At 38.1% G+C, this 121896-nt stretch overlaps 11 protein-coding genes across 20 annotated transcripts; 4 read left to right on the top strand and 7 right to left on the bottom strand.

Moving 5' to 3' along the window:
- Positions 1-218: 218 nt before the first annotated feature.
- LOC306855316 (myomesin-2-like) lies at positions 219-28889 on the top strand (the record flags this gene model as incomplete). Of its 5 annotated transcripts, XM_079393908.1 has the most annotated exons (40): positions 219-478; positions 593-617; positions 710-773; positions 3812-3907; positions 4085-4220; positions 4409-4563; positions 4892-4984; positions 8096-8184; positions 8267-8308; positions 9737-9898; positions 9982-10143; positions 10439-10580; positions 11874-12067; positions 12566-12622; positions 13763-13890; positions 14604-14787; positions 14947-14964; positions 15220-15394; positions 15510-15631; positions 16168-16185; positions 17336-17523; positions 17671-17797; positions 19456-19634; positions 19735-19849; positions 20742-20901; positions 21639-21745; positions 21828-21872; positions 21967-22103; positions 22987-23131; positions 23239-23298; positions 23420-23487; positions 23574-23687; positions 23811-23898; positions 24393-24431; positions 24547-24652; positions 24834-24997; positions 25274-25310; positions 27077-27099; positions 27405-27460; positions 27558-28889. In XM_079393908.1, 37 exons carry the CDS (start codon positions 3867-3869, stop codon positions 28038-28040), a joined length of 4359 nt encoding a protein of 1452 aa, XP_079250034.1. In that variant the 3' UTR covers positions 28041-28889. The 5 variants fall into 5 exon arrangements, with proteins under 5 accessions (XP_079250034.1, XP_079250036.1, XP_079250037.1 ...); XM_079393909.1 differs by lacking the exons at positions 219-478; positions 593-617 and having other exon boundaries at positions 656-773; positions 3815-3907; XM_079393912.1 differs by lacking the exons at positions 219-478; positions 593-617; positions 710-773 and adding an exon at positions 1666-1745 and having other exon boundaries at positions 3815-3907.
- Positions 28854-31569, bottom strand: LOC306855324 (lengsin-like; the record flags this gene model as incomplete). Its single annotated transcript, XM_079393930.1, has 4 exons — positions 28854-30041; positions 30457-30623; positions 30712-31342; positions 31540-31569. 4 exons carry the CDS (start codon positions 31567-31569, stop codon positions 28854-28856), a joined length of 2016 nt encoding a protein of 671 aa, XP_079250056.1.
- Positions 31570-33044: 1475 nt separating this feature from the next.
- LOC306855345 (uncharacterized protein) lies at positions 33045-35075 on the top strand. The gene is made up of 2 exons (XM_079393963.1): positions 33045-33178; positions 34935-35075. Exons 1-2 carry the CDS (start codon positions 33086-33088, stop codon positions 35028-35030), a joined length of 189 nt encoding a protein of 62 aa, XP_079250089.1. The 5' UTR covers positions 33045-33085; the 3' UTR covers positions 35031-35075.
- A 183-nt stretch (positions 35076-35258) lies between these two features.
- On the top strand, positions 35259-36935 carry LOC306855342 (protein tyrosine phosphatase type IVA 1). Its single transcript, XM_079393959.1, has 5 exons — positions 35259-35458; positions 35573-35665; positions 35746-35876; positions 35989-36063; positions 36148-36935. Exons 1-5 carry the CDS (start codon positions 35354-35356, stop codon positions 36263-36265), a joined length of 522 nt encoding a protein of 173 aa, XP_079250085.1. The 5' UTR covers positions 35259-35353; the 3' UTR covers positions 36266-36935.
- LOC306855323 (uncharacterized protein) lies at positions 36768-53919 on the bottom strand. The gene is made up of 32 exons (XM_079393929.1): positions 53724-53919; positions 53131-53205; positions 52920-52958; positions 52770-52832; positions 51526-51579; positions 51290-51325; positions 50947-50970; positions 50775-50828; positions 50622-50675; positions 50491-50523; positions 49741-49797; positions 49602-49655; positions 49382-49435; positions 49230-49283; positions 48228-48281; positions 47939-47992; positions 47772-47825; positions 47622-47675; positions 47472-47525; positions 47319-47363; positions 46272-46325; positions 46136-46189; positions 46002-46055; positions 41190-41261; positions 40550-40585; positions 40417-40461; positions 40279-40311; positions 39853-39999; positions 39628-39682; positions 39335-39523; positions 37964-38041; positions 36768-37844 (listed from the first exon to the last, which is right to left on the bottom strand). Exons 1-32 carry the CDS (start codon positions 53796-53798, stop codon positions 37639-37641), a joined length of 2064 nt encoding a protein of 687 aa, XP_079250055.1. The 5' UTR covers positions 53799-53919; the 3' UTR covers positions 36768-37638.
- Positions 53920-54476: 557 nt separating this feature from the next.
- LOC306855338 (centriolar and ciliogenesis-associated protein HYSL1-like) lies at positions 54477-63769 on the top strand. 3 transcript variants are annotated; one of them, XM_079393952.1, is made up of 13 exons: positions 54527-54557; positions 54650-54679; positions 54765-54864; positions 54988-55104; positions 55204-55277; positions 57914-58158; positions 58262-58317; positions 62005-62165; positions 62244-62289; positions 62392-62455; positions 62558-62639; positions 63373-63399; positions 63482-63754. In XM_079393952.1, exons 3-13 carry the CDS (start codon positions 54765-54767, stop codon positions 63611-63613), a joined length of 1104 nt encoding a protein of 367 aa, XP_079250078.1. In that variant the 5' UTR covers positions 54527-54557; positions 54650-54679; the 3' UTR covers positions 63614-63754. The 3 variants fall into 3 exon arrangements, with proteins under 3 accessions (XP_079250077.1, XP_079250079.1, XP_079250078.1); XM_079393951.1 differs by lacking the exon at positions 54650-54679 and having other exon boundaries at positions 54477-54557; positions 63482-63769; XM_079393953.1 differs by lacking the exon at positions 54650-54679 and having other exon boundaries at positions 54477-54557; positions 63373-63509.
- LOC306855339 (large ribosomal subunit protein uL4m) lies at positions 63730-66857 on the bottom strand. 3 transcript variants are annotated; one of them, XM_079393956.1, is made up of 9 exons: positions 66678-66857; positions 66461-66542; positions 66033-66201; positions 65891-65942; positions 64982-65099; positions 64769-64875; positions 64226-64335; positions 63989-64121; positions 63730-63915 (listed from the first exon to the last, which is right to left on the bottom strand). In XM_079393956.1, the coding sequence occupies exons 1-9, from the start codon at positions 66723-66725 to the stop codon at positions 63910-63912; spliced, it is 825 nt and encodes a 274-aa protein (XP_079250082.1). In that variant the 5' UTR covers positions 66726-66857; the 3' UTR covers positions 63730-63909. The 3 variants fall into 3 exon arrangements, with proteins under 3 accessions (XP_079250082.1, XP_079250081.1, XP_079250080.1); XM_079393955.1 differs by having other exon boundaries at positions 64048-64121; XM_079393954.1 differs by having other exon boundaries at positions 63730-64121.
- Positions 66858-67303: 446 nt separating this feature from the next.
- LOC306855341 (UPF0669 protein C6orf120 homolog) lies at positions 67304-71126 on the bottom strand. The gene is made up of 2 exons (XM_079393958.1): positions 71020-71126; positions 67304-68765 (listed from the first exon to the last, which is right to left on the bottom strand). Exon 2 carries the CDS (start codon positions 68724-68726, stop codon positions 68166-68168), a length of 561 nt encoding a protein of 186 aa, XP_079250084.1. The 5' UTR covers positions 68727-68765; positions 71020-71126; the 3' UTR covers positions 67304-68165.
- A 7780-nt stretch (positions 71127-78906) lies between these two features.
- LOC306854802 (uncharacterized protein) lies at positions 78907-92180 on the bottom strand (the record flags this gene model as incomplete). The annotated part of the gene is made up of 16 exons (XM_079393029.1): positions 78907-79131; positions 79263-79388; positions 79530-79691; positions 79839-79995; positions 80402-80484; positions 80643-81408; positions 82001-82355; positions 88625-88866; positions 89549-89727; positions 89784-89793; positions 89956-90176; positions 90308-90433; positions 90576-90737; positions 90875-91031; positions 91439-91521; positions 91680-92180. The coding sequence occupies 16 exons, from the start codon at positions 92178-92180 to the stop codon at positions 78907-78909; spliced, it is 3555 nt and encodes a 1184-aa protein (XP_079249155.1).
- Positions 92181-100192: 8012 nt separating this feature from the next.
- On the bottom strand, positions 100193-102972 carry LOC306855335 (keratin, type I cytoskeletal 19-like; the record flags this gene model as incomplete). The annotated part of the gene is made up of 7 exons (XM_079393948.1): positions 100193-100523; positions 100744-100972; positions 101104-101229; positions 101372-101533; positions 101656-101812; positions 102219-102301; positions 102460-102972. 6 exons carry the CDS (start codon positions 102970-102972, stop codon positions 100748-100750), a joined length of 1266 nt encoding a protein of 421 aa, XP_079250074.1. The 3' UTR covers positions 100193-100523; positions 100744-100747.
- An 8078-nt stretch (positions 102973-111050) lies between these two features.
- LOC306855333 (keratin, type I cytoskeletal 19-like) lies at positions 111051-113793 on the bottom strand. 2 transcript variants are annotated; one of them, XM_079393945.1, is made up of 8 exons: positions 113244-113793; positions 112960-113042; positions 112719-112875; positions 112474-112635; positions 112196-112321; positions 111549-111769; positions 111409-111422; positions 111051-111279 (listed from the first exon to the last, which is right to left on the bottom strand). In XM_079393945.1, exons 1-8 carry the CDS (start codon positions 113721-113723, stop codon positions 111218-111220), a joined length of 1305 nt encoding a protein of 434 aa, XP_079250071.1. In that variant the 5' UTR covers positions 113724-113793; the 3' UTR covers positions 111051-111217. The 2 variants fall into 2 exon arrangements, with proteins under 2 accessions (XP_079250071.1, XP_079250072.1); XM_079393946.1 differs by lacking the exon at positions 111409-111422 and having other exon boundaries at positions 111541-111769.
- Positions 113794-121896: the final 8103 nt, after the last annotated feature.

The following is a 121896-nucleotide window of genomic DNA, read 5'->3' as shown; positions in this document are numbered from 1 at the left end:
ACGTTTATTCTGTTCTTGTTCTACATCTACAAGGCCTGGTTTGACAAACGGTATTGATTAGTTAATGACTTATACAGCAGTACTGTAACTGCAGGGTGTCTATTACAGTCTCTCTCTCTGTTTTATCTCCTGTTAAAAATAGATGCTGGTAACTGTAGGCCAGGGGAGGGAGAGCAGATTAAAACCCTAAAAAGGGCTCCTAAGACGCCGACTTCAGCATCCTTTTGGAAGTTGCTTCTACTTGTATAAAAAAAAAAAAAGATTTAAAAGTGCTTGTCTTGACATCAACCCAAGGCTTTTTAAAATATTCACAAACCGAAGCATCTTTCAAAATTGTGCCAAGAGCAAAAAGAGAACCGAATCTGCGCCCAAAGTTGCTGTCGTTGTAGAAAATGAGCTTTTATCTTTCTGAAGTTAGTGAGAATGTACACAAGGCTACAGCTTCCCAATGCTGATCCCGCTGAGGTTGCGCTTCCAGGTAAAATCCAGTTTTACCATATTTCTATGTCTCAAGAGTCATTAAATCAATTAAAAAGAAATAAATGAACATTTGCCCCTCTTAAACTAAATCTGTTGTCTTGTTCTCTTTCAGTCGGTAAAATGGTCTGAAAATTGAGGTAAATGCTATATATAGTCTTAAGAGTATCCTTACATGGGGCGGCTGAGTGAAGGCATTCCCTAAGTGAGTGCATTATTTTTGTTCCATCAGCAGGAGCTTTCCAACTGCTCTCAGGCTGCTCTTCCAACACTCAAAGCTCTTCTTTTCTCTTGGGGTAAGTGCAGCTTTATTTTATTAAACTGTTAACAGATTACTGTTGGGAGATGTACGCTTCCCAGAAGATCATATTGGGTGTATTTCGGACACATGACTTCTATTGAACATTGATATTATTGAATATTGAAAGACTCTGGTACCTAGAGCTGAAGTGATTCTGGACTCGAGATCATTAAAATGTTTTGAGTCTTCCATATCTTGATATTAGATGTAGTTCCAAAAGTCTTGTTTTCTAATGAGTTGCGGTCTACTTTTAAGTGCTTTTCAGAGTTCGTTTAATGCTGAGCTGCACAAATCCTGTAGTTTGTTGGTTTGTTTGTTTCTACATGAGACCTTATGGTCATAGCAGCCTGTCGCATTATGTGCGGGTCAAAGGTCAAATCTAAGGGCTTTTGCTCAGATTTTTTTGTTGCTCTGAGATGTTTGTGTCCATAAGTTGTGGCAGTTTTTCTGAGGTCAGCTTTTCACTTTCTGCCTGTAATGCGATGCACTTGAGCTCATGGAGCTGCTGATGGGCTGGAATGTGAGGAGAGGCAGTTTTGGTGCTAGTTTACAATAACCAGTAGCTAAAGTAAAAACTGACTCTGGGAATATACAGTATTTGATATTACACTGATTCAGTTTTGGAGTGTATGTATGTTTATAAGGTGATTTTATTTTAGTAGGTCGGACTCATTTGAATTTTCTACTCATTCTGTACTTGTTGGTGTATTACATGTATCATTACTAACCATGATCAACCAATATTACTTAAAAATAGATGTATGCCATAGTCATATTTAACATTCTTAATTATATATTTTGCCCAGTATCAATTATTTTTAGAGATGATTTTGACTGCACAATGAGTCTTGGTGTGGTTTAAAGGTCTTTTTCAGAGTGTTCCCGACATGCCTGTAAAGGGCGTTACACTTTATCGGCAGGAGCAAACACAACATCAAAGCTCAAAACATGTTGTCCAGCACTCAAGGTATGGGATGTGGTTGCACTGAATTCGATTGGCCGAGCATATGGATAGCTTTGGCGTGAATTTGGCTGAGCAGGCCAGAAGATCTGTCTGCTTATGCTAATACCGCTCTCTTTGTTGCTTCTTAAGAGACCCGAAGGTCAGTTGACCTGATTGGAGACTCAGTTTAAAGATGTATATGCAAAGCTACCGTGCGCTGTGAACAAACTCAACATTACGTCATATATCAGTGGTGAGAAAGGAGAAAATACTGCTTCGCACACTGTGGGAAAATATGAAATAAGGCATGGTGCTCAAGCTTTTTGGCTGTCAAGAAAGAAAGTGGTTTGTATTGACATTTTGGGTGAAGAATGTTGGGGGAATTCAGATTTGCTTCAGTGTGGAGGCTGTTGCATTTAGGTTAACAAGCATGAATAAATCAGCTTTTCCCAAACCTTGCTATACATTAGAGGACTCATTTTGTTGCTCTAATCAATGTTTGAGATTTTGCAATAGACAGGACAATATGGATCCAGACATTATATTGTACTTAGCAGAACAGACAAGATTAATAGTCATTTAAATCACCATTTTAATGATATTTTTTTACATTTTTGGGATCATAATTTGTTTTGTATTGAAGACACAATCCTAGTTGTTGGTCAGGTTTTTCTAAAGCTTTGCTGACCGAAACATGCTGTTTAGCATCTCCTGTTAACATCCGTTTATTTAAATTTTTGTATTCATGCATTTAGCAGTTGTTGGGTTTTTACTTTTTCAAAGTGACTTAAAAAAGAGGAAGAACAAAGAACTTACTCGTTCACTAATTAATTATGAATTTATTAACCATCTAAAGTGGTTTAAGTACACATTTTAAAACAATAAATAATATACTTATTTCTATTAATATACAAAAAGAATATACTTACTGTAAGTGCAAACTGAATTCTATGTTTCCCGACACTTAAATGCATATTAATTAGGATTAATGGAAAATTATAAGATTATTATTATTATTATTTTTACCCACTTAGGTATTAAGGCTCTTAGGTATAGGACATAAAGGCATCTTTATATGTAATTTCATAATTACTTGTATTTTTTTTATGTGTTAAAAGTGTACTGCCGAATGTACCAACAAGTATTTATGGCAAACTAAAATATTATTATCATTTCTAATGAATCTTGTATGTCATGTATTTAATTATGTTTCTAATTACACATTTGTAATAATGAAGTTGCAATTTAGTAAATTTATGTTTACATTTTATATAACTTTAAATGAAATATCAAATAACACACTACAGTTAAAATAATAATTAAGTGCTATAAGTATTAGTGCTGTCAAACGATTAATCACATCCAAAATAAACATTATATGTATACTGTGTATATTTATTACGTATATATAAATACAAACACATGCATGTGTATATATTTAAGAAAAATATGTTATGTTTATATATTAAATAATTTGATATATATATAAAAAATATAAGAATATAAATATATAAATGTATGTGTGTGTATACATAATAAATAAACACAGTACACATACATATATTATGTAAATAAAAACTTTTATTTTGGATTAATCACAGTGAATCATTCCACTAATATACTTAAAAAAGGTTATAAAACGGTGATTAAAACTGTAAGTTAAACTTTATTACAAAGTACACATTTAAAAAAAATTATGAAAGTGTACTTCTACACAAGTTAATTTGGTACAAAACTGAATTTGATTTGAAGTAACCATTAACAATGTGATACACATTATAAAAAGTAATGAGTAATACTGACAAGAAAAAAAAAATGCTTTGTTAGCTTTTGCCAGCCAAATATGGTTTCCTGATCAGGCTGGCTTTGTTTTGATGGTTTTAAATCAGTTTACGCTCTTGCCATTCCAATTTTAAGCAGTAAAACCCATATAGTAAATCCACAATATACAATTTCCTACTATAATAACCGATGCAATTGATCCTTCAGTAGGTGAAATTCTGAATCTGTGAACAGCACAAAGTGTGAAATGTAACAAACTGCTTTCACACGATGCAAACATGACTCAAACGCTGTTCTGATGTGTATAGCAGGAAATCAAGCTCTCGGGTAGTAAAGAAGGAGCAGATCCAGGCCTCTGAGGCTATGGCGGAACAAGCCTACACAGTGCCAGCCTTCAGGAAGAGGTGAGATTTTATTGGCTCCTGCATCTATTACAGTTCAGAGGGCTATTTAAAGACAGTGTATGAGAAACCCTGAAGCCCTCTTCCATATTAACAGATGACAAAAATAATAATGTCACTGTACTCTTAAGACTAAACCTGTGCAGTTTGGAATATAAATGTTCAAGTTTGCTTCCGCAGGGCTCCTGAAGGCATGCAGGAGTATCAGAGAATGGCGGCTCACTTTGGAAGAGATTTGGTTCAGCTGCAGCAGGAGCTGCACAGGATGAAAGTGGCCACAAAGGAGCAAGTGGACAATATTGAGTTTACTAGAGAGGTGAACATCATCTTACACATCTCTCTTTCTCAAAATACCTCAATGTTCACCCAAAAAATGATCCTTCTATCATCATTTACTCACCCTTGTGTTGTTGTTTCAAACCTGATGGCTTTTTTCTTCTGTGCAGCACAAAAGAAGATATTTTTAACAGGTCAAAAAGCAGTCATTTTCCTGTATTTTAACAGGTGAGGGGAATGATGCCTTTGAGGAAGGATTATCCTGTTGAGGTTCCCAAAGCACCGGACTTCCTGGTCAGTTTGAGAGCTCACACTGTGTGGGAAAAGACTCCCGTCAAGCTGTTCTGCACCGTCTCCGGCCAACCCAACCCTATTGTCAAATGGTTTGATTCTATTTTATATTCCAAAACCTTCATGCAATCTGCTTTAATACTGATCTGATGGCTTGACTCCAACTTCAACAGCATAAACTATACTGTAATATTATTTGAATAATCTCAGCACATACAATTGGATTTTTTCCGGTAATCATGAGAAAAGAAATTTGGCTGGAAATTGTTGTCTTAAATGAATTTTCACATGCATTTATTCTGCTCATGCTTCATTCATGAGGTCCTTTGTGATGTTCATTTTCTGTCTCTGCTGTGGTTTTACTCTCACTAATTTGGTTCAAATTAAGCATAACTGAACAGTATTTCTCTGTGTTGGCAGGTATAGGAATAATGTTGCCGTTGAACCCTTGAGTGCTCCTGGAAAGTACAAAATTGAGAACAAGTACGGGGTTCACAGTCTGCTTATTAGCAGGTAAGACCTCAAAAACCCTCAGTTCACAGTTAGGCCTCTAGTAGTTTCCTTGCTCCATTTTAAATTTAGAGTTGCTAACAATTAAACAGCACCTCAAGTTTCACCTTATTACACATTTACTGTACCTAAATGAATTAGCTAAACATTTTCAAGAGAACTTCGCTTCAATATTTACTCACTCATGTCTTTCAAACCCCATTTGATTGTCTTTCTTTCATGGAACACAAAGAGAGATATTGCAAAGAATGTCCAAGCTGCTCTCTTCCATATAAAAATGAATGTTGACCTGTAGAAACATATATATATATATATATATATATTTACCATAAATTTAACAGGATATTTTTTAGAATATGAGTGGTGGTCACAGTTGTGTACAAGGCCACATTATCAGTGACTAATTATTTAAATTTCAATCTTTTCCTCGCAAAGATACAATATCATCTGATTTAATGTAGTTTACAAAGCATACAGACTACTTTTATGGTGCTTTTGGTCTGTTTTTTGAAGAAAATGGGAAAAAAGATTCCTGGCTTCCACTCACTTTCACTCTTTGGAAGAGTGCAACTCTCCATTTTCCATCTGTAATGACCTGCGAAAATGAATGAAGTACTTGTGAGAGCAACACTTTCCAATTTAGTCCCAGTGAGGTTCATCTTGAAGAAGTCTCAGCTGTTGGTTCTGCTCAACTTAGCTATGCGTCATTCGATCCTGAAACGCCTGACGCCCGTGAAGACTCACAGCCGCCATTACAGTAGCACCTCTCAGAGATCCCAGGCCGTCGCAGTGGCCGCTGTTTGGGCTGACCAGATGCTCATTCATTTTCAGAAAAGCTTGTTATATGTTTTCCTACAGCTGTCAGAGAGAAATCAAATAATGCAAATACAAAAGAAAATTGGTGTATTGGTCAGGACAGACATCTCTTATGCATTGCACAGGAAAAAAAGTGGTTCTAAAATAGTCCACAGGGACTGAAGGTCACATTTCGGTGCTCTATTCTCACTCCTTCAAGGACAGCACGGCATGTCTGATTCCAACAAACTGCTGTCGTGTGAGATCATGTTCTGGATGCAGAGTCTCTCCACTCATACCAAATAGTTCTTGAAAGAAGTGTGAGGAACATAGAGAGTGTGTTTCCACCCTGTTAACTAGCCATATGACCACTGGCGGGTAGTGAAACAAATGTTTTGTCTCACCTTTTAAACCTGAAGTGTGAAATTTTTCCATTGTGATATTTTCTCCTTTCCAAGTTTAATATACACAGACAGTTGACCCTTCGCTGGGAGTTTGATTGACAGTGGATTTGACCAATCATAACGCTGAATCTGCCATTATTGTCTGACAAACAAACCAGACTAGAGAGTAGATTAATGTCGGTGGACTTGAACTTGAAAAATAGAGTGTATTGACGTCTTTACGGCAGTAGAAAAAAGATACCTTCCGATGTTCATTCATGTTTATTTCATGCTATATCTAGTAAAGTTCACGTGCCGCTTGAACTGAGGCGCTACAGCAATCTATCATGAAACATTAAAGAGCCACAAGACAGAATTTATTGTTTGGATTTCTTAAAAAATGAAACAATTTGAAAGCTGAGACTTTGTTTCATACATAAAGTAACCTGCTCTGATGTGTTGTCAGTGTCCTATTTATTCCGCAATGTTTTTTTCACTGCGTTAGAACATGATGTGTGGAGCGAGAGCGCCATAGTTTGTCAGACATACCAACAGTAACGAAGGGGGGGGGGGGGGTCTTTGCAAAGGGTCAATTGTAAGATAATTCAGCCAAAAAGTGTAAGCAATGTGGATCTCTTGCGCTTTTAAAATATTACTGTTTCTTTGAACATTCCAACCAGCCCAGTATATGGCAACAATGGCTCAACCAATGGCGTGAATTGGGGGCGCGGCTATTGGTTTGAATCACCAATGGCAGACAGGGGAATGTTCAGGGAAACTTTTTTGAACACCGTCATTATACACAGTTTTGATCACAATGGGCCCTTTTCACAAGACTGTGATGACATGTTTCAATGGTCATCAGCATCGTAAATCCTCAAAAGTGTTTTTAAAAATACATATTTACTAGTGCTGTCAAACGATTAATCGTGATTAATCGCATCCAAAGTAAAAGTTTTTGTTTACATAATCTATGTTTGTGTTCTGTGTATATTTATTATTTATATATAAATACACACTTGCATGTATATATTTCAGAAAATAAATATTATATTTCAAAAACAAATATTTTGTTTATATATTAAATATATTTATTTATAATATATATTATATGAATATAAATATATACATGTAAATATTTTGAAAATATATACTGTATGTGTGTGTATTTTTAAATATGCACAGAACACATATATTATGCAAAAAAAAAAACGTTTATTTTGGATGCGATTAATCGTTTGACAGCACTTATATATATGGTCAGAGTATATATATATATGGTCACAGTACACTTATATATATATATATATATATATATATATATAATATACTGCCGCCATCAGTCTCTCTCAATTTTATTTCCTTTGAAATAAAAACACTATTGTGGAGTTTTTCTTTCACTATTTCAGCAAATGGGAATGCAAAAAAATATATTTGTGGTACTCTCCCATTTACTGCTTTAAAAGTTTACCCAAATATGACGACTGGAAACCTGGAAATGTGAAAAAGGTCTATAGTGGCAGAGAAATCACACACTTCACCTTTATTTTGTAAAGTGATTTGTTTTATAATTTAGGGTTTAATCTCTAATGCTAATTGTGAGTAATCATTTACTCACCCGTAGTTTTTAAAAAAAACATTTTATTTTTATTTTTTTCCATCCATACAACGGTTCGGTTAATATTCTTCGAAATATAATTCCTCAAAATATAAAAAAAAAAAAAAGTGTTTTACCATGTGTTTCATGGAAGACAGCAAAGCATACAATGACAGGAGTTTGAAACAACGTCAATAAATGATGACAGAATTACAATTTTTGGGTTAACTAATCTAAGTCCATATGGCCACTATAATATGTATTTTGAAAGGCTCTGAAGCCTGAATATTTCTGGTTAGAGGTTTATTTCCATTGTGAAATTGTGTTGTTTGATTGCAGATGTGCAGTTACTGATTCTGGAGTGTACAGTGCTGTGGCAACCAGTCCACATGGAAAGGCCATTTCCAAGGCTACTGTCTGCGTCAGGAGTGCGTGTGTCTTCTTTTCTCCTCATCTTTTCTCTTCTCTTTTGGTCTTTCAGTAATTTACCTTGCTTGTCTTTCCATGTAGGGCCACTAGGTGGAGGAGAGCTCTCCCATCTGCCAGGGCAAGGTGAGCTTGCGTTTGGCTGAGGCCCAAGTCTGAAGGACCTTACTTGAGATCATGAGCCATAAATATCTGTTCTGTTCCAGACGGAAAGCCTTGATAAGACATGGAAACAATGTCACATTTTTCCCAGGGTTCATTTGTGCTTGTAAACAGAAGGCAGTGTGGTAAACACCACCTAAAGCTGTCAATATACAAACAACATGTGTTCATAGTAACTGAATCCTTAGTTATTCTCATAGATTATCAAATGACTTGAAGAACTAGGATGTGGAAAAATAATGAACAGAACAAATGACCTTTTTGTGTGAAAGTTAATATAAAATATAATAAATATGAAATATGAAGATATCAGGCTTTACTATTTCACAGGGATGAAGTTTACATCTTGGGGATTTAAGTAAATGATGTATGGTTGATAAATATATAAAATAAATGTAAAAATAAACAAACAAACAAATAAAATCTACACTGTAAATAGTGATAAATTTACTTAAGTTAAAAAAATTGAGGATAGCCGTTGCCTTAAAATTATCATGTAAATAATCATAAAAAAAAAAATTAAGTTAAGCGAATTGTAAAGTTCACTTAACTTATTTTTTTTATTATTATTTACTTAAAAAATTTTAAGGCAAGGGGTTTCTTCAATTTTTTTTTACTTAAGTCAACTTATCACTATTTACAGTGTAAATGCAATTAAACATATAAAAAATAAACAGTAGTGCATTAAAAATAATAATAATTTAAAATTTTTTAATTAAAAACAAATAAAATATATGAAAAATAAACAAACAAACACATTTCTTTTTAAATTATGATTACCATGAAAAAACACAGAAATTAATAAAAGTTATTTAAAATAAGATGACATCATCTCATAAAATATTTAAAAGTCATGCAAATATCTCTTTTTTTGTAGCGTTAAAATATTTCATATAGTTTAGGAAATTGTCATTGTGAGTACAATCTCTATAATCACTTTTTGGGGGGAACGCAAAAATATCCAATAATCACTTTTTTTCAGGGAACGCAAAAGTTTTGCAAGTCAATGCAAAGTTTTTCAAGGCAACGCAAAAGTTTTATAAACCAACTCAAAAGCATTGAAGCATCCTATCAGCTTATAATAAAATCTTAAAATATTTCAAAGTCATCTATATTTTCTTTTTTTTTTGCAGCTTTAAAATATTTCATATAGGTTAGGATTTATCTTTGTGAGTGCAGTCTCTATAATTATAAAATCCAATAATCACGAAAAACAGTCATGGAAATTCATTATGGTAAAATAAATAAATAAATAAGAGGAAGTAACTCATAGATTTATACCACACAAAAACATTAGCTAAACATGTTTTGCACAATCAAATGGTTTGGTGTATTGGTATGGGGCATATCTGACCGATGGGTGGTATTGGGTTTAAATTGTGTTTTCTTTAGCTCCTCTGTTCGGCATTCATCCCAGCAAGCTTGAGGTGACCCTGCTGGAGTCATTTGGAGTGACGTTTGGTACCGAAGGAGGGTCTGTTAGTCTGGTGGCCAACATGGTGGTGGTGCCTGATCTGCCAAACCTGCCACCCGAGGCCATGTGGTACAGAGATGGTGAGAGGCTGCGTTTCTCATTCAGTTTAGAAGCACTGAAAAAGTTAAACTGATACTAACACACTTTGTATTTGTGTGTGTAGATACTTTGCTAATGTCGTCCAGGTGGGCTGAGATGTCAATTGGTGGTGGGGTCGCCAAGCTCACACTTCCTCTCCTGAACAAGGATGATGAGGGTCTTTACACGCTTCGCATTTGGACCAAGGATGGAACTACTGAACACAGCGCCTACCTGTTTGTTAATGGTACTGCATATGTGATGCATAATCTAACCATTGCTAAAATAACTGAGAGGGGGACATGGTTGTGGAAGAAATATGAGATTGGAGGAATAATTACAATAAAATTTGTCCCCCAAAAAATTTGTGTTGTGTTTACCTTGCCCTACGAAACAGATTTGTGAGCAAACATATTGAAACATTGGTTCTGGAGAGCTATTACATTTAGTCTAACACTTAAATGAAAAAACAATATAATTGCTTTTTTGATACATCCATTAAATTAAATATATATTTGAATATGTCTGTATTTGTGTCACAGATGCCACTCCCACAGTGGCCGGGGCCCCTGGAGCCCCCATGGATGTTAAAGTCTCTGATGTCAACGCAGATTACGTACTGGTCTCCTGGAAACCTCCAAACACCACCCATGAGGCTCCCATCACTGGATACTTTGTGGACAGGTAAAATTGCGACTTACAAAATCAGAATTGTGAGATTTTGCAATTCTGAGAAATGACTGAGCAGTGTTGAGGGTAACGCATTACAAGTAACGCGAGTTACGTAATCAGATTACTTTTTTCAAGTAACTAGTAAAGTACCGCATTACTTTTTAATTTACAAGAAAATATCTGAGTTACTTTTTAAAAAAAGTAACGTCAGATACTTTGTTTTTCCATTTATTGACTGACAAGTCTCCTGTCCCGATGTTGGGAGGAATCGGAAGTACAGAGGCGTTGTGTGCGCTGTGTGAACATGATGTTACCATAGTTCTACACTAAATGTGCATTAATTCATCTCGCTCGCAAAAACAAAAAAGCAAACACAGATTTAGTATTCATCAAAATGCAAACTCAGAATATGACGCAAAGCTGCAATAATTAAATATGTTAAACAACACAAATGTATCTAATCCCATTTTATTAACTGCTGACCTTTGATGATCCAGTTCAACCATATTAATAAGAAAAATGACTTTAGATAAACTAACAATTGTGTTCGTTTGTTATTGCTGAAGAGTGTTGAACCTTCTTCTCCTGCGTTATACTGTACTCTTCCTTCAGCCTGATGTTTATTCATGACACTTTTTGGTGTGAAAGGGCTTTTACATTTGCTATAATTAGAACTTTTTATATTAAGAGCAAACAATCAAGCCCTGCATATTTAAAAAGTAACGTAATTAGTTACTTTTTTATGGAGTAATGCAATATTGCAATGCATTACTTTTAAAAGTAACTTTCCCCAACACTGGAATTGAGATATGAACTCGCAAGTCTGACTTTTTTTCTCCGAATTGCGAGTTTATCTCACAATTCTGACTTAATGACTTGCAACTGCATGTTATAAAGTCAGAATTGTGAAGTATAAACTATAAAAAGTATAAAATATTAGAATTCTAATGTATATCATTTTTTCATCGCAAAACTCTACAATTTTGAGCTTATACCTCACAATTCTGGAGAAAAAAATTCTGAAGTCATTTCTCAGAATTGCGAGTTTGTAAGCTGATAAAACGTAAAAACTGTAACTTGAATGCAATGTAAGTCGCTTTGGATAAAAGCGTCTGCTAAATGCATGAAAAAAAAAAATGTATCAAGCAATTATGAGATAAAAGAAATCTCAGGAGCCTTTTTTATTTTTTTATTCAGTTGCAGAAATGGGCACACATTTTATTATTTAGATAAATAATTAAGAGTTAAACACACACAAAAAGACATGTTGGACATATTCTAAATAATCTTACGTACATCTTGCAGACGCAAGTCAGGAACTAAGGACTGGGTCCAGTGCAATGACTCCCCAGTGAAAGTGTGTAAACTGCCCGTCCATGGCCTGACCGAGGGGGCTTCCTATCACTTCAGAGTGAGAGCTGTGAACAAAGATGGCATCAGTCTGCCCTCCAGGATGTCTTCTGGAGTGACCGCTGCAGAATTGGAGAGTGATGTGGAAGGTAGGACTAAAAACACAGCAAAAAAAAACAACAAATAAAGACATCTTGTGCTAAAACAGGACCAGTATAACCCACGTGATTTAAATTAGCTGTTAAAATAAACTAAAGCAAAATGCGAGCTTGCATCAGAGGCAAAAAAAAAAAAAAAAAAAACCAAAACACTTCTTCAAGCTCCAGACACCTCTTGCTTTAGTCACGGTAAGTGTACAGGATGCAGCGTTATGGTTTTCCTCCTTAGATGCTCAGTTTCATGTTTTGCTCCGAATTTACAAAGATAATTCTCTTCAATATACTTCGCTCTGTGTTTTTTTCAAATTTCAAATTCATAATATGCCTTGAGTGTCACATTTGAAATACACATTTCAAGTAAGTAGTACACAGAAGCTTAAAGGCATCTGCACTGGTGATCTTAAAAACAGTCCGGTGTTTAATATTTTTAAATGGAATCACCTAACCTGATGGGAAATTAAAGTATTATGTTTATGTATTGTGAAACAGTGATTAAAATCGAAGGGAAATATGACATTGCAATTCGACAGGAGGAACTACAAGGAGGTACATTCGATTTCAGATTTCACTGAGCCATTAATATCATCTTTCTCCATCCTTTCAATCCAGCCAACTGCATGCTGTCTCTGTCAAATTACAATTTAACACTTAATCCATTTTTGCGTTCATTCATTCCAGTAAAACACCAAGGGTTAAACAAAAACCTTGATTTTTGAAAATTTACCTTTCATTTTTAAGGAAGACAACTCTTCCTTGTGTATTATATTAAAAACATGTATGCATGTGACCATTGTAACCCAGAGTAAAGAAAAACCCTGGCATATCCATTGACATTCATGATTTTATGTTAAAATTCATATGAATGGAAGGTGCCCGGTAACTAATCAAGTTTTTCTTCATTTTTAATAATCTTTAGTAGTCCTGACTTCACATTTATTTTTAAAAGTAAAGACATTACATGTCATCTTAATATGAGGCCATGTAAACCGCATATAAAATCAAATATATCATTAGAAAATAAATAGTAATACTTTCTAAATGAATTGCAGCATGACTTCCAAATGTATTTCATGTCAGCTACTCAGACTGGTCTAACAACAAGAGCAAAAATGAATAAATAGTATCAATAATAATAATTTAGGTTAGATAAGGTTACATATTAAGTGTGAACATGCTAATCAGCTAACCAATAATTCTCCAAGGCTGATTTAATATCATCCCTGCATTTAACCCAAAACGTGTGTTCCTCAGACTGAATTTAACCAGCAAATAAATGAGTGGAATAATCTGTTAATTAAATCCACCTAAATTAATCAATCTGAAAGTATTAAAATGTTGTTGTTTTTTTTCTGCAGTGTGGTCTAAATCCTAAAATTTAATTTACCAGGATATGACAAACTGAATTTTTGGCTACTATTTATTTTCTTATACAATTACTTTCCTTACGATATTCACAGAATATTCGGAGGAATGGTAAAGTAATTAATACAATATGCCGTTCAGCTCTTTCTCTGCCGTAGCTTTGTTTGTCAAACAGGTCCTTCTTTTTTTTTGCCAAAAATTCATGTTGTCTTGACACATTAGTACTAAGTTACTAACACACTGCAAATAAGTGTGTATATGTAAAGTAGGTGATGTTAAAAGTGTCATTTTGTATAAATAAACATCTGATTTATTCCTGTTTAGTGTATGTAACAATACCAGGTCCACCCACCAATGTGCATGCTACAGAAATAAGCAAAACATACATTGTTCTGAGCTGGACACCACCTAGCCCTTGTGGACGGGCACCTGTGTGGTATCTCATTGAGAAGGTGTGTGTGCACTTTTTATTGATAAAAATAAACGTTTTTCTCATATAATGCTTAAAATCTATTGAATATTAATCAATAATGTCAATTACTTAATCTTAATAGTTTTCGGAATAAACAATGTTAGACTTAAAACAATCATGAAAAAGTCAAGGAATTTATTCATAAAAATATGGAAGCATATGTGTAGCAAAATTCAATTTGCAATGTAATATGCAAATTGGCAACGCAATATGTAAAATGGCAATGTATTTCTGTATTTAAATTGAAATTTTCCCGTTCATATGTGCAACATTTAGCGCAAAATGAAAATACATTTTCATTTTGCAACTTATAAAGCTTTAAAATATGTTTTTAATATGCATATTAAAACTAGTGTAGAAAATGACAAATTTAAATGATATATTTGAATTTTCATTTTCATTTTGCACTAAATGTTGCACATATGTATGGGAAAATGTAAATTTAAATATAGAAATAAATTGCCATTTTACATTTTGCATATTACGTTGCAAATTGAATTTTGCTACACATATGCTTCCATATAAAAATGCCATAATCTAAAATTACTAAAGTCTTTCATTGTGCTTTAAATGTAATTCATTATCAATGTAATAATGTAATTAAATTTTACAGTGCCAGTCATCATATTTGGTAAAAAGGTTGTTTTTCCCATAATTCCTGGGTTTTTAAAGGGGAAACTCTCCATGACTTAGTGTGTAGGTGACAGTCACGTCTGGCAGAGAGTCAACACTGCGGTCCAGCTACGATCTCCCCGTTACCCTGTTTACGATATGGAGGACAAGAAATCTTACCGTTTCCGCGTAATCACTGTCAACAAGTATGGCTCAAGTGAGCCGTCAGAGCCCACAGCACCCATCCAAAAGGTGGACCTTTATGGTAAGAAGGCTCTAAACTGTCAAACTGCAACTTAACAGTCCTGCTGTTGTGGTTGTTTAACTGTCAGATGCCAAACTATGTGATATGAGATGTCCAGAAGATGTGCAAAAAATCCTACAAATGCTTCTTGTATAACGACTTCCATGCTGTATTTTGCAGGTGTTGTTTCGAATATTGGTATGTACGTTTATGTTACCACAGCCTTCTGCTTTGCGAAAATCACTTAGCTCGCTAAAGCGCTGAAATATCACTATGATCTTAAATGCTTTTCCACTCCACAAGAACTTTGCCACTTTGTTGTTGTTTGGGTCACATTTATTGTTTTAGTCCACATCCTTCCACCGCAACATGTTCACTTTCAGCACGGCAGACTTCCACTCCCAGTCAAACCTGTGAAAATATATCTAAAAATTGTGCTTTTGGTTTGTGCAGGTGTCCCCTCTGCCCCAGGACAGGTGATTGCTTCCAGAAACACTAAAACGTCTGCTTTTGTGCAATGGGAGGCCCCGAAACATGCCAACAACCTCATGGGTTACTATGTGGATGCCTCTCTGGTCGGCTCCAAGAAATGGTTCCCTTGTAACCACAGGCCTTACAAACACACCAGGTAAAATGTTTACAGATTTAGTTGAACTTTGTCACAATAATCGCTTGAGAAGTCTTGACTGGTTTCTGGAGGTAGGTTTATATTGTGCTTGACTGTCGGGATTTACATTCGGTAGGTTTGTGGTCCATGGTTTGGTCCCCGGAGATACGTACGTGTTCCGTGTGCAAGCCGTGAATGCTTACGGATTGAGTGAAGAATCACAGGAATCTGCTCCTCTCTTCATTGATGCTGCTCTTTGTACGTATACAACTATGCTAACTTCTATAGCAATGCTACAAAGGTTATAAAGGAAAGGGAAGGCAATTAGTTTACCAAAATGGTGATTTATCATTGGTATAAAGGCACACTAAATTTTTTTAGTTTGTTTTGTTTCACCGGCCTGTATGCACCGGTGGTCTTTTAGTTTATATTGACACCTACTGGTGTGGACGTATTATCCAAACATTGTCAGTTGCATATGCAAAAATATGCAAATGTATCCAATAACAGACTGTATAAATAGTAAAATATTCAAGGTGTAAGAATAGTAGGAATATTAAAGTAGCATATTAAAGGTGCACTAAATATGTTTTGTGTTTTACCGGCCCGAATACAAAAGTGGTCTTGTAGTTTATACTGACACCTACTGGCATGGATATATTATCATGCAAAAACAAACATTGACAGTTGGAGATTTAAAAATAGGCAAATCTAAAAGACATGTACAATTTCTCATTTAACATTTAAATAAAGCTCTATGTTGTTGCCATAAACATTTGTGTTATCTTATACAGTTGGGGCAGTGGAGTATGGTATGTATGTAATATATGTCCATTTATAAAGTGATTTAGCACTGATATTTACACACAAGCCTAATAAAATCAGTTCTAAAGGAAAGTCACATCAGTGTGAGGTCCACTTATTGTAGGCACGTTTAATTCTTGGCTGTTTGTGAATTTGTGTATGCTAGTGCATCTATAACCAATCACTGAATCTAATGTCACAGTCAGGGGCGGACTTAACATATAAGCGAGGTAAGCAGCCCGGGGAATCAGGGGGCCCTATCTGATATTGGCGAAACATATTTGCAGTATTGAGCAATGTCGCCAATCACAGACATATCTGTTGGTTTCTTGAATGCAATGACCAGAATCTTTAAGTTGCAATCCACTCAGTTTTTGTATAGTTATGAGTTCTGCAAGCTCGGGAATCCTCTCATTATAAGTTTAGCTACGATGTAAATAAGAGATTGATTGTGCAGTGTAGAGAGTTTATTAATGGAATGTCGTGAGATCGCAATGAACTGAAGTGAATGACAGCTTTTAGTGATTATAGACGGAGCGCTCTTTGCACGCATTCTAGGCTGTCTTGACTAGTCTTGATGGGTCAAAACAACTCTCTTTTGTGCTTTTCCTAGGTGTGCCAGTTGCACGAATGCAATGACTGGAGATTTTTGCTAATAATAGATTATATTTTCGATTTGTTTCCAGGCAAACCATATGCCTTCAGAACACTTGGAAAATGGAATGAGTTGCATGGGATAATTTTATTTTTGTAAAAAGACTGAAAAAGTTTACTATTTATGAAATGGACAAGTGCAAGTTTTTATTTTTCTTTAATAATGTCTTCTTTTGTGATCCATAAAGTATATAAGGTAGGCTAATATGGCTTTAGGTTGACTAATAACTGATTGTGAAGGGATAAATGAACTATGACGTATGAGGGCGAGCAAGCAAAATAATAGTTAGGTGTAAAAGAGTTATAGTTATAGTGTTGGGGCCCCATACCTGGAATTTGCTTAGGGCTCCCAAATCACTAAGTCCGCCCCTGGTCACAGTCAATGATTTAATCTTGCACCTGATTTTTATTTGATCCACAATGGCTCTAGTCACTCATAAGGAATGTGATTGTCAGAACTTTTATCCATATCGCTGAACGTTTTTCCCTGTCTCACATGATCAGCTACTCCCTCTGCCCCATACGGCATCAGTCTGCTGAACTGCAATGGATCCTCCATGACCCTGGCCTGGAAAAGCCCCAAAAACACAGGCGGCTCTAAGATCACATCTTACTACCTGGACAAACGTGAGGCGGAATCAGTCGACTGGAAGGAGGTTAGCCCCAATCCGGCTGTCCACAGGACCTTCACGGTACGCTCTCCATGAATATATTTCTTAATATCTATTCAAGAATTTATTTGAAAGCTATCTTTATCTTTGGAATAAAAAAAATTATTCTAAATTTGTACCATTATTGTGTTTTCTGGATTGATCTGTATTTTTAACATCTGGATCCAGGTGGAGAATCTGACCAGTGGAGTTTTCTACGAGTTCAAGGTTCAGGCTGCTAACTTGGCCGGAGTTGGCCTGCCATCTGAGCCCAGCAAAGCTTTTGCCTGTGAGGCCTGGGAAATGGCTGAACCTGGTCAGTACCCTGTTTACTGTCAGCATAAAGCAAAAGACATAGGGCCAGTTTTAATAAACAGGGCAAATTAGCACGTAAATCCAAAACAGCGCCGATGGGTGTGGAAATTTCTGCGGGTGATTTACTAACAACGCGCAAATTAAAGAACACAGACGCAACATCTCATTTACATATCGACCAGCGCAATATACCAAGCGCAGTGCAAATTAGCATAGTCGCAAATTAAGAAATAAAGAAGCCACAGTACATTGAAAAGAATCGAATCCAGCAACAATAATTGTAGTTTAAAATAGTTTAAGACATGCTTTTTTGGACGTTAAATAATGACGCAAATACCAGTAATTTGACGAGCGCAAACGTTAGCAAATCTAGTTGTGTGATTCATTGAATGCTCCCATAAATTTTGTGTCTGAAAGGGAAACTCCTCCAAATGCATATTCAATAAGGTCAGCGCAAATACAACTGTGTCCACGCCTTTTCGTTACTGCACGTCTTTGGTAAAACCTGACAGTAATATTTTAACGCCAAAAGACGGTTTGCGCTGGCACAAGCTGTTAGTAAAACAGGCCCCTAGAATCTAAAGGTGAAAAAATAATAACTGCACTGAGATTAACATCAACAGCTCCTGTCATCGTTATTCATAGGTTGCCTTGAAAATTTAATAAGTTGCAGATTATTTAAAATGTAATAAGTAATATGCTTTATTAAAGGGTTACTCCACCCCAAAATGAAAATGTTGTCATTAATCACTTACCCCCATGTCGTTCCAAACCCGTAAAAGCTTAGTTCGTCTTCGGAACACAATTTAAGATATTTTGGATGAAAACCGGGAGGTTTGTGACTGTCCCATTGACTGCCAAGTAAATGACACTGTCAAGGCCCAGAAAAGTAAATTGTGTTCCGAAGACGAACAAAGCATTTACGTGTTTGGAACGACATGTGGGGTAAGTGATTAATGACAAAATTTTCATTTTGTGGTGGAGTAACCCTTTAAAGTAATGTAACTGATTACATCTAATTACTTTTTGATTACTTTTTTAGATTTCTAATGAATGTTTTCAACTGTTAACCATTTTGAGACATTGAAAGCAGGCAGGGTTAACCTTACAGTAAGACTCAGCACTAATTACTGTCAGACTTTCAAAATCCTTCTTCACGTGAATTTTAAAGCACAGCCACCACAAAACCAAACTTAAGCACATCTTTTTCATTTGAGATCATTCTGAGGTTAAATACAGATTTAAAATCATAACAAGAAACCGTTTAATAGCTATGATACTGTTTTTGAAATCAAATCTTTGCATAGCTATGACAGGAAAGAATGGCATCTAACAATGCCTTGGGAAAAGCAGTTAATCTAAAAAATAAAGCATATACATAAACCCAGATGGGAAATAAAACAGTTAAGCATGTGTCCTATTCTGTGTCCTTAACTCCTGAAAGATTGGCGTTTCATATTTTAAAGCAGTCAATGCAATATGGGAAAGAAATTAATCATATCTGTATATGTGTTCAAATATTCAGATCTAACCCCGTTTGTAATCATTAACATTTTCATAATTAACTGTAACAGATTAGTCAGCACTGGTCATATATGGAGGTTGCACAGCAGAAAATACCATCTTGTCTGAATTCATAATTCCTCTCTTTGTCATCAGGCCCAGCGTATGACATTAGATTCTGGGAGGTGCGTGACACCTCTGTCCTGGTGCAGTGGAAGCCCCCTGTGTACAGCGGAGATTGTCCCATCACTGGCTACTTTGTGGACATGGCAAAGAAGGGCTCATCAGATTTTGCCGCTGTGAATGCTGAGCCAATTGGGCATTGCTACTTAAAGGTGTCACACAAAACCCTAATTTTGTTGCAAAACTCTATTGATAGGAGCATGTATGTGAAATGTGAAATACATATTCAGATGTTTATACACTGATCTGCAGGTGGCTGGACTAGAGACTGGAGTGTCATATGTGTTCAGAGTGCGGGCTGTGAATGCTAAAGGTGTTGGAAAAGCCTCAGATGTGTCCGATCCTGTATGTGCAAAAGCGCTGCCAGGTAACTGCAATACTGTATTATTATTAACTGTAAGCACTCATTAACAATAGGGCTTCAACAAACCATTTTGATTCTTTATAAATTGGATTAATTTAACAATTACCGATAATTTAACAATTAACGATTATTTCACAGATTATAATAATCAAAACCGTACAGAGCTAGATTAAGCTTTAATCTATACAAATCAAACTATCACTTTAATTTAATAATGTTTTTTTTATTTATTGTTGTTGCATTCACTAATAAAAAGATTTTATCTTTAGTTTGCTCCACAATGGATAGCTGCTTTATAACAGAAAATCAAGCTGTAATTCTAACTTTGTGCTACTGTAAATCTGCTTGCTTTTAATCAATCTATTGTATAAAGCACTATATAAATAAACGTGACGTGACTTGAGTGCCAATTGCACAGCTCATGCAAAAATATACACATCGCTATGATTAGATGCTTTCTTAACTGCTGTTTTCTCACCGCTGTCAGTTTTGTTTTGTTTATTTCTTTATTGAGAGGAAAGCATGCAACACACGGCTGCCTTTACACTCTGGCTCTTATAAGTGCCGTGTTTTTCTTCTTCTCTTGAATTGCATCTGGGAGGGCTGAATTACAGTTTTGTGCAACAGCTCCACATTGGTTAAACCGCCTTATTGCTGACTTTTTTTTTTGATAATGTTGACTAATCATTTCAGCCCTAATACACATCCATTCTTTAACATAAAAAAAATTGTTCCAAACCTTCTTGCTTGGAATATAAAAGATGTTTAGCAGGATGCCCGAGCTGCTGTTTCCCATACAGTGAAAGCAAATAGGGTCACCTTTCACTGAATGGTAAAAAGTGGATTATGATAGATAAAACTCCTTATTTTTATATTATTTTGCATTATTTTTAAGGTACAAAGGAGATTGTATGTGGTGTGGATGAAGAAACCGGAGACATTTTCTTAAACTTTGAAGCTTGTGAAGTTTCCGAGACCTCTAAGTTCACATGGTCAAAGTCCTACAAAGAAATCACTGAATCAAGCAGGGTCTCCATCACATCCTCTGGAAGACAGTATGTCTGCTCTGTGTGGATTTTGTCATTTATTCAACCCAATCTCAAGAATTTTTAAGTATCGTGCAAGTGAATGACTAGTGTAAAAACGTATGATTTGTGGGTAAAATATCACCACCAAGGTCAAAAGATTATACACAAATGTACAAATGAGATTCATATGAAATTGCAATCAGTTTATCAAATTGTGACCCTGGAGCACAAAACCAGTCTTAAGTCGCTGGGGTATATTTGTAGCAATAGCCAAAAATACATTGTATGGGTCAAAATTATCCATTTTTCTTTTATGCCAAAAATCATTAGGATATTATGTAGAGATCATATTCCATGTAGATATTTTGTAAATTTCTTACTGTAAATATATCAAAACTTAATTTTTGATTAGTAATATGCATTGCTAAGAACTTCATTTGAAAACTTTAAAGGTGATTTTCTCAGTATTTAGATTTTTTTGCACCCTCAGATTCCAGATTTTCAAATAGTTGTATCTCGGCCAAACATTGTCCGATCCTAACAAACCATACATCAATGGAAAGCTTTATTCAGCTTTTTATTATTTTTTCAGCTTTCAGATGATGTATAAATCTCAATTTCTAAAAATTTACACTTATGACTAGTTTTGTGGTCCAGGGTCATAATTGTAAAATACTTACAAATTGCCATGAGACTGTGTTGCATATAATAAAGTTCTGTAGCAAAGTGCAATAAATTAACGAGCTGCGTTGTGTTCTGTCAAGCTCTAAGCTGACATTTGTAAACGCTGAGGAAGGGGATTTGGGCGTCTACTCTGTCGCAGTGACTGACACAGATGGAGTTTCTTCCAGTTACTCCGTCAATAAAGAAGGTCAGAGATTGGGTTTAAATTTCTCTTTCTTTATTTACTTATGAAGAAGTTCAATTAATATGATACCTGTTTTCTTTTACAGAGCTCAAGAAAATGCAGGAGCTGAGCTACAGCATCAAACATCCCAGTGAGTTTGTTCATGAATGTTTTTGGTCGTCATTTCTTGAGAATCTTAAGAATGATTTGGTGTTTAAATGAATAACTTTTTACTTTTTTATCAGTTGTTCCACTGAAGACGGAGCTGAATTATGAGATTCTAGAGAAGGGTCACGTGCGGTTCTGGGTACAGGCTCTGAAGTTGTCCTCCTCTGTCAACTACAGGTTCATCGTCAACGATAAAGCCATCACGAGTGCTGAGGTATAAGCCAGCACTTCACTGCTGTCATGATATATGACAGTGTTTCCCAAAAACCTTTAAACCATTTACTGTTTTAATTTAGGAGGAAAAAAATAAATAATAATAATTATTATTATTTACAAATAATAATACATTTACAAATAATAACCAAAATTAGCCAGTTATTTATTATTTTTATTATTAATTGAAATAAATTATAATAAATACAAAAACGACAAATAATTAATAAACTTAGGCTAGTATTATTAATATTGTTGTTGATGTTGTTCTTTACAAATTATTATATATTTACCAATAATAACCACATTTTTTTATTATTTATTAGTTTTATTTACTGTTTTTATTATTTAAAAATTAATTATAATGAATAATAAAAATCTAAATTTTAAACGAATAACTAATAAAAATAGGCAATTGTTGACATTATTATTATTAATATTATTTACAAATAATAATCAAAATCAGCCAGTTATTATTTATTAGAATTATTATTTAAAAATTAATTATAAATAATAAAAAACTACAAATTATTAATACAATTAGGCTATTGTGATTAATGTTGTTGTTGTAGATCTTTACAAATAATTATATATTTACAAATAATAAACAAAACTAGTTGTTATTTATTAGTTTTATTTACTATTTTTATTTAATTATATATAAAAAAAATATATACATAATTTTTAAACAAATAAATATTATTTATTCGTTTTATTTACTATTTTTAATTATAAAAAAATAATAGAAAATTAAAAGATTAAATACTTGATCAAAACAGGCAATTGTTGACATTATTATTATTATTAGTAGTAGTAGTATCATTAAAGTCACAATTAAAACCCTTGGTAAAATTATATTTACAATTATTGCACTGTGTGTTTAGGGTTGCAAAATCAGCCATGATGTTTCTACCGGAATCATCCAGATGACTATTGAGCACTTCACCAAGGCCAATGAAGGCACTTACACCATTCAGATCCACGATGGCAAGGCCAAAAGCCAAAGCTCACTGGTTCTTGTGGGAGATGGTAAGGGCTTAACAGTGTCTAAAAGTAAAAGTCCAGTCGCAGTGCTGTTGTGGGAGAAGTACAGAACTATAAAAACTCTGTGAGCAAATGTTCTTTTCTAATCTTAGCATTCAAAGTTGCTCTGAAAGAAGCTGAGTTCCAGAGAAAAGAGCACATCAGGAAACAAGGTTTGTGAAGCAACGTAAATTCGACAAAAGTGACAAACTTGTACCCCATATTGTCAGCATTGTTTGTAATATGCGGTCAGTTTTCATTTATTAATCTGTTATATTATTCTGGTTCTCTCAGGCCCTCACTTCTCAGAATACCTGTCTTTCCATGTGACGGATGACTGCACAGTAATGCTTGTGTGCAAGGTAAATGCATCCCAGCATTTTAAGGACTATTTAACATTGATAGCAGAGTCTCATATCATTATCCTTGCCATATGTTTACACTGTAGCTGGCCAATGTGAAGAAAGAGACAACATTTACCTGGTTTAAAGAGGATGAAGAAATTACTGTTGATGTTCCACCAAACCCAATGTCTGGATCTTGCTCTCTTCCAATCCCCATGGTATGATAACCGGCGCTTCAGAGATCAAACTTTAGAAAGCATTAACATAAATGCAGCAGCCTATTAATAAATGCAATATTTAGCTTACTTTGTTTTTATTGTAACTATTTTCTGTTTCAACAGTTCTCCAGAAAAGACCAGGGAATTTACAAAGCTGTACTGGGCGATGACCGTGGAAAAGACACTTCTGTCTATGATATTTCTGGCAAAGGTAACGATATGTATTTCATTACTATATGTGTTATATATACCCAGCTGTTTAAAGATTTGTGGTCGCAAAAATGCAGCAGGGACACATTAAATTGATCAAAAGTAGCAGGAAAGACTTTTACATTGTTTTCACAGAAATATCATGCAGCACAGCTTTTGTTTTCAGCATAAGAAGAAATGTTTCTTGATCAGCATATTAGAATGATTTATGATCACTAAGACTGGATTAATGGCCACTGAAAATTCAGCTTTGCATCACAGTAATAAATTACATTTTAAAATATATTAAAATAGAAAACGGATATTTTAAATGATCATAATCCTTCACAATATTACTTTTTACTGGATTTTTGGTCAAATAAATGCCACCTTGGTGAGCATAAGATTCCCCAAACTTTTAAGTAGTAGTGTGTATATAGACACATTAGAATAAAAAAATGTATAAATAAACACTATTTGTCATGATTATTCATTTTTTATTCTCTTTTTTTTCAGTGTTTGAGGATATCATCAATGCCATCGCCAGTATTGCTGGTATGTTGGTTATTCTCTTCTAATTTTATGAACATTAGATTCACCTCCATTTTTCAGATCCATTTAAAAATATTATCACTATTGTAGTTTGAATGTTTTGTGTGTTTCGTTACAGGTTCCTCCGCCTCTGACTTGGTTCTTCAGTGCACACCAGAGGGTATCAGACTGCAATGCAACATGAAGTACTACACAGAGGAGATGAAAACTAGCTGGTTTCATAGGTACATTCACATAAAGAGAGGCCAACCATATGTTCAGGCTCAGAATATACAAATCAGATGATAATGGAATTATATGAGGCATTATATGATAATATAAGCTTGAGATCAGAAGAGGAGTATGTATCGTGTTTGGTGGGTTGTAGCCAAAGTGAGTGACTTTCTTTTGTTGTTCTGGCTTCAGAGAGAGTAAGATCTCCTCCTCAGAGAAGATGAGAATCGGAGGCACATCTGAGGTGGCTTGGATGCAGATCTGTGAGCCCACAGATAAGGAAAAGGGTCATTATACCATTGAGATTCATGATGGGATAAAATCACACTCTCGCACCTTTGACCTTTCTGGACAAGGCAAGTGGAAGCTGGACTGCTGAATGCTGTTGGCTCAGAATTTGACATAAAAATAAACATTAAATAGATTAAAAATTCTGTATGCATACAAATACTTGAATGCACATTTTCTGTGATTAAAATACATTTTTATATTTTAAAAATGGAAGGGTTATAAAACTTATCAAATAATGGGGGGGGGGGGGTAATTTTCTTTGTCATGGAAACATTTATTTGTTGTGGAATCTTTTATAATGTGTTACTTACTTCTTGTAATGTGTTCCTTCATTCGGACAGCATACACTGATGCCTATGCAGAGTTCCAGAGACTTAAGTAAGAGAATCTCCATTGCTTTTTATTTTTATTTATTGCAGTTTATTCTCTAAATAAACAACTTTTGTGTTTTTTTTTTTTGTTGTTTTGCTTTTAGTTTTTTTTCTTAAAGGGATAGTTCACCCAAAAATGCAAATTCTGTAAAGAGGTCATCGGATGCTAAATTCACTTTTCAAGTTGTTTGAACATAAATGTGTGTTGGAAGTGTGTGTACACATCCATCCTATAATGATAAAAATCCACCCAATGTTTTTTTTTAAATCCCTATTTTAAGTCACCTTTATTTATATAGCGCTTTTAACAATAAAAATTGTGTCAAAGCAACTGCACAATATCAAAATAGGAAAATAGTGTGTCAATAATGTAAAATGACAAGATTAAACACAAAATGTTCAGTTAAAGGCATTTCATTATTGAATTCAGTGATGTCATCGTCCAGCTCAGTTCAGTTTAAATAGTGTTTTTGCAGTCAGTCGACGATATCGCTGTAAATGAAGTGTCCCCAACTAAGCTAGCCAGAGGCGACAGCAGCAAGGAACCAAAACACCATCGGTGACAGAATGGAGAAAAAAAACCTTGGGAGAAACTAGGCTCAGTCGGGGGCCCAGTTCTCCTCTGGCCAAACGAACCAGCAGTTTGTTCCAACTGCAGCAAAGTCAGATTGTAAGGGCTCAACTGGTTCCAGTGGTCTTTTCCAGGTGGCGGGGTCCTCACTGGGGATCTGTCTCTGGGGCTCATCTAGGTGTCCTGGTCAATTTTAAAATGTTAAAATCCCCTTTCTCAAATCAGGCTGTTCTGAATGACGTAGTTCTGTACAAACCCCTCTCACGATAGTTGATTGACAAGACCGTCTTACCTTAGACCCGCCTGAGTGAACTGAGTGAGCTGTAAACAGTCCGACCGCTATCGACTCCGGTGCAGGGGAAGACAAGAATGTCTTTGATTAAGCGATTGAGGTGTTTTGTTGTTGGATATAATAATGAATATAGCAGTCATCATTTACTCCCGACATCTGAGCCGCTGAAGATGCAGAGGATTAACGTTACTTTCGATTTGAAGTGAATGCGCCGATCCCCGATCTGCCTAAATGCGTCTATGTTCGCGCAAATCATTTGTGATCCTGCTTCATCTACAGAAGAATTGAGTATAACATTTTTTTATGAATCTTTGCAAATCGCCTTTTCCTAATAACGTGCTAGTTAGCCAGTTTCGCGGCTAAAGTAAACAGTACTGCTCGTCACCCCACGGAAGAGAGGGGCGGGGTGAGCAGAGCTCATTAGCATTTAAAGCAACATGGATTAAAAAACGGCTTGCTGAAAACAGAGCTGATTTTGACAGGTAAAGAAGGTGTTTTTTATACTACCATTGAGAAAGTTTAACCAAAGTATGTTATAAACTTTTCATTAAGACCCTAAAGAATCTTATCATTTTGTGGAAAATGGGCATCCGATGACCCCTTTAATTACTCACCCTCATGTCGTTCCAAACCCATAAGACTTTTGTCCATCTCACACAAATCAAGACATTTTTGATGAAATTCAAGAGCTTTCTGGACCTCCATAAACAGCAAGCAAACAGGGTCATAAAGTTCTCTGATTTCATCAGAAATACCTTAATTAATATGAACAAAGCTCTTACAGTTTGGAACGACACGAGAGTGAGCAATTAATGATAGAATTGTCATTTTTGGGTGAACTCTCCCTTTAAGGATCAGCTCAAAAATAGAGCCAAACACTCATATTTTCTCTCTTTCTTTATTTCATCAGAGCTGCTGCCTTTGCTGAGAAGAGTGAGTATTTCCGAGAACTGCTTAAATGCAACATTAATAGGGCTCTAATCCGGTTCATATTAATGCATACTTGAACTCAGGCAGTATAATGGAGTGTAAAGCTTTGTACAATGAAAATAATCTCATTAAATCATTTTAGGAATGTGTACACATGCCAGAATTATGACCCAAATTTTCATACAAATGGAAGTAACCTATTTATTATTAAATCAGTGTCATTTTTACTAAAAACTATGAATTCTTTTGATTTACTTAAGTTGGAAATAGTGTCCAAATGTGTTATATGAACTATTTGCGTTCTGTAGATCGTGGTAGAGTGGTAGGTGGCCTGCCAGATGTTGTCACCATTATGGAAAAGAAGGTAGTGTATCTTTTACTTTTCCCACATGAGGTGTTCCTATATGATGGATTGATTCATAGTACATCTGCACATACTTTGTGACCTTTCCCCTCTGCAGAGCCTGAGTCTTACTTGCACAGTGTGGGGTGACCCCAACCCAGAGGTCACCTGGTTTAAGAACGAGCAGGAAGTTGTGTCCAGTGACCGCTTCAAGATCACCTTCGAGGGCGGCAAGTTTTCCAGCCTCACTATAAATAGTGTGCACGTGGAAGATTCTGGAAAGTACAGCATCAATGTACGGAACAAGTACGGAGGTGAATTCGTGGAGATCACAGTTAGCGTCTACAAGCAAGGTGAAGATATCCCTGAGCCCAAACTGGGACAGATGTCCAAGCCTGTCGCAACCCCCAAGCCAGCTACACCCGCGCCACAGTCCACAAAGACCCCTACGCCCTCCGTGAAGTCCCGAACCCCTACTCCACCTCCGTCTGTGAAATCTCCTACTCCAACTCCAGCTCCTAAATCACCCACCCCACCCAGATCCATGAGATCCCCCACCCCGCCAAGATCCGTGAGATCCCCCACCCCTACTAAGAAGTAACTAGTAAACTATGGCTTATAGAATCTGAAGATACATGAAGTATTGATAGAGTTGATGTATAGTCTGAAGTTGATCTGTTTTAGTTTGCTGCAGTAGTCTCCAAATCAGGATCTGTCACTGGTACAACGGCGAGGTTAAAAATACTTACTGTAAAATATCTGAGGGAAGTCCTTTAAGATCAGCTTTAGACTCCAATGTACCAGTTTTCATCTCTGAAATAGAGTCAAAAAAATAGGAAGATTGTGTTTTATGTATTGCTTTCACAGCCAAACGATAAGAAAGTTGCTGAAGTGCTGTTGGGCCGGTCAAAATCATCACAAAGGCCACCACTTTCTTATCTGTCTTTGTTCTGTACCCTCCAAATGCTTGTTGGTGCCAATAAAAATCAGCCATCTCCTCTCTGGAGTGGACCTTCAGTAGTCTGAGTTGAATTTGTCTCAATAGGTCATTCTAAGTTAATTTGATTGAGTGTATTTTGGTTGTTTCTATTTAATGTAGCAAAAGCCATCATAAAGTATGAGAGCAAGTAATGTTGCATTCTAATTTCTCTGTATTGTTGTTTCCAGCATTACTTCTGAAGTTTGTCTACTTTAGATTTTAAACTATTTAGGCCCATTAATGCTGTAAATGAAATCAGTCAGACAGTCTGCAGCTGATATCAGTCAGTTGTGTAGTTTTATTTTGAAACCTTGTTTGCAATGAAGGTATTATTTGTCTTTAATACAAAGTTCTTTGTTTAATACCAAATCAAAGGGACATTAAATTTATATCCTTGGATTCAAATACACAAATATCATTCAGCATATTCAGAAGTTAAATAAAATACTCAAGTCCCTTGTTCTTGTCGGCATCCTGCTCTTCCGTCTCAATCTCTACACGCTTCATGGCAATAAAATACTGCACAAAGGGCTCTCCCAGCGCACTATGAATCACGCTGTCCTCTGCCAGAGCCACTAAAGCATCGTCCAATTTAACAGGGACCGGGAACTGTTTCTGCTGACCTGGAGCTTTGCTTAGAAGATGTTCGGCATTTAGATTACGTCTAATACCGTCCAGTCCTGCTGCTATCGTGGCCGCCAACACAATGTATGGATTGGCCATCGCTGACCCCAGCTTGTTATCGATGTGAGTCTCGCGTCCACCATGAATTTTCACATTGAAGGCGCAGCTGTTGTCGTTGCAGCCGCATGTGGCGTAAAGAAGGTTCTTGGAATTTGTATTGCCTTTGGAAAGCTGGTTTCGACAGCTGATCCCTGGAGCCAAGAGGCAGCTCAAAGCGGCTGAGTGCTGGAGAAGACCTGAGAGCCACTTTCTCCCGATCTCCGAAAGTTCCCCGTTGCCCGAGTGGAAAAGGCTTCTTCTACCGCTGGCATCCCAAAGGCTGTGGGAGAGTAAGCCGGAATTGTGGATGCTGTCGTCTGTGAAAAAGGTGGCGATATAATCAAACTTCCTGGCCATCTCTTTGATTCCTGTGCGGAAGGTGAAGGCGCTATCGGCGGCGTCGATTCCAAACCTCGGTTTGAAGCAGATCTCCATCTGTCCTGGTCCGTTTGCAGATGAGAAGCTCTCAACGTCAACTCCCATGCAGTACATCCCTCTGACTAGCTGCTGCAGGAAGGGTAGATCGTAGTTGCTCAACAGTGTGGTGGCAGGGAAGAACACAGCTTTAGGTCCCACTCGTTCAGGGGCCCCGAAGATGCAGCATTCATACGTGAAGGACGAGTGGATAGAGAATCCCATGCTCTGGAGTTGGCCGATCATCTGCTTGGCTATGAAGCGGGGTGATGTTCGCAGTGGCACACCAGTGATCGTGCAGGGGTCACAGATAAGACGAGCTGTCTGGTCCGCCCAGGGAAGGATTTGGAACGTGGAGAGATCTGCGACCAGGAGGACATCACTGCTGAAGTTGGCTGCGCTTGGATGATCAACTTCGTTGACTTTGGGGCTTAGGGTTAACTCCAGGTAGCTTCTCGGCATGGGGATGCCATATACTGCTTTTTCCTGTAATGTCAATAATGAGTAATATTACCGAGTACGTTTTACCACTATTTTCAAAAAGACTAGACTTTACACTAAACGTGTATTGCTAACATTACCGCTGCTGTAAGCAATGTTAGTTGTCTTGAAAGTTTTTAGTAATCCTGAAGACCTTGATTATCTGGATCAGGTGGTTTGGAGCTAAACTGTGCAGAGCATGCGGCCCTCCAGGAATTGAGTTTGATTCCTAGACTTGATCCCTTATGCAGAGTTGCTTAATAAATATATCTTTGTTTTACAGCAAAAAAGTAAAAAAACAATAAATAAATGTATAAATACACTTTTAAAAGTTATGTTGGATTTCAAAACATTGCATACAGCAGCGAAAATTGTACCATTACAATGTATTGACTCAATAAGAGGTATTTAAAATATTTACATGAAAGAATCGAGCTGGAACTGTCTTGGACCGGGACACGCCATGAAGATCAGTGGCCTCAAAGCGAACAAAGCTTATGTTCTCCCGGGCAATTTGCTGCTTTATGTGCTCAACATCAGAAATGAAGCTTTGAGATGCAAAAGAGAGTGCTTGTGACCTCTCATTGTCTGTTGGAAATATGAAATAATAGACAGATAGATGAGCAAGTTTAAGTAAATGTGTTAGATTGAGACAACCGTAAATCATCTTTCTGACCTGAGTGTGATGTTCCAGCTTCTTCCCAGTGGGACATCTCAGCCGTGGGTGGACTCATACCAGAAGACCTGCCTGGAGGTCCATCGGTCATCGACGAGCCTCCAGAATCCCATCTAGAACTTCCTTCTCTGGCTCTGGATGCTCTCCTGGCTTCTGAAAGGGGCTTGAAGGTGCTGAAACTCTTAGATGGCATCTGGTCTGGCTTACAGTCCACTCTTTGACCCGGAGGGTAGCTCCTTCCTCCATCTTGCCCTTTTGCACTGAGTAGAGGGCTCTCACGCAACACGCTTTTCAGTTCGTCCAAGGTTTGTTTGGGGACACCACCCTCACCAGTTGACGGGAAATATTGCACGTTCTCCCTTCTCCATCCATGCCTGTTGGCATATTCGTCTTCTCTCGAGAGACCCTGGTACTGGGACTCACTGGAAACAGAGGGACAACGATGTGGAGGACCAATGGAAATAAGGATAGGGTCATTTGTGGGTCCTGGAATTGGTACGTTTGATGGCACTAAGGGTACAGATGTCCCTTTTCTGTCCCAGTCAGAGGAGGAAAGACGCTTCTCTCTGGAATCCGCACTCTTCTTTCTTGCACTCATATTTCCTCCATCCATCTGGTCTGGAATTTTTTCCTGTAAAATTGAAATTGATGGCTTTCAGATTGAATATAACTCACAAAACAATAACATAAAATCATAGTACCAATCCAAATGACAATTTTCAAATAATTTTAATCAACTGTACAAATTACATTTGACCATTTGTCAGAAAAAAATGAACAAATAAAAAGTAATAATAAAAAATAAATAATTTCAATTTTTAGATTTACCGTATCTCTGGATTCCTCTGATTCCTGCATAATGCTCAGTTTTTTTATGTGAATGTTTGGAAACTCATAACAAACTACTCCAAAGTCGCTCACACAACTGACTAACCGAGACTGAAACAAACCAATCTGCTCCCTTTCACCCCAACCAAATGCACGAAGCGTCCAGTCTGTTCAGTCCCACTCATCCATTGTGAGCTTTTGCACATCAGCTGTTTTCAACAGCCCACAACACATTATTCATCAAATCTCTAGAAAGATGCGGTTGTTTGACTAAAAGGTTATTTAACAGAATACCAAAGCCATTGCTTTGAATGGAAACATAAATGAGCACAGTGACATGCGCTGTTGTTGGCAAGCATATTAAACAAATAAAAGGCATACAAAAATGGCTAGAAAAAATGTATTTCTGACACACACACAAGATTTTTAAATGTATGTTATACAACGAAGATTACCTTATTGTCAATGTGAAGACAAGACAGAAATATTTAGCTCTTAATGTTGTATTCTGTGAGCACTAAGCTGTAAATATCCTATCGCACCTGGATCTTTGGGTTTGTTAAATCAGTTGTGGATTGGTCTATCCTCAAAATTGAGGCACTGTTAATATTACTAGCATTAAACAGAACACTTATTACACAATTATTATTAGTATTAGTAGTATTAATAATATTTAAAATAGCAGAATGTGAATATGAAATATGAATATAATTAAATACATACTTTCATTTTTATCTTTTATTTAATAACATTTTGAGTAAAAGCATTATTAAAACAATAATAACTATAAAATGTATAGGAAGTTTCAAATAGGAATATAATTAAACATTATTTTGTAATGTTTTATTTAATTAACTTTTTAATAAAAATAGCATTATTAACATTATTATTATTATATTTAAACTAGAATGTTTCGAATATGAATTTAATTCAAATGAACTCTTTTTAAACTTTCAATGTTTTATTAAGTACTTGTTTAAGTATTATTGTTATAAAACTTATAGGATGGGTTTAGAATATAATGCAATACCCATAATAAACATTATTTTGCAACGTTTTAATACAATTATATTATTGTTAATAATATTAATTAACATAAAAAGTATATGATATGTTTAGAATATCCATATAATAAAATACATGATAAACTGTATTTTGTAATGGTTTATTTAATAAACCTTTTAAACAGAAGTGCCATTTTATTAATAATATTAGTTTTTTGTTAAAATTTTAGGATGTGTTTAGAATAGAATGTAAATAAATTAATGATCACATTTATTTTGTAACGTTTTATTTAATAAAATACTCAATCAAATTATAATTTTAATAATAATAATAATAATAAAATAATAATTATTATTATTAATAATAATAATAATAAAATATTTTATTATTATTATTAATCGTGGTAGTAGTAGTAGTAGTAGTGCTGTTATTGATCAAATGTGTGTGTAGTTTTGTGCGTGCTTGCTTGCGTGCGCGTGCGCGTGTTGCTGGGTGCGGTTTCTTGAGTCCAGCTGTAACCGGTTACCGGAGACTCCGTCACATGCACGGCAGCGCTGTATGGTCAAACACCACACTTATTCTCCGGAGCGGCTTTATGATTAAGCTACAATCTTCAATGAGTAAGCATATTCCAGTAAGTGAAATCTTTCAACATAAAAAATATTTATGTTTTGAAGCGAATGTTGTGGTATTTAACATTAGTCTCAATCTGCGAGCTAATTAGCACCGGAGCAAAACAGGTTTTGTTGTCGACTACAGTTTATATATATAACGTTACATTATTAGGTCTGTTTTATCTTGTTGTAACCATCTACAAAACTGTACAATTGTGTGTGTTCATAAAGATTGGATTTTACAGCTATAACATCGTTGAAATAATTAAATCGCTTGGTGACGGTGTTAGCTTAAGTTAGCCTCGCAGCTAACTTACATTGGTGGGAACTGGGCACGACGTTTCGCTCTTATTTCACTTTAATTAATTTAAAACGTGAATCAAAGTATGTGTCTAGAAAGAGAGTTCGTGTTGAGTTTTTGTTGAACACGAGCTTCACACGAGTCTTTGTGTCAGCCCTGATTAATTTGCATATCCAATTTTTTTTGGATATTAAAATCCGTTTTTGTTCAGTATAAAACATTATTATATCGGTTGTAGAGTTCAAATATTTCACCACCTTTCAAACCGTGACCAAATGCAAATTTTATCCGTTTTATTGGAGGCCTTTGCACTTGATTTCCATAAAGACACGAAAAATAACTCAACCAACCATCTGTGCCTTTCATTTGATTTACATGTAGATTGAAGTTACTACTAACGTTACATGAGGTTTTAAAGTGATTTGCTAGAGAGGCTTAGCATGTGGTAATCCCGAGAAACGTGTGTGTCCTCACGGGACTGATATGAAGACTTCAGCCTTTCCTCTGAAACAATGACCCACTTCCCGCGCATTGACTCGAGTCATGTGTTTGAGGGAGATAGTGTTGCTTTTCATGCTATTATGAATACTCTGATTCAGGACTTGTATGTATGTGAATGTGAGATTATAACACTGATATTGGCTGCTGATTGGTCGGTGAAGAGCGTCATCATCTATTCATAATCTATTTATCAGATTGTCTGAAAAAAATTCATAAAAAAAAACAATTGTGTAAAGTGTTTTTAATTATCACATGTGTTTAGGGGGAAAATGATGCACCTTCTCAAGAATTTTATTTTATTTGATATAAAATCTTGTTCATGCACTTTGTAATTCTTTGTCGATATACATATTTGTTTGACACATGTTTGTGAATTCTGCTTGTCAAGTAAAATGATGTAGTGGCTGCTGGAATAGATGAGGTTTGGCCAAAACTACAGAATTGTGATAGTTTTTATGTCAGTAAGAATAGATTGAAAAATAATAAGTGTGTATATATATATATATATGTGTGAAATATATAATTTGTGACAAGTTGATAATATAGTTATATAGTTAATTGTAATTTTTTATATATGTAATAATATATAGTTAATAGTATGAATGACGTAGTAGCATCATTGACATGGATGGTTAGTAACAGTGATGTTTTGCCATGAATTAGTTCATTTTTCTTGTTTAATGTTTGAAGAAAAAAAAATGTTGCACGCATATAAAATTATAAACTTAAATTAGGAATTGGCAGAAAATGCTTTTTTAGACTTAAATTTAACAAATTAAGTTATAAAATAATATATAATATATGTAAATAGAAAAACCCTTTTGTATAATATATTAATTTAGGCAAGGACGGATAGAAATGCACTACTGGCCCAGTTGGACAAGCAGAAAAATGGCTGGTTTAAATCAGGACGGGAGAGAGAAATGAAGTCCTGTGCCCTGACCGCGTGTGCTTATGTTCTTGTGTCCTTGCAGCAGTTCTGTGGTGTTTTGGGTCACACATTTATGGAGTTTCTGAAGGGCAGTGGCGACTACTGCCAGGCTCAGCACGGCGTTTATGCAGAGAAGTGAACGGACGGCCTTGCTACCTCATCAGAAGAGAGACTTGTGTTACAGTTTTAACGTTGGCGGGATCGGGCTTGGAGATCGGGCGTCCACAGTGGTCGGCAGTTCTGGATGGGGTAAAAAAATCTTTTGAAGTTCACTGCCCTCGCCGGCCCTACGTCTTCAATCTCACCAGAGGACCAGCCTTGTTTTTGTTTTCTTGCTATTAATCCTGCCCACCTCTGGGTCACACCTCTTTTCTCCTAAACGACAGATTTTCTTTTGTTATTAGAGAGAGTTTCTTCCAGTTTTTGTTTTTGAGATTTTCAAGCTATTTTGAAAAGTCAAAAATGGCTCGTATGAATAGACCTGCCCCAGTGGAGATCACTTACAAAAACATGAGATTCCTCATTACCCACAACCCCACTAATGCCACGCTTCACAAATTCATTGAGGTGAGTGGTTGATTTAAACACTAAAAGTCTTGTTTTGGATAGACAATTATAAAACCCTCATCATTACAGTAACTGCAAAACATCCCTTACATGATTTTCCCTCCCATCCATTAGGAACTGAAGAAATATGGGGTGACGACGGTAGTTCGAGTGTGTGAGGCCACATATGATGCAAACCTGGTTGTTAAAGAAGGTATTCAGGTTCTGGTAAGTCCACATGAACTAGTTCACCTACATGACAGTGAATAGAAATGTCCATGCTTATCTCAGATGCTCTTTTAATGCAGGATTGGCCCTTTGACGATGGAGCTCCTCCCTCTAACCAGATCGTTGATGATTGGCTGAATCTTCTTCGGATGAAGTTTAGGGAGGAGCCAGGCTGCTGTATTGCAGTACATTGTGTTGCAGGCCTCGGAAGGTAATTTTATGGAATTCATCATCATTGCATGTATCATAAGGTATAAACATGGAATAAAACACGTTTTAGCGCTGCATGGAAATCTTAGTAGTATTTTTTTTATCCCCCACAGAGCCCCAGTGCTGGTTGCTCTGGCCCTGATTGAGTGTGGCATGAAATATGAGGATGCTGTTCAGTTCATTCGACAGTAAGTTAACTTCACATTTTTGAAAATGATATGATCTCCATTCTTAAACACAAAGGTTTATTTCATTAAATTTCTTCCACCCAGAAAGCGCCGTGGAGCATTCAACAGCAAGCAGCTCTTCTATCTGGAAAAATATCGTCCCAAAATGCGTCTTCGATTCAAGGATTCCAACGGCCACCGCAACAACTGCTGCATTCAGTAAAAGCTTGCGTATCAGCCTTTCTCAAATGTGTAATGGGAATTTGTATCTAGCATAGGTAGTTTGTTCTCTTAATTGGTAACTGTGAAAATGCCGTCACAAAAAATTAAGCTTATTTCGTGGCCCCCGCCCTTCTCTTAAAGTGCTTGGTTGAACATGCGCTTATTGTTTTGCGATGAAGTTTGTTGATGAAACATGGTCAAATCCCAACTCTGCCAAACACGTAGTATGCTTTATAGCCTAAATGGTTTAATTAATAGATGCCATCTGGTGGAGGAGTTCTCGGTGGCATTTGAAGAGGTTTATCGATGTCTTGCAGAAAAAAATCAGGAAGAGGTAAAAAAACAAAAAAGAGGAAAATAAAATCTCTTTATATAAATATATTGAAGGGTGGGGTACTACTTTTTGTTGTTTATCCAAACTTTGTTTACCTATTACTGCCATGTCAATAGTGTGATGTTTGTGTTTTGGCTTAAAACTGGACCTCACTGTCTGCAGTATTTTTATGCCTTTTTATTTGATGTGCGTAACTTAATATTTCAATACTTGATTTACGTATGGTATTTGATTGTGTACTGTCAAATCACCTATTTATATCATTGGATATGTGTTTTAGTATAGCAAGTAACAAGTTTGCCAATTTGAGAGTACAATAAAGATGCACTGAAGGAGCATTTGACCTAGTCTGTGCTTGATTTTAACTTTTAAATTAAAAACATGCAGCACTTTATCAAAATTCTTTTATTTTCCTCCCTTTTCACAACCGTTGATGTCACATCAGTCTTATCTACAATAAATAAAGAATATAAAAAATTCCTAGATCGTTTTTAAACATCAAGAACTCTCCCTCACTGCAAAGAACCACAAAATATTTTCACGAAATTGGAGGTCTCTAAGGTTAAAACAACCCAAAAACCATTTAATAAAATGCTTGCAAATTACTTTTTAGCAATGCAATATTGACAAATTTACAATGTTTAGGACCCCCTCTGATTTAAAGTCCTTTTAACAGCCTTTAATGTGTAAAGTGTTGTATGCATCCAGGACCTAAAAAATACAAAGTATATTTATTTTTTGCAAGCTATAATTTCATTATTTATCGGGCAATTTAGGTTTATTTTGAATCTTAATATAATTATTGGAACTATACAAAAGTATGTCCAAAAAATAATTATCTATAAAAGGGGATTGAATGAAACTGGGAACCCTAATATGAACTGATCCAACTTCACACAGGTGTTTGATAAGTACAATCACACCTGCATATACCACTGACACAGAAATCTCCTCGTAGAGGGAGTCACTCCGTTAGTCTCTCAACTTTCCCTGTCCAGAGATGCTGGGCTCTGATGTGTAGCTCGCTGATGGCTGTCAGCTCATAGACCATCTGGTCCCTTCATGCTGGAGTCTTTGAAATGTCTCGGACTCGCAACTTCTTGAAGCATGCACTGAGATGACTCGCAATATCCATTAGGGCCGGAGGGACCTGGTGGCCCGGGCACACCTGGCATTCCAGGAACACCTGCTGGTCCTCTCAGACCATCACGCCCACTGCTGCCATATGCTGGTTTCCCATGTTCGCCTGAGCCAGTCGACGAACAGACGGAGAAACAGGCCAGCAGTCAGAAGCATGATATTCAGAGATTTAAAGATCATTTAACACACGATGGATATTAGATAAGATGTAGGCCTTGCTCTTACCTGGGAGCCCTGGTGGTCCAGGTATTCCTTTAGGCCCCACCACTGTGGGCCCTCTATCTCCCCTGTCACCTTGATCACCTAAATGAAGAAGAACACAGGTTTTATAGTGTAATATGGGATGCAGATGGTGCTTCATGCCATAAAAAAAGAATCTCAGATTTGTTCTGGGAATAGGGAATAAAATAAGGTATAAAACAATGCTAAATGGCAAAAATAAAATGCAGGTATCCATATAGTCCGTTATGATACACTGCAAAAAAAAGATTTTTCGTTACAAATGTGACCCTGGACCACAAAACCAGTCATACGTAGCACAGGTATATTGGTAGCAATAACCAACAATACATTGTTGGGTCAAAATTATCGATTTTTCTTTTATGCCAAAAATTATTAGGATATTAAGTAAAGATCATGTTCCATGAAGATATTTTGTAAATTTCCTACTGTAAATATATCAAAACTTTTTTTTTGATTAGTAATATGCATTGCTAAGAACTTAATTTGGACAACTTTAATTTATTTTTTTTTCACCCTCAGATTGCAGATTTTCCAATAGTTGTATTTCAGCCAAATATTGTACTATTTTAACAAACCGTACCATCAATGGAAAGCTTACTTATACAGTTTTCAGATGATGTATAAATCTCAATAAAAAAAAAAAAAATTTACCCTTATGACTGGTTTTGTGGTCCAGGGTCACAAATATCACAACATTCTTAAAAAAAGATGCGTTTACTTGAAATTTTCTGTGTCAAAATGAACAGGTTTTTTTTCTAAAAATAAAATAATCTGCTAGCTGGGTCAGAAAAAAAATCTTATATTCCCTTTGCATTAGGTTTGTTTTTCTTATCCCATTGGCAGACATTTTTTTCATTTTGCTTTGATATTTTGGTTTTGTTTTTACTGGAAAAGACAAACATAGTAAGAAGTAGATCGTTTTTTAAAGTGTAGGAGTAAATGAGTAATATGACTAATACGAATACAATATTTATCCCAGTGTTTGTTCCATGTGTTATGCCAGTAAATCACATTTGTGCTGTTGTTCATAAGTTTACATTTGGCCATTTGTCTCATTCAGCCCATGTCATGGTAAAATTTTACAGATTGTTGAGCCTGTACAGTTTATGTGAAACATAGCTCACTTTCAGACCTATCACTTTCCTGTTGGTAAACACAGCAAACCCACTTCACCAACTAAAAACTGTGGGGAAATCATTCACCTTCGCAAAATAAAAATGTGTGGCTTTCCATTGAAATGACTGGATATTGCCTACGATAATTTGCAGAACATTGGTAAATTTGACTGCACCTTTATGCTAAAAGCAATCAGCATCAAAGTGCAATCAAAAGTCAAAATTTGTCTCTTCGCACCTTTGGGCCCTTTCCTCCCTATGAGCCCCGGGGGCCCTTTGAGACCTGGCAGTCCTCTGCTTCCAGGATGCCCAGGGAAGCCATTGTCTCCAGCGGGCCCTGGAAGGCCAGGGGGACCAGGAGGACCTGGCAACCCAGAGATGCCTGACTCGGGCCTTGTCAGACTGGCTGCCAACTGGGCGAGCTGTCCTGTGAGGAAACCGGACATGGCAAAATCATAAAAAAGTCATTCGAATTTAACAATGAGTCGAGCTTCCATTTGTTAATATCTGTTTGGATATCAAAATACTGACCGTGCAAAACCCTCATGCAGACCTGCTTGATGTGTTCATCTGTGGGTGCTCGGCCCTGGAGGAAAATCATGTGGATACGGTTAATATTTCCTCATTTAATGCAGGCAGAAAAGACTAAATGACTGTGGTGGAACAAATCACACAAAAATTCCTCAATTAGGACAGGTTTTAGAAAAGAGTCACATATTTAAGGCGGCAATAATGAGATGATTAAAGCAGGCGTACTGGTCTTCCCTGTGCCCCAGGCAGCCCAGGTACCCCGCTGTCTCCTTGCATGCCTCTTGGGCCAGGCTCTCCAGCTAAGCCCTCGGGTCCAGGTTGGCCACGCCCACCCTCTGGCCCTTTATTTCCTGCCTCTCCTGGTTTTCCTGTCTGAACACAACAATAAACACTACTATATTTTTGAGGCCGACAATGAATTTTGTGCACATCATCGACATGCTATTAGAGTTTTTTATAATATTTTGAACTAGTTTTTATTTTTATATTTTCCTTTTCATTTCAGTATTTTTGTTTTTTGTCATTTTATTAGTTTTTTTTCTTCCCATATCTATATATGTCTAATTTATATATATATATATATATTTATTTTATTTCAGTTAACATTTATTTCAGTAACAAAAAAAGCATCACTTCTCAAAGCAAACTCACTGATCCTTTCTCGCCTGGCTCTCCCTCATCACCCTGGGAAAATAAATGGACATGGAGTTCAGGATCAGCAAGGGGTGTGCCAGAATACATAACCAATACATCCAAAAACATTCAAATATCTGTGCTGATTTTACTTACAACATCTCCTTTTTCTCCAGGTGTTCCCTCTTCACCCGGTGGTCCCTAAACAAACACGCATTAGATACATTATAATATCCATCGAATTATTTATACTGAAGATTACAAAATTAAAATATACATGTTGACTTACTTGCTCTCCTTTTGGACCAGAGAGACCAACAGCGCCCTAGAAAATGATAAAAATAAGACTGTGCTTTTAATCTTAATGTATCAAAAATATAATATATGTTTAATTCATTTTTCCAAGTCATTTGTAACTTTGGCAATTTGTTTCTGAGTCTAGTTTTAAAGATCTTCAATAAAGAGAATAATGCTTATAATCCACTGAACCAATAACAGAGCTTATTTTTCCAATTCTGAAATTCACTTTTCACTGAATCTTTTCAAACATTTTATTCACATTATTACACATTCTGTATTAAAATACAGGAATTTTGCAATATTTTTGTATAAAAATGCCTTAATGCGCTTAAGGCACTTCTTTTTATCACACAGGAAACTGAAGGCCAAATTGCATTATGGGATGCAATACCAAGTATGTTTGCTATATACTGCACATTTTGGTCATTTTGGGAGGTCATTTAAATGTATTTCTATGCATGCATACATTTTCACACTCTGCACAGTATGCAGAATAGTATGCATAAATAGTATGTAAATAGAATGTTATGATAGTAAGTTATTCTGAACATAGACGACTTTTATTAAATGATTTGATTGGCTCTTTTGCATTTTGAATCAATTGGCAGTTTCTGCTTTTGAAATCCTACCCTGTCGCCTGTCTGTCCGATGAAGCCAGCAGGCCCTGGAAGACCAGGAAGGCCCAGATCCCCTTTAGCTCCCTGTAAAATACATAAATACACAGACACACATAAATAAATACAATTTCACAAACACTACATGGCCTGTGCCCGTAGCTGCTGAACAAACAAACACAGTCGGCAGCTCAGTGAGCAGGGTGCTGGCGGGACTCGTCTGAGGTGTGGATGGATGTGGACTATGATTAAGCCTGATGCCCTTCGCTGGCTGCTTGAAGGAATTCCTGCAAGACAGAGGGCTCATTCAGCCCCCCGTCCTGCTCTGAATATCCCCTTACCAAAGAAAATACCACCAGCTACTAGGCCTCAATAACAACAGGCTATTCATGCCCCTACCAGCCGATTACTGTACTAAAGTTCACTAGAGCTTTCTAAGGAGATTGCATTACAGTTTGGAGCACTATTAAGCTCCTCAGCATAGGACAGCTTTCCTATGCTGAGGGGGTTAATCTATGGCTATGCTTGAGCTACAGGAAAGCTACGTAGCTATGTAGCTTTCCTGTAGCTCAAATAGTAGAGCATGGCGCTAGCAACGCCAAGGTCATGGGTTCGATTCCAAGGGAAAGCAAGAGCTGATAAAATGTAAAAACTGTAACTTGAATGCAATGTAAGTCGCTTTGGATAAAAGCGTCTGCTAAATGCGTAAAATGTAAAAAAAAAAAAGGACAGGAATCTGAGAGCTCAAACATGTTTCTGATTGTGTTAAATTTGTTGTGGGACATCTAGACAGTGTTGTAGTACAAGTTTAGAGGTACAAATGAGTCACTGGGTCCCAATATTGTTCCCTCTTTGTTATTTCTAATGCAAGACACTACAAGCAAAAAAAAAAAAAATCTATGCACTAGTCAATTTTTATATTTTGGGCTGCTTTTCATACTGTGTTGTAAATACGCATCAAAGTGTTTGTTTTACTGCACTTTATGTATTTGCATCTGTAGATTTAAATTACAATACATATCTTTAAAGGCCATTTTCTCAAAATATGTTTTGTTTTCTCATTTCTGGCTGTTGACAGTATTTTCTGTCAGATTACAGTGATACAAAAATGAAAAAAAAAAATTAAAATAAAATTTGAACCTGACTTTATCCAATGTTATTTTACAGTGTCCTCCATAAGTATTGGAACAGTGAAGACAAAAATTTATCTGTTGGCTGTGGAGTCAAGACATTTGCAAATATGATTAAAAGATGAATATGAGACAAAACTACAGAATGTCACATTTTATTATTAGCCGTTTCAACACATGTTTTACCAAATAAAAAGAACAGCACTTTTAGAGTTCATCCCACTCATTGATGTGAGCATAAGTATTGGGACAGTTGAACATAAGGTGGATATAAAAGATTAAAAGCTATTATTTAGTTGCAGATCCACAATCACAGCAGTGAGTCTGTGACCCATACACATCACCAGACTCTTGGTCTCATCCTTTGAAATACTTTTCCCAGCCTTTAATGCAGCCAATTCCAATTGTTGCTTGTTTTGGGGAGTTTCTGCCTTTATTCTCCTCTTCAGCTGGTGAAATTCATGTTCAACCAGATTTAAATCTGAAGATTGACTTGGGCAATCTAAGACTTTCCATTTCTTTGCCCTTATAAATTCCTTGACTGAACTGGCAGGGTGTTTTGGATCATTGTCCTGATGCAATATGAAGCACTTCCCAATGAATCTGGTGGCATTTTCTTGAATATTGGTGGGCAAGATGGTTTTATACCCTTCCAAATTCATTCTGCTACTGTCATCATACATTAAGTCATCAGAAAAGTTGAGATGGCCTGTTCCAGAGGCAGCCATGCATGCCCATGCCATGACACCACCTCCACCATGCTTTACAGATGAGGCTGTATGCTTGGGATCATTTGCAGTTCCCTTTTTTTCTCCACATTTTTGCTTTCCCATCACTTAGATAAAGGTTCATCGTTGTCTCATCGGTCCATAAACACAGTTCCAAAACTCTTCTGGTCCACCTTTGTGCTTTTTTGCAAACTCTAATCTTGCCTTTCTATTTTTGGTCAGAGGTTTGCATCTTGCTGTGTAGCATCTGTAATTCTGTGTCAAAGTCTCCTGAGTACAGTAGATTGTCAGAGCATCACCCCAGCTTTCTGGAAGTTGTTGGTGATTTTACAGACACGTCTTTTATGGTCCATTTTCACAGCTTTTATGATTTGTCTGTCATCAGCTACTGTTGTTTTCTCAGCCGATCAGGTCGTTGTTGGTTGCTGGTGTCGCTGGTGGTTTCCAAACTCTTGATTTCTCCATGCCCTTTGTTTTTGCTAGAGCTCTAACTGACTTCCTCTTTTCTTTTAGCATCCAAATTGCTTGTTTTTCTCTCAAAGTCAGCTCCCTCATCTTCATCCTGGTTTGTGTGTGTCATCATCGAATGCAAGATTCAGAATACAGAAGTAATGGATATAACTGATACAACACATTCCCTGCTTTTAATATCTGAAGAATTAATGCAACAGGACACAGCTGATCACTTAGAAAGTCCTGTGAGGAAACTGTTCCAATACTTATGATCACATCAGATAGAGGGATGAAACTCTAAAAGTGCTGATCTTCTTAGCTGGTAAAACATCTATGTGTTGAATCACCCAATAATAAAATTTGACATTCTGTAGTTTTGTCTCATATTCATCTTTTAATCATATTTGTAAATGTATTGCCTCCACAGCCAACAGAGCAATTTTGTCTTTACTGTTCCAATACTTTTGGAGGGCACTGTATGTGCTGTACATTTATGCGCATATTTAATTAGATTATGCCTTATTGCATATTTAAATACAAAAATGTTTGCAATTCTTTATGTAAACACACACACATATATTGTAATAATATAATACAATATGTATTGTCTTAAATTTTTAAATGTAAATAGATATAGAGCTTATGTTCATGTACAAACTAAATATTTACCATTATATTTTGGCCTGTCCCAAATGGTAACCTCAGCCCACACAGTCCTGCTTTTACACTTTGCCCCATGGATTTCTTAATAGTGGACACCCTACTGTCTTAGACTTCCGAGATGTGTGCGTGAGAATGCAACAAGACTTCCATATCAAGTCTGCAATGTGGGACAGGAATTTCTTGTGTAATTTCTTTGGAATCCATTTTCTTGTCTTATTTGTCATCTTCCAACGATTTATCTTCTTCTTTCATTTGTCCTTTATCTCTTTCCACATTTTTGCCTGTTCTTTGTAGCTCCAGGCTATTCTCAATTGCCATGAAGCTTCACCTAAGAGAAGGGATGTAATGATGCTCACGGAGCCAGTTGAAAATCGATAAAAATATGTGACGATTCAAGTTGGTTGAGATGTTAAACGAATCGGGGGTTTATATGAATGTATCTCTGAGGGGAACTGACTTCAGTTCTGTCATGACAATTCTCGGAGCGATTGGCATGGTAATGTACATGACAATGTTAATGTATTTGGTCTTGGCAGAATAGATCTGCTACACTGCTGCTGTGGCAGGGCAAGTACCAAGACTTGCTACTGCCAATACATCCACAACATGCTGCCGTGAGCATGTAAGAAATATTGCTGCAGCAAATATAACATACATGAAATAACCCCCATATAGCATACATGAATCACGTCATAGCAGATCTATACAGGTGGAGCTGGGGAAGGTGGAGGGTTTATGAAGCAAGCTGCAAACTGCTACAGCAAGCACTAGTCATTCATTTGAATGTTGAGCAGTGAGCTCATTGGCTACCGATACAGGAAAGAACCAATCAGCTGTGCCATGTGATAATGATGTCATTAGATCAGATTGAGTTGGACCTATCGGACTGCATTATCTAGAGTTTCATGCCAGAACTCTGTATAAGAATTTCGATGGTATTATATTTTTATCTTTCCTCTGTATAATTCATAGTAAAGTAGTGTTTATAAGCGCTGCACTGCTTTGTTTATAGCGGTGTACAAGGAAACGCTGTATTGCTGCTGTTCCATAAGCGCCACCTGCTGTCAGAAAGTGAATTTGCGTTCTCATTCATCCAGTCTCCTGTTTTTGTTCAGTGTTTTATATGTAGTTCAGTTTTCATCATTCTGTATTTGCTTCAAATTTCTAAATTGTACAGTCTAATTTAAATCAAAAGCTGCTCACGTGCATGTATGCAGCATCTTTGTTTGGACTCTGATTAAAATGCAGTGGTTGCCTCTAACTTAAAATGGAAAGAGCACAGGCAAAGCCTTAGTTTGTTTATATGAAGAGATTTCTCTTTTTTTGTACTATTTATTTATTTTATTTGGGATTGTTTTTAAAGTTTCAGTTTAGTTTTATTATGTGACATTTCAATTTCACAAGAAATGGGCAACATTTTGTCTGAGAAATAATAGAAGGACACCTTTTCATTTAGAATTTGTCTTAAATCTCATATTGTTAAAAAAATTGTGAGAAAAACGTATAGTGAAATCAGTATCATGAATCATATCGCATTGTGAGTTGAGTGAGTCGTTATATCCCAACCAGGAGTGTTTTTATTATTGTATAAAGCAGAGGTCACCAAACTTGTTGCTGAAGGGCCGGTGTCCTGCAGAGTTTAGCTCCAACCCTAATCAAACACACCTGAACCAGCTAATCAAGGTCTTTCTTGGTATACTTGAAACTTCAAGGCAGGTGTGTTGAGGCAAGTTGGAGCTAAACTCTGCAGGACACCAGCCCTCCAGGACCGAGTGTGGTGACCCCTGGTATAAAGCATCTTTTATGGTGATATAATGGAGAGTTGAACTGAATTGTGGTTTCTGATGACTCACCCTCGCACCTGGCGAGCCTGCAGGCCCATCAGGGCCTCTCACTCCTCTCTCACCCTGGAGAAAAAGACAGAACATTATAGAAGTGACACATTTCTTTATATGACACTATATGATGAAAAAGGAAATATACTCACTGGCCCACCTCTAGGTCCGACTGGTCCCACCTCTCCCTGCTCGCCACGTTCACCCTGAAATCAAAACAACAGAAGATGTTCATCCATCCACACAGGCCTGCAAGCTGTGGTGAACAAATGGATAACCGTGACTCACTGTTTTTCCATTATTTCCAATCAGACCTGCCACACCTGGATCACCAGTATTTCCCTGGAGCAAAGACAAAACAGGTAATCCTTCCTGCTAATGGACTCTAGAGATGCACCGGTTGACCAGCCATCATTCGCAACCAGACGGCTTTTGCTCCAAACATTCAGGTATATTGATCTATGTTCCAGTGTTGCACACAAAATGCATTGGAATCATTTTGCAAAATGTCACTTGAAAATGGGACGTTAACAGAAGCCAGTAACAGCACAGGCTGAAGACAGGCGAAAAGAAGAGAGTAGAGAAAATACTGTCCCAGACAGATCAAGGCTCACTGTTCACAATGCTCGGATCACAAAAGTTTCAATGGCATTTTCTTTTCATCTTACCTCCATATAATGCCTAAGAAAGTAGTGTTTATAGTAAGTGTTTTGCTTTAAATCTTGAATTTATACAATCCAATTGAAATACCAAAAATAACAGCTCATGCTATATGTATGTAGCATCTTTGTTTGGATTGGGATTACAATGCGGTGGTTACCTCTAATTTAAAATGGTAATAGAGCAAACATTAGGTACTGGAATTGGCCCATTTGCTGGGATAATAAAAATAAAAATCAATAATCGGCCATGAAAAAAGTTTCAGCATTACTACTTCTTCAGTGTCTTCACTGTCACAAGATTCTTCAGAAATCATGCTTGAGCTGGTGCTCAAGATTTTTAATGAAGAAAAAAAAAAAAGCCACTTAATATTGCTTTATATTTTTGTGGAAACCATGATTCCTTTTCCTCAGGATTTTTTGATGAAAAATAGTTTGAAAAGATTTTTTTTGTAACATTGCAAAAGTCTTTACTGTCACTTTTGATCGATTTAATGCATCCTTGCTGAATAAAGGTATTAAAAAAAAATAATCTTACTGAAAATCTTACTGACCCAAACTTTTGAATGGCAGTGTATCTGAGTACACATTTAAAACAGGAATCTATCTTGGATATACTAAGATAGCAAAAAAATGCACACTTTGATGAAGATACACTCTAATGATTCACACCTACTTTTTCTCCCATGTGACCTTTTGCTCCTGGAATGCCTGACAAACCCTGAAGGAGAAGAAAGTATCAAAAATGCAAGCCATTCCCAGTCATCTCACAAGTAGATATCACGGCATATTAATTGCATATCGAACAGGGGTCAAAGGTCATACGTACTGGAAATCCCTGAAGTCCAGCCTCACCAGGCGAGCCAACTTTCCCAGGAAGACCCTAAAACAATATGCAGATAAAACTCGCTTCACTACAGAAAGAGACAAACAGTGATGTATATGATTTTTCTCTGCAGGCATGAATTAAATTCATTACCTTCACTGCAGGCAGCCCTGGAATACCGTCACGAGCATCCACCCCAGGCAGACCCTACATCACAAAGATGCAATTTTATTGTATAATAATTCACTTTAGGATAATACAATATAGAATAGCATTCATAAAACTACAACACAGGTAACTTACAGTCTCTCCTTTCGGTCCAGGTAAACCCATAAGTCCCTGCAACCCCCGAGTTCCCTAGAAAGAAGAAGCCACATTAGAAATCAAAATATAGCAAGCTTGTTAAGTCTGCTTGAGATATGTGACATGTCATGATGCATGTGTTGTTTTGTTGTGGTATGATAACTCACCTGAGCTCCTTTTGGTCCAGTCTCACCTACTTTTCCTCTTTGACCCCGATCACCCTTTAAAAATTGAAAAACAATATAAATCTATACGTTTTATTTCATGCATTCATTAACAAAAACAAATCAGTCAAGAGCTTGGAAAATGTAAAACCTGGACCTGTAAAGATAATATTAACATTAATGTAAATTAATTATATTATATAATAAAAAATGTGGTTAAAAGCCAAAACTTTGCAGTGACTTATAGGAACAAAATCTGTAAAAAATAAAATATTTAGATTTTGCCACTTACAGGAGCGCCCTGAATACCCTGAGGGCCCAGGTCACCAACATTTCCACGAGGTCCCTAATGGAGAAGAAAATACATTTGGTCATTTCAAAAGATATCATTGTTATTGATTTAGATATGAAGACCTTTTGATTAGGGCTGGGTTTTGACGATTCGATTCGATTTTGATTCACGAGCTTGCTCGATATCTGTTATTTTGGATATATCGGGTACATTACATGTCAAATTTTCTCATGGAAAAAATATATCTTAATTAATGCTGTAAAATATACCTGAGAGTCAGTTGGTACTGCATAAGGTTAAAATGGACTGATTTGTATACATACACTTAAATTACACGTAAGTTATACGTTTTCATAATAATAAAGCAATAATACTAACTTTACAATTATAGAATTATATTTTTACTCCAATTCATTTTTTGAAATATAAACATTTAAATGGTGGCTATCATAAAAACTTGACAGATTTATTCAAACAAAAATGTATTACTGAGGAGCAGTGAAATTTATAATGATATGTTATATGGTGCGTATATTTAGCAAAATTTCTTAATTTCACTTCATATATGGCAATATTGTCGACTTGATTGCACAGATACTATTTGAACAGAAGTGAGTTGGATGATGACATGGCTTGATCAATGATGAACTGACTCTAACTGGAAAATTGATTGTTTATAAATGAATAATAAATAAAGGTGACTTCAGCAAATGGATCTCCACATTAAACAGCGGCAAAACAGCATTTATTGTTTGAATGTTGTTATAAAATGGACAGAATTTGAAATCTGACACTTTGTTTCATATCAAAAGTAACAAAGCACAAACCTTATTGCAATTTATTAGATGGGAGGCATGCTACAATGTTGTGTTCATTAACCGAAAACAAATCTAGTCTAATCGATTCTTATTATTTAAGAATCAGCATCGTTTCGTAAAAACGAGAATCGATTAAAATGGAGAAATTGATTTTTTTTTACCCAGCCCTACTTTTGATCCTCACCCTGTCCCCTTTTGAGCCCATCATCCCTGTGATTCCTCTGAGACCCTGTGGACCCTATAATAACAAAACAAGCACACAAAGAGATGTTGAGTGACAGCACTCTCACACCTGACACAAACAAAAAACAGTAAATAAGTAATGTCTTTTTTTACAGGAAGTCCTTGTGCTCCTGGCTCTCCAGGTGCTCCCTGGTCTCCTTCTTCACCCTGTAAGATGTAAGAGAAACACAACAAAATTACACACCCGACTGGATTTTTGTCTCTTAGCTAGCTTTATTATTATAACAATGATGTTGTGCAGTGGGCCTCAATTTGATACATTAATTATTTGTCACAAAGTAATCACACCAAACTTGACCTATGCAACTGTCACCTTATGTCCTTGCCTTCCTGGTTCACCTGATTCACCTTTGACACCTTTGTGGCCCTAAAGATGAACAAAGAATGAGCAATACTTGTTTGAGCATCCAGAAAGTGTGAATTAATTGAATTAAATATCATTTCAAACTTACCTTCATGCCTGGAAGACCAGTGTAACCATTCAGGCCAGAAGTACAGGCATTTGGACACTGAGAAACATAACAAAGACAGATTAATTAGCAGAAACATTGATGATAAAGATTTACAATACTTATGCCTACTTGAATTATTGAAAATATTTCATACTATGTTGCATCTAATTTAAAACATTTACATGCCAACCTGTCATAAAGAGTGATGTTTTTTCACTTTTAGTTTTGAAAAGCCTTATATTTTAACAGCAGGTTAGTTAAAGGTCAAATACCTTTGAGTTTATATAAAAATGAATGAAAATCTCAGATATTAACTACCAATTCCATAGTAATCATCTATAATAGAAATGTTTTTGAAAACATCACTCAATTGTTGTCTAAAAGGCTTGTGGATAGTCTGGGTACGGAACAATGAATTTAACATTTGTAATACTCATTTGATTTTTTTTAGGAAAATTCTCTAGTCCTCTCTAGTATCTCTATTAATCTCACAGTACAATTGTATAAACTGGCTGAACTAAATCAACATATAAAGGTAAAAGAGTCCTAACATGTGATGACAGTTCTGTTGGAGGAATAGAGAAAGCAGCCAAGAAGCTGAATAATTTATACAAAAATCACATTCAACATACACAAATATAATAGCATAACAAATATTGTTATTTACAGAAGACTGCAATCAGAAATCTGAAGAGCAAAAGACAAATTTAGTGCAAAGTGCTACCAGATGTAAGACTTAAAGCTACATACCAGCTCCTTACCATCCCAGACTCCAGGAGGGCCCTATGGATAGAAGGAGTATAGTTCAACAGTACTGTTTTAGAGCCATTTATGAATCCAGGATATCAGTAAAGCATCGTTAAGATCTAAACATGACTTACTCTGGGCCCTGACAGTCCTGGATCACCAACAGGACCTCTCGGTCCACGACTTCCCTTTACAGCAGAACCAGAGGCACATACTCAAATTTATTATCCATGCATTTGATTTTAATTTGTTTTTGGATCGGTGTATAATGGAATAATGTTACATACAGGAGGTCCGACTTTGCCCAGCTCTCCAGGTAACCCATCTTCCCCATCAGCACCCTTCAGTAGAAAAGGAAAACAATTAAACAGCCTATTCTTGAATAACAACAGAGCAATGTACTAATAATGTCCCCTATTAAAACCTAAACAATAATAAAATGAAATATTATGCACTCACAGCTTCACCATCCTCTCCAACACCCTGTTAAAGATATGCAATGACACCAAATTAGCAAGGAAAAAAAATCAAACAAAGTGTGCATCAGGCCAGTACAGCCTTGCAGCATTAAATCACAGAACACACTAGAAGGTCATTGGCCAAAACTTTATTGAATGACCTAATGCTTGCAACAGCTCTAAGTGTGTACAGCCATCTGGTCACTGTTTAAACAGATATATATTTTTCCATAATAACAAACTAACTGGACAGAAAACATCCCTATTAAGATCTGATTATTCTAGCAGCACGCTAAAATTACATGAGACACATTTGTTGATGAGAATTTGAAGCATTTACTTACAATGGCTCCCCTTGGTCCCGGCTCACCCGGTTCACCCTGATAAAGAATAAATGTCAAACCACAGGTGAACTTCAATGATTTAGAAGTAATTCTTCAAATGAAGCATCACTAATACTACAATACAGCCATTCACAATAAAGATCTAATATATTAAAAACACGTTTATGTGCACTTTTACTTATTATTAACTGAAAAGTGAAATAATAAGTGGAATTTAATATTAAGTGTGAACTTACTTTTTGTCCAGGAGGGCCAACAGGGCCAGGGGTACCACGGGGCCCAGTCAAACCCTTAGAAAGACACAAAAATCTATAAGCATGGACTTCACTTTAACTGACTGCAGATCAAATGTCTGTTACTTTATTCACTGAACTGATCGCTGAACTAATGGTATTGTGTACAGCTGCAGAATTTCAGAGCTCATTATTTCATTTTGATAATATTGTTTGAAACATCATGTATATGAAATTAATAAATTGCCTCAGACACAGACACATTGACCAATCATAAATGACATTTACCAATCCCCTGACTTTGACAAGTAGCAAACCCCACCCACATTTTCTCTATTATGTACAGCAGACCACTGCAGATAGCCGTTTTCAACACTTTAAGGAAAACAGGACACATATCTAAGGGGATAGGAAACATATCTATATCTATAAGTGATAGCCATTTTTATATAACAATATGCATATAGAATGCTTTAGAATTAATGTTTTACTAAACTTATTTGCATCAGTAATTACAATACAACCATTCATACAAAATAAAAAAAAGGTTTTTGTACAAATAATGCCAACATGATAGGCTCATAATGCAATCAAAAATATAACATCTTTATATATATATATATATATATATATTTTTTTTTTTTTTTTACAGTAATGTATAAATAATAGGCTACTCTGCAAATAATTAAAAAAAAATCTTAATTAGTTATTTTTTAGGAAAAATATTAAAATGCCCTTTAAGTAAAATAAAGAAGATCATTTACTTTAGAAGCAAAATAAAAAAAAGGATTTTAAAGCTTGTCTTGATTCATGTTTTAAACAAGAGGTGTAAGACTTAATTCATGATATATGAGTAAATATATATGAACACAAGACAAAAACACTGATAAAGAAATGATTTTTCCTGTGATTAATAATAGCACTAGCTAAATTATAAAGCTCAGGGGAGTCACAAAGCAGTCAGTGTACTTCGGTTTAATGCTCAGTCCAGTACACAGTTCAGCTCCCATGGCTCCATACTTCTACAAAAAGGCCTCTGTCTTCATCAGGAAGCCAATATGAGGCTCTCCCTGCTTTCTCTTTCCTCTCCTCTATGGTTCTTTTTTCCATCCAGGAGCTTTTTTTCACTCAGACCCCTCCAATGCAAACTACACTCAAGGCTCCGATGCTGCAAGTGTTACTTAGAAAAGAAAAGTTGATTTTATCTTGATTTCTAGACCTTTACAAAAATAAAGAACAAGACTCACATCCGCTCCTGGTTTTCCTGGAAGGCCATTTAATCCATCCTTGCCATTGTCCCCACCAAGGCCCTGACCAATTCATCAGATTAATGGATTGTTGCACATCATTTCAGCTATGCAGAATTCATTTTTGTAGCGAAAAAGGTAAATACTTACTGGAGGGCCATCTGGGCCAGGGCCAGGTCCCCTTTCACCCTGAAGTAATATAAAATATAATACAAAGTAATACAAAATACTGAATAACTCAAATAAAAGTTGTTATTGGAGGCTACAAGCATATACCATATACTGTAAGCTGAGAAATCAGAGAATCTCTGAGGAATTAAATAAATAAATAGATAGATAAAATGATCGATATGTGACTCACATCAATGCCGTCAACACCAGAAAACCCAGGAAGCCCTGGAGGTCCAGGTGGTCCTCTTGGACCAACTGGCCCCCTCTAAAAAAAATACAATAATAACAGAAATGCATTTACAAAAACAAACCTCAGCTTGCTCCAAATTTATCCTGCAATCCCAATAGTTTAGTCTTAAGAACAATGAAGTCATTGTAGGTGTGACTGATGCTGTAGTTAGAGGTATCACATTGGCTCTCTCTTATCCTGGGAAAACAGCTGTGCACACCTGGACCATTTACTGAAAATAACTTCCATATGTCAAGCAATGCTCTCAGATGCTTGCAAATTCAGATACACTTAATGAAAAAACTTGGCATTAAGAAATATATGACATACAGTTCATAAATAGTGCATATGTGGGGGAAAAAGGTAGTATATATTATTTAATAATGTCCTATCAAAACACATTCCTTTTCTTGTCTATATATTTTTACTGTTTTGGGCTCTTTTTTATTATTATTATTATTATTATTATTATTAAGACATTTTAAAAAGCATACAGTGACCCCAAACACCCACACGGTGCATCTCTAGTGCAAAAGAAAGCCATTGTTTCCTACCTGTGCTGAGATGACCAGGACTAACTGCAGTAAAATCAGCAGCAGGGACGCGCGGAGAGCCCCGGCGTGCGCCATAGTCACCCTGATGACTCGAGGGAGGCAAAATAGTCCTTTTTAGGAGATTTGTTGGGGTCCACGGGTTTTCTGTCAATATTCCCCAACTAAACCTCCACACCATCTACCAGTCTCTCGATGTAGTATTAAAAAGTTATGTTTATTCATGAGCCGTGCTGGGAACTGGAAGGTGATTGGATAGGAGTTCAATGGTTTGCGGAAAATGGGCGTGGCTCAGGCTCCTGTGTGGGTACCGCACGTAAACAATACATACTACATTTAAAGCTGATTCAGTTGTAGTAAATTATTATTATTATTTTTTTTAATTATTATAATTTTTTTTTTTGCCAGGCTGTCAGTATTTCAAATGTTCGTAGCTATAACAATTAAATATGGTAACAGCCGTCTCCACTGTAAGTACAATAATATTTTATGTATATCAAACATGGTATAAGTGAGCTGTTATTTGAAGAGAAATTAAAATGGCAAGTGAAAACGAAAGCTTCTTAAACTGTTTAAACGAGATCTGCTATGGCAGATTTTATATTTTACTTCTCAAGGGACAGTAAAACAAATTGTTATGTATGTATTAATTGTTATCGTTCAATAATAAATAAATAAATTACTTAATTAATTAATCAGCGTCTCCCATACACCAGGGGGCGCTTTAAGCTGTTATTAACGCAGTTTCTTACTCTAGCATCTTTGTATTTTGAAAACGGAATCGCCGCCGTTGTCTTGGTACCGAAGACAACAGCGATCAAATCAGACCCTTTAAAGGTGAGGGGAAAACATTTAGCTTTAAACTTCCTTCATGTTTTCGTTTTATATGTTACCGCAACAGCCTTTTACAGTATGAACGTTGCTTTCAGCGAGGAAGTGTAAATACATATTTTGTTGAGGTTTGTTTACACTTAGCAGACAGGCGTTTTCTCTTGAGGAATGCGACTTATTTGACTGATATCGTCTATTTTTGTCAATAAAAAGATGGAGAGTCTAGACTTTTCTGAGGAGGAGATCCAGCAGCAGTTGGCTGCGCTTGGATACGGAAATATTCCCAAACAAAGACTGCGGGAATTCAAGAGAGGTGGGGTCATATTTTGAACCGTTTCAGCCTCACCGGTGCATTTATTTTGTGTTTTGTTTTCATGCTATATAGCAGATCCTGCTTTTAAGTAGTGCTGTCAAACATCTTATAAATCTCCGTCAGATCTAGATCAGCTGATTCGTCATGAAAAGTCAAAGAGTCACAGCTCCACTGAATGGACTTCTCCAACATCTCAAAGCAGCTCCAGCAAAAGTCCACCTGCACTTATTAAGGAAAAGGGTGAGCAGTCACTCCTGCTTCAAGCTGTGCACTTTCATGTGACTTGCATGTTTGAACATGATTAACCAAACTACTGCTAAATTTGTGTTTCTCCCTCAGTTCAGTTGAACAGCATGGCCCCCAGATGTAACTACGTCCTCTTCAACACCAGCTCAGCAGGGCTACACAGAGATGTACGAGTTTTTATGCACCTTAAAAAATGTATCATACTTTTGTGACTGTTCGCACAATGTGTGACCCTGGACCACAAAACCAGTCATAAGTGTCAATTTTTATAAATTGAATTGAATTGAATAAATAAGCTTTCCATTGATGTATGGTTTGTTAGGATTGGACAATATTTGGCTGAGATACAACTATTTGAAAATCTGGAATCTGAGGGTGCAAAAAAAACCTAAATACTGAGAAAATCCCCTTTAAAGCTATACAAATGAAGTTCTTAGCCATGTATATTACTAATATAACTAAGAAGTTTTTATATATTTATGGTAGGAAATTTACAAAATATCTTCATGGAACATGATCTTTACTTAATATCCTAATCATTTTTGGCATAAAAGAAAAATCAATAATTCTGACCCATACAATGCATTTTTGGCTATTGCTATAAATATACCCGTGCTACTTATGACTGGTTTTGTGGTCCAGGGTCACATATCGTTCTTAACTCAGGGCTGCTGAAAGAGTGTGGCGCAAATCAAAAAACCCTACTAACCTTAATGTGTATCAGTCACTCCTCTCTTCCCTCTCTGCTGTCTCCACTGCTAAAAGGACATACTATCATAACAAAATTAACTATTCGTCTAACTCTCGCTTGCTCTTTAAAACATTTTCCTCCCTCCTTTGTCCTCCTCCTCCCCCTCCTTCGTCTACTCTAACAGCTGAAGACTTTGCTATGTTCTTCATTAATAAAATTAAAACCATCAGTGCACTATTTTCCATACCACAATCTGTCAAGCACATCTTACCAGCAAACATACACTCGCTCACATCCTTTTCTTCACTCTGAGGCAGAAGTCTCCAAACTCATCCTATTTAATCATCCTACTACTTGTCCACTCGATCCTATCCCATCTCATCTTCTTCAAGCCATTTCTCCTGCAGTTGTACCTGCACTCACTCACATCATTAATTCATCCCTTCAGACTGGTGTTTTTCCCTCAGCATTTAGACAGGCTCGTATAACCCCACTAAACCCATCCCTTTCAGAGAACTACAGACTTCTCTTCTTCCTTTCATTGCAAAAACACTTGAACGAGCTGTTCTCACACAGAACAACCTCCTCGACAGCAACCAGTCTGGTTTCAGAAGTGGACATTCAACCGAGACTGCCTTGCTCTCAGTTGTTGAAGCCCTAAGACTAGCAAGAGCGGATTCCAAATCTTCAATACTTATCTTGCTGGATCTGTCCACTGCTTTTGACACGGTTAACCACCAGATCCTCCTGTCAACCCTATTGGCAAAGGGCATCTCAGGAACCGCACTCCAGTGGTTTGAGTCTTACCTATCAGATAGGTCCTTCAAGGTATCTTGGAGAGGTGAGGTGTCCAAGTCGCAACATCTAACTACTGGAGTGCCTCAGGGCTCAGTTCTTGGACCACTTCTCTTCTCTGTCTATATGGCATCACTAGGTTCTGTCATTCAGAAACATGGCTTTTCATATCACTGCTGTGCTGATGACACTCAACTCTACCTCTCATTCCATCCTGATAATCTAACAATAGCTGCTCGCATCTCACCTTGTCTAACAGACATTTATTGCTGGATGAAGGACCATCATCTTCAACTCAACCTTGCCAAGACAGAACTGCTTGTGATTCCATCAATCTCATCGTTTCATCACAATTTCACCATCCAGTTAGGCACATCAACCATAACTCCTTCAAAAACAGCCAAAAATCTTGGCGTTATGATTGATGATCAGCTGACTTTCTCAGACCACGTTGCCAAAACTGCCCAGTCCTGCAGATTTGCTTTATTTAACATCAAGAAGATCAGGGCCTTTCTTTCGGAACATGCTTCACAACTCCTTGTTCAGGCTCTTGTTCTGTCCAGGCTGGACTATTGCAATGCTTTCTTGGCAGGTCTTCCAGCCAGTTCTATTAAACCTTTACAGTTAATCTAGAACGTGGCAGCAAGATACATTTTTAATGAGCCGAAAATAATGCATGTCACACCTCTGTTTATCAATTTGCACTGGCTACCAATAGCTGCTCGCATAACATTCAAAGCATTAATGTTTGCCTACAAAACCACCACTGGCTCTGCACCCCTTTGCCTAAATTCATTACTTCAGACTTATTTACCCTCTAGAAGCTTGCGCTCTGCAAATGAACGTCGCTTTATTGTGCCATCCCAAAGAGGCACAAAATCACTTTTAAATTAAATGTTCCCTCCTGGCGGAATGACCTGCCCAACTCAATCCGAGCAGCTGAGTCCTTAGCCATCTTCAAAAATCGTCTAAAAACACATCTCTTCCATCTTTATTTGACCCTCTAACTCTATCACTCTCTTTTCTAATTCTATTATTAAAAAAAAAAAAAATCTAACACTAGCTTTTCTAATCGTTTTGTGTTTTATCTATTTGTTTTCTTTTTATTTATTATACAGATAACAAAAGCAAAAAAGGCCTCTAACACTAGCTTGCTCTATTCTTTTTCTATAAAAAAAAATCTTGCTACGTGTACTGCATTAAGCTAATTGAGACTTGTTATAGCACTTGCATATCATTTCTTCAATTTGTAAGTCGCTTTGGATAAAAGGGTCTGCTAAATGACTAAATGTAAATATGTAATTTTTCCATACCTAGATTTTCTCCTCCACATTTAATGAGGACGATCATGGAGACTCTGGTATGAATCACTATTATGATTCATATTCACGGCACACAGTTGCTCAAAGACCAGCTCGGCCCTCCACGGCACCCAACAGGCTGGAGACCGAGGCAGGGCCTTCTGAAATATTTCACTCCGTTTTGGATTGTAGTGAGACAACAATTCTTGACAGAGAACATCAGGTTCATTTGAAGCCTGTGATTAAGAGGAAAGTGTTAAGGTAGGTACGCAAATTAATTTCTTGATTTGATAGTTGATGAGTACATCATCATCCATGCAAATAACGTGCAATGTGTAACAGACATCATTATCTCATTATATAGGAAGCATCATGGTCGGTCTCAAGTCTGTGATGAGTCCTCACATAGTGAAGATTCTGGTAAGTCCTGTGGTTATGTTTTATGATAATGTTGAGAATGGAATAATAAACCACTTACTAAATGCTGCAACGTGTATACTGTACTGCTTACCATTAAAAAAACAGAATGTGAAACAGAATACATCATGCAAAAGTAGCATGTTACGTTATTTTTACATGATGTCATCATAATGCATCTACAGAAATTTTGTTGGACATTCTATGTACACAGAAAAATAGCATGTTGTGCAAAATATACAAGACGTTTCAAAGGCTTCATTAGGCTACATTTTATCCTTTTTTTGTTGATAAAATTCTATAAAAAACAGTAATATTGGGATAATATTATTATAATATTCAATGAAAATATCTGTTTCTATTTTAATATGTTAATGTAACTTTTTCCTGTAATGGAAATTAATCATTCTATTATGCTAATTTGGCGGTCAAATAACATTTCTTATTATCTTCATACTTTTATGGAAACACTTTAGATTCTGTGAATAAAATATAAAGGATTAATTTCTTGAAAAGAAAAAAAAAAACTTACTGACTCCAAAAAATGTGAACAGTAGCTTTCATATTATATTCTGAAATGTAGTATGGTAGTATTCTTTTCTGAACATAGCCATGCTTTGTCTTTACATGCAGTGAAACCTCCTAAACACCAGGTGGCGCAATTAGCTGCATAATCCCTGTAAAGTTCTTACCGGTAATCTTCTTAGTTACAGTCCCCCTCACTCTCAGCCATCTGCTTTGGCTCAGAGGTGAAGTTCATTTTCTTACTGAGGACTAAAGAAGAGATCTGTCCATCTACCTCAGGATGTATAAAGCTTTTGACAGCCGTTGGGAAAATGAAAGCAAGGACGATGAAGGATCTCTGTCCTCTTCCTCCTTCTGGACAGATCAGGAAAGTGAGGGGGAAGACAGGGATTGTGTTAAGAAAGAAAACAGAGCGAATGAGAGAGAGCCTGAAGACGACCATAAGGATGTCAAAGAAAGCTTTTTAATGGGAGGTGATAAAAAGAAGAGGGTGAAGGAGATGCTTCAAGAGAATGAGTTGGGGAAGGAGAAATATCCTGAGGAAGATGAAAGTGAAGTAGAAAGAGAATGTTTCATAGATGATGAAAGTAAAAACAGCATAGAGATAACAAGAACAAGGCAAAATAAAGAGGAGGAGGGAGAAAGTGAAGAGGAGGAGGGAGAAAGTGAAGAGGAGGAGGGAGAAAGTGAAGAGGAGGAGGGAGAAAGTGAAGAGGAGGAGGGAGAAAGTGAAGAGGAGGAGGGAGAAAGTAGAGAGGAGGAGGGAGAAAGTAGAGAGGAGGAGGAAGAATGTAGAGAGGAGAAGGAAGAAAGTGAAGAGGAGGAGGGTGAAAGTGAAGAGGAGGAGGGAGAAAGTAGAGAGGAGGAGGAGGAAGAAAGTAGAGAGGAGGAGGAGGAGGAAGAAAGTAGAGAGGAGAAGGAAGAAAGTGAAGAGGAGGACGAAGACGGAAGTCGAGATGAGAAAGAAGAGCTGTGTAAACAACAGACAGGAAATGAAAAGGAGGAAGAGAATTATGAAAAAGAAAGAGAAGAGGGTGAAAAAGGAAAAGCACTTGAAGAGGAAGAAGAATTTGAGCTGTGTGAACAGAGGGAAGGGAATAAAAAGGAAGAGGAAGAATCAGAAGAAAGTCAGGAGGACGAGGATATGAGTGAGGATGAAAAGGACTGCAAGGAGGAGAAAGAAAGCTCTGCCAGTGCAGAAAACACTGATGAAAATGAAGAGACACAAGCCCAAAGTGATGATTCAGAGGGCGAGAAAGTTCAGGAGAGTTTTGAAGAGAGTGAGGAAGAGGAGTCTTTTTCAAAAGAAGACTCAGAAAGTGAAGAAAAGTGTACAGGTGAATTACCAAAGTGTGAGGAAAAGAAAGAAAGCCTCACCAAGGAAAAGAGCACAAGTGGAAGTGGGGAGGAAAATAGCCATTTTTCAGAGGAAGGAGAAGAAAATGAAGGAGCTAATGTATGTTGTATACCTGAAGATGGTGAAGGCACTGAGGGAAAAATAGATGGTGGTAAATCTTTGGTGAAGGAAGAGAGAACAAGAAATTCTGAAAGTGAGGGATCAGAGAATAGCAAACAGAGAGTACCTAACAATGAGGAAGAAGAGCAAAAAAACAGTACAGAGGAGAACCCTGACAGCGACGAGGACAGGAATTGTGGAAATGAATATGACGAAGAGATTGGAAAGAGCAGGCCTGGAGCAGATGAATGTGATAATTGGATGGAAGAATTGAGACAACACAATTCCGGTGAAGAGGATGATGAAGTATCTAAAAGAGGCAGTGAGGAAGAAGAGGAGAGAGAGTGGTTTTTCAGTGAACCTGTTGAGGAGAAGGAGGCTTGTGACCAGGACAGGAAGTCATGGGCAAGTGATGATGACTATGTTACAATAGCCAGTGGCCATTCGCAGAAAGACGAGGAAGAAAATTATAACATGATACCTACTTGGGAACAAGAGCACGATGATGTACAGCAGACGAAGGAAACTAGAGATGTCTATGTTGAGGATTTTCATGAAAGTCTGGGCAGCCCTGCAGCAAGCATTTTAACTTCCGGTTACGGCACGTACAGACCAGACTCGCCTAAAGACGGAGACCCGGAGGAAGTGGATTATAGAGATGACTGTACTCTGGCTGGATTAGAAGAAGAGAGCGAATCCATTTTAGATGCTCGAGATTATGAGGATGACAGCAGTCCAGCGTGTTTCAGAGATAACCAGGCATTAGAAACATCTGATGGACAAGCTCCTGCTGAATCACCAGATGCTGGTCAAGATGTAACCATCTGTAATGATAAAAGCCACAATAAATCTGAAGATGACGACCATCGGTCTCCTGACTTCCCAAACCGAGAGCATCAAGCTGACCTGCACCGGAGTCCCACAGAGAAGGACACTGGAACTCAACATGGAGGCTCTGAGAATGTGGCATATTTCACTGACGGCTGGGAGGTAGAGGATTTGCGGGACTGTCTTAACCACCCCTTTAATTTGAGGCACAGGAGAGGCATAGTTCAAAAGAGACCTGAGGAGAAACAGTACAATGATGGATACGGTGACAGCAAGAAGAGGAGGAAGCAGAAGAGAGTCCGAGCTTATACTGGCTGCCTTGGTGTGTTACACTGGTTAAAGGGAGTTTTTAGAGGTATTAGTTTTTAGAGGTATGGCTGTGGAGGAAACAGAAGAAAGGCGTGTATTTAGCTTTTTTCCATGCATAAGAAATATGTATTTATGTTTTAAAACAACATCTATACACTACTGTTAAAAAGTTTGAGGTTGGTAAAATTACAATTTTAAAGTAGTTTTTGTTGCTGTTTTGTTTTTGGAAGAAGTCTCTTATTTTCACCAAGGCTGCATTTATTATTTGGCCCAAAATACAGTTTAAAAAAAAAACAATTTTTTTTTTTTTTTTTTTTTTTTCATGTTTTAAAATGTAATTTATTCATTTGATGGCAAAGCTGAATTTTCAGCATCATATGATCATTCAGAAATTATTATAATATACAGATTTATTTTTTAACAGTTTATTTAATTTTCTTTGTAGAAATCTTGATGTTTAGATGAAAAAAAAAAAAGGAACAGCATTCGTCTGAAATAGAAATCATTATAGATGTTATTATAGATTTGGTATGTTTAAGATGTGCGTAATCAATCATATACTTGTTTTGTAGGTACAGTTAGTGAGCTGGAGGAGCGTTTGGACCAAATGCGGATCGGTGCATCTCGTGTGCACTATGACTCGGAGAGTGACGAAACCAGAAGCTATACTGACAGATCCAGCTCTGTGACGGAGGAACCCCCGAGTGCTTTCCGTGAATACATCAAAGGCATGGTCAGTACACAGACACTTTCACACTTAACCAGTCTTAAACAGTTTTGAGTTTTTAACGTACATTTGTCCATTCCTCAGACACGATCACACAGTGAGAGTGATATCCGACCCCATCCAAAGTCATGTAAGTCCCATTTGCATGTGTCTAGTTTCTGTTCATGCCTGTTTCTTTGACCTTGGGTTGTCAGTTAACATGATTTTACATCATTTTTGATTCTCTTCACAGTTATACGGCCAGTTTTTGATCATCCTCACACAAGGAACTTGAAGAAAAATGATCCAGTGGCGAAGTATGGCATATTCTGTATTAATATATAACCTTCATAAATGGAATAAATGATTCAGGACTCTGATCTTTTTGTTGTTCTGAATGCGTTTGGAACTTTTATCAGGTATTTCCAGTATAAGCAGGACTGGGAGATGTTTAAACCTCCAGGAGAGAAAAGCAGGAAGGAGCTGCATTGGGCCATCAGGGTATTATAAATCATGTTGCTAACCCAACAGCCAGTGCTCCACACAGAGATCTGATCTCACCATTATCCAGTCCGTCTGGAAAGACATGAAGAAACTGAACGAACTGAGAGAGACTAAATCCAGAAGAACTGTGGCAACGTCTCCAAGATGCTTGAAGAAACGCTCTTGCAAAGCTACCAGAAAACTATGTGCAAGTGCACTGAGGGCAAAAGCAGTTTTAAACACAAAGGATGCTCACACCAAATGTTGATCTGATTTAGTTAACAGAATTGATCAAATCTATGACATTATTTTTGAAAGCATCCTCATTTTACAGTACTTTTACACAAGTGCCTAAAACTTTACTATAGCTTTGCAGGAAGGTTTCTTGAAGCGTGTTGGAGATGTTGCCACAGTTCTTCTGGATTGAGTCTGTCTCAGTTTGTTCTGTTTCTTCATGTCATTCCAGACAGACTGGATGATGATCAGATCAGATCTGTGTGTGGAGCACTGGCTGTTGTCAGACAAAAATCTCACTTGATTATTATAATTAATGGCAAAATGAATGTTTGGAAATGAAAATTGCTATTTCCTACTGACACGTACAGCAAATAACCAACTAAAAACCATTTGTTGGTTGGTGAAAATATTAATGGCCTAAGCCTTTTGCACAGTAGCATATGTATATAAAGTTATATAAATTATAGTTGATTACTTTTATTTAAAATATATATAATTTTGTTTTTATCCTCAGGAACAACTTATGTATCAGCCTCCACCAGTAAGTTACATTGTTTTTTATTTTATTTTTTAAAGAATTTCCTAGAGGCTCTTATTCTGAGTACTTTTTCTTGTCTCTATAGCCTAGACCTCAAAAGACGTACATCCCCAACAATTATGTGGTTCCAACAGAGAAGAAGCGATCTGCACTAAGATGGGAGATCCGACATGATTTAGCACATGGCATTATCCCAACAAAAATCTCCTATCCTTGACATAGAGAATGTTGCATCTATGCCTTATCTTTTATATATGCTTATTATTTATTAATGATATTGACATTTTTTACTCAATTGCACATGTGAAATGAGACCTCACGATCATTGTTTTTATGAAATAAACATTTTAATACTTTGAAGTGTGTGCTGTGTTCATGGCAGGTCACTGTATGGGAGTTTGAAGGGATACAGGGGAGCATAACGCACATCGTGCCACAGAAGCTTCTTTTCAAGAAATTTCACAGCCTCCAGAGTGAGAACCAGACTCTCGTGTTTCAACATGCTGTGGACGTTCAGACCTGAAAAACAAAACGAAACAATATGCATTTGTATTAAGATCATAAAGGAGCTTTGATGCAATTGTTTCATTACCTTATGTTTGGTTAAGTGTGCTTTCACATTACAGCTTTTGGTGTGGTCAGATTGTTTACCTATAGCTGGAATGATATTCACTGTTTTCAGATCTTCAGTCGCTTTAAGAATGTTCTGAGGGAATTCATCTCCTCTGAAATTGATGCATACAAAAAAAAAAATGAAGAAATTACTCAAGGAAACAAGTATGCTATCAGGTTGGCAATGGCATATATACATCCACTTTTGCATATTTACACGTCAACGATGAGGACTGAATCGCCCCACTGCCTGTGTTTGATCAGGTCCAGGAGGTAGTGGGGGTCTGGAGTGGGAATCTCCAGTGAGTCCACAATATGAAGATAATCCTGGAGTGGGGGAAAAAATGACTTCCACTTAGTTTGCATTTCGACAACAGGATATTTATGAACCAAACCAATATGCTGCCCTCACTAACAAGTGCATCAGTGAAAGCTTAAATAAAATATAAATCTCAAGATGAAAAATGCAACAAAAACTAGAAATGACGCGATGACATCTAACAAAAAATCCCTCTCTATTTATTTATTTATATACATATATATATATATATATATATATATATATATATATATATATATATATATATATAAAAAACTACAAAAAACACACACATACAATAAGCAAGCACATAACTAGAACAAGCTAAAAATTTATGAAAATATAAACATACAAGTTGTTTACAAATTTGAATACTTTAATAGTACATAATGCAGCACATTCCAAACCAAGCAAGATTTTTTACAGTGCCCTTCCCCTCACCTGAGCCAGCTTGGACGTTAAGGCGATTTTCAGCCCTTGCACTCGCACCTTCATGGGCAACATGTAATAATAGCTGGTTGGTCCCCGTGGACCATGAGCTACTCCTCCTGAACGAGAAAGAGGAGCACTTGTTTAGTAATTCAGTGAGCCCACTGGTAGTCTCATACACCTGTGTGTTTGAGATAAAGCTCAAACGAACAGACTTTATCTTACCTCCTCTCCACAGTGGAGAACGAATGCTTCCATGTCGTGCCCGGCCACTTCCTTTTTGTTTCCATGGTTTCCTGCCTCCACCGCTGACTTCAGCTCTTGATTTGACTTTTGCATGGCTCTACAATCATCAAATTACATATTATTGTCATATGCAATGATTTAAGTTTCTAGAATATGATTGGGAAGGTATCTAATAGGAATAGTTCATCCAAAAATGAAAATTAGCAATGCAAATTTACTCACCCTTAGGCCATCAAAAATGTAGAAGAGTTTGTTTGGTTTGTCACCAGTGGATCCTCTGCAGTGAATGGGTGCCGTCAGAATTAGAGTCAAAACAGCTGATAAAAACATTACAGTAATACACACCACTCCAGTCCATCAATTAACGTCTTCTAAAGTGAAAAGCTGAATGTTTTTAAGAAACAAATTTGTGAAGGCATTTAACTTTAAACCATCAATTCTTGCCATAATTTGAAATAATACTTCCTCCATTAAAAATTGTCTTCAAATGTAAAAATCCAAACATTTATATAGAACTGTTTTGTTTTTGCTTGTAAACTGTACTTGATCTGAAGAAAGCAATTTCATGGATAGAGGACTTGTATTTTAGCCAGAAGCAGTGGCTTTGTTTCTTACAAACACAGTTTTTTGCTTCACAATGTTACTTGATGGGCTGGACTGGACTCTCATTCTGACGGCACCCATTCACTGCAGAGGATCCATTGGTGAGCAAGTGATGGAATGCTACATTTCTCCAAATCTGTTCCAATGAGGAAGCAAACTCGTCCACATTTTAGATGGCCTTAATATTGAGCAAATTTCCATTTTTGGGTGAACTATACCTTTAATGCACATTACAAGAGTAAAGTTAACACCAGAGAGCATAATGTGCACCTCGTAATTACTTACTATTCGTTTGAAATTACGTTGCCAGACCTCTACATCATGAAGAATGTCCAGCCTTTTAATAGAAAAACAAAAACAATCATATATTCATTTGTTTTCAACATAACTCCAGACCAGAAATACTTCATAGAACTAAATAGTTTACCTAACAGGTACTGAGAAGACATCAGGGTGTAGGTCAACCACACCAAGGGGGTCACTGTCACGACTTCCCAAAGACTCAAGCCACGTCTGAGCAGGTGCCAGGTGAGCTGGGACATCAGCCTCACACCTGTGCAGCACTGGAAGATCAGAGCCGGATGGAGAAGCCCTCTCTAAAACAACAGTTCAGACCTTGAGTTGTTATTACTGTAAAACAATATTATATCAATATAGACGGTCCTTGCACTCCAGCTGTCATTTGGTTGAAAAGCTTCATCACAATAGTGGCTAATAGAAAGTTCCCAGATTTTTTGTGGCATAATTTGAAGATACTATGGTTACCACGGTATACTTTTGTCTCAAGTATGTAGAAAAAGTAATAATGGTGAATAATGCATTACACAATTATTAAACATACAAAGCTTTGCTTACTTTGTGGCGCGACTCCAATGAGATTTGGTGGGAGTCGCAAATTTGATGGAAGTGCGCTTTCTCCAGAGACAGATGAGATGAACTGGAGAAAAATGACGGGTTAACTCATCAGTGTGCTCCATCATGACCATCAATATCATGTTCACACGCGTTTGTAGTTTAGGATTATTGCCAGCAAAACAAAAACAATGCAGCTCAACGCGCTTACTTAACTTACCCTTTTAACAACCGTTCTTCCACATATCGCTAACGTAGCACGAAACATGATGCGGGCTAATTGAAGTAAATAATAAGAGTACTGCTGTTATAATTTCAGCTTCTCACATATTTGGTTTCCCTGTCAGAAGGTCGTGATGGCGTGCTCTGTGTACACGCTTCCGTCGCTCACATATGACGTAAGCTGCGTGGAAAAAAATAGAAATATACCCTCTTTCTCTTTTTGTGCATTCTTGTCATGACTGATAAGTATCATGTTCATTATATAAGATGTTTGGTGTTGCCAAGTTTCACTAGAGAAAATCAGCTATTTAAAAACATAAGCAACACTTTCTGGGAAAACAAGGCCAAAATAAGCTCTGGCTAAAAGCAGCATTTAGGTGGGAAAGGTCGCAGTATTGCATGAAAACAGACACAAGGGTGCTTATAATACGCGGACTTGGCAACCCAGAACAAAGAATCAAAGTTAAAACCATAGACTGTAAAAAAAAACAGATCAAGTTAATTTACATTCGATGAAAATAAAGCATAAAAAGAGCCCATTCTAAAATGGAATAGGCCGTACACATAAAAAAAAACATATATTTGATATAAATAAAAAATAATATATAAATAAAAAAGACATTAAAGAATGAAATTAGTTTTTTATTGATCATGTTTGTAACTTCCAGTTTTGTGAATGAGATGCTACATGTATTCATCCATAACATTTTTCGATTTTTTTATTTAATATTTGTAAAAATACTTACAAATTACGCAATACAATTTATTTAATAAAATTACTAATACAATGTAAAAATGTAACTTGTTAATAATACTTCTTATTCTTATCATTTTAATTTGAAATAGGCTGTATAATATATAGAGCGAGAGGTACGTTATTTTCAATGCAATGTGTAGGCTACATTCAAAATTTCAAAATCACATTTTAATCATGCGCAAAAAAAAAACTGAACAAGTAATGCTGGACACAGAGCAATTTTCAAAAATAAGTGATTATTTTATTTGTATCTTACAACTACAGACGCAGAAGATTCTTTGCTGCTTATTAGTCAACAGACTCTTCACAATAGGCACAGCCCTACGACCTTTGTCACAAGGTGATTTGTGTGATTGCATAGTGCAGTTTAAAACCTAGAATTCACATCCTCAGGTCAGTAAAAGATCAAACAAATGCACCAAACAACCTTTTTTTTTTAACTCCAATAAAATGTCAAGAGAACTTGTGTTTGACATATCAAGTGCAATCAGCTGTATGCCATCTAATTTGACAAAAAAATTATAATTTGCATATTCAAATTTTGGACAAAATTGACATCTTCCCTATAGGTTGGTGATGGTGCCCCTCAAACGATTAAAACAAAACTCCAGGCAAAGCACTTCTAGTTCTTTTTTCGAAATGATTAACAAAAAACAGCTAATTTGATCTAAATGAGAAAAGTGTTTAATTGTGGAAAAGGTGTTATTTTTGGCAGCTGGAACATCAAAATCAAAACAAAATTTCAAGTATGATCTTAAGAATCCCAATTAGAATAGTCCACAGGATTGATTCCTCTTCTTCCGTCACGTCCGAAGGGCCCTGAGAGTGTTGAGACTGACCAGGAGTCTCATCTGAGTAGTAAGAGTTTTTCTCGATTTCCTCTTCTGTACGTGCCATCTGGTCATAAAACACCTTCATCTCAAACTCACTCTCCATGTAGGAGGGATGTCCGTAGATCCCGATTCCAACAGGCCGAACAAAATCCCCCGGGACGACCACCACGTCCTGGCCACAGGTGGTCGACTGAAGCTTGTAGATATCAAAGTTTGGCCGCAGCGTCTTGTCAGAGACGTAGAGGTCTGCATCTCCCTTAAGGCTTTGCATGTACAGGATAATGCGTCCTTCGTGGTTGAGACGCAGGTAGCTGTAATTTCCCGCGCCGATGTGGCCCTGCACGACATGGAGCAGGACCCATTCCTCTGGCACAGAAGGCTCCTCTGAATGCTGCAGAGAGCCCAGGGCCCGGGACAGGGCCGCCAGAACCAACAAACCACCCCAGCACAGCACCATGGTCACAGCTGCCAGACCCCAGCTACATCTATAACCTCCCTGCAAGCAAAAAAAATAGTATCATCGGGACCCGGATCTTCAAAAGAAATCAGATTTTGGCATTCGGATTGGATCAAAACTTGAAAAAAAAAGGTTCTGAAACTGAAGTATGTATATGTGAGATTTTAGGAACACTGTGCCCTTGGACTAAAATGCTGTGTCTGCTGTTTTTCTGCTTAGTTTGCTGTTCCAGATAAGACCTATACTTTAATCTGTCACCAAACAGACAAATTTCCATATTCAGATGTCTGCACATAGTGTGATCCTATGTTGCACAATATTGTACTTCTGCTTTGCTATATATACCCATCGTCCTGCCTAGTAAAGTTGAGCTCTGATTAAACTAGACACTTGCGTCTTGATTCATCATTGACTCCCGGGCTATACAACCCAACCTGATTTCAGATCTGTTTTTATTGTTTTATTCTAACAGTATATATTGCTCAAAACATTTTTGTAGTATTGATTGCATCAACTTAGTATTCTGATCACATCAGAAGGGTGGATTCATGTGTAGAATAAAATGCAACAAAACTGGTTAATATTAGTATTATGTAATGTATATACATATTTACTTTTTGGACTTGATTTTTTTTAAACACTCATGCTGTGTTCCAGTCATTTTGACCCGGAGAGGATTTTTTCCTCCTGAAAATGCTAGTAGTGGTATCACATTGCATTACAACCTACTGACTTTACTCCTTCGGTGTATTACAACTTCCAAAAAATTAGTTTGTATGTAAATCCCCACGTTCTTAGACTTGTGGTGGTCCCAGTCAAAAATGATTGGCCTGCAAAAAAATCTCTCATTATGCAATATTATAACCAAATATTGGATTCAAAAGTGTTATCTTTCAACTTTTTTGGAACAGATTGATCGTATGCCTCACTGTTTTTGCAGTTGATTTTATGCACCTAAATTTTATGAATGTTTAATAATGTTTTGGTTTTTTTCCCTGGTTTGCACCTGAGGTGCAAAAGCTCAGATCAATGAGACCAGTTCTAAAAATAAATTTTAGAAATGATTGTTTTTAGTGCTTTATTTTTTGGTTTCACATAAATAAAAACACAAAGTGCCCCAGCATTAATTATTCTACCTCTTGTTGTTTGAAAACATATCTACATCTACATTTAGAGACCTGGTAATCTGGTCATTTGGAAAAGTTTGTTATCTGGATCAAGGCTGTTTCTCTCAAAAGCATTGTGTGAAAAGTTGCTTGTAGAGACCCAATGGTGGGAATGTTTCTACTAAAACTTACAAAGCTTTTGGGAAACGCAGCCCAGGTCTTTGCTTTGAAAAAAAAAAACAGAACAAAAATAAAATAGACCTGATCCTGTAAAGCAAAACACAGAATTTCCAAAAACAGATCATTCTTATTGAGATTTTTCAACAACTGGGCCCAGGAGCTGATATGAGTCTACACTGAAACAAACTGTAAATAAAACAAAGATTAGGCTACTGGAGTACATTTAACCAGAAGATACTGTAGAGTTTTCCTACTTCAAAATGTCATTTTTCTTTCAGTGTATTACTTGCTGTTTCTTTGTGTTCAAAGTCAATTTGTCCATGCACCTTTTTTTCTCAGTGTACTTGTAGTGATGCGTTTCCAGTGACATATGGCCAGAAGACTTTTCCCCAAGAGGCAATCTGAATCTAAACCTCGCATAGCTGTGAAACGACACCATTTGACACAAGCCATACATCTAGACCGGCTGCAGGCTGTTAAAAATATCTCTGTCGCTATTTCCAAGCAGCCACACACAAACAGGCCATGGCCATGCACTGTCAGTCCAGCCAGGAAAACCATACTCCAATGAAACTCTACATACTTTAACCAAACAATGCCTCAAGACGTCTTGGACAGTCCTGAATTAGTAAAATAATTTTGGTGCATAAACAAACAGTTGAAAGTGAAAGCATTCATTAAAAAATGTCATTCAAAGGTCTATTTGAACATAACAGCGTCTAAAAATAAGCAGCCGCCCAGCCAGTTAGCTTCAAAAGACTCGTTTTTGAAATACACGACACCCTATAAAATTATTTAACGTTACTCAGTGCGACGTACTATAACACACTCCGTTTCTAAACTAAAATGACTTCTAATTCCCGAAGCTTGCACAACAGAACAAGTGAGCTAACGTTAGCTAGCTAGCTAACAGACCAGTAGTTTTTATGAAACTGAAACAAAAGAACAATTCGTAATTAACGCAGGTGCTTTGATACGTTGACAAATATGTATTATTTCTGAGTTACCGGTGCATTGTCAAAAATACTCCATAGGAGAGGACAGTCGGCGTCGTTATGTTTTGAATCTGCTGTTACAGGTGTTGAGGTGACTACTGCACGCTCTGGGACTTGATGGCGTTATAATGCGCATGCGCGCCCTCTGTTGGTCAGGAGGGTAGCAGAACCATATGTATTTATATATATACTGTACATATTATATATGGTTCTGCTATCCTCCTGATCAACAGAGGAATTAATGCTATATTTATACTGTATATATATAGTTTTAAAAGCACTTTATAAGCATGATTGGTTTTCATGCGAAATTACCAAAGCTTTTTGACATTACTTTTAAAAAATATCTATAGTTTTTTATTAATTTGTATTCCAGTTAGAATTTTAGTACATCGAGTTAAACAATTTAAATTATAAATTTTGTCTTGTAAACTTGCTGAAATAAAATACGTTTTTATGATACTTTAAAAATATATATTTTATTCAAGTGACATGTGTTTTACTTCAAGTTTTCAATGATCTCTAATTAATCTAATCAAATATTGTGTTTATCTGCACTAGAGGTCGCAGTGAGCAGCAGGTTGAGCAGCAGCGCTGATTCTCTCGGCTCTCGCCGGGTTCAGTGGCGGCGCCTGTAATCCAAGCTACTGGGAGGCTGAGGCTGGCGGATCGCTTGAGCTCAGGGCTTCTGGGCTGCAGTGGACTATGTCGATCGGGTGTCCGCACTAAGTTCGGTATCGATATGGTGCTCCTGGGGGAGCTCGGGACCACCAGGTCGTCTAAGGAGGGGTGAACCGGCCCAGGTCGGAGACGGAGCAGGTCAAAGCCCCCGTGCCGATCAGTAGTGGGGTCGCGCCTGAGAATAGACACTGCAGTGCAGCCTGAGTAATACAGCGAGACCCAGACTTTTTCTGAAATAACTTTTTAATTTCATAACAAAAATTTATGACAAAAATGTTAGTGTTAATAAAAAAATGACCCCAAGGGAAAAGTCCTAATTAATCATCATTTAATCTCAGCTGCTTTTGGATTTGACTCATTTTTGAAGTTTGCGTTCCTGTTTAAAACTGTGAAGCTGCTTTGAAACAATCTGTATTGTATGAAGAGCTGTAATAAACACAAAGATTACTTTAGGATGTGCAGGACATTGCATAATTTCCTTATTGCAACATGAGCACATCAAGTGATATAGCCTACTTAAAATGGCAAATCTCAACTGCTTGACTGGTATGATTCTATTTTTACCATGAAAAAAAAAAAACATTAAAAAAAAAGTAAAAACTTTTTTGAAAAATAATTCAGGTTCTGCAGATATTTATTCAAGGTGCAGAAAATGTAATTACCTTAAACATTAGGCTACACAATGTGACTTGTTTTTAATAGCTACACTGAAAGAAATTACAAATGTTTTAAATTTATTTTTATTATTATTTATATTATTACATTATTAATACACATTTAAAAGGAGGTTTAAATTTAACAACAATAATTATGTTTGTTGCATTTATTTAATTTTTTTAATTATTCTAGATATGTTTATTATGCACTTCTCAATCCAATGTTTTAATGCATCCTCTTGCTGCTGTGGAACGCAATTCCTCCCGTTTCAGTTCCTGTAGAACTCATGAATAGTCTGTGATCCTGAAAGACAGAAGTGTACAGAAGACAGAGGTGCCCAGGTGACATCTGTGTGTCTTTTTGTGTTTGCACCTCAATACACTTACGTATTACAATACACTTTTGTCTTTAAACATTAAAACATGACTCAGTATCTATATGCAGATATTTTCTTATTACTCCATCTGTCTCATCATTCAGAAAACTGAAAATCAAACCACACAGAGCAAGACTGATCAAATGCTCAAAGCCTCACTCTTCGGTCAAATGAGGCAGGTGAGTCCAGGAAAACAGCCTGACAGTTTCTCTGAGCAGTTTCAGTATTTTTCCACTTTCCAGACACAAAAAAGTAGCCTAGATTACTAATAGGACTACCTTTCTGGGCATCTTTGCAATGCTCTATTAGGCTATTTTGCTTTTTTTTTTTTGCAAATGTATATAAATATTTTGATGCATGTTGTCTTTATGCATAAATGCATTTGATTTTGTATGTGTATGTATGTCTAGACAGAGCTGGATGATATGACACGCATGAATGAAGAAGATAAGTCTAAGATTATGAGCGAGGCTCTATACAATGCATGTTTCAAATGTACAAAAATAATACAAAATACAGCCTTTGGTGGCCTACTCTCACAAATTAGCCTATTTTGAGGGGCTTCATCACGTAAGTAGCCCTCGAGGTATTTCACACACAAACACTGTGGTAAATAACATAACTGTGACTTTCATAGATGAGATAAGTCTATTATTATGCTACATTAAATTATTGCGTTTGGCCTTTTTTACGCATGAAATTTAGATTCAAACTTATAGATACTTTACAAACATATAGATACAACGATTTTCATAATCAATCCTGTAGAAAATCCAAAGGTACAGCACCAAGATACACTGAATTAAATAATAACCAAATAAATGAGAATAGGTTGTGAACAAGGGTAAAGTCAGCTAAAATGGGCTATCAGGTAAAATGGGCCAAATAAGGTTGTAGCATCATATCTCTTTACATTTTTACAGAAAATCACAATAACTGATCTTGCATTGTTGCTTCAACACTTGTTGACATGTAGCAATAATTTTTATTGGTCTGAGTTTTTAAGGCAGGCATGGCAGAGTGTTACATGAAGCTCGTCAGAGAAATTGTAAGGTAATTGAGCCTGACATAGAAAATTTCATGAATCATTGAAGGTACTAAAGCAATTATAAATAAGCTTACCAGCAAAGCAAAGGTTTATGAACAATGCTTTGACATGCTATTTCAAATAAAACCGTTTAATTTATAAAAGAAACTTTGCTTTTTGTGAAAAAGGTCATTTTAGGTAGAAATGGCTGGTTAAGCTAAAATGGGCCACAATTTTCAGCTAAAATGGACTGCATACACACACACTTTTAGACGGAAATTGAGGGTGAAAATAGGTTTATAGGTCTAGATATCTATCCATACAAAATCTTAACAGTCTTTAAAAACAAATTCAAGCATACACAAATACAGGTGCATCTCAATAAATTAGAATGTCGTGGAAAAGTTAATTTATTTCAGTAATTCAACTCAAATTGTGAAACTCATGTATTAAATAAATTCAATGCACAAAGACTGAAGTAGTTTAAGTTTATGGTTCTTTTAATTGTGATGATTTAGGCTCACATTTAACAAAAACCCACCAATTCAAGTCAAGTCAAGTCACCTTTATTTATATAGCGCTTTTAACAATGCAAAGTGTGTCAAAGCAACTGCACAATATCAAAAAAGGAAAATAGTGTGTCAATAATGTAAAATGAAAAGATTAAAAAAAAGATTTCCAGTTAAAGGCATTTCATTATTGAATTCAGTGATGTCATCATCCAGCTCAGCTTCACTATCTTGACAAATTAGAATACTTCATAAGACCAATAAAAAAATAATTTTTAGTGAATTGTTGGCCTCCTGGAAAGTATGTTCATTTACTGTATATGTACTCAATACTCGTTAGGGGCTCCTTTTGCTTTAATTACTGCCTCAATTCGACGTGGCATGGAGGTGATCAGTTTGTGGCACTGGTGAGGTGGTATGGAAGCCCAGATTGCTTCGATAGCGGCCTTCATGTCATCTGCATTGTTGGGTCTGGTGTCTCTCATCTTCCTCTTGACAATAATGCTTCCTCTTGGGTCTCTTAACGCAATTGACACCATCTTCTCGACTAGAAGTTTGGGATCGGGAGAACCCAAGTGTCCTGCTGGGACTTTCGCAGCTGGCTACACGATGGACGCATGGGAGAGGTGGCGGGTCGTGTGTCTGGTGGCTCTTTCCGTGGAGGACATTGAAGACATTTACCTATTCGGAACCATGATAACTGGGTTTCTGCTGTTTGGATTAGGCATTGCCCTGAGGTATCGGAGAATTCAGGAGACGGGAACAGCTGTCCAAAACCTCACAAGGCTGCCCGTCATGATTGAAGCAGTTGGCAGAGCGGTCGGCTCTGAGACAGAGACTATTAACCGCAATATGGATTCGATCACGGCTAAGCTCTCGGCTTTGGAAAGGAAAATTGATGGACAAGGAGATCAGAATGGACAATGAGAATAGCTGTGAAATTAGAAGGCAGCTGTTCGCCCAAAGACCAAACAATCTTATCTCTTTTCGGCTTCCCAAAACAACAGAACAGCTTGGCAAGGTTGCTCTGGAATCTAACTCCCCGGATGAATGCTGCAGGGAGACGCTCTTTCTTCCCTCCCCCCTCAACAAACACCTTGTGATTGTCGAGCGTTTGGGTTCCGGCCAACAGTAAACAGCCACACCTTTCAGTAATGACCCTCTGTGACTTACCCTCTTTGTGGAGGGCGTCAATGTTCGTCTTCTGGACCATTGCCAAGTCAGTAGTCTTCTCCATTATTGTGGTTTCAAAGAACAAGAGATACCCATAATTTATACTGTAGAGATGGTCATTAATTGAAACTCAAATGTAAATATTCTAATATTTTGAGATACTGATTTTTGACTTTCATGAGCTGTAAGCTCTAATCATCAGAATCAGAATCAGAATGAGCTTTATTGGCCAAGTATGTTTACACATACAAGGAATTTGTTGTAGTGACAGAAGCTCCACAGTGCAACAGAAAGACAGTAACAGGACAGGACACAGGTAATAAAACAAAATAACAAGAAATAGGCAATAACCAATGTACAAAGCAGCAAAAAAAAAAAAAAAAATACACAATATATAATATAGGCGACTATGTATGTACAGGTCAAGTATGTGCAAATTAGAAATGAGAAAATAAAAATAAAATAAGTGAGTGTGGTGAATGGATAGTGTATTATAGTTGTGTGTTCCATGTTTATTGTTGAGTGTTCATGAGATGGATTGCCTGAGGTAAGAAACTGTTCCTGTGTCTGGTCGTTCTGGTGCTCAGAGCTCTGTAGCGTCAACCAGACGGTAACAGTTCAAAGAGGGAGTGTGCTGGGTGTGAGGGGTCCAGAGTGATTTTACCAGCCCTTTTGCTCACTTTGTATAAGTACAGCTCTTGGAGAGTGGGGAGGGTGTACCAATGATTCGCTCAGCAGTCCGGACTACCCTCCGTAGTCTTCTGAGGTCAGATTTGGTAGCTGAGCTGAACCAGACAGTTATTGAGGTGCAGAGGATGGATTCAATGATGGCAGAGTAGAACTGTTTCAGTAAGTCCTGTGGCAGGTTGAACTTCCTCAGCTAGCGAAGAAAGTACAACCTCTGCTGGGTCTTCCTGACAATGGAGTCTATGTGAATATCCCACTTCAGGTCCTGGGAGATGGTGGTGCCCAGGAATCTGAATGACTCCACTGCAGTCACAGTGCTGTTCATGATGGTGAGTGGGGGGAGAGCAGGGGGGTTTCTCCTGAAGTCCACGATCATCTCCACAGTTTTGAGCGTGTTAAGCTCCAGGTTGCTAAGACTGCACCAGACAGCCAGCTCCTTTGCCTCCTGTCTGTAAGCAGACTCGTCACCGTCCTGGATGAGGCCGATCAGTTTGGTGTCGTCTGCAAACTTCAGGAGCTTGACAGAGGGGTCTTTAGACGTGCAGTCGTTGGTGTAGAGGGAGAAGTTCAGTGGGGAGAGAGAGGAGAGTCTTGAGAGTTTAAATGTCTTGATTTAATCATCAAAATTAAAACAAAAAAAAAACTTTTGAAATGTTTTACTTTACATGCAATGAATCTAAAATATATGAAAGTTTCACTTTTTGAAATAACTTACAAGAAAAAATGAACTTTTTCATGACATTCTAATTTATTGAGATGCACCTGTACATGCACACAAAAGAAACCAATGCACAGAAACGCACACCTATATAACATGATCAGTTCATTTTTAATTGTATTGTTTAATTAAATATTTATTCAACTTTCTATTTAATGAAACACATTTATGGTGTTGCTATGGCACACTAAAGACGATAGTGTCAATTTACTGTTAAAAATAAAACGATTTAAGCAGAAATGACCTGTGCTGTTCTCTTTTTATATTGGGCCATTTTAACTGAACAGCTGGCCCATTTTAACTCATAATTTTTTTATTTTTCACATTTAAAAAATATTAATATTTTAAAGAGACCCATGCTAATTTATAAGAATATCATTAGATCTCATGCATAGCTTATTTGATGGTATAATAAGTCATTTACCAAAACGTGGCCCATTTTAGCTGACTTCACCCTAGGTCTGGGGAGAAATATAGCCTACTTTATGTTCAAACATTTGAAAAAAAATAGCATCTGTTTGGAGATTAAAGCTTTGGAAATGTAACAGTTGTGAAAAACAACAAAACTAGTTGAACTCCACTCAAACTCTGCTCCGCAGTTAATGTGAGTGTAGTGCTGTGTTTATCTGCACTAGAGGTCGCAGTGAGCAGCAGGTTGAGCAGCAGCGCTGATTCTCTCGGCTCTCGCCGGGTTCAGTGGCGGCGCCTGTAATCCAAGCTACTGGGAGGCTGAGGCTGGCGGATCGCTTGAGCTCAGGGCTTCTGGGCTGCAGTGGACTATGTCGATCGGGTGTCCGCACTAAGTTCGGTATCGATATGGTGCTCCTGGGGGAGCCCGGGACCACCAGGTCGTCTAAGGAGGGGTGAACCGGCCCAGGTCGGAGACGGAGCAGGTCAAAGCCCCCGTGCCGATCAGTAGTGGGGTCGCACCTGAGAATAGACACTGCAGTGCAGCCTGAGTAATACAGCGAGACCCAGACTTTTGCGTTTTAAATAACTACCAGGCCAACTATAAAATAAAACACTTTCTGGCCAAATTAAGTTACTGTTAACATAGGCTACTGTGGGGCTTTGAAGAAAATGCTCTAATTGTTAATATCGAAATAACCTCCTGGTTTACTGAACAAACAACAGAAAATTATTTTTTCATTTATTTATGTTTTGTTAAATGTTTTGCAAAATCTTGATTTTAACATGGCAAAATGTAGCATATAACAACATCACACGACCAATAGGGGGAGCACTAAACAAGCAGGCAAGTCCAAGATTGAAATTAATGAAAAAATAAAATAAAAATGTTTAATTTATTTAAATTGTTTACTTATTTGCTTTAAAATAAATACAATTCTGAAAATAAATACTGGTCCTTATGAAACTAATTTCTGAGTGTGGTCTATATTGTAGGCTATTTCTGCTCTCGAGAAAGTGTCTGCCATGTGTTTTGCACCATTTTAAATTTTAGACCATAGTATGCGAAATAAAACCACATAAAGCAAATATTTCTTGACAGTCGTTTTATTTTCAGAGGCAGGTTTTTCTCACATACAACAACAAAACAGTGAGTGTCTTTCGATGTTTTATAAGTAACACATTTCCTCGTTTATTGTCATGTCACAAACTGTGTATCAACACTCATTTAAAATGACATGTTTGCATGTGTTTCAATACTGTCTCACGAAGCGGCATGCTGTGACTTTAGTAAGTACGGTGGGAAGTGGTAGTGGTTTGCTTGATTTGGATTGTTGGTCCACCAGTTGTGATGGTGTGAGATCCACCAGAGGACTGAGATCCACCAGAGGACTGAGATCCACCTGAGGAGAGAAATCCACCTGAGGAGAGAAATCCACCTGAGATCATGAAGGACAAGAGGGAAAGAGTTATTAATGTTTACTGTACAACATACACTGGCCAGCCTACCATAAAATACAAAGAGAGATTTCAATTACCTGGAATTTGAGTCCTGGAAGAGTAAGAGGAAGAAAAAAATAATTAGTGAAGCCTGGACAAGATAATATAACATAATCCACGCTCCGCTGATTTTAACTCACATTAACTTTTAAAAATAACCAACTTACTTGATGTCCTGATTTTCCAGGAGGCTCCTGTAGGTGGCGATCTCCTGCTCCAGGCGGCTCTTGATGTCCAGCAGCAAGGCGTAATCACATCCCTGTTGCTCAATGCTTGCCCGCATTTGACAGAGCTCGGCCTCCAGCATGTTGATTTGGTTCTGGAAGCCTCCTAGCATAGCGCTGTACCTAGCCTCTGTATCTGCCAGTGAGTTCGCCAGTGCTGCTTTCTGTTTGAGAACATTCACAAAAACATAATAAAGATCCGTTGCTCTGCTTGTTTTGAGTCTTATGTTATATTTTCCTGGCTCTGGTTCAGATAATCTATCTAATCTCGCTCTACATTCCACTTGTGCCTCACCATGCTGAGCTGAGACTGCAGCTCGATCTCCAGACTCTGTAAGATGTTTCGCAGCTCTGTGATCTGTGATCTGGAAGTTTGTATGGTCTCTGTGTGGATGGTCACCTCTTTGTTCAACCCTGCCGTCTAAACAAAAGACAAAAACATTATATCATATCCAGGCACTACTTCAAGTGACATTCTGGAATATGTGGTTTATTATTCAGTGAAAACTTGATAGCAACGTATAATTCATATTGAGACTGAGGGAGAAAGAAGATGTCTTACCTTATCATTAAACCAGCCTTCCTGTTCCCTGCGGTGTTTCTGTATGATGTTCTCATAATGAGAACGAATCTCCTCCATAACCTTGTTCAGGTCTTGCTGAGGAGCAGCATCAACCTCTACGTTCACTGTGCCTGTCAGCTGTGACCTCAGTGCAGCCAGCTCCTGTAATGCCACAGTATGATATAATATAATATAATATAATATAATATAATATAATATAATATAATACAATATAATATAATATAATATAATACTCCAAAATTTAGGATCAGTTCTACATAGATGATCTATCAGAAAACCACCACAAACCTCCTGGTGGTTCTTCTTCATAAATGCCAGCTCTTCCTCCAGACCCTTGATCTGCATCTCCAGGTCGGCCCTTGCCAGGTTTGTCTGGTCCAGTAAGTGGCGCAGGTTAGCGATGTCGGCCTCCACACACTGCCGCATTACCACCTCATGCTCATATCTGATTGTTGGAAAGGTGACATAGGGAATAAACACACCAATCATTATTTAAACACAACCAATGTCATAAATACACACATGCACTATACTGTTCAAAAGATTGGAACCAGTCAGTTTTTTTACATTTTGCAATAAGTTTCTTATGCTGACCAAGCCTGCATTTATTTTATCAAAAATACAGCAAAACTGTCATTTTGTAATACGTTTTAAAATGTAATGTATTTCTGCAATATCAATGCTGATTTGTTTTAGCAGCCATTACTTCAGTCTTCGGTGTAACATGATCCTTCAAAAATCATTCTTATATGCTGATTTGCTGCTCAGTGCTCAAAACAATTGTGCTGAATATTTTATCCATCAAACTAGCTGTAAGTTCACATGAATGTGGTCAACACAGTGTAGCGTACTTGACTCTGAAGTCATCAGCAGCCAGTTTAGAGTTGTCGATCTGCAGGAGGATGTTGGCGTTGTGGATGGTAGCATTTTTAATCTAAAACATAGAATATTTAATACATGAGAACACATATTGCTTTATATCATCAAACTCTGAGAAAGCAAGCCTCTTTTTTTTTGCTGCTATATCCAAAAGAATATCATTGCACTAGAACGTGCTAGTAATGTTTCATATTCGTTCAGGCATCCCTGTACCTTGTCCTTCAGGTCCTTGATGGTGTTCCAGTAGGCGCTGTAGTCCCTCTGTGCGATCGGCCCTTTCTTCTCATAGTACTCGCGGATCTGCCTCTCCAGGATGGCATTAGCAGCCTCCAGCGAGCGCACCTTCTCCAGGTAGGATGCCAGACGGTCATTCAGGTTCTGCATGGTAGCCTTCTCATTCAGCTGGAAGTCATTTACAACGCAGCCTCCAGGCATTATGCCTGTTGCATATCCTCCACCATATCCTCCACCATAACCTCCACCGTATCCACCACCAAAACGGTGTCCTCCACCAAAGCATCCTCCTCCGTATCCTCCTCCATATCCTCCGATTCTGGATTGCATTGAGGAGGAAGAGATGCGGGTGCTTCCACCTAAGCCACCTCCATAGACGCTGTAGGCTTTCTGTGGAAAGACCGTGGAACCACACTGACTCTTGGTGATAATGGACTTTGAAGTCACGGTCTTGGGTCCTTTGGAGGACGTCATACGTACAGAGACTGACATGGTGGATGGATACGGAGATGAGATGAACCTAGAGAGGAAACTGTTAGAGTTGTCCAGACGAGGATGGCACCTTTGAGCCCAGCTCTGACCTCTTATAGGGATGCAGATCCAGGGCGGCTCCTGGACTTTGTAATTGGGTGATGAAGCGTAGGGTGTGTGTGGGAGAGTGTATGTGTGTCGGTCCCAACTGTCACTACCAGCAGAGATGAAACTTAAAGACCAGTGTTCAGGTTCCACCCCGGTGAGGAAGTTGCTAAGGAATTTATGTGTTAACCAAATTACTCACCCTCAAGACTACAATGGAGGGAGTGCGATAAAATAATTAGGCTTGCGACACACACTGTGTGTATGCAAGTTGTGTGTGTGTGTTTACAAGCATGTGCAAGTGTTTTGTGCCAGCGGAGAAAATCCCTTTGATAGTTAGGTGCAGAAAAAGGTGTCTGAGCTGGTCATGCTTGGAGATCTTATAAATTAACCATTTTCATCAAAATAAAGAAGGATTTGGCAGACAGGTAACTCCCTGAGGTGATGTGAGATCATCTGAGGCAGTTTCACCTCCCTTTTACACGGATCATCTTGAGTAATTGCATGCCCAGTTTGGAGATTATATTTTATTTTTTGTGAATGATGCCTTTGTGCAATATTTTAATATTTATTTAGTATGTGGCCAAAAACATGAGGAAAAAGTAGAAAAGATTCCACTTTTAATTTTTATTTGCTTTCGTGCAAGTTTGTCATAAGGCGTGCATCTAAATATCTAAATTAAATGGTTTATTTTAAATTATTTTGAGGAGTAAAACATCTATTTTCTTAGTGTCCTTTCCAATAAAGCTTCTTTATTCTACTTCTGAATCTGAGTGACAGAGTTTATCTGCACTAGAGGTCGCAGTGAGCAGCAGGTTGAGCAGCAGCGCTGATTCTCTCGGCTCTCGCCGGGTTCAGTGGCGGCGCCTGTAATCCAAGCTACTGGGAGGCTGAGGCTGGCGGATCGCTTGAGCTCAGGGCTTCTGGGCTGTAGTGGACTATGTCGATCGGGTGTCCGCACTAAGTTCGGTATCGATATGGTGCTCCTGGGGGAGCTCGGGACCACCAGGTCGTCTAAGGAGGGGTGAACCGGCCCAGGTCGGAGACGGAGCAGGTCAAAGCCCCCGTGCCGATCAGTAGTGGGGTCGCACCTGAGAATAGACACTGCAGTGCAGCCTGAGTAATACAGCGAGACCCAGACTTTTTCTGAAATAACTTTTTAATTTCATAACAAAAATTTATATGACAAAAATGTTAGTGTTAATAAAAAAATGATCCCAAGGGTAAAGTTTTAATTAATCATCATTTAATCATTTAATTTAAGCTACTTTTGGATTTGACTAATTTTTGAAGTTTGCATAGGCTACGTGATTCTCTTACGTTCCTGTTTAAAACTGTGAAGCTGCTTTGAAACAATCTGTATTGTATGAAGAGCTGTAATAAACACAAAGATTACTTTAGGATGTGCAGCACATTGCATAATTTCCTTATTGCAACATGAGCACATCAAGTGATATAGCCTACTTCAAATGGCAAATCTCAACTGCTTGACTGGTATGATTCTATTTTTACCATGAAAAAAAAAAAACATTTAAAAAAAAATGTAAAAACTTTTTTGAAAAATAATTCAGGTTCTGCAGATATTTATTCAAGGTGCAGAAAATGTAATTACCTTAAACATTAGGCTACACAATGTGACTTGTTTTTAATAGCTGACATACTGAAAGAAATTACAAATGTTTTTAATTTATTTTCATTATTATTTAAATTATTACATTATTAATACACATTTAAAAGGAGGTTTAAATTTAACAACAATGTTTACATTTGTTGCATTTATTTAATTTTTTTTTATTATTCTAGATATGTTTATTATGCACTTCTCAATCCAATGTAATATAGACAACTATGTATGTACAGGTCAAGTATGTGCAAATTAGAAATGAGAAAATAAAGATAAATTTAGTGAGTGTGGTGAATGGATAGTGTATTATAGTTGTGTGTTCCATGTTTATTGTTGAGTGTTCATGAGATGGATTGCCTGAGGGAAGAAACTGTTCCTGTGTCTGGTCGTTCTGGTGCTCAGAGCTCTGTAGCGTCAACCAGACGGTAACAGTTCAAAGAGGGAGTGTGCTGGGTGTGAGGGGTCCAGAGTGATTTTACCAGCCCTTTTGCTCACTTTGTATAAGTACAGCTCTTGGAGAGTGGGGAGGGTGTACCAATGATTCGCTCAGCAGTCCGGACTACCCTCCGTAGTCTTCTGAGGTCAGATTTGGTAGCTGAGCTGAACCAGACAGTTATTGAAGTGCAGAGGATGGATTCGATTATGGCGGAGTAGAGCTATTTCAGTAAGTCCTGTGGCAGGTTGAACTTCCTCAGCTAGCGAAGAAAGTACAACCTCTGCTGGGTCTTCCTGACAATGGAGTCTATGTGAATATCCCACTTCAGGTCCTGGGAGATGGTGGTGCCCAGGAATCTGAATGACTCCACTGCAGTCACAGTGCTGTTCATTATGGTGAGTGGGGAAAGAGCAGGGGGATTTCTCCTGAAGTCCATGATCATCTCCACATTTTTGAGTGTGTTAAGCTCCAGGTTGTTAAGACTGCACCAGACAGCCAGCTCCTTAACCTCCTGTCTGTAAGCAGACTCGTCACCGTCCTGGATGAGGCCGATCAGTTTGGTGTCGTCTGCAAACTTCAGGAGCTTGACAGAGGGGTGTTTAGATGTGCAGTCGTTGGTTTAGAGGGAGAAGAGCAGTGGGGAGAGTACGCAGCCCTGAGGAGCTCCAGTGCTGATGGTTCGAGTCCTGGATGAGAATTTACCAAGCTTTACTAACTGCTGTCTGTCTGTCTGACATTCATTTTTTTAGATATTAAAGTGGAACCTGTCTAATCTAGAAATGCATGCGTTTTGTCTTTAAACATTAAAACATGACTCAGTATCTTTATGCAGATATTTTCTTATTACTCCATCTGTCTCATCATTCAGAAAACTGAAAATCAAACCACACAGAGCAAGACTGATCAAATGCCCAAAGCCTCACTCTTCGGTCAAATGAGGCAGGTGAGTCCAGGAAAACAGCCTGACAGTTTCTCTGAGCAGTTTCAGTATTTTTACACTTTCCAGACACAAAAAAGTAGACTAGATTACTAATAGGACTACCTTTCTGGGCATCTTTGCAATGCTCTATTAGGCTATTTTGCTTTCTTTTTCTTTTTTTTGCAAATGTATATAAATATTTTAATGCATGTTGTCTTTATGCATAAATGCATTTGATTTTTTATGTGTACTGTATGTCTAGACAGAGCTGGATGATATGACACGCATGAATGAAGAAGATAAGTCTAAGATTATGAGCGAGGCTCTATACAATGCATGTTTCAAATGTACAAAAATAATACAAAATACAGCCTTTGGTGGCCTACTCTCACAAATTTGCCTATTTTGAGGGGCTTCAGCACGTAAGTAGCCCTCGAGATATTTCACACACAAACACTGTGGTAAAGTAAAGTCTAAAAAAACTACGGTAAAGTCAGCTAAAATGGGCTATCAGGTAAAATGGGCCAAATAAGGATGTAGCATCATATCTCTTTAGATTTTTTTACAGAAAATCACAATAACTGATCTTGCATTGTTGCTTCAACACTTGTTGACATGTAGCAATAATTTTTATTGGTCTGAGTTTTTAAGGCGGGCAGGGCAGAGTGTTACATGAAGCTCGTCAGAGAAATTGTAAGGCAATTGAGCCTGACATAGAAAATTTCATGAATCATTGAAGGTACTAAAGCAATTATAAATAAGCTTACCAGCAAAGCAAAGGTTTATGTTTTGACATGCTCTTTCAAATAAAACAGTTTAATTTATATAGGTGAAAGTAGGTTTTATAGGCCTAGATATGTATCCATCCAAAATCTTAACAGTCTTTAAAAAAAAAATTAAAGCATACACAAATACAGGTGCATCTCAATAAATTAGAATGTCGTGGAAAAGTTAATTTATTTCAGTAATTCAACTCAAATTGTGAAACTCGTGTATTAAATAAATTCAATGCACAAAGACTGAAGTAGTTTAAGTCTTTGGTTCTTTTAATTGTGATGATTTAGGCTCACATTTAACAAAAACCCACCAATTCACACCAATTCTCAACAAATTAGAATACTTCATAAGACCAATAAAAAAATAATTTTTAGTGAATTGTTGGCCTCCTGGAAAGTATGTTCATTTACTGTATACAGTGGGTATGGAAAGTATTCAGACCCCCTTACATTTTTCACTCTTTGTTATATTGCAGCCATTTGCTAAAATCATTTAAGTTCATTTTTTTTCCTCATTAATGTACACACAGCACCTCATATTGACAGAAAAACACAGAATTGTTGAATTTTTTCAGATTTATTAAAAAAGAAAAACTGAAATATCACATGGTCCTAAGTATTCAGACCCTTTGCTCAGTATTTAGTAGAAGCACCCTTTTGATCTAATACAGCCATGAGTCTTTTTGGGAAAGTTGCAACAAGTTTTTCACACCTGGATTTGGGGATCCTCTGCCATTCCTCCTTGCAGATCCTCTCCAGTTCTGTCAGGTTGGATGGTAAACGTTGGTGGACAGCCATTTTTATGTCTCTCCAGAGATGCTCAATTGGGTTTAAGTCAGGACTCTGGCTGGGCCATTCAAGAACAGTCAGGGAGTTGTTGTGAAGCCCCTCCTTCGTAATTTTAGCTGTGTGCTTAGGGTCATTGTCTTGTTGGAAGGTAAACCTTCGGCCCAGTCTAAGGTCCTGAGAAGGTTTTCCTCAAGGATATCCCTGTACTTGGCCGCATTCATCTTTCCCTCGATTGCAACCAGTTGTCCTGTCCCTGCAGCTGAAAAACACCCCCACAGTATGATGCTACCATGCTTCACTGTTGGGACTGTGCAGGTGAGGAGCAGTGCCTGGTTTTCTCCACACATACCGCTTAGAATTAAGGCCAAAAAGTTCTATCTTGGTCTCATCAGACCAGAGAATCTTCAGGTGTTTTTTAGCAAACTCCATGCGGGCTTTCGTGTGTCTTGCACTGAGGAGAGGCTTCCGTTGGGCCACTCTGCCATAAAGCCCCGACTGGTGGGAGGGCTGCAGTGATGGTTGACTTTCTACAACTTTCTCCCATCTCCCGACTGCATCTCTGGAGCTCAGCCACAGTGATCTTTGGGTTCTTCTTTACCTCTCTCACCAAGGCTCTTCTCCCCCGATAGCTCAGTTTGGCCGGACGGCCAGCTCTAGGAAGGGTTCTGGTTGGCCCAAACGTCTTTCATTTAAGGATTATGGAGGCCACTGTGCTCTTAGGAACCTTAAGTGCAGCAGAATTTCTTGCCACAATTCTGTCAGTTCCTTTGACCTCATGATTCTCATTTGCTCTGACATGCACTGTGAGCTTTCCTAATCAAGTCCAGTCAGTATAATCAAACACAGCTGGAATCAAATGAATGTGTAGAACCATCTCAAGGATGATCCGAAGAAATGGACAGCACCTGAGTTAAATATATGAGTGTCACAGCAAAGGGTCTGAATACTTAGGACCATGTGATATTTCAGTTTTTCTTTTTTAATGAATCTGCAAAAATGTCAACAATTCTGTGTTTTTCTGTCAATATGGGCATGGAGGTGATCAGTTTGTGGCACTGCTGAGGTGGTATGGAAGACCAGATTGCATTGATAGCGGCCTTCAGGTCATCTGCATTGTTGGGTCTGGTGTCTCTTATCTTCCTCTTGACAATACCCCATAGATTCTCTGTGGAGTTCAGGTCAGGCAAGTTTGCTGGCCAATCAAGCACAGTAACACCATGGTCATTGAACCAGCTCTTGGTACCTTTGGTAGGTGCCAAGTCCTGCTGGAAAATGAAATCAGCATCTCCATAAAGCTTGGCAGCAGAAGGAAGCATGAAGTGCTCCGGTAGATGGCTGCGTTGACTGTGGACTTCAGAAAACACAGTGGACCAACACCAGTAGATGACATGGCAGCCCAAATTATCACAGACTGTGGAAACTTCACACTGGACTTCAAGCAACATGGATTCTGTGCCTCTCCACTCTTCCTCCAGACTCTGGGACCTTGATTTCCAAATGAAATGCAAAATTTACTTTCATCTGAATAGAGGACTTTGGACCACTGAGCAACAGTCCAGTTCTTTTTCTCCACAGCCCAGGTAAGACGCTTCTGACGTTGTCTCTGGTTCAGAAGTGGCTTGGTAGCCCTTTTCCTGAAGACGTCTGAGCATGGTGACTCTTGATGCACTGACTCCAGCTTCAGTCCACTCCTTGTGAAGCTCTCACAAGTGTTTGAATCAGCTTTGCTTGACAGTATTCTCAAGCTTGCAGTCATCCCTGTTGCTTGTGCACCTTTTCCTACCCAAATTCTTCCTTCCAGTCAACTTTGCATTTAATATGCTTTGATACAGCACTCTGTAAACAGCCACACCTTTCAGTAATGACCCTCTGTGACTTACCTTCTTTGTGGAGGGCGTCAATGTTCGTCTTCTGGATCATTGCCAAGTCAGCAGTCTTCTCCATTGTTGTGGTTTCAAAGAACAAGAGATACTCTGAATTTATACTGTAGTGATGGTCATTAATTGAAACTCAAATGTAAATATTCTAATATTTTGAGTTACAGATTTTTGACTTTCATGAGCTGTAAGCTCTAATCATCAAAATTAAAAGAAAAAAAAACTTTTGAAATGTTTTACTTTACCTGCAATGAATCTAAATTATATGAAAGTTTCACTTTTTGAAATATATTACAAGAAAAAATGAACTTTTTCACGACATTCTAATTTATTGAGATGCACCTGTACATGCACACAAAAGAAACCAATGCACAGAAACACACACCTATCTATTTAATGAAACACATTTATGGTGCTGCTATGGCACACTAAAGACGATAGTGTCAATTTACTGTTAAAAGTAAAACGATTTAAGAATTTTTTCTCTTTTTATATTGGCCCATTTTAAATGAACAGCTGGCCAATTTTTACCTGAATGTTGTGCCGTGGCTCAAGAAGGTACCTGCTGTTACTCTAACTCTCATAATTTTTTCTTTTTCACATTTAAAAAATATTAATATTTTTAAGAGACCCATGCTAATTTAAAAGAATATCATTAGATCTCATGCATAGCTTATTTGATGGTATAATAAGTCATTTACCAAAACGTGGCCCATTTTAGCTGACTTCACCCTAGGTCTGGGGAGAAATATAGCCTACTTTATGTTCAAACATTTGAAAAAAATAGCATCTGTTTGGAGATTAAAGCTTTGGAAATGTAACAATTGTGAAAAACAACAAAACTAGTTGAACTCCACTCAAACTCTGCTCCGCAGCTAATGTGAGTGTAGTGTTGTGTGTATCTGCACTAGAGGTCGCAGTGAGCAGCAGGTTGAGCAGCAGCGCTGATTCTCTCGGCTCTCGCCGGGTTCAGTGGCGGCGCCTGTAATCCAAGCTACTGGGAGGCTGAGGCTGGCGGATCGCTTGAGCTCAGGGCTTCTGGGCTGCAGTGGACTATGTCGATCGGGTGTCCGCACTAAGTTCGGTATCGATATGGTGCTCCTGGGGGAGCTCGGGACCACCAGGTCGTCTAAAGAGGGGTGAACCGGCCCAGGTCGGAGACGGAGCAGGTCAAAGCCCCCGTGCCGATCAGTAGTGGGGTCGCACCTGAGAATAGACACTGCAGTGCAGCCTGAGTAATACAGCGAGACCCAGACTTTTGCGTTTTAAATAACTACCAGGCCAAATATAAAATAAAACGCTTTCTGGCCAAATTAAGTTACTGTTAACATAGGCTACTGTGGGGCTTTGAAGAAAATGCTCTAATTGTTAATATCGAAATAACCTCCTGGTTTACTGAACAAACAACAGAAAATTATTTTTTCATTTATTTATGTTTTGTTAAATGTTTTGCAAAATCTTGATTTTAACATGGCAAAATGTAGCATATAATAGCATCACACGACCAATAGGGGGAGCACTAAACAAGCAGGCAAGTCCAAGATTGAAATTAATGAAAAAATAAAATAAAAATGTTTAATTTATTTAAATTGTTTACTTATTTGCTTTAAAATTAATACAATTCTGAAAATAAATACTGGTCCTTATGAAACTAATTTCTGAGTGTGGTCTATATTGTAGGCTTTATTGTATGCGAAATAAAAACACACATAACAAATATTTCTTGACAGTCGTTTTATTTTCAGAGACAGGTTTTTCTCACATACAACAACAAAACAGTGAGTGTCTTTCGATTTTTTATAAGTAACACATTTCCTCGTTTATTGTCATGTCACAAACTGTGTATCAACACTCATTTAAAATGACATGTCTGCATGTGTTTGAATACTGTCTCACGAAGCGGCATGCTGTGACTTTAGTAAGTACGGTGGGAAGTGGTAGTGGTTTGCTTGATTTGGATTGTTGGTCCACCAGTTGTGATGGTGTGAGATCCACCAGAGGACTGAGATCCACCAGAGGACTGAGATCCACCTGAGGAGAGAAATCCACCTGAGGAGAGAAATCCACCTGAGATCATGAAGGACAAGAGGGAAAGAGTTATTAATGTTTACTGTACAACATACACTGGCCAGCCTACCATAAAATACAAAGAGAGATTTCAATTACCTGGAATTTGAGTCCTGGAAGAGTAAGAGGAAGAAAAAAATAATTAGTGAAGCCTGGACAAGATAATATAACATAATCCACGCTCCGCTGATTTTAACTCACATTAACTGTTAAAAAGAACCGACTTACTTGATGTCCTGATTTTCCAGGAGGCTCCTGTAGGTGGCGATCTCCTGCTCCAGGCGGCTCTTGATGTCCAGCAGCAAGGCGTAATCACATCCCTGTTGCTCAATGCTAGCCCGCATTTGACAGAGCTCGGCCTCCAGCATGTTGATTTGGTTCTGGAAGCCTCCTAGCATAGCGCTGTACCTAGCCTCTGTTTCTGCCAGTGAGTTCGCCAGTGCTGCTTTCTGTTTGAGAACATTCACAAAAACATAATAAAGATCCGTTGCTCTGCTTGTTTTGAGTCTTATGTTATATTTTCCTGCCTCTGGTTCAGATAATCTATCTAATCTCGCTCTACATTCCACTTGTGCCTCACCATGCTGAGCTGAGACTGCAGCTCGATCTCCAGACTCTGTAAGATGTTTCGCAGCTCTGTGATCTGTGATCTGGAAGTTTGTATGGTATCTGTGTGGATGGTCACCTCTTTGTTCAACCCTGCCGTCTAAACAAAAGACAAAAACACTACATTACTATCCAGGCACTACTTCAAGTGACATTCTGGAATATGTGGTTTATTATTCAGTGAAAACTTGATAGCAACGTAGAATTCATATTGAGACTGAGGGAGAAAGAAGATGTCTTACCTTATCATTAAACCAGCCTTCCTGTTCCCTGCGGTGTTTCTGTATGATGTTCTCATAATGAGAACGAATCTCCTCCATAACCTTGTTCAGGTCTTGCTGAGGAGCAGCATCAACCTCTACGTTCACTGTGCCTGTCAGCTGTGACCTCAGTGCAGCCAGCTCCTGTAAAGCCACAGTATGATATAATATAATATAATATAATATAATATAATATAATATAATATAATATAATATAATATAATACTCCAAAATTTAGGATCAGTTCTACATAGATGATATATCAGAAAACCACCACAAACCTCCTGGTGGTTCTTCTTCATAAATGCCAGCTCTTCCTCCAGACCCTTGATCTGCATCTCCAGGTCGGCCCTTGCCAGGTGTGTCTGGTCCAGTAAGTGGCGCAGGTTAGCGATGTCGGCCTCCACACACTGCCGCATTACCACCTCATGCTCATATCTGATTGTTGGAAAGGTGACATAGGGAATAAACACACCAATCATTATTTAAACACAACCAATGTCATAAATACACACATGCACTATACTGTTCAAAAGATTGGAACCAGTCAGTTTTTTTACATTTTGCAATAAGTTTCTTATGCTGACCAAGCCTGCATTTATTTGATCAAAAATACAGCAAAACTGTCATTTTGTAATACGTTTTAAAATGTAATGTATTTCTGCAATATCAATGCTGATTTGTTTTAGCAGCCATTACTCCCAGTCTTCGGTGTAACATGATCCTTCAAAAATCATTCTTATATGCTGATTTGCTGCTCAGTGCTCAAAACAGTTGTGCTGAATATTTTATCCATCAAACTAGCTGTAAGTTCACATGAATGTGGTCAACGCAGTGTAGCGTACTTGACTCTGAAGTCATCAGCAGCCAGTTTAGAGTTGTCGATCTGCAGGAGGATGTTGGCGTTGTGGATGGTAGCATTTTTAATCTAAAACATAGAATATTTAATACATGAGAACACATATTGCTTTATATCATCAAACTCTGAGAAAGCAAGTCTCTTTTTTTTAGCTGCTATATCCAAAAGAATATCATTGCACTAGAACGTGCTAGTAATGTTTCATATTCGTTCAGGCATTCCTGTACCTTATCCTTCAGGTCCTTGATGGTGTTCCAGTAGGCGCTGTAGTCCCTCTGTGCGATCGGCCCTTTCTTCTCATAGTACTCATGGATCTGCCTCTCCAGGATGGCATTAGCAGCCTCCAGCGAGCGCACCTTCTCCAGGTAGGATGCCAGACGGTCATTCAGGTTCTGCATGGTAGCCTTCTCATTCAGCTGGAAGTCATTTACAACGCAGCCTCCAGGCATTATGCCTGTTGCATATCCTCCACCATAACCTCCACCGTATCCACCACCAAAATTGTGTCCTCCACCAAAACATCCTCCTCCGTATCCTCCTCCATATCCTCCGTTTCTGGATTGCATTGAGGAGGAAGAGATGCGGGTGCTTCCACCTAAGCCACCTCCATAGACGCTGTAGGCTTTCTGTGGAAAGACCGTGGAACCACACCGACTCTTGGTGACAATGGACTTTGAAGTCACGGTCTTGGGTCCTTTGGAGGACGTCATACGTACAGAGACTGACATGGTGGATGGATACGGAGATGAGATGAACCTAGAGAGGAAACTGTTAGAGTTGTCCAGATGAGGATGGCACCTTTGAGCCCAGCTCTGACTTCTTATAGGGATGCAGATCCAGGGCGGCTCCTGGACTTTGTGATTGGGTGATGAAGGGTAGGGTGTGTGTGGGAGAGTGATGTGTGTCGGTCCCAACTGTCACTACCAGCAGAGATGAACCTTAAAGACCAGTGTTCAGGTTCCACCCCAGTGAGGAAGTTGCTAAGGAATTTATGTGTTAACCAAATATACTCATGAGATGTTCTCACCCTCAAGACTACAATGGAGGGAGTGCGATAAAATAATTAGACTTGCAACACACACTGTGTGTATGCAAGTTGTGTGTGTGTGTTTACAAGCATGTGCAAGTGTTTTGTGCCAGCGGAGGAAATACCTTCGATAGTTAGGCGCCGAAAAAGGTGTCTGAGCTGGTCATGCATGGTTGGAGATCTTATAAATTAACCATTTTCATCATAATAAAGAAGGATTTGGCTGGCAGGTGATGTGAGATCATCTGAGGCAGTTTCACCTCCCTTTTACACGGATCATCTTGAGTAATGCCCAGTTTGGGTATTATATTTTATTTTATTTTTTTGTGAATGGTGCATTTGTGCAATATTTTTATATTTATTTAGTATGTGGCCAAAAACATGAGGAAAAAGTACAAAAGATTCCACTTTTAATTTGTATTTGCTTTCGTGCAAGTTTGTCATAAGGCGTGCATCTAAATATCTAAATTAAATGGTTTATTTTAAATTATTTTGAGGAGTAAAACATCTATTTTCTTAGTGTCCTTTCTATTAAAGCTTCTTTATTCTACTTCTGAATCTGAGAGACAGAGTTTATCTGCACTAGAGGTCGCAGTGAGCAGCAGGTTGAGCAGCAGCGCTGATTCTCTCGGCTCTCGCCGGGTTCAGTGGCGGCGCCTGTAATCCAAGCTACTGGGAGGCTGAGGCTGGCGGATCGCTTGAGCTCAGGGCTTCTGGGCTGCAGTGGACTATGTCGATCGGGTGTCCGCACTAAGTTCGGTATCGATATGGTGCTCCTGGGGGAGCTCGGGACCACCAGGTCGTCTAAGGAGGGGTGAACCGGCCCAGGTCGGACTCGGAGACGGAGCAGGTCAAAGCCCCCGTGCCGATCAGTAGTGGGGTCGCGCCTGAGAATAGACACTGCAGTGCAGCCTGAGTAATACAGCGAGACCCAGACTTTTTCTGAAATAACTTTTTAATTTCATAACAAAAATTTATATGACACAAATGTTAGTTAATAAAAAAATGATCCCAAGGGTAAAGTCTTAATTAATCATCATTTAATCTCAGCTGCTTTTGGATTTGACTCATTTTTGAAGTTTGCATAGGCTACGTGATTCTCTTACGTTCCTGTTTAAAACTGTGAAGCTGCTTTGAAACAATCTGTATTGTATGAAGAGCTGTAATAAACACAAAGATTACTTTAGGATGTGCAGGACATTGCATAATTTCCTTATTGCAACATGAGCACATCAAGTGATATAGCCTACTTCAAATGGCAAATCTCAACTGCTTGACTGGTATGATTCTATTTTTACCATGAAAAAAAAAAAAACATTTAAAAAAAAAGTAAAACCTTTTTTGAAAAATAATTCAGGTTATGCAGATATTTATTCAAGGTGCAGAAAATGTAATTACCTTAAACATTAGGCTACACAATGTGACTTGTTTTTAATAGCTGACATACTGAAAGAAATTACAAATGTTTTTAATTTGTTTTTATTATTATTTAAATTATTACATTATTAATACACATTTAAAAAGAGGTTTAAATTTAACAACAATTTTTACGCTTGTTGCATTTATTTAATTTTTTTAATTATTCTAGATATGTTTATTATGCACTTCTCAATCCAATGTTTTAATGCATCCTCTTGCTGCTGTGGAACGCAATTCCTCCCGTTTCAGTTCCTGTAGAACTCATGAATAGTCTGTGATCCTGAAAGACAGAAGTGTACAGAAGACAGAGGTGCCCAGGTGACATCTGTGTGTCTTTTTGTGTTTGCACCTCAATACACTTTCGCTCTGTAAGCCTCTTAATGTGTGTGTATGTTTTTACCCATTTGTGTGTTTCTGAGCGTATGTTGTCTAGCTCTATCTGTTGCTGCTGCAGTTGTTTGGTGTAGTGCAGGAGGCGAGTTGCTGTTCCTTTATGTCCTTCATCAGTTCCAGCTTTTTGTGCTCTGCCTTTTTCTCATTAGCTTGTCTTTCCAGAATTTCCTTTCTGATGGACTGCGCTCCATGACAGTCACAGTGTCGACCAGTGTTGTCAAACTCAAATTTCATTAAAAAGAAGGAAACAAAAGAAAAAGTCTAATCAGAATCAGAATCAGAATCAGAATGAGCTTTATTGGCCAAGTATGTTTACACATACAAGGAATTTGTTGTAGTGACAGAAGCTCCACAGTGCAACAGAAAGACAGCAACAGGACAGGACACAGGTAATAAAAGAATAACAACAATTAACCAAAATGCAATGTACAAAGCAGCAAAAACACAATATATAATATAGACAACTATGTATGTACAGGTCAAGTATGTGCAAATTAGATATGAGAAAATAAAGATAAATTTAGTGAGTGTGGTGAATGGATAGTGTATTATAGTTGTGTGTTCCATGTTTATTGTTGAGTGTTCATGAGATGGATTGCCTGAGGGAAGAAACTGTTCCTGTGTCTGGTCGTTCTGGTGCTCAGAGCTCTGTAGCGTCAACCAGACGGTAACAGTTCAAAGAGGGAGTGTGCTGGGTGTGAGGGGTCCAGAGTGATTTTACCAGCCCTTTTGCTCACTTTGTATAAGTACAGTTCTTGGAGAGTGGGGAGGGTTGTACCAATGATTCGCTCAGCAGTCCGGACTACCCTCCGTAGTCTTCTGAGGTCAGATTTGGTAGCTGAGCTGAACCAGACAGTTATTGAAGTGCAGAGGATGGATTCGATTATGGTGGAGTAGAGCTATTTCAGTAAGTCCTGTGGCAGGTTGAACTTCCTCAGCTAGCGAAGAAAGTACAACCTCTGCTGGGCCTTCCTGACAATGGAGTCTATGTGAATATCCCACTTCAGGTCCTGGGAGATGGTGGTGCCCAGGAATCTGAATGACTCCACTGTAGTCACAGTGCTGTTCATGATGGTGAGTGGGGTGAGAGCAGGGGGGTTTCTCCTGAAGTCCACTATCATCTCCACAGTTTTGAGCGTGTTAAGCTCCAGGTTGTTAAGACTGCACCAGACAGCCAGCTCCTTAACCTCCTGTCTGTAAGCAGACTCGTCACCATCCTGGATGAGGCCGATCAGTTTGGTGTCGTCTGCAAACTTCAGGAGCTTGACAGAGGGGTGTTTAGATGTGCAGTCGTTGGTTTAGAGGGAGAAGAGCAGTGGGGAGAGTACGCAGCCCTGAGGAGCTCCAGTGCTGATGGTTCGAGTGCTGGATGTGAATTTACCAAGCTTTACTAACTGCTGTCTGTCTGTCTGTCTAACATTACTATTTTAGATATTAAAACAGGTGGAACCTGTCTAATCTAGAAATACATGCATTTTGTTTTTAAACATTAAAACATGACTCAGTATCTATATGCAGATATTTTCTTATTACTCCATCTGTCTCATCATTCAGAAAACTGAAAATCAAACCACACAGAGCAAGACTGATCAAATGCTCAAAGCCTCACTCTTCGGTCAAATGAGGCAGGTGAGTCCAGGAAAACAGCCTGACAGTTTCTCTGAGCAGTTTCAGTATTTTTCCACTTTCCAGACACAAAAAAGTAGCCTAGATTACTAATAGGACTACCTTTCTGGGCATCTTTGCAGTGCTCTATTAGGCTATTTTGCGTTCTTTTTTTTTTTTTTTGCAAATGTATATAAATATTTTAATGCATGTTGTCTTTATGCATAAATGCATTTGATTTTGTATGTGTATATATGTCTAGACAGAGCTGGATGATATGACACGCATGAATGAAGAAGATAAGTCTAAGATTATGAGCGAGGCTCTATACAATGCATGTTTCAAATGTACAAAAATAATACAAAATACAGCCTTTGGTGGCCTACTCTCACAAATTAGCCTATTTTGAGGGGCTTCATCACGTAAGTAGCCCTCGAGATATTTCACACACAAACACTGTGGTAAATAACATAACTGTGACTTTCATAGATGAGATAAGTCTATTATAGGCTACATTAAATTATTGCGTTTGGCCTTTTTTACGCATGAAATTTAGATTCAAACTTATAGATACTTTACGAACATATAGATACAACGTTTTTCATAATCAATCCTGTAGAAAATCCAAAGGTACAACACCAAGATACACTGAATTAAATAAAAACCAAATAAATGAGAATAGGTTGTGAACAAGGGTAAAGTCAGCTAAAATGGGCTAGCAGGTAAAATGGGCCAAATAAGGTTGTAGCATCATATCTCTTTACATTTTTACAGAAAATCACAATAACTGATCTTGCATGGTTGCTTCAACACTTGTTGACATGTAGCAACAATTTTTATTGGTCTGAGTTTTTAAGGCGGGCAGGGCAGAGTGTTACATGAAGCTCGTCAGAGAAATTGTAAGGTAATTGAGCCTGACATAGAAAATTTCATGAATCACTGAAGGTACTAAAGCAATTATAAATAAGCTTACCAGCAAATCAAAGGTTTATGTTTTGACATGCTCTTTCAAATAAAACAGTTTAATTTATATAGGTGAAAGTAGGTTTTATAGGCCTAGATATGTATCCATCCAAAATCTTAACAGTCTTTAAAAAAAAAATTCAAGCATACACAAATACAGGTGCATCTCAATAAATTAGAATGTCGTGGAAAAGTTCATTTATTTCAGGAATTCAACTCAAATTGTGAAACTCGTGTATTAAATAAATGCAATGCACAAAGACTGAAGTAGTTTAAGTCTATGGTTCTTTTAATTGTGATGATTTAGGCTCACATTTAACAAAAACCCACCAATTCAAGTCAAGTCAAGTCACCTTTATTTATATAGCGCTTTTAACCATGGAAATTGTGTCAAAGCAACTGCACTATATCAAAAAAGGAAAATAGTGTGTCAATAATGTAAAATTAAAAGATTAAAAAAAAGATTTCCAATTAAAGGCATTTCATTATTGAATTCAGTGATGTCATCATCCAGCTCAGCTTCACTATCTTGACAAATTAGAATACTTCATAAGACCAATAAAAAAAATAATTTTTAGTGAATTGTTGGCCATCTGGAAAGTATGTTCATTTACTGTATATGTACTCAATACTCGTTAGGGGCTCCTTTTGCTTTAATTACTGCCTCAATTCGGAGTGGCATGGAGGTGATCAGTTTGTGGCACTGCTGAGGTGGTATGGAAGCCCAGATTGCTTTGATAGCGGCTTTCAGGTCATCTGCATTGTTGGGTCTGGTGTCTCTCATCTTCCTCTTGAGAATACCCCATAGATTCTCTATGGGGTTCAGGTCAGGCGATTTTGCTGGCCAATCAAGCACAGTAACACCATGGTCACTGAACCAGCTTTTGGTACCTTTGGCAGTGTGGGCAGGTGCCAAGTCCTGCTGGAAAATGAAATCAGCATCTCCATAAAGCTTGGCAGCAGAAGGAAGCATGAAGTGCTCTAAAATTTCCTGGTAGATGGCTGCGTTGACTGTGGACTTCAGAAAACACAGTGGACCAACACCAGCAGACGTCACGGTACCCCAAATCATCACTGACTGTGGAAACTTCACACTGGACTTCAAGCAACATGGATTCTGTGCCTCTCCGCTCTTCCTCCAGACTCTGGGACCTTGATTTCCAAATGAAATGCAAAATTTACTTTCATCTGGAAAGAGGACTTTGGACCACTGAGCAACAGTCCAGGTCTTTTTCTCCACAGGTAAGACGCTTCTGACGTTGTCTCTGGTTCAGAAGTGGCTTGGTAGCCCTTTTCCTGAAGACGTCTGAGCATGGTGACTCTTGATGCACTGACTCCAGCTTCAGTCCACTCCTTGTGAAGCTCTCTCAAGTGTTTGAATCAGCTTTGCTTGACAGTATTCTCAAGCTTGCAGTCATCTCTGTTGCTTGTGCACCTTTTCCTACACAAATTCTTCCTTCCAGTCAACTTTGCATTTAATATACTTTGATAAAGCACTCTGTAAACAGCCACCCCTTTCTGTAATGACCCTCTGTGACTTACCTTCTTTGTGGAGGGCGTCAATGTTCGTCTTCTGGATCATTGCCAAGTCAGCAGTCTTCTCCATTGTTGTGGTTTCAAAGAACAAGAGATACCCTGAATTTATACTGTAGTGATGGTCAATAATTGAAACTCAAATGTAAATATTCTAATATTTTGAGTTACAGATTTTTGACTTTCATGAGCTGTAAGCGCTAATCATCAAATTTAAAACAAAAAAAACTTTTGAAATGTTTTACTTTACATGCAATGAATCTAAAATATATGAAAGTTTCACTTTTTGAAATAACTTACAAGAAAAAATTAACTTGTTCACGACATTCTAATTTATTGAGATGCACCTGTACTTGCACACAAAAGAAACCAATGCACAGAAACACACACCTATCTATTTAATGAAACACATTTATGGTGTTGCTATGGCACACTAAAGACGGTAGTGTCAATTTACTGTTAAAAATAAAACGATTTAAGCAGAAATTACCTGTGTTGTTCTCTTTTTATATTGGGCCATTTTAACTGAACAGCTGGCCCATTTTTACCTGAATGTTGTGCCGTGGCTCAAGAAGGTACCTGCTGTTACTCTAACTCTAACATGTCTTTTCTTTTTCACATTTAAAAAATATTAATATTTTTAAGAGACCCATGCTAATTGATAAGAATATCATTAGATCTCATGCATAGCTTATTTGATGGTATAATAAGTCATTTACCAAAACGTGGCCCATTTTAGCTGACCTCACCCTAGGTCTGGGGAGAAATATAGCCTACTTTATGTTCAAACATTTGAAAAAATAGTATCTGATTGGAGATTAAAGCTTTGGAAATGTAACAGTTGTGAAAAACAACAAAACTAGTTGAACTCCACTCAAACTCTGCTCCGCAGCTAATGTGAGTGTAGTGCTGTGTTTATCTGCACTAGAGGTCGCAGTGAGCAGCAGGTTGAGCAGCAGCGCTGATTCTCTCGGCTCTCGCCGGGTTCAGTGGCGGCGCCTGTAATCCAAGCTACTGGGAGGCTGAGGCTGGCGGATCGCTTGAGCTCAGGGCTTCTGGGCTGCAGTGGACTATGTCGATCGGGTGTCCGCACTAAGTTCGGTATCGATATGGTGCTCCTGGGGGAGCTCGGGACCACCAGGTCGTCTAAGGAGGGGTGAACCGGCCCAGGTCGGAGACGGAGCAGGTCAAAGCCCCCGTGCCGATCAGTAGTGGGGTCGCACCTGAGAATAGACACTGCAGTGCAGCCTGAGTAATACAGCGAGACCCAGACTTTTGCGTTATAAATAACTACCAGGCCAACTATAAAATAAAACGCTTTCTGGTCAAATTAAGTTACTGTTAACATAGGCTACTGTGGGGCTTTGAAGAAAATGCTCTAATTGTTAATATCGACAACCTCCTGGTTTACTGAACAAACGACAGAAAATTATTTTTTTCATTTATTTAGCTATGTTTTGTTAAATATTTTGCCAAATCTTGATTTTAACATGGCAAAATGTAGCATATAATAGCATCACACGACCAATAGGGAGAGCACTAAACAAGCAGGCAAGTCCAAGATTGAAATTAATGAAAAAATAAAATAAAAATGTTTAATTTATTTAAATTGTTTACTTATTTGCTTTAAAATAAATACAATTCTGAAAATAAATACTGGTCCTTATGAAACTAATTTCTGAGTGTGGTCTATATTGTAGGCTATTTCTGCTCTCGAGAATGTGTCTGCCATGTGTTTTGCACCATTTTAAATTTTAGACCATAGTATGCAAAATAAAACCACCTAAAGCAAATATTTCTTGACTGTCGTTTTATTTTCAGAGACAGGTTTTTCTCACATACAACAACAAAACAGTGAGTGTCTTTCGATGTTTTATAAGTAACACATTTCCACGTTTATTGTCATGTCACAAACTGTGTATCAACACTCATTTAAAATGACATGTCTGCATGTGTTTGAATACTGTCTCACGAAGCGGCATGCTGTGACTTTAGTAAGTACGGTGGGAAGTGGTAGTGGTTTGCTTGATTTGGATTGTTGGTCCACCAGTTGTGATGGTGTGAGAACCACCAGAGGACTGAGATCCACCAGATGTGACAATGTGAGATCCACCTGAGGAGAGAAATCCACCTGAGATCATGAAGGACAAGAGGGAAAGAGTTATTAATGTTTACTGTACAACATACACTGGCCAGCCTACCACAAAATACAAAGAGAGATTTCAATTACCTGGAATTTGAGTCCTGGAAGAGTAAGAGGAAGAAAAAAATTATTAGTGAAGCCTGGACAAGATAATATAACATAATCCACGCTCCGCTGATTTTAACTCACATTAACTGTTAAAAAGAACCGACTTACTTGATGTCCTGATTTTCCAGGAGGCTCCTGTAGGTGGCGATCTCCTGCTCCAGGCGGCTCTTGATGTCCAGCAGCAAGGCGTAATCACGTCCCTGTTGCTCAATGCTAGCCCGCATTTGACAGAGCTCGGCCTCCAGCATGTTGATTTGGTTCTGGAAGCCTCCTAGCATAGCGCTGTACCTAGCCTCTGTTTCTGCCAGTGAGTTCGCCAGTGCTGCTTTCTGTTTGAGAACATTCACAAAAACATAATAAAGATCCGTTGTTCTGCTTGTTTTGAGTCTTATGTTATATTTTCCTGCCTCTGGTTCAGATAATCTATCTAATCTCGCTCTACATTCCACTTGTGCCTCACCATGCTGAGCTGAGACTGCAGCTCGATCTCCAGACTCTGTAAGATGTTTCGCAGCTCTGTGATCTGTGATCTGGAAGCTTGTATGGTCTCTGTGTGGATGGTCACCTCTTTGTTCAACCCTGCCGTCTAAACAAAAGACAAAAACACTACATTACTATCCAGGCACTACTTCAAGTGACATTCTGGAATATGTGGTTTATTATTCAGTGAAAACTTGATAGCAACGTAGAATTCATATTGAGACTGAGGGAGAAAGAAGATGTCTTACCTTGTCTTTAAACCAACCTTCCTGTTCCCTGCGGTGTTTCTGTATGATGTTCTCATAATGAGAACGAATCTCCTCCATAACCTTGTTCAGGTCTTGCTGAGGAGCAGCATCAACCTCTACGTTCACTGTGCCTGTCAGTTGTGACCTCAGTGCAGCCAGCTCCTGTAATGCCACAGTATGATATAATATAATATAATATAATATAATATAATATAATATAATATAATACTCCAAAATTTAGGATCAGTTCTACATAGATGATCTATCAGAAAACCACCACAAACCTCCTGGTGGTTCTTCTTCATAAATGCCAGCTCTTCCTCCAGACCCTTGATCTGCATCTCCAGGTCGGCCCTTGCCAGGTTTGTCTGGTCCAGTAAGCGGCGCAGGTTAGCGATGTCGGCCTCCACACACTGCCGCATTACCACCTCATGCTCATATCTGATTGTTGGAAAGGTGACATAGGGAATAAACACACCAATCATTATTTAAACACAACCAATGTCATAAATACACACATGCACTATACTGTTCAAAAGATTGGAACCAGTCAGTTTTTTTACATTTTGCAATAAGTTTCTTATGCTGACCAAGCCTGCATTTATTTGATCAAAAATACAGCAAAACTGTCATTTTGTAATACGTTTTAAAATGTAATGTATTTCTGCAATATCAATGCTGATTTGTTTTAGCAGCCATTACTTCAGTCTTCGTTGTAACATGATCCTTCAAAAATCATTCTTATATGCTGATTTGCTGCTCAGTGCTCAAAACAGTTGTGCTGAATATTTTATCCATCAAACTAGCTGTAAGTTCACATGAATGTGGTCAACGCAGTGTAGCGTACTTGACTCTGAAGTCATCAGCAGCCAGTTTAGAGTTGTCGATCTGCAGGAGGATGTTGGCGTTGTGGATGGTAGCATTTTTAATCTAAAACATAGAATATTTAATACATGAGAACACATATTGCTTTATATCATCAAACTCTGAGAAAGCAAGTCTCTTTTTTTTTGCTGCTATATCCAAAAGAATATCATTGCACTAGAACGTGCTAGTAATGTTTCATATTCGTTCAGGCATCCCTGTACCTTGTCCTTCAGGTCCTTGATGGTGTTCCAGTAGGCGCTGTAGTCCCTCTGTGCGATCGGCCCTTTCTTCTCATAGTACTCGCGGATCTGCCTCTCCAGGATGGCATTAGCAGCCTCCAGCGAGCGCACCTTCTCCAGGTAGGATGCCAGACGGTCATTCAGGTTCTGCATGGTAGCCTTCTCATTCAGCTGGAAGTCATTTACAACGCAGCCTCCAGGCATTATGCCTGTTGCATATCCTCCACCATATCCTCCACCATAACCTCCACCGTATCCACCACCAAAACGGTGTCCTCCACCAAAACATCCTCCTCCGTATCCTCCTCCATATCCTCCGATTCTGGATTGCATTGAGGAGGAAGAGATGCGGGTGCTTCCACCTAAGCCACCTCCATAGACGCTGTAGGCTTTCTGTGGAAAGACCGTGGAACCACACTGACTCTTGGTGACAATGGACTTTGAAGTCACGGTCTTGGGTCCTTTGGAGGACGTCATACGTACAGAGACTGACATGGTGGATGGATACGGAGATGAGATGAACCTAGAGAGGAAACCGGTTGTCCAGACGAGGATGGCACCTTTGAGCCCAGCTCTGACCTCTTATAGGGATGCAGATCCAGGGCGGCTCCTGGACTTTGTAATTGGGTGATGAAGCGTAGGGTGTGTGTGGGTGATGAAGGGTAGGGTGTGTGTGGGAGAGTGTATGTGTGTCGGTCCCAGCTGTCACTACCAGCAGAGATGAAACTTAAAGACTAGTGTTCAGGTTCCACCCCGGTGAGGAAGTTGCTAAGGAATTTATGTGTTAACCAAATGTACTCATGAGATGTACTCACCCTCAAGACTACAATGGAGGGAGTGTGATAAAATAATTAGGCTTGCGACACACACTGTGTGTATGCAAGTTGTGTGTGTGTGTTTACAAGCATGTGCAAGTGTTTTGTGCCAGCGGAGAAAATCCCTTCGATAGTTAGGTGCCGAAAAAGGTGGCTGAGCTGGTCATGCTTGGAGATCTTATAAATTAACCATTTTCATCAAAATAAAGAAGGATTTGGCAGACAGGTAACTCCCTGAGGTGATGTGAGATCATCTGAGGCAGTTTCACCTCCCTTTTACACGGATCATCTTGAGTAATTGCATACCCAGTTTGGATATTATATTTTATTGTATTTTTTGTGAATGGAGCATGTGTGCAATATTTTTATATTTATTTAGTATGTGGCCAAAAACATGATGAAAAAGTACAAAAGATTCCACTTTTAATTTTTATTTGCTTTCGTGCTAGTTTGTCATAAGGCGTGCATTAAATATCTAAATTAAATGGTTTATTTTAAATTATTTTGAGGAGTAAAACATCTATTTTCTTAGTGTCCTTTCCAATAAAGCTTCTTTATTCTACTTCTGAATCTGAGAGACAGAGTTTATCTGCACTAGAGGTCGCAGTGAGCAGCAGGTTGAGCAGCAGCGCTGATTCTCTCGGCTCTCGCCGGGTTCAGTGGCGGCGCCTGTAATCCAAGCTACTGGGAGGCTGAGGCTGGCGGATCGCTTGAGCTCAGGGCTTCTGGGCTGCAGTGGACTATGTCGATCGGGTGTCCGCACTAAGCTCGGTATCGATATGGTGCTCCTGGGGGAGCTCGGGACCACCAGGTCGTCTAAGGAGGGGTGAACCGGCCCAGGTCGGAGACGGAGCAGGTCAAAGCCCCCGTGCCGATCAGTAGTGGGGTCGCGCCTGAGAATAGACGCTGCAGTGCAGCCTGAGTAATACAGCGAGACCCAGACTTTTTCTGAAATAACTTTTTAATTTCATAACTAAAATTTATATGACAAAAATGTTAGTGTTAATAAAAAAATTATCCCAAGGGTAAAGTCTTAATTAATCATCATCATCATCATCCTGAGTAATACAGCGAGACCCAGACTTTTTTGTGTAGTGTTTTGGTGTGGGACTATTTAATTACAATTAACACGTATAAGTGGGTCATTCTACAGAAACGTCCACTTTTGGTACGTCAAGATGTCTTAAAATTAATTTTTTAACATTTAAACTTAGACCATATTATTAGATTACCTTTTGACTTTATGAAAAGAAATGACAGCTTAATTATGTTTTTTTAGCTTTTTTGTGCAATAGTGTCAAGACCACGTGTACCATTTTTTTGTCACTGGTGTTACCTTCTTTAGCAATATTAAAAGTTTTCATGAAATATGTCTCAATTTCTTTTCAGCACATGTAGTCAGAGTTACAGAAAAGAAATGAAAAAGCAAGAAATTAAGAGATTGTTTTATTTAATGCGACAGAAAAAAACACAACACAGTAACACCAGTGACACAATGAATCACCGACATAAGACTTCATATACTGATCTTCACTGTTGCTCAATCAACAAGGTAACAACAGAGAGTAACACCAGTGACAATTTTCATGAAAAATGCATTTTACAAAATTTTCATGCAAGGTATCAAACCACATGCTGTCAATCATGGTATACTCACTAAATTAAGTAGTTTAATCCATTTGTATTAGTTTTTTTGTTGTTGTTGTTGTTGTAAATCCCCTAACAATAAATAGGCTAGGTCATACCAGTTACGTCAACTCAAAGCTTCATATGAAATCATTAGATAAATGAGAATTTCTGACAACTGAAAAGAAACAGTGGACTTAACATGTGCTTTTTTTAAATAATTAATTAAAAAGCAAATATTGCCACATTGATGGCTCAAGAAGGTCTAATTGTTCAAATAACATATTGTTTCATTTTAAAAATATAAAGAAATTGTAACCCTAAAGTTTTTTTCAAGTGTAATATTTATGTAAAGGCTATGGACAGAAAAATGGACATTTCCATTTATAAAATGAAAAACAACAACAAAAAATAATAATATAAATAGTCAATTAAATGATCTGGCGGGTGTTTGTAACAAACTTGTAATGTTCCAGTCTGGAAGCTCAAACAGTGTGTATGGTGCTTGAAAAAGTTATGGGTTCGATTCCAAACAAGGAAGCATTAAATTGCTTTTGAAAAAAATGTCTGCCAAATGCATTAAAGAGGAATTTAAAAAATAATTAGATTTCAATAGGCTTCTTGTCATGTTTCCAAATGAAACAGAATATTGAATAAAGGGCGTGTTTTTATTTTAGCATTCCTCCTCTCCATCTCTCACTCACAGACAATTAATGGTTGGAGGGGCGTGGTTAAGAATATTCTGCCCAAGCCGTCAATTTTATTTAAATTTATTTTAAATAAAAATGAAGGAAATAATCAAAAAGTTGAAAATAAGAGTATCGGGTAGGGTTAGGGTAGGTGTAGGGAGGGCTTTATTGTCCCAATAAGGTGGCATGCATTTAATAATTTGAATTAAAACTATAATTTGCACTCAATACGTTATTATTGCGTATTGTTTTATAATGTACAACAATACTGAGGTGCAGATAATTGCCACTATTTGCAATAAGTAGTATAAATAGCAGAAAATCTTGCTATTTTATCATAGTGTAAATAGAATGTCTCAGGTTACGTATTTAACCCCGGTTCCCTTCCAGGAACTCGAGCTGCGTCAATCGACGCTACGGGAACGCCTTCAGCGTGATCGCGCTCTGAACTAGAGTGTAATCTGTCCAATGAAAGGGCGAGACGTCATAGGCGGGTGACGTCACCGACCGGGAAGCATAAAAGCACGTGCGGTGGAGCCGGCGTTTGCTTCCAGGAATGAAGCAAGCACCTGCAGGGATGCAGGGAGTATGGCCTCGAGACGCAGCGTCTCGTTCCCTTCAGGGAACCGGAGTTACATACGTAACCTGAGACGTTCCCATTCCAGGAACTCGAGCTGCGTCGATCGACGCTACGGGAACGAGATGCCCACGCCACCAGACTTCCAAGTCCCTGCCCTGTGTGTATCCCTCAGGAGCACTACAAGGGCGATAGAACAGAAGAGCCTGGAGTGACCCGCAGATCAAGGCCATAGAATCGAACAAAGGTGAGGGGCGTGGACCAACCCGCAGCATTGCAGATGTCCTGCATAGGAACACCTGCTAGAAAGGCCTTAGAGGCCGCCATACCCCGGGTAGAGTGAGCCTTAACCCCCATAGTCGAGGGGAGACCGGAGGACTCAAAAGCAAGAGAAATCGCATCCACAATCCACCTGCTAAAGGTCTGCTTAGAAGCAGGCAGACCCCGCTTAGGAGGACCGAAGCATACCAGCAGTTGGTCCGTCCTTCTCCACAGGGCAACTCTGTGGACGTATGTGTCCAGTACTCGAACTGGACACATACAATTGAGCTTCCGCTGGTCGGGCTCCCGGAAGGGAGGAGGACTGAATGCCTGCAGCACGACGGGCTGTGGTCTAGAAGAAGGGACTTTAGGGACATAACCCGATCAAGGGTAGAGAAAGGCTTTGGCCAGACCGGGGTGCTAATTCGAGAAATGAAGGGGCCACAGAAAGGGCCTGTAAATCCCCAACTCTCTTCAGAGAAGAAATTGCCAAGAGAAATGTAGTCTTTAAAGTGAGAAGGCAATCAGAGATCTCTTCAATGGGCTCAAAAGGAGGCTTACAGAGAGCTTCTAAAACCACAGCCAGGTCCCAGGTAGGGACCCGGGATCGTACTGGAGGTCTCAGCCTCAGCGCACCACGGAGGAAACGTGTAACCAGGGGGTGTCGACCCACTGTAAAGCCACCGAGAAGGGCGTGGTAGGCCGAAAAGGCCGCCACGTAAACCTTCAGAGTGGAGTGAGTAACCCCTGCGGAGAAACGGGCCTGCAGGAACTCCAGCACTGTACCAACCGGGCAGTTAACTGGGTCAAAGTGGCAGTCTCCACACAAAGAAGTGAAAGATCTCTACTTCAGGGCATGCAGTTTCCTTGTAGAGGGAGCTCTGGACTGGAGGATGGTCTCAGCAATCTCGGTTGAGAGACCGGAAGCTACGAGCTGCACCCCCTCAGAGGCCATACCCGCAGCTTCCATCTCTCCTGACGGGAATCTCCCATGGAGAGCCGTCGAGGAGAGAAATCATACCATACTCGAGAGCCGACTCAGCATGTCTTGCTCCCAAGCAGACCACACACAGATCGTGAGTATCCCCTGCAGTGATATAACGCCTGCAAGGGGGAACACACGGTCTGAAATACGATCTGCTGTCGCCCAAGTGCTTTATTTTTTGAGCACTTTTTGCCATGATGAAATGGAGCTTATAATGTGATCTTTTTAGAGACAGACAACACTAAATAAGGCTCACAACAGGCAAGGACAATACACACAGACAGAGAGTCAATTGCTGAATGACAAAAAGCAAACGCCGGCTCCGCCGCACATGCTTTTATGCTTCCCGGTCGGTGACGTCACCCGCCTATGACGTCTCGCCCTTTCATTGGACAGATTACACTCTAGTTCAGAGCGCGGTCACGCTGAAGGCATTCCCGTAGCGTCGATCGATGCAGCTCGAGTTACTGGAAGGGAATCTATAGCTATTTGCACTTAGTGTAAACAGCATATCTTTAAAAAATACTGCTATTTTCACTTAGTGTAAATAAGTGAAGTGAAGTGAAGTGACATATGACCAAGTATGGTGACCCATACTCGGAATTTGTGCTCTGCATTTAACCCATTCAACGTGCACACACACAGCAGTGAACACACACACACACACTGTGAACAAACACCCGGAGCAGTGGGTGTTTGCATCTAGCAAATAGCATCTATCGCTAAAAAATATTAGTGTAAATAGCCGACGCCTTTTTTAGTCCTGCTCCCGCGAGGTTATATTCCGCACACACCCGCTATATATTCACTCTTTGTTCACCCGCGCTGTCCATTTAGAATAATTTGCTTCCCAACTTGACTGTTCCCGCTAAATTTAGATCTTGTTTCTAGAATCTCACATTTAAATTTTCGCTAGTGAAAGAAAGAGAGATGGGCTAACAAATAAAAGTGTAGTCTGCACAAAATTGTATTTGTTATTTTATTCGTATTTATTTAGCCTAAATGTTGTGTCTTAAGACACACAATTCGTTTAACATTTATAGGAAAAAAACTGTCACAGAGAAAATGTTGTACAAAAATTGTAACTTTTATTATTTTTTAAATAAAAATGTATTTATTTTTAGTCGTCTTGTCAGGATACAATTCGTTTAACATATAATAGGGAATTTAATAAATCTGGTCGACAATATCCTAGTCTACTATTTTCTCTCTATGTTTCACTAAGTATTTTGTTCTTGTATCTTTATGAAGATTACTGGTCATTACATGACCTGTTACATCCTGCAAATCACGTAAACAGGGCCGGCGCTCCGCACACGCACATCACGCACTGCGCGTAGGGCACCAAGTGCTTGGGGGGGGCACCAAAAAATCTGGGTCGTGAAAATATCATCACAATATAGGCTACTAGTATAAATAACAAATAAAATATTTCTAGCATGTTAATATACAAACGCAATACAAAAGTAATATAGGCCTAGACCAAATTAGTCGAGAAAAAGGTGAATCTCTGTGCCAGTCTCCCTCTGGTGCCCCCCCTTCCCCACCTCCCAGTGGTCTGTTCAATTATGCTTCAATCAATTTCAAATTTGGCCGACACCGACCTCAGACATGGCCTCGAAAAGGCACCAAGAGTCGGGGGCGGAAAAAAGAAAAAAGAAGAGACAGCGGGATGATGCTCGCGCGTCGCTTGCAGGTAAGGCAATGTTTTAAATAAAAATGTTAGTTTTGTGCGTGTAGTATGCATGTCCAGGGGCGTCGGCGCGTCCGCGTCGCTAGTAAGTTAGTGCAAAAGATCCGGGGCTTTAGCCCTGCATGTTGAGTCTTTTATTTTAACGGGGTCCGGGGGTTTCTCCCCCGGGAAATTTTGAAACTTGGGCTGTTAAAGATGCAGTTTGTTTGAGAAGGAAAGGAAGGCCAATCGTTGGGGTCCTCATCGTCATATTTGAATGACAAATAAAGCTAATTTTCCCCCTAGGTAGGCTATACGTTACAGATGTGTGTGCATATAGCTATTAGTGCAGAACGTTCCCTATTGTAATTTCTTCGCTTCAATATAATGCCTATCTGCCTCTTGGTAAGGTGAACTTTAGAAAAACCCTGCAACTGAACGTGATGTGATTTTGCCAAATTAGACCGCTTAGATAAAGTTTTTTCGTTGTCATTTTCAAGAGGTTCGGCCAAGGGCGACATCTGTTGGTGAAACTGAAATTAGAAAAAAAAACCCCACAATCTCAGTGTTTGTATATTTTCATATTCACAGAGTTGTCAAATTATTAGGGCTGGGAAAAGATTAATCTCGATTAATCGCATCCAAAATAAAAGTTTGTGTCTACATGATATATGTGCGTGTACTGTGTATAATTATTTTGTATATAGAAATTATATATACAAAATAATTATACAAATTATATAAATTATATATACAAAATAATTATACACAGTACACGCACATGTATCATGTAGACACAAACTTTTATTTTGGATGCGATTAATCTTTTCCCAGCCCTACAAATTATGTACAGAATTATTATATTGTGCCTCATCAGACCTCTTTTAAAGGTAAAATAGAGTTTTGAATTTTAAATGTTCCAGTGACACATAGGCCTATATAAAAGACTAATGTGTGCAATATTTTTGTATGATGGTTGATGGTTCAATCAAAAATGCATTTCAGTAGAATCCCTGAATATTTTGTCTTGTATTTCTGAATGCAGGGTCAATGCTAAAATACATGCAAGGAGCAACTCAAGGCCAGGAGTATGTAGAAGTAAATTCTACTGTGCAGTTATGTATGGTTATTTGCAGTTTAAAATGTGCACTTTAAAATTCATACTTCATAAAATTCATACACTTATACTGTTATTTGCACTTTAAACTTTTTTTGCACTTTTAACTTTCTGTGTTTACATTGTTCTGTTCCAATTATTTATTTGCAGCAGTTATTTTGGAAGTAAAGAGAACCTAACTAAGAAATTCTGAATGGTAGTTATTTCTTTGGTGGTGGTGGGGGGGGCACCGCCAAGCGTTTGTGCTTAGGGCACCCAAATGGCTAGCGCCGGCCCTGCACGTAAACGTAAGCATAGAATAAATTTGTCCTTAATCTTAGCAAATAAAGCCAAGATACATGGAAGTACAAGCCAACATCACTATCGTTCATCCAAAAAAGTGTATGTACATGTCTCCCTTTCTCTTCTTCACATATTTTCCTCTATATATACACTAAATTTTATTTTATCCAGTTTACACAATTGCAATTGTTTATGAGGGTCAAAGGTGTTTACTGATAAAGGAGAATTCAATAGCCGGCCAGCTGTTATGACCTTCCCTTCACCGCTTTTGTGATGGATCTGTTGCCACGCAACATATGCACTATTGTTGTGAGGCTGTTATGGAAGGAACCCATGAATAACACTAGGAAGACTGAGACTCCGTTTATTTCCCTCATAGCCTCTTTTCTAGTGAATACTTAGTAATTTCAAGTAATGGCACCACATTACAGTCTAAATATTATATCAGGATGGAATATGAACTCCAAACTTAATTTTGTTTTGCATTTTGAAATAGACGCCAGTCCCTTTTATACTATAGTGTTGAAATAAAGAAAAACTATGTAAAAGTAATTCACAACAGCAGCTTTATTTTCAGAGACAGGTTTTATCACACACAAATAAGAGTATCATCTGTTTTTCTTTCAGTAACACTTGTTCTCAGTATGCATTCAAAAACAAATGTATCCGTGTGTCCAGATGTTGTCTCATAAAGTAGTGTGATGTGCATTTAGCATTTAGAAGGAATGCTGTGTCTTCTGGATTGTTGTTCCACCTGTGCTGATGGTGACAGTTCCACCTGAAGAAGACAAGAGACAGAGAGCGAGAGAGTCAATAATGCAAAAGCACTTTACATCATTCACTGCAATACCTGAAACCGTCTCAATACCTGAGACGAACCAAACTGCAATAGAAAGACTTTAATTACCTGGTATTTGAGTCCTGGATAAACGAAAAGAAAAAGATGTATTAGTGAAACCATTCCAGAACTGAATAATGTAACATGAACCATATGTGCCACTGCTTTTGACACACAATAACTCTGATAAAAGAAAGAAACCGACTTACTTGATGTCCTGATTTTCCAGGAGGCTCCTGTAGGTGGCGATCTCCTGCTCCAGGCGGCTCTTGATGTCCAGCAGCAAGGCGTAATCACGTCCCTGTTGCTCAATGCTTGCCCGCATTTGACAGAGCTCGGCCTCCAGCATGTTGATTTGGTTCTGGAAGCCTCCTAGCATAGCGCTGTACCTAGCCTCTGTGTCTGCCAGTGAGTTCTGCAGTGCCGCTTTCTGTGTGAATAATGAGTACATGCAGAAATAGGTCACTATGTATGAAAAATATATTTTTTTGTGTGAAAATCTAATGGATTGGAAAAAAATTAGGGCGAGTGAATGATGAGTGAATTGTCATTCTTTACACAGAGTGAAAGTCCACAAACGGAGCCTTCAGATCTCAAGACAATTATAAATAGCTTTTTCATTCCTTTCCTTGTACCTCACCTACTTCCTGGGATTTGGAGGACTTTATAAAATAAAGCATTCTTGACATATCTCACACTCGCCCTCTTTTCCATCTGTTTCTTGTACATCTTTCTGTATACTTTCTTGGCCTGCTTCCCTGACCTCTTAAGTAATGTTTTTTTTCTGAACTTCGGTTCAGATAATGTAATCTCCCGCTCTCCCACCTAAACTTCCTACATTCCACTGGTATCTCACCATGCTGAGTTGAGACTGCAGCTCGATCTCCAGACCCTGTAAAGTGCGTCGTAGATCTGTGATCTGTGTCTTGGATGTTTGTATGGTCTCTGTGCTGATGGCCACTTCTTTGTTCATCCCTGCCGTCTAAAAGAAACAGAAACGCACACAATATGAATTCAAGTACTGTATATAATAAGCTAAACTGTATTTTTATTTTACTTCAGAGTCACTAGTACTGGAATAGGTGGTTTATTATTCAGTGAAATCAGGGATCTTGATAGCAGATCAAGTCTTACCTTGTCTTTAAACCAGTCTTCCTGTTCCCTGCGGTGTTTCTGTATGATGTTCTCATAATGAGAACGAATCTCCTCCATAGCCTTGTTCAGGTCTTGCTGAGGAGCAGCATCAACCTCTACGTTCACTGTGCCTGTCAGCTGTGACCTCAGTGCAGCCAAGTCCTGTAAACCCACAAGGCTTCAGCATCAGGTCTCTGATTATCTTCACAAGTTAAATAAACAACTACATGCAAGTTACTACAAACCTCCTGGTGGTTCTTCTTCATAAATGCCAGCTCATCCTGAAGACTCTCGATCTGCATCTCCAGGTCGGCCTTTGTCAGGGTCGTCTGGTCCAGCAAGCGACGCAGGTTAGCGATGTCGGCCTCCACAGACTGCCGCATTACCAATTCGTTCTCGTATCTGATTGGTGGAGAAGCAGGATGAGGAATGAACCCACCAATCATGTATGAAACGTGATCTTTTAAGATGCTAAAGAAAACTTACTTTATCCTGAAGTCATCGGCAGCCAGTTTAGAGTTGTCAATCTGCAGGAGGATGTTGGCGTTGTGGATGGTAGCGTTTTTAATCTGTAATGAAAAGCATTGATATGCAGTTTTTAAAGCATGAATTCATTACAGAACTGCAGTGTTGCATGCCAAATGTGTCAGACTTTGGAATCTTTTATATGAGAATCCAGTATGCATTGCAAGGATTCTCTATATCTGTAACTAGATTAGAGTGCTAAAAATTTGTTAGTCATGGGCATTTTCCTTCAGGTATCACTGTACCTTGTCTTTCAGGTCCTTGATGGTGTTCCAGTAGGCGCTGTAGTCCCTCTGTGCGATCGGCCCTTTCTTCTCATAGTACTCGCGAATCTGCCTCTCCAAATTGGCATTGGCAGACTCCAGCGAGCGCACTTTCTCCAGGTAGGACGCCAGACGGTCATTCAGGTTCTGCATGGTGGCCTTCTCATTCAGCTGGACCAAGTCATTGTCGCCTCCAGCCAAGATTCCAGCGCTGAATCCTCCACCATATCCTCCACCGTATCCTCCCCCGTATCCTCCACCAAAACCGTATCCTCCACCATATCCTCCACCACCACCAACTCTATAAGTAGAGATGCGGGTGCTTCCTCCCAGACCACCTCCATAGACGCTGTAGGCTTTCTGTGGAGCGGCCATCGAACTACCCCGAGTCTTGGTGATGATGGACTTAGAGGTCACAGTCCTGGGAACTGTGGTGGTTGTCGAACGAATAGAGACTGACATGGTGAATGGATGCAGAGATGAGAAGAATGTAGAGAGGACTCTACATGAAACTGCTAGAGTTGTCCTGAAGAGGAGTGGTGCCTTCAAGCTCAGCCCGGTCCTCTTATAGAGATAGAGCTCGAGGGCGGGTCCTGCAATTTGTGGAGGGGGGAAGGAGTGTGTGTGCTAGACCATTCTGCAACCTCCAGTTGAGACTCAAGGACCAGAGTTCAGTTTCCACCCTAGTGAGGAAACTGCAAAGGAATGTCTCTGTGTCTGTATAAACTACTGCAATGTCCTCACCCTTGAGAATTCAATGAAGGGAGTGCAACAAGGTTACGGACACTGACACACACACACACACACACACACACATTTATATGTGTGCCAGTTTTCTTCTTTTTGTCAGTCTCTTTGAAACAGAACAAAGACACTAAACCAGTAATGTGAGGATACCAAGCAGTTGTAAATTAATTTATGTTTGATCAAGCAGTAAGTGAACATAAACCTGGTTTCAACCAAACATCAGTGTTTCAGAGAGTTCAAATGTTTATTCTCAGTGTGCAGATGTTAGAGGGAAAGTCATCATTTAAAACCACGAGAACACTTGTGTTGTGTTTCTGTTTGCACAGAAAGTGCTTCAGTCACAGATAAGAGTGTCCATTATAAAGAAAAAATCTTTAAGAAATCTATTTTAAAACATGCCAAGTTAATTGCACTTGTGGGTTTAAAAAAAAAAAACAACAACAAACAAATTTGTTCCTGCATGTTCAAAGATCAGGTTGAGCTTCTATGATGTTGTGGTTGCCAGGGTGTTGCTATGCAATTGCTAAGGTTTTCCAATTGTTTGTGTAAGCAAGGACCAGTGATAAATGGAGTGATTTCATTGGTATGAGCAAAAATTGGTGAGGAGGGACATGAAAGACTAGTCTGCAAAATTATATCTTGTGCATGTGGTTAAGCTTTGGAAGCTTTTTTTTAGCAGTTTAGGTTAAGATACGCTGTTCAGTCCCTTTCAAGGTGGTATGGGTGGTGACATTTGTGAGGTTTTAAGTGTGTAAGCATGTGTTTTGTGTCTGTTGATGCCTGCAGAGGATTTGCCTTGATTGTGGGCTCTCTGGGGGGGGTGACATCATCTGACCATTGTACCACCACCCTCTTAACAGGTCACATCTGGAACTTTGCTTCAGCTTGGATACTTCACTGATCAACAATGGAGAGAGAGGGGGGTGCGGGATATCATTTATTTTTCTCAAGAACAGATATTATGAGACTTTGTTCCTGCGAATTGCATGTTTGTGAGTTATTATCATAAAATAAACCCTAAGATGGTTACCAGAACTCAGGGAAAATTAAGCAAATTGCCATGAAAAATCGATTGACGCTGAAATGGTTTTATTAATTCAGCATGACTCCAGAGCAATAAAAGAGACAAACTAGAAAATATTTGACTACTGTTGATTAATTAGAATCAAGTACTGCAGAAATCTGTAAAAAAAAAAAAAGAAAAAGAAAAGATTATTACTGATTTTAAGACAAAGCAACAAGAATGTGTCAATTATTTTAAGAAATTATAATTTTCGACATTTTACCACTAGCATGCATCAGCATGACTTCAGATCTGCTAGATCGGCTCTTTTTTGTGCTCAAGTCTGTCTCTGTTGTGAAGGCATTAGTCTGGGTGACTCTCATTCATGACTTACTGTCTAAACAGAGCTCACCCCACCTCTCTCTCTCTCTCTCTCTCTCTCTCTCTCTCTCTCTCTCTCTCTCTCTGAGCTGTCCTCAAAGAGCGGTCTAATCTATCATAGTGATATCTAGATTAGTGCCAAATAGACTAGGTCATGAGGCATAGACACATGTCAGGTAAAGTATTGTCTCATTCACTCACATAATGTGAGTATATGTGTGAACAAAGAAACCATGATTCAAGTTTGCAAATAAAAAACAACTGAAACCATGTGTATGCAAAAATCTTCCAGTGTCTTTAAAAAACTTAAATCTTCGGAACACAAATTACGATATTTTTGATGGAATCTGAGAGCTCTCTGAGCTAGGGCTGTAGTACTCGAGTCCGGTCTTGGTATTTGGACTCGCAAAAAGCAGCGTCATTGAATAAAAAACATGTGAAGAACTACTGTATGTCTGATATTTTATGTTTGCATCAGGGTGACAGGCTGAAAACTACTGTTTATTGTATTAACTATAGTTAATAATAGCACTCTAGGTGTTATACCTTCAGTAATTTTGAATTTGAATTACTTGAGAATTTTTTAAGCATTTTTCTTGTATTATTTCTGAACATATAATATGCATAAGAAAAGTTTGTAAAAGATGTAGTTGTAGTTAATGCATCTTTTCTGCAAAGATGTTTAGTGATTTGTTTAACATTTACATCATGATGACAACTTCATGTGTGTGGTGCAATTGAATAAAATTTTCTTTAACTAGAGGTTTAATAAAAAAGTAGCTTGAATCATGTTGTAGTTATATTTTCAAGTTGACTAGTTAAAATTGTACAAAACCGAGAATTGGTCAAATATTCTATGAAAATCTTTTTTTTTTTTGCCATATCCTCCAGCCTAGAAACAAATAAAAAACCTTCAAATTTTTTATTTATTTAATGTTTCAATCTTTAATTGTCTGTTCTCTAACTGAACTAAATGATTTTTATTTCTACTATTAAAAATGGCCTCAGCTTAACACCTGTAATACTGTCTATATCCCCCTATCCCCGGTGGATATATATTGCACCTATATTATATGGCCTAAGGTAAACAGCAAACAAATGCATGCGCGGCCACACACAGAGCTGAAGGTGTTTATATGCTACACAGCCTTGCTTGGGAGGGTTACATTGTACTATGGTTTCTTTAGGACAGGGGTCTCAAAACTTGGTCCTGGAGGGCTGGTGTCCTGCAGAATTCAGCTCCAACCCTTATCAAACACACCTGAAACAGCTAATCTAAGCATACTAGAAACTTTCAGGCAGGTGTGTTGAGGCAAGTTGGAGCTAGACTCTGCAGGACACCGGCCCTCCAGGACTGAGTTTGGACACCCTGCTTTAGAACAAGTAACAAGTTCAAGAATGGGAACATGTTGATTTATTTTTTTAGACTTATGTTGCTTGTTCTTTGTAATATTTTCCATTGGCAGCCCAGAATGTGATTGTTACACTATAATAAAAATGCTGAAAATGTGAAGTTGCACTTCAGCTTATGTGACTTTAGTGAAATTGCTAAACCTAAAGTAAATAAAATAGCCTAATTTGATCCTACAGTGTTGCTGCACATGCTTTTAGATCATTACAAATAATAATGCAAAATGATTATCTTAGAATAGAAGATATGATGTCTCTCGTGTCACATAAATTATCAATAGTTAAGTATGTGCTTTTGAAGAAGATGCTTTTATTTTCTTTCTCTGTTTTGACTGTCTCATTTGGACTTGGACTTGACTTGGACTCGAACCTCTTTGGACTCGGTCTTGACTCGGACTCGATAGTCCTGGTCTTGGACTTGTCTTGGACTCGACAAAGGTGGACTTGGCTACAGCTATACTCAGACCCTCCATAGACAGCAAAGGTCCTTATATGATCAAGATCCATGTAGCAAGGAGACCGGTAAAATAATCCATGTGACATCAGGGGTTCAACCGTAATTTTACGAAGCTACGAGAATACATTTTGAATGCAAAGAAAACAAAAATAACGACTTTATTCAACAGTTTGTCTCCTCTACGTCAGTGTAGCACCATTTTGGAGAATATATTCTCGTAGCTTCATAAAATTACGGTTGAACCCCTGATGTTACATGGATTATTTTACCGGTCTCCTTGCTACGTTTCTGGAGCTTGGTCGTGTAAGGACCCTTGCTGTCTATGGAGGGTCTGAGAGCTCTCAGATGCCATCAAACATATCTTCATTTGTGTTCCGAAGATGAACGGGGGTCTTACAGGTTTGGAACGACATGAGGGTGAGTAATTAATGACAGAATTTTCATTTTTGGGTGAACTATCCCTTTAAATAAAAAAAAAAACTTAATCTCCTTTTACAATAACTTACACACCTCTGATGAGCTGTTGTGTTCAAGAAATCAACAGGTATGTCTGTGATTGGCTGCATTGCTCAACACAGCAAAAACACATTGCAAATAGAAACCTCTGAAGCTCTTTGAATCAATATTCTAGAATTATAGCTACAAATGAAGCTGGTCTTGCTTTAGTTAGAGGGAACTTCGCATCTTCTAACACTCAGTAGAACCGGGTCTGCAATCACCCACCTTTCACAGGTTGCTTTAGGACAATAAAATTATGAAAAATAATAGGCTACACAAATTAATGTAAAAATACAAAAAATAAATACAATAACACTGGTAGAAATCTTCTGTATTATATTTTCTGAGTGAATGTCAACTTCTCAGCGGCACTTAGGGCAAAAGCGCACTAACTGCAACATGCGAGAAAGCGTTTTTCAAATTTATGTGTGCACACATCTTTTGTGAATCAGGCAGAATTTTTGAGTGGGCACTCCCTCGCCTTCTTGGAAAAACTGCTTCGGTTTAATAAGTAGGTAAGTTTTAGACAGGCAAGCCTTAAATCCATTGTAATAATAGTTTTATATCTACAGCAGATTACAACATAGTTTATGTATTTGTCTTTCTGGTGGCCCATGAGAACCTTCTTATTGTTATGTTTGATCAAACTCTTCATCTCTGCTTTATGCCTACAGCTTGACACGTTTTGATCCCCTGGATTGATCTTTTTTTGTTCAAAGCCATAAGATTATGAATTCAAAACATGCATGTTGTGAAAAGTGTAAATCTATGGTTCATATAACTTAGAATCATTGTATTTTCCCTGAATTGGTGCTTTTAGCTGTATTTATTCTTGTTTTGTGTATTTCCTATTTTAATGGAAGTGGTGGAAGGTAAATAAAGTTCAAACAGGGAGAAATTCAAACACAGTCAAATACTTACCTCTGTTGAAATGTATTTTTGGTAAAGAACAAAGATAGAAAACATCTATATCTGGCCTGAACAATGAGCAACACAAGGCGCCAATGAATGCCAGGATATATGATTTGTTTTTCCCTCATTTCTGTTACCTCAGCTTTTTTAGCCTTTGTGCCTTGTTCTCAGTCAAGAATTGAATCTCTCATTATGCTATATTATCACCAACTTTATGATTCAGTCTTTTTGTCAGCTTTTGAATGCACAAAAGTAACTAGCATTTTCAGGGGGGAAAGTCCTCTCTGGAACATAAAGTGTGGATCATGAAAAATAATTTTCGTTGAAACAAAAAGTGGATTTCTTATTATCTGAAATTGTTTTGTTGATTCATTTAATGTTGTAGTTTTTACAGAATTAATTAGTTTGAATGGCAGACAATTCAAATAGAGGCAAGTTGAACCACTCTTGCTAGTACATACTTTTGTGTGCATATATTGTTGATCCAGATATACTTGAATTGACATAATGACACAATTGACACAATAACTTTATCCTATACAGAAAATTGACTTTGACATTTAAAAAGGCACATAAAACTACTTGTACTTCCAATCTCATAAAGCCAGACATGCATCGGGAAATCTGTACAGCTCTTGAAATAGTTGGGGTGACTCAACTCACCCACTGGCTCATCTTACGTTGCTTTTCTACAGTGTATAATTTTCTCCCTCGATAAACATGATCTCACTGTGTAACACCCCACAGTGCCTGTGCGAGCATCACCTGAATGATTAAGAGTCATGTAGTGAATGTTAACACCCATGAGACTGCGGCTTGAACTTGTCGATGTAATCATCTCCCATTCATGTACTAAAGCCATGACAACAAGGCAAACATTTGGCAGTGGATATTTTGCTAGGTGTGTACCTGCTGATTTCTTTCTGTCTGCTTCTGTTGTTGTATGCAACAATATGCCTATTATTACTATTGCTATGTGTACTGTTCTCACGATGTCAAACGTCTGATGACTTTCTCCTGCATCCATGTTATCACCTGTTGTGAAAGGTGTGACTCCTGTTGGGAGTGTGATGTGAAGAGACAAAGGAAGGGCTTGTTCTCTGGCTGGCAGCTCTCGCTGTAATAATGTACTCAAATGTAACGAGCACGAGCTGTGTGTACACCTGCAGGGTTTTCTTGAGAGACTTTTTATAGCAATATCCTTTTGGCTGACAAACTAAGATGACCTGGGGTTACAGACGGTTTCCTTATAGTGTCTCTCTCATTTGGCTGTCATTATTGAGGTTGATTTGTGGCTAATCTGTAGCCGAATTTAGCAATGAACTCCCTGCTAAACAGAATAGACTGTTATGTCACATAGAAGACTTAAGGAACGAGTCATGCAGACGTATATATATATATTAGATCATATTATGTCCTAAACAAACATATATTACCGTAAATAGATTTATTTTCTTCCACCAACATGAATTATCTCCAAAAGAAGTCAAAACATGCTTCTTTTATATATACCACTGTTCAAAAGTTTGGGGTCTGTATGATTTTTTTTAATGTTTTCAACAAGATAAATAAATAAAAAAACTTAGGCTGCATTTATTTGATAAAAATACAATAAAATATACATATATAACATATATTATCTAACATACACTAATATTAGAATTAAAATGCAAATTATTCACGTTATGCAAAGCTGAATTTTCAGCATCATTACTTCAGTCTTCAGTGTCACATAATATTTCATAAATCATACTGATTTGCAGCCTAAAAATATTTGCTATTATCAGCATTGAAATCAGTTGTGCTGCTTAATTTTATTGTTAAAAAACACAATAACATTATAAATGTCTTTACTGCCCCTTTGATCAATTGAATGCATCCCTGTTGTACAAAAGTATTCATTTATTAAAAAAATCTTACTGTTCAGGTAAACATTTCAGATAAAATATATATAACAGCGTACAGGTTATACAGTGAATATTTTAGTATTTACAATGCACGTCTGCCACCCCTCTCAGTATTGACAGGTTGCTGTTACATGCTATAATTTACTATAGTTTATGATACAGGCACAATACATAACTACAGTTGTACTTTAATTAGGGCGCTTCCTATTTTAATTGTGTATAAAGCCAGCAGGTGCTGCCATTATAAAGGAAATAGTGACCCTTAGGGTGTATGTCTCTCTATATACAATAGAGCAATATGTTAGATTCAAGAAAAACCAGTATAATTGCCTCTACCAGAATATTAAGCCTAAACTGGTTTACACTTTACAGGTCCTTCTCAAAAAATTAGCATATTGTGATAAAGTTCATTATTTTCTGTAATGTACTGATAAACATTAGACTTTCATATATTTTAGATTCATTACAACACAACTGAAGTAGTTCAAGCCTTTTATTGTTTTAATATTGATGATTTTGGCATACAGCTCATGAAAACCCAAAATTCCTATCTCAAAAAATTAGCATATTTCATCCGACCAATAAAAGAAAAGTGTTTTTAATACAAAAAAAGTCAACCTTCAAATAATTATGTTCAGTTATGCACTCAATACTTGGTCGGGAATCCTTTTGCAGAAATGACTGCTTCAATGCGGCGTGGCATGGAGGCAATCAGCCTGTGGCACTGCTGAGGTGTTATGGAGGCCCAGGATGCTTCGATAGCGGCCTTAAGCTCATCCAGAGTGTTGGGTCTTGCGTCTCTCAACTTTCTCTTCACAATATCCCACAGATTCTCTATGGGGTTCAGGTCAGGAGAGTTGGCAGGCCAATTGAGCACAGTAATACCATGGTCAGTAAACCATTTACCAGTGGTTTTGGCACTGTGAGCAGGTGCCAGGTCGTGCTGAAAAATGAAATCTTCATCTCCATAAAGCTTTTCAGCAGATGGAAGCATGAAGTGCTCCAAAATCTCCTGATAGCTAGCTGCATTGACCCTGCCCTTGATAAAACACAGTGGACCAACACCAGCAGCTGACATGGCACCCCAGACCATCACTGACTGTGGGTACTTGACACTGGACTTCAGGCATTTTGGCATGTCCCTCTCCCCAGTCTTCCTCCAGACTCTGGCACCTTGATTTCCGAATGACATGCAAAATTAGCTTTCATCCGAAAAAAGTACTTTGGACCACTGAGCAACAGTCCAGTGCTGCTTCTCTGTAGCCCAGGTCAGGCGCTTCTGCCGCTGTTTCTGGTTCAAAAGTGGCTTGACCTGGGGAA

This window comes from Barbus barbus (genome assembly GCF_936440315.1).
Source record: "Barbus barbus genome assembly, chromosome: 35".
In the NCBI taxonomy this organism is placed as follows: domain Eukaryota; kingdom Metazoa; phylum Chordata; class Actinopteri; order Cypriniformes; family Cyprinidae; genus Barbus; species Barbus barbus.
The sequence above is the reverse complement of the archived record's forward strand: the minus strand, read 5'-3'. Positions and strand labels throughout refer to the sequence as shown.

What these genes read in the sequence shown, in the direction of transcription:
- LOC306855345 (XM_079393963.1), top strand. Translation starts at nt 33,086, where the DNA reads ATGCACGGCAGCGCTGTATGGTCAAACACCACACTTATTCTCCGGAGC. An exon ending in CAATGAGTAAGCATATTCCA is followed by an intron (nt 33,179 to 34,934) that starts GTAAGTGAAATC and finishes GTGTCCTTGCAG; the next exon opens with CAGTTCTGTGGTGTTTTGGG.
- LOC306855342 (XM_079393959.1), top strand. Translation starts at nt 35,354, where the DNA reads ATGGCTCGTATGAATAGACCTGCCCCAGTGGAGATCACTTACAAAAAC. An exon ending in CGCTTCACAAATTCATTGAG is followed by an intron (nt 35,459 to 35,572) that starts GTGAGTGGTTGA and finishes CCCATCCATTAG; the next exon opens with GAACTGAAGAAATATGGGGT. An exon ending in GCTGTTCAGTTCATTCGACA is followed by an intron (nt 36,064 to 36,147) that starts GTAAGTTAACTT and finishes TCTTCCACCCAG; the next exon opens with AAAGCGCCGTGGAGCATTCA.
- LOC306855323 (XM_079393929.1), bottom strand. Translation starts at nt 53,798, where the DNA reads ATGGCGCACGCCGGGGCTCTCCGCGCGTCCCTGCTGCTGATTTTACTG. An exon ending in CAGGAAGGCAAGGACATAAG is followed by an intron (nt 49,436 to 49,601) that starts GTGACAGTTGCA and finishes TACATCTTACAG; the next exon opens with GGTGAAGAAGGAGACCAGGG. An exon ending in AGCCAGGCGAGAAAGGATCA is followed by an intron (nt 40,000 to 40,278) that starts GTGAGTTTGCTT and finishes TGTTGTGTTCAG; the next exon opens with ACAGGAAAACCAGGAGAGGC.
- LOC306855338 (XM_079393951.1), top strand. Translation starts at nt 54,765, where the DNA reads ATGGAGAGTCTAGACTTTTCTGAGGAGGAGATCCAGCAGCAGTTGGCT. An exon ending in ACTGCGGGAATTCAAGAGAG is followed by an intron (nt 54,865 to 54,987) that starts GTGGGGTCATAT and finishes AATCTCCGTCAG; the next exon opens with ATCTAGATCAGCTGATTCGT. An exon ending in ATTAAGAGGAAAGTGTTAAG is followed by an intron (nt 58,159 to 58,261) that starts GTAGGTACGCAA and finishes CTCATTATATAG; the next exon opens with GAAGCATCATGGTCGGTCTC.
- LOC306855339 (XM_079393954.1), bottom strand. Translation starts at nt 66,725, where the DNA reads ATGTTTCGTGCTACGTTAGCGATATGTGGAAGAACGGTTGTTAAAAGG. An exon ending in AACGTAATTTCAAACGAATA is followed by an intron (nt 65,100 to 65,890) that starts GTAAGTAATTAC and finishes TGATGATTGTAG; the next exon opens with AGCCATGCAAAAGTCAAATC. An exon ending in TCAGTCCTCATCGTTGACGT is followed by an intron (nt 64,122 to 64,225) that starts GTAAATATGCAA and finishes CATCAATTTCAG; the next exon opens with AGGAGATGAATTCCCTCAGA.
- LOC306855341 (XM_079393958.1), bottom strand. Translation starts at nt 68,726, where the DNA reads ATGGTGCTGTGCTGGGGTGGTTTGTTGGTTCTGGCGGCCCTGTCCCGG.
- LOC306855333 (XM_079393945.1), bottom strand. Translation starts at nt 113,723, where the DNA reads ATGTCAGTCTCTATTCGTTCGACAACCACCACAGTTCCCAGGACTGTG. An exon ending in GCCGATGACTTCAGGATAAA is followed by an intron (nt 112,876 to 112,959) that starts GTAAGTTTTCTT and finishes TCCACCAATCAG; the next exon opens with ATACGAGAACGAATTGGTAA. An exon ending in TGCAGTCTCAACTCAGCATG is followed by an intron (nt 111,770 to 112,195) that starts GTGAGATACCAG and finishes TTATTCACACAG; the next exon opens with AAAGCGGCACTGCAGAACTC.